We start from the raw sequence: 144,179 nt of genomic DNA, 5'->3' as shown, positions 1-144,179 counted from the left end.
TTTAGGAGAGCTGCACATGAAAGAGGTGGAGAGCTCCAAACAAGGGTGTAGAGTTGTGATTATTGTTGTGCCCTTGTGATCGGTGCATTTGGTTGTTGTTCCCTTGTGATCTCGACATTTTTTTGCCATACCCTTGCTCATTGATTTCATTGTCATGTTGTGCCCTTGCTCTATGATTTCATTGTCCTATCATGCCCTTGCTCTGTGATTTCTTTGACTTATCGTGCCCTTGTGATCTAGTGCCCTTTCTCTGTGATTCTCTTCAAGGGATGAGAACAGGTATGTATTTACATGTTTTTTCTTTTCCTTGTAAACATGTACATCTTTATATTTCCTTCTAAACATGTATCTATTTATATAGTCAAATAGATATATTTCAAGGTGCTTATTACATATTATCTCACAACATAAAAATGATCCAGCTGCATACATATTCCAGAATCGGAATAATAAAACAATGAAACTCACTCAACCCATGCTAAGTGACTTACCTAAAGATCCTGCACAAAAATAATGTAGACCACAAAAAATGGGCAAAGTTTGCAAGAAATTTTACAAAAGCATATCATAGCAGATATTTTTAGAAAGAAACAAGCCATAACATAGTTGAATTGGTCTAGCTGTTGATTAGTTGGGTTGATTACAAATTTTTGTAGAACTGTCATCAGATTAGGTACATATTCCAGAATCTAAATAATAAAACAATCAAACTCACTCAACCCATGCTAAGTGACTTACCTCAAGATCCTATACAAAAATAATGCAGACTACGAAAAATGGGTAGATTTCACAAGAAATTTTACAAAAATATATCATAGCAAATATTTTTAGAAAGAAACAAGCCATAACACAGTTGAATTGGTCTAGTTGCTGATTAGCTGGGTTGATTTCAAATTCCTATAGAATTATCATCAAATTAGGTACACCTTCTAGAATCTAATTAATTAGACAATAAAACTCACTCAACATGTACTAAGTGACTTACCTCAAGATCCTGCACAAAAATAATGCAGACCACAAAAAATGGGCAGAGTTTGCAAGAAATTTTACAAAAACATATCATAGCAGATATTTTTAGAAAGAAACAAGCCATAACCCAGTTGAATTGGTCTAGTTGTTGATTAGCTGGGTTGATTACACATTCCTATAGAACTGCCATTAGATTAGGTACATATTCTAGAATCCAAATAATAAAACAATAAAACTCACGCAACTTGTGCTAAGTGACTTACCTCAAGAACCTACACAAAACTAATGTAGACCACGAAAAATGGGTAGCATTCGCAAGAAATTTTACAAACACATATCATAGAAGATTTTTTAGAAAGAAACAAGCCATAACCCAATTAAATTGGTCTAGTTTTTGATTAGCTGGGTTGATTACAAATTCATGTAGAACTATCATCAAATTAGGTACAATAAAATGAACAATCAACTTTACCAAAAATGATCTAGCTGCATACTTATTCCATAACATTGACCTCCACATTATTTTACTTAGGGCTCATTTGGCAATGCGAATACGACTGGAATAGGCATTTGTCTATTCTTGAAATCTTTGAATTCTCCATTTGGGTGCAACAGTTAAGAACTGGGAATAAGCATACAATAGGTATATGTATTCCATTTATGCCCAAAAAAATGAGTATCTCAATTCCACCTAAATAGGTGGAATTGGAATACTAATTCCTATTCCACTTTTTCACTTTGTTAAAAAACAAAAAAATTCAGATTCGTGAAAATTGTGCCACTCATTTTCCTCAATATTGGCACTAAAGCTTCCACTTATTTTCCTAATACTTGCAAAACATCATCAGGGTTATCACTTGCATTGCTGTTGAAGCTTTGCTTTGGGGTTGAATTTGCCATTACAGGTCCTGAGGTTTTTTCTTCTTGTTTGATACTAGAGATTATTATTTTTAAGCCCTAATGACATATTTTAAGTGAATGTTGTAAGGGTTTATTGCTTTTCCAATTTGCATGGATTGATGGAAGTTGTAGGAAGTACCAATAAATCCTCTTTGGGGGTGGACTGCAAGCTAATTCCAGATTAATGTATGTAATTATTGCTATTGATTTCAAAGTTCATCTATAGTTAAAAGGTCAGCAAATTATACATATTGCTCATGTAAATTTTATTTGTTGATACAAACTAGGAAAGTTATTTGTTTCCATCTATGTGTATGAAGAGATTAAGTTTGTTTCCATCTATGTGAATTATTATAAGGTCATAAATTTTTTAAAATTACAGTAGTTTTTGTCTTTAGAGCTACTAAACATACATTTAAATCAGATATATTAAATCTAATTGTAGGTGAGGTAATAGGCTTTACTTTTAATTGTGGTGACTAATTATACAGAAAATGATGAATAAATAATACTAGTTTGATAACTATCTTCTTGTGTGACTAATTATGTGATAATTAGAGTGTTATTCACATTTTATGCAATCTAGTGGAGCATCAGAGGATTAAGTGTATTCAAATCAACATGTTGACTATATTTAACAATTGATTCAAGATGAGAGGATTTCATTGTGCAAAGGTATTTAAGAAGGTATTTTGTTGTGCAACCACTTTCCTTAATGTTATCCTAAGATGATATGGGATTTTATATGCATCATAAAAACATGGAGAAAGAAATTGAAAATCTATTCTATAATATATAACAATAGAGAAACAATACAGTTGGGAGAAGCAAGGATTTAGGAGATGCATCACTTGCATGCCAAGCATGAAGTGCATTCCCCAACTTATAATGAATTTTTGGATATAAAGGTTCCATATGCTAGCCCAACAATGGAAGCCAACGATCTTGAAGAATAACTTCAATGAAGAGTTGAGTGACATTACCTCTAAACCTCTAAACATATTGAGAGACATTTTGTGGTCGACATTGAGGCTCTTTCAAATGATGATAGAATAGGGCCCTAAGGCACAAATGCCTTGGACATTAATTTGAGCACCCAAGATCATGATTAAGAACTTCAAAGTCATGAGGATGAACTAGATGAGATCATCTCCCTAACATGGCTATCAAAGTGAATGTGATGGGGAAAAATAATAATAGCCCAACCCATTAGGAGTTAGCAAGGTAGATCTAATATCAACACCATGTTCTTGCTTTTGAGCTAATAGTTCTTTGGGTGCATTTTCTTGTATAACATTAATTTTTTTGAAAGGTTGTAAACTCTTAGAAAATATGTTCTTGTTTTCTATTACCAGTGACGGGCTTCCCTTGAACGAAATCAAAATGAAGAGGCATAAATACACCAAAATTTTATTTCAAAATCATATGTGCAAATATAAAAATTAAGTATAACATGTCCAACATTTTTGTAGATTTACACATTAATTACACCAAAGTTTTCTTTCAAAACCATATGTGCCAATATAAACATTAAGTACATGTCCAATATTTTTTTGTATATAGACACATTAATTACACCAAATTTTTCTTTGAAAACCATATGTGTAGATATAAACATTAAACATATGATGCTCCTAATGCAAATGATGCTTCTACTGATCACAATGATGAGGATGATGATGATTATAACCTTTTACTATTTATAATTCATATGTGATGCTAATATTTGATGTAATTTGAGTATATGTATCATGCATTTTTTAGCTAACATAAGACAATTGATTTACTATTGCAAAAACACGAAGCCCTTTCACGAGCATCCCACACAAGCTCATGGATCATTATGTATAAGTTAGTACACCCCATAGAGATTAATGTCTTTTACAATTTGTAAAATATCTCTCTCATTGCCACCTATCTCTCTTATTTCATGGAGTCTAGGTACCAACGAATAGATATTTGTCAGATTTGTCTTCCTTGAGTGGGGAAAATGTAGGAATGGAAGAAGAAAGTGAGACATCTAGTATGTCTAAATCAAGGAGACCGACTCGAGGTCAAAATATCAGAAAGAAATTCAATAAGCACATTATATTTTTCCTTGCTTAAGGGGGGTCATGCTATTATGATGACGAGAGTAAAGGCAACTTTGATGTGCCCTTTAGGTACAAAAATCTATAGAAACAATGGCTCCCTAATAAACTTCCTCCAATAAACACTAATTTTTGTGATGGAGAGAGGATATATCGCATAACACCATCCTCATTACATGGTTTGGGCCTATTTTCCATGGATGACATAAAGGTCTCTTACAACAAGGTTGTTGAATTGATGGAGTATGTTAGACCTTGCTATGATTACAATAGTTGGATGCAGATTGTTAGACATAAAAAAGTATGTGTAGGTATGCACTCATGAAAAATTATATATAACAAAAATTTAGTGAACAAAGTAAAATAGTTGCTATATACATTGACAAAAGGCCAAAAGCATCAGGGAATATTGCAGGTTTTATAAAAAGTACACAACCTGTGTCAATTAAGAAGCCACCTAATCACATATTTGAGGCACACGAGGGAAATAATGTATTTGTATGTGTTATAAAATCAATACGTGGAGGTGAAGAGCTTCTTATTGATTACAATTTGAATCACATAGATACAAACAAATCCACTATCATGGGCGAGGTGCTACATACTATGCACATTTAAAATCAACTCCAAGCAATGAAGATAAACACAACATTAAATTTGTATTTTTTTTGCTAACTTAGAATAATAACACGTGTTTTAACATGTCTCAATGATTTTTTTTGAAATGCAGGGGTACAAAATGGATCAACACCCACAGGATCCACATGACGATGATGGTTCTTCTTCCCAATAGGTAAAACTCATTTTTGTTGTACAAATTAGATACTAGAAAAACTTTAATGCGTATTTTTTATTATGTTTTATTCTTCACTACTATTTTGGATCGATTTTAAATATAGATCTAATAATATTTCTCTTGCAAATGAGTGCTGATCGGGACAAGGGAAAGGAAAAAGTAGTCCATGAGGACGAGGAGCCATGCCATGATGAGCTAGCTGAATTTGCTATTGATTTTAATTCAACCACTGATCTTGTGGTTGCATTGAAAAAGTGTATGAATGATATAGGAAAAAAACTATTAGAAGTGGCAATAACTCAACCTCAGACTCCTGCAATGGAAGATACAATCAATAGGTTGTTGATCCTAGTTCACACATATTCAGTAAGTATTAATGTAGTTTTTAATTATAGCAAAAGTTCAATAACGATTTTTATAATATACTCTTTTATTTATGTCATTAAATAAATTGGATGTACTATTTTTTCAGAGGACGGTAAGGATGTTAAGGGGTGATCCTCTAGAGGATGATATTTTAGGTGGTTCAAGTACATCGCATGTTCTATCCTACACTTGTGTTTTGCTTGAACAATATTTTTTTTAATAGCTCTAATAATCTTGTTTTATTGTGCTCTAAAAATCTCATTTTTTATGCTCCTACCATTGATCCTCTGTTCACTACACCGCCTAGTACAAGGAACAAAACCCAAGAGGCACTTCTGACTGCAAATTCGACAATATGTAGCTCAATGATATATGCAATGGCATCGCCTATTGGTAACTAAATTCCTCTTTTTCTCTCTCATTTTTCATGTGTTTATTTCTCTTGAACTATTATTTCTTAGGGGGAATTTTGTAATATTGGATTGATTTTATGCAGGTGGCAATGAGGACATTCTTAGGTGTTCTCGTGTTAGATGTATGGGAACATTAAAGAATTGTGATCTATTGCTCATCAGCAATGAAGATGGTCTTCCCCTGAAAGTACCCCAACTTCTAGGTACTTTAAAGATTGATCCTTTCTTTTACTATGCAATCTCATAATCAAATGCACTAACCTCATGTGCAGTCCCCTGCAATAACTACTAATTACATTATTATTTTGTAGGGAATAATAATTTTTATGAAAAACTTAATGGTGAATGTTTGCGTATATTTGGGTTAACCATACACATAGGGTATCATATTTTGATTTCATTACTAGATCATGTTTCCTTAATTTGATCAATTTCTTCAATTAAATTAAAAGGTAGGTTTAGTTCATTTATGAATCTAACAGTTTTTTTCTTTTCTTAAAAGGTGGAATTTGCAAGTGAAAGAGTTAAAAGACTAATTCCTTGATGCCATGACATCACTTTTTGGACCCAACGTCTTTCAAAGACTTAGGCTCCTTGAGAAAGCGAGCCAAGCTTTTAAGTATATTAGGTCCAACTATAAGACCCAAATGAAAAAAAAAACTCTTGTTATTAGCAACCCCCCTATATTATTGTTATTTAGTGAGAGAATCTTATAAAGGATGCCACTGTTCAAAAAGTATTAGATGATGGAGAACCGGTACCACCCGAGGAAAGAAGGTATGTCATAATATTAAGAATGAAGTTATGTAATAATTACTCTTAATACTTATGTGATCTAACATATTTGAAACTTCACATAGGTTGCCTGACACATCAAAGGCAACTGAAGCAAGAAAACAGAAGCACGGGCAACACAAGCTTGACTCGGGTGGATATTCAAAACTTATTGCATGAGTTGTAAGTATAAGTAAATGAAAAATTATATGAAAATATTTATAAATTGTAAACAATTTGGTCTTTGATGAAATTGATTACAAAAAAATTCATGATACCAAGCAAAAATGTAGGCCATGGAGTTTTTTAAAAAAATCTCTAAAGAGGACAAGAAATTAGCCTACAAACAAGGCTATACAGTTGTGGTTGAATGACTTTGAGCAATGAGTGCACAAGGTTCTTCTACTAGATCTATTGATGAGGTAAATAAATCAATTGATTTTTATTTCAAATTGAATACTTTAGCAATTACTGTATTTGATATTAAGTTCCAAAAATATAAGTTGTTATATTTGTTTTAAATAATGAAATGATGATTATATATTTGTTTAAAAGTTTAAAGTGAATATATTTATACATATTAAAATTAATGATTAACATTTCTCAGTATTTTTCTTGTATTTATATGTGTATATTGCTGATAAATGCACTAATTATTTACATTGGATTGCAGCCTGCCAATCCTGATACATCAGTCAAGCACTGTGATTGTGGCGATTCAAATGTGGATCCTAGTACTCAAGGTATATATTTTCTACTCAATTTTTTATTTTTAAATTATTAATACAAGTAAACATTTTAAATTGAATTTGGTGTAGTAATACAAATTTAACTATAATATGTGTTGGGATTAAAAAAACATCTTGTGTTGCAGTTGCAAGGGATTCAGAGCTTGTTCCTAATGAGTGTGATGAGGTCCAAGCCAATGGGAAAGATGATGTGGTTGGACAAGGTAAAGAGCACTACAGTGTTCTTTAAAATCTTTAAAGTCTCAATTTTTTAAATGTAACCCTTTTATTTGTTATTGCAGAGGAATTTCCTTTGCAAAGAACAACGAGTACATGTTCATGGGTGAGAAGAAATATTGATGACGACATGGATATGCCTCTACAACAATATAGGGAAGGATAAATTTTTTTTTTTAAAAAGAAAAAAGAAATGATTCATGTAACTTATGTAACTTATTTATGTAACTTATTGGATAATGATTGATGTTTATGTATATATGTTCTATTTATGTTCTATTGAATGTTCTAATGAATCTAATGTTTCAATGTTAATTTGAATGTTCTAATTAAACTAATGTGTTATTGAATGTTATCATGTGATAATTCATGAATGTTACATTTTATTCATAGAATGAATCAATTTTAGATGTTAACAGGGAATTTAGATGTTCGGGGGGTGGCAGGTGTAGGGCCAAATGAGCTTCCACCTTCATGTGGTGGCCCTGATTAGTAGAGAATACTAAACTATTCTTGAAACCAAGTGAAGCTCAACATTAACCTATGATTGCATGACAACTAATTGTGTGAATATCTTGGTTTTAGGCAATGCAGAATGACACCATAGTCAAACTCATTTATTTATGAAATTTAGTTGTAGTGTATGAAGTATTCGAAAGAATGAATTACTATGGGATTGCCTCAAATGATTTATCTCTAAGGTATTCTAATATTTCTATTTATCTGCAATCATGTTTTATTGCGTTTGATAATTTTTGTTGTAAATTGGGAGACATGAAGAAGAATTTGAATAGTGGAAGCAAATGATATTAGATCATTCTACAGTATACATTGATTCATGAACTATTCTCATTATTTCTTTACAGTGTGGTGATATGTTGAATAATATTACAGGGAGGAAGCAGAGGATCCTAAAGTCTGGTCAAAGATTTGTCTTCAAAACATGGAAAAATTAGCAAAGGAGGCCACCACAATATGTGGTGTACTTGAACCTATGTTTCATTTTTTTGATAGTGAAAAACACTAGTCCCTTCATAATCGACTCGCACTATGTGTTCTATATGACATGCAATGCTTAATGGAGAAAGCAGGTAATATTTATAATTTCACAATTTATAACCCTTTTTACAAATTACAATATTAAAAAGTCAAATTTCATTGGCTACATCTCTAACTAGGTATATATATGATATCTACTGATTTTGGCAACATGCCCTTACTCTACAATTTCAGTGCCATGCCCTTGCTCTGCAATTTTGATGCCGTGCCCTTGCTCTGCAATTTTATTGCCATGCTATGCCCTTGCTCTATGATTTCATTGTCGTGTTGTGCCCTTGCTCTATGATTTTCTTCAAGGGCTATGTAAATGTTGGTTTCTTTTCCTTCAAAACAAGTATCTCTTTATATCTCCTTAAGAAAATGTATATTTAGAGATCTTATTAAAGGTCCTTATTACATCTTAGCACAACATAAAAATTGATCCAACTGCATACATATTCTAGAATCCAAATAATAAAACAATAAACCTCACTCAACTAGTGCTAAGTGACTTACTTCAAGATCCTCCACAAAAATAATGTAGACTAGAAAAAATGGGCAAAGTTGGCAAGAAATTTTACAAAAACATATCATAGAAGATATTTGTAGAAAGAAACTAGCCATAACTAGTTAAATGGATCTAGTTGTTGATTCGTTGGGTTGATTACAAATTCCAGTAGAGTTGTCATTAGATTAGGTGCAATAAAATGAACAATCATCTATTCCTAGCTAGTAGGATAAAATATAGTTTTCCAAGGTGATTAAATTGCATATTCAAGGAATTGAAGAATAACTTTAGTGAAGAGTTGAGTGTAAGGAGTTAAAGAAGCAAGTTTTGCTTATGTATAAATGCCATAATCATGAGGCTCATTCCCTTGCAGAATCCTATGCCACAATGACATTACCTCTAACATGCAAAGGATGTTGAAGTGGTTCCCAACCTTGAAACACTCTTATAAGCATTTGATATTTGGACTATAAATTCTCAAAGACACTTGCAAGTGATTCCAATGTCATAGTACCTACTGCAACACTTTCCTAGATTCTATCTAGTGGCTCCCATAATTTCCTCTATGTTGTCTAGCTATTTTTTCTATTGTGCAATCTCTTTCTAAAGCCACTCCTTCTCCTTCACTCTCATGCCTTCAATTTTGATTATCAAACTTCTGAACATATGCCTCTACCTTATCTAAAATCAACTTCACATTGTGTTTTAACTCTAGCATAAGTGTTTGATCATCGATAGCTTTCATTTCAGCATTCAAGTTTTCAAGATTGGTCAAAGCCCTCATTTGCAAACCTCTCATGTCAAGCACTTTCTATACTATTTGTACACCATGTTCTTGCTTCTGAGCAAATAGTTTTTTAGGTACATTTTCTTGTAAAACATTAATTTTGTTGAACAATTGTAAACTCTTAGAAAGTGCATTGTTGTTTTCATGTATGTCAAAATGATAACTAACATTTTATGATTGGATCACACAATAATGAAGTAATCAACCCAGTTAATTAGCAACTACACCAATTTAACTATTATTTAAAATGGTTATTTGTCTTGTGCCTAGGTTACTCTGTGATCTTGTCTACTATTGTCTGATTTTGGAGTATAGTCATTGTATCAAGAAAGAGCATAAAACTCTTGAGATAGACAAGCTTGTATCAACAAAAATCAATAGACATTATTTCAAACTCCATAGAACCTGCCATCATAGAAGAGGCATCTCTCTAAATAAATATGATCTTTCTCTTAACTAGGCTTTGATACCATGTTATAGATCTCATTTAAGATTAGAGTTATGATTATTCATCAAGTCTAAAATCACCAAACATGTCATGAAAGGATATCTCTTAGCTTTGAGAAATTGGTATAAGTATGTTATGAAGGAGACATGCCATGAAAGGACTTGTCTCCATGATGTGGAGCCATGTCTGTTCATGGAATGGCTTCACTATTAACTAATCAAATCATAACAATGGCCTAGATTAGATTAGTTATCTTTAACAAATATTATTCTAAGCTCAGGTCATTGATATGCATAGAAGAAGAATGGATAATATACCTGATCCCTTTCATATATCAACATTATTGTATTTGATCCTTTCTTGACCAATTCTATTGCATGACTATCAGATCATTACTTGATCTATTACAAATAAAGGATAGCAATCAGTACTGAAATAAGAGTACTACATTATGATATTTAGTCATTGTGTTGGCCTCTGATATTTCTAGAAATAATGATTCTTTGGTGGCTAACATATACCAAATATATCACAACAATAATGGATTTAATGCCAATATGATGTAGAGGGGATTGTTGTTCAACTAACCAAATACATTTTTTCTTAACAAGGTCTTAATAACCATCCAATAGTCTACTCATTAGTGGCCTTCCTAAGGAATCTAACAAGATAATCCAACAATTCTTGGTAGAGTTACAAACTCTCCAACCAACCAAACTAGAATATAATCAAATTAGAATTTCTCATAGAGAATGAATGTGTTTATATGTTACTTAGACCCAACATGTAACCATAGATACTTTGGTTCTTGTCCACGAAAAAACCCATAGTCCAATTTTTTGCAGTAAGGGCTAAAAGAGTCATGATAAAATTAGCCCTCCTAATGAGGTATTTAAGTTTTTTCTCCTATAAATCCTAAATGACCCCCAAATTAAATTGAATATTTAGAAACTCTTTTTAGGCTATGAAATAGTATCAAAGAGTGATAATTTGGTTTCTCTCCTAGCTCCCTCCACCTAGATTGAGCAAGATTAGGCCTAATTTGCATATTTAGGACCAACTCAAATGCATCCTTTTGGCATAGGGTGGAATCATTTGTTAGACAAAGAGTGAGCTAATTGAATGCTTTGGTAAACACACATGCAACGTGGATACATGTGAACTATTTTATTAAATTCCTAGAAGTAACAACTACCCAATAAATGAAATGATTGCAACCTTTGCGTAAAATGTTTTTTGAGAAGGCCTTAGGATCTTTGAATTTCCCAAAATATTCTTGATACATGTCCATACAAAATGTTTAACCATAGGTAATGTGCATGCTATTTAGTAGAAAGTCCAAAGATATGGAGATCTGAAACTTGCACGTCAACTGTATGATAAAATGCCTAGCAGAAATGTGGTAGCATAGATAGAAACACATTCATTCCATTTGACATAACGCCGCAAAGAGTAGTCATCTTGAGATATGATAGGAATTGACTTCAACATTTGCACAAAATGGATTTTTTGGATCGATTTTAGAAACTTTTGAGTTGTTTGACATAAACATCTGTATGGAGTGAAACTGACTTGCAGATGGCATTTTTTCGTGAGTTTCAAACAATGAGATTAAATATATGGAATATATTACTTGTAAAATTTCTCCGTATATGTTTCTACTGTTATTTTTTAGTTGGTTGTTGAAATTTTGTAATTTTTTGATTCCTAAAAATTTTGATTGGAGTTTCTTGATTAGATATTTTTACATTCTATGTTCATTGCAAATAATTCCAAACAAAAGAGTGTATTTCCCACACTTCAACTAATCGTCTGCACAAATGTATATCTATCACCTTCTCTTTTATGTAAACCCCTCAATTTGATTACAAGATGAGCTAAGTTGATGAAACGAGCCAAGTGCAAATTGTAGATTTGTTTTGAAGTCTCTACACTTGGTCGTATGTTTTAAAAATACCATCAACCAAAAATTGACACTGATTCTCATGAGCAGAACTATAAGTCCATAAGTCCACTTCATAACATTGAACTTCAAATAGTTATCAATTTTAGTCTTGAAGACATACTTAACATTTGTTGGATCCACAATGAAAAAGAGTCTGAAACTTGTGGGGCTCACCTTGAATGTGGGCATTTGCATTATAGGTCTATGGTACACAACAACAACTTTTTTTAAAAATAATTTATTAGTAGACCATCTCAATGGCGATGACATGTACGACAATACAATGTTGGGCGAACAACATTTCTATCAGACAACCATCGCATTTGTGATGGTAGAATTTGATGGATTTCTATTGTACCCTTGGCATTGTTGTCACAGATTGTCACAATTGCAATGACCTGGAGAAACTGCTAGATGTCTTACTTACGACAGTAGACTGTAGCATGTACGACAATACAACGGTGACCTTTTTGCTTTATCTTTTGCCAATTTGAGACGACTTTGTGCATCACAATTACAATGGAGGAGCTTGCCCTCACAAGTTGCGACACTAAAAGTCTGATGCCCTTCTGACGGGGTTCAATTTCATGTTTTGTCATGTGGGTGACAGTTGGTTGTCGCAATTGTGATGGCCTGCCATCATAATTCGGGTTCAAATGTAGTAGTGACCCAATTGATAGTAAACAAATAGATAGAAAATAAATATTTTTGGGTGATGCAAGTTTGCCAACGACCCAAGGATGCGCTTGCATTAGACACACTAGGTGAATAGAAGATGTTATATAAAAATTATTTATGAACATTTGATGGGATTTAGAATATAGGTCACATGCCTAATCTTCACTCACTTGTGAAGAACAATGGCTACTTTGACTCTACACATGACCACTCTTATTATTGTTGTTATAAGTAAGTATTACTCTACATACACATGCACGCGCACACGCACACACGCACACAGATATGTCAAATCTCTTTTTGCATATAAAATATCATGAAACATTATCATGTTATTAATTTAAATAATCTTAAATCATAAATGATTTAATTAATAACATAAATCTATATTATTAGGTCAACTATTAATATGAATTTTATTTCTAAAATATTAATTTGACTTTTATTTAAGTTCAATAATAATATTTACTTTTCCTTTAATTCATAAAGCAACTAGAGATAACTCAAATTTGAAATTATAATTTTAATTATCTACAATTTCTCTCATAATATTAAATATTCATAACTAGATGATTATATAGTGAACTCCACTATAACTTCTATTAGAGTATAAATAAATCACAATTATATATTTATTAATTTGTAACTCCACTTGCATTAATAAATATATTATAAGTTATATCCCACTAAGAGTTTTAAAAGTAATTGATATTAAAAACTCACTTATAAAAAAACAAATAGTATTTATTTATTTAATTTTAAAAATAAATAAATAAAAAATATTTTTAAATATTTTTATTTTTATTTAAAAAATAATAATTTAAAATTAATAATTAATAATAAATTTTTAATAAATAAATCTGTAAATTAAATTATTTTTCTATAAAATAAAAATAAAAATGCAATTAGTATTTTCATATGCCTTTGATATCTCAAATCATGCAAGCATAATATACTTAGTTTTTTGTCTTTAGTATATTTATTTTCACATGCATGTATAAGTTTAGTTACAACATCCTTTCCTCTTAATTAATTTTTTGTTTTTCTAATAAATTTTACAACCAAATTATGTTAGATATAAGAATAATATTTATCTTTATTTAGAAAATTCATGATAATCACATGGTTCTAATGACAAATTTAAAGTTGATACCTTAGCTATTCAATTTGTTATTTTCTTCCAATTTTCTATAATCAAATTTTCCTTTATATTAGAATGATTTTAAAATAATACAATTATAATAATTTTCTAGATTTTTCTACAATTTTCCTCACTCAAGTTTTTGTAATCAATAAGTTTTTCTTTTGAAAATATACAACATAATTCCTTATTCAAAAATAAATACAATAAATTAATTAGCATTATGCAAGCACCCAGGAAGACACTGAGTAGACATATCTTTTAATAAAATTCTTCAATGGGTTTTCAAACCCTATCTCAAAACAACAACTAAAATCTGTGACAATATGTGAATGCATGCAAATCCAAACCCTCCAAAACTTTCAACAATTCTTTTGCTCCAACTACAAATTTTGCTCCCCAAAACCTATGTGTCCTTGAAATGAACTACCAACCCCCTAATAAAGAACCATAACCCTAACTAGGGTTTTTGTTTTCCAATATTTTAAAAGCCACTAACTATATTAAAAATTATTACTTTAATTATTTAATCCATTCATGCACATTTAAAGAACTTTTTAAATTAAAATATTCTTTTATTTTTTCCTCCACTTTATTAATTAGTGCAAGCACTATTTAAAGTGTAGTTTATTATTTAAAATAATAATAATAATTAAAGTTCATCATTTATATACAACTCTAATTTAATTATTAATAATTAAATAGTTATAATAAAGCAATATTAAATCTTTAGTATTTTAATAATTTAATTCTTTTTTAATCCAACTTCTTAAATTAGACTTTTAAATTAAATCTTTTATGTGAAAGCACATATTTAATTAGTTTTTAATTAATTAAATATGCTCATATTTTAATATTTTCTTTTTAATGAAATAGTATTTAATCATTCTCAATATTATATGATTAACCTAAATATTATAATTAAATAATTTACCAAATAAATCACATAATCAAATTCACATAAAAGAAACATTACTAAAATTGACCAAAACCCAAAAGTAAACAACATAGGCAAAGATAAACTCATGGGTTTTAAAAGGGTTGAAAGTCAAATACATAGCCCCCTTCTTAGGACAACTAATTAGGCTATGACTAGGATTGGACTTGAACATCATCTCTCCATTCTTACCATTGAGTTATTGCGATAGGGCACACTCATCTTAGTAATTCAAGGAAGTGGATGTCCAATACTCGCAAATCTATATAAAAGATGAGAATGTACATGTGCATATAGATAGATAGATAGATAGATAGATATATACACTAAATAAACAATGGCAGGGAGTGGTACATTGTGTAGATCCTAACTAGTAGGTGATTACGACTCCCTCCCTCAACCATATCAAGAATGTTGTAATGCCCCAGTAGGGAACCCAAAAGAAATTAACCTAAAGTTTCACTAAGTTTGCCTAATTTTTTTTTTAAAGATTATAACAACAAGAGATAATATAGTGGAAGTAATAATTCACATACATACAAACAATCCATAAACAAATTACACCTCTTAAGGATTCCATGACAATGAATCACATATACATAGGTTTTATTAATACTAAATCTAATACATAACGAAATCCACATCATAGAATAATCACTAGTACAAATCCATTTAAATAATATACAATTATTGGAGATGACACATGGCATAACCAAAATGCATAATCATTCACTATATAAGTCATAGGGTATGAAAAGATCAAATAATATAAATCATGAATAAATACATCATATCCAAAGATCTCCAGATAATCAAGTACAATACAATAGAATATAACCATCGAATGGAAACAAAAGATCAGAATGAAAGGAATGAATGCACAAGTACATCCAACAATGACATCCAAATTTCAGATCTCAATGGTATAATGTTGGCAAATTTTAGTTTCTCCTTGGTTAAGGTAAGACTATTGGTATTCATTGAGTTTTTGTTCAATTTGCATGTCTAAGAAACCTCTAGTTGACTTACTTCTCATCTATTCCCAAGGCTCTCACTTTGTATCTTTTATGGGTCTCCTTTGCATTGGCTTTACCTATTCCTCCATGCGATTTTCTTGCTATTCATATGCCCTCGGGGTCTAGGTGATTTAGGGTGGATGGGATGTGTTTTTGGCATCTTCTTGATGAGAAGTAAGTTTTCCTTGTTTTTGTATCTGCTATCTTGCCTCAACATTCCATGTCCTGGGGATTTTGAAAAATCGGGCTAGTTATCCTCGCCTTGGCAAAGCTTATTGAGCACACACCTGAAGTGCGAAAACACAAAGGTATCAACAAGATGTACACTTGATTGTCTCATGATTAAATAATCCATGAAGGTGAAAATCAAAGACATGAAGATCTTGAGTTAAGTTGCAGAGGTAAAAAATCTACTTTTATGTAGAAATATGGATCTGCGGCTTTCCAGCTGCTCACCAATGAAAACACAGTTATCTTGTCTACTTCTAAAGCTAATATGACTTGTTCCAATTCTAAGTCTGTATGTACAAGAAAGATGAGCATAGTTAAAATAAACTATTATGAGCCCATAATGAATGATCCATAGTTGAGATCTCACTTCATGGCCATTAGATCAAGATTAAAAGGAAGATGTTGTAGAGTTCTCTTTGCTCTAGAAAATGCTACCTTTTGAGGGGTTTTCCATTCCTAGGTAATGTAAATGACTACTTCTCAGAAGGTTTTAAAAATAGAAGACCATGTCACTTTAATATGCAAATATTCTTCGAAGATGCTCAAAAGATGTTTCGGGCAAATTAAGCTATGAAGGTGTAACCCTGACATAAAGCAAGTCAAGTGTTAAATGCTTAGGGTGAAAATTGAAAGAATGAAGTGCACAAGCTATTGAAAGATCATTCTTCACACAACTATTCCAAATCAAAGAAAGGCCAGGCTTACAAAAAAGTTGATCTTCTCTTTCTTCCCTGCACATGCTAAGTTATCTACTAAGTCCTCATTCTAGACTCTGAAGGGAAACACGATACTTTTCACTAAACTAAAGTCCTTGTTTTGGTAAGTGGCCTTTAGTGATAAGACTTTAAGTAAAGTAAAAAGGCTTTCTGGGTTATGAGGTTTCATGTGCATGAAAACATAAAGTTTAAATAGCCATTGGTTGTGAAATTTAATGCAAACCCTGTCATTATAATCATTGGCTAAACTTAAATTTGTTCATGTGGAGCCAACATTTGGATTTCTACATCTACTTCATCAAAATTGCCTAAAATTTGTTTCCTCAAGTATTTTAAAATGATTATTTATCGAGAATTGCATCATGTGCAATCATAGAAAATGACAATCAAAGGTGCAAGTTATGATAGGCTTATAGGCTTGGAGAGTGAGTTGAAGGATTTAACATATACATCATTTAAGTTTTATTATTTAGGTAATCTCCATAGAAGATTAAACTCAACCTATTCACCTGATCACTCAAAAGCTAAAACAAAGTGGATTGGTAGAAGCGATGAGATTTCCCATGGCAGTGCAACCTTTAGAGCTAGTAAGGGAGTGTATAGAGAGATACAATCCATAAATGAGGCAAATTATATTTCCTGATCAATCCATCCTCCTCTCAATCAACAAAGCTGTAATGTAGTATGCATTCATGAAGGAGGAGTATTGTGACATTGAATTTGGCTCCTCTGCATCCATGTTCAATGAGAAGAAGACCCTTAGAAGGAAGGATATGGAGAGGACCTAGTTTCAAACACCTCACTCAAAGAAGAGCAAGATTCCCAAGACCTTTTTTTGGACCAATCTAAAAAAGGAAGATCATAAATATCCTTGCCTTACTGCTTAGACTAAAGGGAAAGGAGGAAATTCTGGAGTTTATTAAGCACCATTTCTTCCTAGTGCAAGCTATATGTGCTAAAGGTCTACAAATTGACTTGGCCTAGATCATCTTTGATGAGCTTGCCTCATGCATGAATTTGGCTAGACGATCCAAACACTTCTACATGTCCTCCTACGTAATCTATGCCTTGGTTACACATCACTTATGGTCGTACCTTCCCAAAATTCAAAATTATGATGAACATACAAAGGTGTACAAGTTCTACTTGCACCTATAGCTGCAAATTGAAGAATATGTAGAAATGAACAACACCTTGACAATGCGAATGTACTAGGAATTACAAGGCTTCTCAAAAAGGAGATTCTCACTAGAAGCAATTTTGGTTATTCACCAATTCGAATGCTCATTCATTCTATTTCTGAGCTTCTCCTACCTATGGGTATGTGCTTTTGATGGTTTTCCCAAAAGAATTCCTAGGTACCTAGAGGACAAGCTTTTCCTTTTCGAATTGTGTCAACAAATTCTTGAAGTGGACACCTTGTGTTCAAATGTGAAGAAGATAGCCAAGATTCCCTTCTCCATAGTGGTTGGAACCTATTCCTGTGCCTCTAGATCCGATGCTCAAAATCTAGTAAAGAGCTTTGAAAGTGAAGTCAAGTTGAGTGATTATGAGGTACTCAGACCTCATTATGACCCAGTGAACTTTGTGAGGGATCATTTTAAGTTGGGATATGCCTATAGACATGTTTCAAACATTGAAGATTACTAGGTGGGATGTCTCAATGAGTATCAAACTCGGGCAAAGTTTTGGTCTTGGTTAACTATTGATGAAATTAAATTGTATAATGATTCCATTGATTTTTCTAACCTTGCAAATGATGGCTCTTACATGTATCCCTCATCTTACGAGAAGATCAAAGGCACTCCCATTGTGTCTACCTCACATGCAAGTCCTGTCATCGACACCATGGAGGTCCTGATGCACAAAATTATCTGTTAGTATAAATAATTAATTATTATTACACTTTACTTAGGTTTACTTAGGTTAAATACATTATTTTATTATTTATCATATAGACACCTAGAAGTATGCATAGTTAGATGAGTTGTCTTGTTGACAACATTGGAGTTTGCATAATCATCTGAGTTTTCATGTGGAAAACACAGTTGTTCACACTCTAATTAAGCACATGTTGTTTGCAACATCTCTTTACAAGATACACCTATGTAAGCTTATCCTCTCATCATCGCACTAACTCTTGTGCTCAATGGAGGATAATCCACTCTTGGTGGACATGTGCTTAGTTGTGAGGCTTATCACTTTGCTAACTCCTAGTCAGTCTAGAGGCCTTTATATACAAGCACTTCTAGTATGTATGTACACATATGATATTCTCATTATTGTTATTCTGATCATCCATTATTGGTCCATATTATGCTAGTGTTATTTTTTCCTAAGGAAAATTCTTACATGGTATTAGAGTTGAGGGAGCTTCTCTTCACATAGCCATTGGAGACCATTTTTGCTTCACCTCTCGGAGGACCACGATTCAAATCTGAAGTATCTATAGTTATTGGGAGCATCTAGAGCCAAAGAGGACCTCAACATTGCACCTGGAGGATCGATTTGGTGAAGTTTGATTATAAATTTGCCCACCCTAGGCCATAGTCAAATCTAAGGAAATTTTTTTTTGCAAATTGGAACTCGAAGGCCTGAATTGAAAAATTGGTATGATCCCTTTAGATTTGTGCAATTAATTTTTTCAAATCTGAATATTTTTGCGTCTTTGCATTTTTTCTTTTTGGATTTGCATTTTATTTTCAAAATTCTGCAAAAAAATTGGCCTTTTAGGCCAGTAGGAGAGATTTTTTTGTAGGACAAGATTCGAGCTTGTTGGTGCAAATTAGATATTGGCATCATATTTAGAAGGTCAAAAACCCTCCAAATCAACTTTTGTTTCATCAAAATCAGACATCTAAGGTGAAATCTAGAGTCAATTGATTTTTGGAGGTGTGGTGGCGATTTAGGAAAAATGATTGCAGAGGTGATCTTCAAATAACGATATCTCCCTCATTCAGACTCCTTTTTCAGAGCAATTTTTTTTTGTTTTGGCGTAGAATTTTGTGATCTACACATTGGTGTAGGATGTTTGAGATCTCTGTACCTGAATTTTTCTACAAATGGAAAATCTCAAATTTTTCAACTTCAAAGGCTTAGTTTGGGCTCATTTGGACACATATTCAGGTTCCATTTTTTTTGAAAGTACATAATTTCTCGTCTACTTTCTAGATCTACAATAAGATTATAGGCTTGTGTGGACAAAAATACCACTTTCAAAAATAGGTCCTTTTTTGCATTGTATTTCTTTGATTAAACTTCAAATTTTTGTTTTATATCTGAGCTACATTGCTAAGTACCAGATTTGAACTCCAAGAGGAGGTTGTAAATAGAAAAATCAAAAGTCCACTTTTTAGCATTTTGACAAGTGGGTTATTGTAAACACACTACGTATAAAGTGCCAAAAGCATTCATTTGGAGGGGGTGTGGGGGGGTGTTCTTTGATTTAGTGAAAAGGGGAGTGTATCTTATGTTCTCGTGTCTCCTTGATATTGTGCTCTTTCTTTTGCATTATGGGTTCTTTCTCTAAGTTAGCACCACATAATTATGCTACTTGGAAAGAAAAGGTAAAGGAACCATTGGTTGAAAAAGGTTTACTGTGTTATGTAATTGGTGCAACAAAGAAACCTAATGATGATGCTGATGTTGATGAGTCTCATAAAGAAGACTGGGCATCAAAACAAGAAATGGCCCTAGGAACCTTGTTAAAGAATATCTCAGATCCTATCAAATATCACATCAAGAACCTTAACAATCTAATAAAATTTTGGGATAAACTTGAAGCATTGTATGGGGTAGTAGATGAAGACATGCCCTAAAACATTGAGGATAATCTTCTCAAATTGGATCCTAGGAATTTTGACACCATCAAAGATTATCTTACCCAAGTAGATATGTAGAGGGCACAACTTAAGGATTATGGTGAACCCATCAAGGATGGAAAGTTGATCAAACACATGATGACTCATCTTCCTCCTAAATATACAACTTTTGTTTCCAATTATAATACTCATAAGTTAACAATGGGTAGTGCCTTCAATAAGCCTTCATTCGAGTCATTTTTAGGAATGCTGGTCTTAGAACATGAAAAGTTAGTGAGTATGGGAATTCTGTAGACTTCCAAGACCAAAGGCTTGGTAGCTAATCAAGGGAATTCAAGTGGTAAAAATTCCAACAAGAAGCAAAAGTAGTGGAAGGCTAAGACACAAGATGACACACAACAATCTTCCTCTACACAATAAGGAAAGTCTTTTTCCAAAAATAATAAGGGGAACAACTTGAAGAAAAGAGAGAAGAAAACTTGTGCCTATTGTAAGAAGAATGGTCATGATGAACATGAGTGTAAGGATAAGAAAATTGATGAGTTTCTAAAATTAATGAGGAAACATAAAATTGATGTACCAAATGCCTATAAGGATAAGGGATCTTCAACCACTTCAAAAAGTAAGGGACAAGCTTTGGTAGTAAGTACAAACAATTATGAGGAATGGGTTCTTGATTCAGGAGCTACACATCATATGGGTGCTTCAAGGGAGCATTTTTCCTCTTTGAAACCATCACATGTACCTTACATCTTTGTGGGAAATGAAACTCTAGTGGAAGTTGAAGGAAAAGGAAATGTTGAGTTGGAAAATGGAGTCTTCAAGGATGTTCTTCATGTTCCCAACCTTAGCACCAACCTTCTTTCAATCTACTAAATAACTCACCATGGTTGTGGCAAAAAAGTGGAATTCCTTCCTGATTCAGTTGTGGTGAAAAATCTAAAGGATGATTCTATGGTGACAATTGGAAAGGCTAATCATGAGACAAGACTTTATTCTTTATCTCATTTTGTGCCTAAGTCCACTTCCCTTTCCTTTTTGACCCACTCAAATTCACAAAGTAAACTATGGCATGAGAGGTTTGGACATCTCAATTACTGCTACCTTCAACAACTTAGCAGCAAGGATATGGTCATTGGTCTACCTCAAGTCAAGTATTTAGATGATGTATGATTTAGTTGTGAAGCAGGCAAGCATCCTAAAGATAAATTTGACAAAGTGAAGTCTTGGAGAGCTACTGTTGTTCTTGAATTGGTTCATAGTGATGTAGCTGGCCCATTTAGAGTACCATCATTTGGAAAGGCTCGCTATGTTCTCACCTTCATTGATGACTTTTTATGCTAAAATTGGATTTTCTTTTTTGCTCATAAGAGTGAAGTGTTTGATAAGTTTATCACCTTAAAAGCTCAAGTTGAGAAGCAATTAGGGAAAGCCATCAAGACTCTACAAATGGATAATGGAAGGGAATATGTGAACTCAAGGCTTATATACTTTTGTACTCATAAGGGTATTGATCTTCAACATTTAGTTGCATACAATTCACAACAAAATGGTGTTGCTAAATAAAAGAATATAATCCTTAAGGATATGACTACTTGTATGCTTCAACATAAGTCTCTAGATCAATTTTTTTGGGCAGAAGCCATGTGTTGTGCCAAATACATCCAAAATAGAAGTCCCCATAAGACCTTGGATGGAATTACACCTTTTGAGGCTTGGTGTGGTAGAAAACCAAGTGTAAAACACTTTAAAGTTTTTGGTTGTCCAACATGGGCAAAGATACCTCCACAAAAATGGAAGGCATTGGAACCTCAAAGAAAACCTTGTATATTTGTTGGATATCCTAACCATCTTAAGGCATACAATGTCATGGATCCAGAGGCACATAAAATATTATTTAAGAGGACTGTTCATTTTGAGGAGAATTTTCCAGGTTTGGCTCCTTCAACTCCTCCTTCCTCTATCATGGAAAGTGATGATAGTGACTTGGAAGATGATATTCCTTCAACTTTGACTCACAAGACACCACCTTCATAGGGTTCAAAAACATATGAGGTTATTCCTTCTTCTTCTTCCATAAGACCTTGTTGGGCACAAAAAACACTTGATTTAGTAGGTTCATTGGTGGGGAATCCTTTAGATACTAGGAGGGCAAGGTCACAACAAAAATTATTTCCACATTCTTATATTGCCATTGCTTTTGATCCAGAGTCATTTAAGGAATTACCAGGGGTTCTTCAATGGGACAAGGCCATGGAGGAAGAATACAAATCTTTAATGAAAAACAACACTTGGGACATAGTTCCTCTTCCTAAGGGAAGAAAGTTGGTTCGGTGTAAGTGGATCTATTGGACCAAGTTTGTAGCAGATGGAAGTGTGGATAAGCATAAGGCTAGACTTGTTGCCAAAGGTTTCTCATAGGTTCCTGGTATTGACTATACTAAAACTTTTGCATTGGTAGCTAAGATGAACTCCATTCGTTTGACACTAGTTATTACTACAACTCATGGTTAGGTTGCTCATCAAATTGACGTGAAGAGTGCGCTCTTAAATAATGATCTTCTTGAGGAGATTTATATGGAGCAGCCACAAGGGTTCATACAAGATTCTACTTTGGTTTCCAAATTGAAAAAGTCTATCTATGCCCTCAAGAAGGCTCCTCGGGCTTGGTATGCCAAGATGAATTCCTTCATACTCTCAGCAAGATTCACTAGGTGTCATTTAGATTTGAATGTCTACATTCTTCAAAGGGACGACTCACACTTGATACTCATGCTTTATGTAGATGAATTGATCATTATGGGAAGTACTTCATCCATCATTTCTAGTGTCAAGACTTCTTTGTAGGATAGATTTTCTATGATAGATTTGGGTTTACTTTATTATTTCCTTGGTATTGAGATCACACACTCTTCAGTTGGGATCACACTTTCTCAACCCAAGTATGCTCTTGATTTACTTGCTCAATTTCACATGAGTGATTGTAAGCCTGCTCCTACATCGTTTCTCTGAAGTGTTAAGTTAGAGGCCAAGTGTTCCACTCCACTTGTTGATGTTACATTGTACAAAGAGTTGATTGGAGTCTCATCTACTTGACACATACAGGCCTTGACATATATTTTTTTGTTGGCATGGTTTCTCATGTCATGCAAGAGCCACATGAGCTTCATTGGAAGGCTGCCAAACACATCTTACACTACATACATGGTACACATACACATGGGATACACTATGCAGTAGTTATTGGACTTCAGTTGGTTGGTTATATAGAATTAGACTATGTAGGAGATCTTGATTCTCACAAGTCTACTTTAGGTTACATGTTTTACCTTGGTTTTAGCCCCATTTGTTAGTAGAGTAAGAAGAAAAATACTATTGCTCTTTCTTCAACTGAGGCTGAGTATTGAGGAGTTGTCACTGCAGCTATAGAAGCTATTTGGTTATAGCATATTTTGAAGGAGTTTGGATTTGACATACCTAAACCCATAGTCATTCATTGTGATAATTAGAGTGCTATTGAGATCTCAAAACATCCAGTTCAGCATCAACAGACAAAACACATTGAGGTTCATATGCACTACATCAGAGAGCTAATACATGAGTAGGTCATGGCATTATAATATTGTCCTACAATAGAGCAAGTTTTAGATATCTTCACCAAACCATTCATTGAGGTCAAGTATCTTCATTTATGAGATCTCTTGTGGGTGTGAGATATTTCACCAGGGGGTTCACATGACTCTTCTCTTCTTTATTGTACTTATCTCTCTTTTTGGGGGAGGGTTTTTCCTATGAGGTTTCCCCTCTTTCTTTGTTTTTAGAGAGATTCCATTGCATTGCATAACATTGTTTGTAGAGCATTGCATTTGTACATGGGTACCTAATGTATCACCTAGTTTAGTAGTGCAACATGAATACTAGCTATTAAGGAAAGCATCAACAATACTAAATAAGCAAACACTTAAGATAGGAGTGATTGTTATCACCACAAAAGGAAGCAAAGCAAGAATCGTAGGCTCTTAATGGTATAACATCATGATGCAATGGATTTGTCCCTGATTTAAGGTATGCATGCTCACAAGTTATGCTCGAGCTTAGATGGATGAATGGAGTGAATGAGGCAAGGTTTCAACAATGGAGTCATGGAGTGATTCCAACATTATAATGGTATTTTGGTAGTTTATGAGCTCTCAAAATAGCATTATAACTTTGCATGGAGGATGGATTATGTTTGTGAAGGGAGAGGCTTCTATTTATAGGCTAAGGGGTAGAGGGATGGAGGGCCAAGATGCAAGGATGGCAAGATGGTGAGGGAGGGCTAGGATGCACTCAAAGGGGAGCACATGGATTGTGCTTCTTTAGCACCAATAGGGAGGTGACACTTGTGACAAGGAGGATGAGTGTGAGAGGATAGGATAAGGGTTGGTCAAAGGTTTGATGAGGGTGGTTGAGTATGCAAGACTCATGAGTGAAGGTGTAAGAGCCATTAAGAGGAGTGTAAGAGATATTTGAGGGTCATTTATGTTGGAGGGTGAGGGGAAGATATTTGTTGACTTTAGCTTGGGTTAGCAAGTCTTAACGCATGTTTATGATTGTGCACATGATTAGAAGAGGTTTAGGATTAGCTTAGAAATGGGGTTAGGTGGTGAATGATTTGGCTTTGATGGGATGGGTTAGTTAGGTGGCTAAGCTTAGTTAGTATGGGTGAATGGTTGGATTAGGGGTTAGGATAAGGTTTAGGAAGGCTTTTGGATTTTAGATATTTTATTAAATGATTTATTTAATAAAATGGGGAGTATGGAATTAAATTGAATAGATTTGATGATTTATCCAATTTAATAGAGGAATAGAGATTTAATTGATAAATTGATTTTGGGTGATCATTTGATTTTATCAATTGGACTATAGTTAATTAAATAAATTAATTAACTAGGGGATGATGATTAATTAATTAAATAGTAAATATTTAATCAATAATGTCCTAGGAGATGACTAAATATGATTACTTATTGATGTAATCAGATTTCGGTGTCTACATTTTGCCCCTCTTTGACATAGTGTTGAGACAATAGTATTTCAAAGAAGTTCAAACATAAACGACATGAAGAAGACTTTTTAAAGCAACATAGTTGCCCCAATTTTGAGTAGGAAAGGAGAGAATGGACTACATGATGCCCCCTCAAGAAGGTGGTGGGGAGGGAAGGCGAGACTCAAAATCTTCTTGAAAAGTACAAGAATCAAGGTCGAGCGAGAGGACAGAGAGTGGCCAAGAGAGGGGTTTGAAGGAAGTGCATACTCTCCCTTGGGGAGAATGATACAAAGGAAAACCACGTGAACAAGGATAAGCAATGGTTAAGAACATGGTGTAAGGGAGAGGAGGGAGGGGGATTGAAAATAAACCCACGGAAGTGATTTAGAAGATGGTAAGGTTGGGGAGATTATGATGCTAAGATTAGGATTGGTGATGACCAAGGTTATGATTGATGCAAGAGCTATGGTTATGATTGATGCAGGAGATATGATTATGATTGATGTAGGAGCTATGATTATGATGAATGTTGGAGCTATGATTATGATTGATGCAAGAGATATGATTATGATTGATGTAGGAGCTATGATGATGATTTGATGCAAGAGCTATGATTATGATTGATGCAAGATTGGATATGATGGGATTGAGAGATTGGTTGTATCATGATGGTAGGATTGATTGGATGGGATGCTTGGATAGGATAGGATTCTTGGATAGGGTGAGATTCTTGGGTGAGATGGGAAGCTTGGATAAGGATGGGATGCTTGGATAGGATGGGTTTCACTAATAGGATGGAATGTTTGGATAGGATATGAGGCTTTGATAGGATGGAAGTGTGAAGCTTGAGCATGGGGGTGTTCCAAAGGGAAGCACCACCATGTAATTGAGCATTTATTTTGATATAGGAATATTGGGTACATGCCAAGGTTACCAAGAACATCAAGGCCTTTGTACCAATATTACATAGGACAAACATGAAACAAACATACAAGGGTTGCCCCAACATCACACATGAATCTTGGGAGAATCAGAGTGGGAATGATATTGGGTAACCCACAAGCAGAAGAAAAGAAAAGATGAAAGACCTGATCAAGACCTTGCACTCGAATTGCCCCATTCATAGCACACCATGATATAAAAGATCATGGCGACCGTGAGGAAGGAACAAACCAAATCACTTCAAAAAGATACTTTGAGAATCATGCTTGAAATCTTGAAAAGAAAATAAATCGAAAGAAAATGTAAATCCATAAAAGTTAACTTTTTGCAAAAGAGATTGGTAGGACTGGATACTGACAGACCAAGATCAGACGAGAGGAAGGATGCATCCTGCAAGGATCTATCAGTATATTAAGGACTAGGATGAGCTAGGCAAGTAGAACTATTTAAGACAACATTTTGATGACAAGGGATCTCAAACGAGGATTCACTAAAGCACCTAACCAAGAGAATTGCAATTTGTGATCAAGCAGGAACTGACGTGAAGAGATGAGAGGTAGACAATGGGACCAAGATAAGGACTAATGTGCAAGGAAAAGATAGCTGATAGATCCAAAGATGTACAAGGGATTACTAGAAAAAAGTGCAGCATGATAGGATAGTGGTAGGAAATATAAAGATGAAGAGATAGTGGATAGAAGGATTGGGATGAGGAGGTAGAGGAAAAGCATGGGATAAAGAGATAGAGGGGATGAAAAGCTCAAAAGGAGAAGATGGTTTGTGAAAAGCTTAAGATAGTGGGAATAAGAAGGCTCAGAATGAGAAGAGAGTGGATGAAAATCTTAGGATGAGAGGATAGCGAATGGAAGCTCAGGATGAGGAATAGCTAAGGGCGAGATACCAATGACAAGGGATATACCAGGTCATGGAAAGATGGAGGTAATGCTAGGAGATGCAAGGATAGATGAAAAAGGGAACAATGGATAGAGGGAGTTGGGTAGAGGAATGCCAAAAGATAAGGATTGATGGAAAGATGGACATGACATGGTCTCCAAGGAATAGAGTGCCCCCAGTTATAATATGCTATTCAAGAGGATTTTTAATGAGGCATGCGGTAGGATTGAATATTGGTCAACAATAGGATGAGGGAGATAGATGGAAGCTAGGATGTGAAAGGTTAATGAGGTAGAGGATAAGGAGGATGGGTGGATGAGGCCAATGGAGGGATTGGATGGATGAAAGAATGGGTAGATAAAGGATAGGTGGATATAAACTTTGATGGAAAATGGATGTCAAAGGGACGACCAAAAGCATGTATCTAGTGGTGGACTTTATTTGTATCAAGATCCAAAGGAGGATGGTGGGTGAAATGGATAAGATGTGGGGGGTATGGTGGGATGAGATGGGGATGATGGGTGATGGAATGTGCCCCCAAGTGTGCAGAGCAGTTGGATGAAGGGATTACACATGATGCTTGTTTGCCAAGTTTTCACCATGGTACTTGTCCAAGGCGCTTGAATTGCCAAGTTTTCACCAGTGGATGCTTTTTTTTTTTCTTTTCTTTTTTTTTGACTTTTTTTGATGCATTTTTACTCATAGATGTTGGTAGGATGGATGGAAAAGGATTAGATTGAACAAGTGGAATGGTGGGTGGGAGTTTGATAGATAATGGATGTGAAGACATAAGGCTTGTGGGTAAATGGATGAGGAAAATGGAAAGATCATCATTGGCACACACCTTGAAAGGTGACAAAGTAGTGGGAAAGATGGTATTGAGTGAGGTTGAGGAGAAAATGAAGGAAGAGAAAGATAAGGACTAAAAGTAGAGCTGGAAGATGGAGGATGGGAAATTTAGGATAAGAAGCATATAGACTAAGAGTGGATTGAGGGGATGAAGGATGCATATATGGGGATTTGGATAAAGGATGGATGGATGAGGCTTTTTGAGTAGCATGAATGGATGCCAATTGAGATTTTTCTCTGAGATGCATGTATTTTATGAGCATCTTGGGTATCCACATGATTTTCAACTTTTTCAGCTTGGGCTTTTGTAGCCTCTTGACCTTTTCTTTGATTTGGATCAAATGCTTATCTCCTTGAACATGTATTTTAGAAGGGAATGTCGAGACTTGGATTTGTGTGGATTTTTGGATTTTTGATTTTTGATTTTGGCATCCAATATGCTTTTATTAGCCATGGTATGGGAACAAGAGCATGGATGAGATGGAGGGACAATGGATGGAGTGATAGGGTTTAAAGGTTGGAAGGGATTCAAGGGTGAGTGCCTTTGATGATCTAGCTGGTGGATTTGAGGGGATGGAAGGATAGATTGGAACATAGGATATGGATGGATATAACTACCCAAAATGGATGGAGGAAATGAAGGATATGGGCCCAAAATAGATGGAAACGGGGAAGGTGTAGGTCCCAAAATAGATGGAGGAGATAAAGGATTCATATTAGTTATGTAAGGACCCAAAATGGATGGAAATGGTGTGGGATTTAGATAAGGGATATATGGACCCAAAATGTAGGGTTGAAAAGAAGTAGGATAAGGGCCCAAAATAGATGGAGGACAAGATGGATGGGAACTTTGGGGTGAATACGGAAGGACTTGGGACTTTGAAGGGGTAGGAGCGATACCAACATCTAGAGATATACTTTTATTTGTTCTTTCAATATGATGTTCATTATGTTGAACACAATATGTGATTCCATTATTAGCTAAAGGAGTTGAAGCTTCATATATGATAGTTAGTTCTTCTTTGATGGATCTATCTATTGGAAATAATTGAAATGATCATGAGAAAAGTTGTTAGCATAATATATGGAACTGATAAAGAATGTCCTCAATCATTGTTTTGTCATTGATGTCAAACTTGCTACTTGCAGGAATGACAATTGCTTTAATGATCCAAATACTATCAATTAGTTGATTTTCAAGGTGGAGGCAATCAATAAGATGTAACTAGAACACCTAGAGAAAGGTTGAAGTTATGATGTTGTAATGAAGTACATCAGCTAAGCCATTGATGAAAAAGTGTATTTGATGGCATACTATAAGATACAAAGAATGAGCACACTGAAACATATCAAAGATTTAAAGTTTTTAGCTGTCTTTTTTAAAGCTCAAACTAAGTTCATTAGAGAGAAGGAGCCGAGCAAGCTAGTAAGAGCCGAGCAAATTCCTAGTTGATGTCAAGTAAACTAAAGATACCAAGTAAACTAAAGATGCAGAGTAAACTTCAGATGCCGAGTAAACTTCAGATGCCGAGTAAACTAAAGATGCCGAGTAAACTTCAGATGCCGAGTAAACTAAAGATGTCGAGTAAACTCCAGATGCCGAGTAAACTTCAGATGCTGAGTAAACTTTAGATGCCGAGTGCCGAGCAGAATCAAGTGCCGAGCAGATGCAAGTGCCGAGCAGAACCAAGTGCCGAGCAGGTATAGGTGCTGAGTAACATAGAGGTGCCGAGCACCAGTAACTCAATAATGCCGAGCTGCTGCATTATTTTGGAAATCGAGGATTCGCTAGATATAAGCCAACAAGGTTGTTATCTAGAAATTTGTGAATTAAAAGGAAGGTAAGAATGATGAGGTGGTGGCACAGAACACCATGTAGAACATTTTTCTTTTAAGGATACAACTGGCGAAGTTTCTAGAAGAAAATAAGATATGGGGTAGATACATTGTATCCTACCTAATCCATCTTGAAACCCTAAAATTGGAGAGGGAGAATTGAGCGACAAAGGCAAATCAGACTTCTATTTAAGAAGACATAAGTTAATAAAAAGTGTGTGAGAGAGAGAGAGGTGGTCGAGCATAAAAGCATGAAGTACTGAAGAAGGTGCTAAGGAGAAGAAAGCATAGAAACTCTATTTGGATAGACGACCACAAGGATGATTGCATTGGCATAATGAGTAAGAAGACTCAAGGAGACGAAGCTTGAGAGGAAGACAAGCATTCAGAGCTGAAGTGATTAAAGCCGAGCATAAGGATTGAACTAAAAAGTGTGATCTAAAATTTGCAAAGTATGTTGTAAGTTATATCAGATCAAAAGACCATTATCGTTACTTTCTAGCAATTGTAACAACAAGTTGAAATCCTATGGACTTAGGTTGGTTTAATAGCCATTAGATAAATCCTTTAACAGGGTGACATTCCAAGAGAATGTTCTAAAGACCTTTAACCAGGCCCATTCCTAACAGTTTGGTGAAATCCTTTAACAAGGTCACATTTAACAGTGTGTTGTAAGCCTTTAACAGGGCATCACTTCATAAGAGTGAGAATCAAGTAGCATGTTACTGGTGGTTTTTCTCAAATTGGGTTTCCACATAAATCATTGTGTCATGTGTTGATCTTGAATGTTTTATCTTTCCATGTTGATTTACAGTAACTTGCTTATATGATTGATTTAAGTATTGGATGGATGAAAGGTGTATGGATTCATTAAAAGTAGTAAAAAGGCATTAAAAGGGAATTTTGGACCTTGAATAACTGATTCACCCCCCACCCCCCCACCCCCCTTCTCAGTTATTTTAAAGAATTCTAACACTATCATCATGGATTATGGGAGATGTATGATCATGAAGCAAAGGGGATGGAAGAATATGATCATGATTTGGATGGAGTGATGTGAATGGATCTTTAGATGAAGTAGGCAAGATGGTAGGGTTCAGAGATGGAGGGGATGGTAAAAGTGGATCATGTAGGGGAATAAGTGGGATGGAAGGATCTTCCGTTGTGTTGGGAGATATTTCAACATGCTTTTGGACAAGATTTTGATAAGAATGGGTGGGAGTGGATGGTATGATAGGAGAAGTGTGGATGGTCTCTTTAAGTGAGGTAGATGGATGGGTAGGAGGTTCTATAATGGAGATGGTTTGATGGGGGATGGACTCATTAGCTTTATTACATGGGATTTGGGTAATGCTAGGAGGAGAGGATGTGGATGGGAATTGGAGGGATTCAATGGATGGGAGGTAGGAGATGGAAGGGGGTTGATAAGTGGGGTGGATACGATAGGGATGGTAGTGATAGGATGATGTAAGAGGAGTGATGGGTGTGGGAGAGGGAGTTGCTTTGGGCTTCCTTGGAAAATTCCTTGGAGACGAGTGTGTTGGACTAGGAGGAGTAAGGGGATTGGGGTGATATGTTGTATGGCTAGGACTGGTTGGAGGATTTAGAAAGGGGTTTGGAAGATATTGGCATGTTGGATTTAGACTAGGGATGTAGCTACTAGAATTGTTCTGGAATGGTGGATGTTGGGAGATGAAAGTAGAGGAAGATGGAGATATGACTGATGTATAAGAGGAATATGTGGGCACAATATAAGGAGGAGGTAAGGATGAGGATAATAATGGATTTCCCTTGTCAAAGGCATGGTAAGGAGTGCTAGTGGATATGTTTGGAGGAGGGATGGAGCAGTTTGGAGGAATATCTCAAAGGCTTTCAATATACCCGTCATAGTCGACAAGATCATCATCATCTTTGGAATAGGATGAGGTGGGAGAAAAGATGGGATAACAAAACTCAACATAATAGGATTGTGACATGATGTTTTGAGGATGAAGGATAAATATGGAATTGCAGATTAGGATAAGTTGGGAAGCTTAGATTTGGATTTGGATGATGAATTGGGTAGGGATGGGATATTGCATAGTTAAGACATGGAGAGAAAAAGGAAGATTCTATGGAAGACCTCAAGAATGATGATATTAGAGGAAAGCTTGGAAGCTTGGATGAATCTTGGATGAGGCAGTGACTACGCTAAGTATGCCCTTCATTTGGGTTGAATGATTGACCAATGGTTGGGTTGTTGCGAATGGACTTGCTACCAACCATTTCAAAGGATAGACAAGTGATCTCTTTAGCAAAATGATTTGATTTTTTCTGAAACATGGGGAGGATGTTGAACATGCAAGAACGTCAAACACACCAATAGCCCTATAAGGTTTTTGCTAGGATATACAAGCTTAGCTAGGGGTGTCCTTGATATACACAAGGTACGTGAGGCCCAAATCTGTAGATGAAATAAAATAATGCCACTTAGCCGAGAGGAGATGATAACCCAAATCTCCACCTTCACTTCCCAAAGGTATAAAGTTCTTTGGGGCTTAGCCAAGAGTGACAAGATTATGATTCCAAGAAAGGTGTCTTTCGATTCACCTCCCAATTTTTATACTCTGCCAGAATGCTAGAGTTGAGGTCATCCCAAGGGGTGATGAAATCCCCAAGCAAGCCTCCTAAAAAGTGTAAAACAAGACCACATACATGATCTTGGGTTTAAAAGACACACGTTCATTCCAATCGATGATTTAGATTTTGTAAGCTATCATTGAGGACACTCGTGTTTATAACATACAATGTTCATTCCAACTTGACAACGTCATCAACATAATAGAAATTGAGAGTTTGTTAACATAAGTAAATTCGAGTGTCGTTGAATCATGCAATGTTCATTGATTTTTAAGCATTCAAGATTGAGTGAATTGTTTTTAAAACTCAAAATTGAAGTGTGATAATTTGTAATGTTCATTGATGTTTAGGCATTCAATATTGAGTTAAAGTGTTTTATGCCCAAATTTGAAGTGTGAGGTATAGCAATGATTAATTGATCCTTTGCATTCAAGATTGTGTTTTGTTGTTTTAAGCATGCATGCCAATAAAAACTTGATTGAAGATTGATTAAATGACATTCATTCAATGAGAGATGTTTTTAAACATGCAAGTTATTTCTAAGAGAAACCTGCAAAAACATTATTAGGTTTGTCGCTCCAACCTGCAATGCTACAAAAAAATCCATTTGATTAGTCACCCAAAAATTTCAAAATCAAAGCTTAACTATGGGGAAAAATTTTTAAAACTTTTTTTGTTAATTTTAATAGGCGTAAAAATGATCAGAACTACCCCTATCCTGCATAACCACCAAAAGTTAAAATTTTATTACTTTTCTAAATTTTTAAATTTTTTGGGGATTCCGCGAGTTAGGATAGCAATCCCACCGATTTATGATCTCATGTGCGAGAATGCAAGGACAAGTAGCAGGACAGTGATCTCGCAAGTTTTAACAGCATTCCCGTGAGTTTAGATAGCATTTTCAAAGGTTTATATAGAATTCCTGTGGGTTTAGATAGTGATCTCGCGAAATAGAGAACTAGTAAAAAAATGCAGAAAGATGGGCTGCGGGATAAATGACACAGAGTGATCCCGTAGGCAAATTTTTTTAGCGTTCCTGTAGGAGAATTTGTCGACGAGTTTGAGAGGTCAACAATAAGTATAGGTTTGAAAAGTTTGACAGGTCAATGATCATGTTCCCATAAGAAAAAAAATTGCGGGTTCACGTTCCCGCCGGAGAATAGCCGCGTTCCCGCAGTCACAGGATTGCGATTTCGGGGTCGCAGGATCACAAAAATAGCGTATTTTTCAAGTCTCAAAAATGAAAACCAATTATATGGCCTAGAGTGCAATTTTGAAAGGGGAACCTATTTACCTGCAAAAATATTAGCAAACCTTTTTCAAAAACACACAAGCAACCTTACATTTGGTTAAATATCACAAAAAAGCTTACAAATTGATTAGATTGACCCAAATGTGGGATCCCACCGGGTGTGCCAAAATGTATACATGAGTTGTTAGCATGTTAGGAGAAACCAAATTTAAATAAAACTTCTACAAACTAATAACAAACATAAACTTCAAGATAGACAAAAGAGGGTTCCTAATTGGGAATATGAGCCATTGAAAGATTCTCCCAATAGGAATGGCTCTTTGTTGATTCACTATGTCCAATTAAGGATTGTGTCTTAGGGATGTATGCTCAAGATGAGTGCTCAAATTTGTCCCACCAGGCATGCCAAAATGTATCACCTAGTTTAGTAGTGCAACATTAATACTAGCTATTAAGAAAAGCATCAACAATACTAAATAAGCAAACACTTAAGATAGGATTGATTGTTATCACCACAAAAGGAAGCAAACCAAGAATGGTAGGCTCCTAATGTTATAACATCATGATGCAATGTATTTGTCTTTGATTTAAGGTATGTATGCTCACAAGTTATGCTCAAGCTTAGATGGATGGATGGAGTGAATGAGGCAAGGTTTCAACAATGGAGTCATGGAGTGATTCCAACATTATAATGGTATTTTGGTAGTTTATGAGCTCTCAAAATAGCATTATAAATTTGCATGGAGGATGGATTATGTTTGTGAAGTGAGGGGCTTCTATTTATAGGCCAAGGGGTAGAGGGATGGAGGGCTAAGATGCAAGGATGGCAAGATGGTGAGGGAGGGCTAGGATGCACTCAAAGGGGAGCACATGGATTGTGCTTGTTTAGCAGCAATAGGGAGGTGACACTTGTCACAAGGAGGATGGGTGTGAGAGGATAGGATAAGGGTTGGTCAAAGGCTTGATGAGGGTGGTTGAGTATTCAGGACTCATGAGTGAAGGTGTAAGAGCCATTAAGAGGAGTGTAAGAGATATTTGAGGGTCATTTATGTTGGAGGGTGAGGGGAAGATATTTGTTGACTTTAGCTTGAGTTAGCAAGTCTTAACCCATGTTTATGATTGTGCACATGATTAGAAGATGTTTAGGATTAGCTTAGAAGGGGGGTTAGGTGGCGAGTGATTTGGCTTTGATGGGATGGGTTAGTTAAGTGGCTAAGCTTAGTTAGTATGGGTGAATGGGTTGGATTAGGGGTTAGGATAAGGTTTAGGAAGGCTTTTGGATTTTAGATTTTTTATTAAATGATTTATTTAATAAAATTGGGAGTATGGAATTAAATTGAATAGATTTGATGATTTATCCAATTTAATAGAGGAATAGGGATTTAATTGATAAATTAATTTTGGGTGATCATTTGATTTTATCAATTGGACTATAGTTAATTAAATAAACAAATTAACTAGGGGATGGCGATTAATTAATTAAATAGTAAATATTTAATTAATAATGTCCTAGGAGATGACTAAATATGATTACTTATTGATGAAATCAGATTTAGGTGTCTACACCTAACATGGCCTAGTAGCCGAGACCCATCATGCATTTTCATCCTAGCTTTTGTGAGCTTAAGTGCATTCTCCTAAGTTGCACTTAAGAGGGGGGGGGGGGGGGGGTGTGTGTGTTAGTGCAAATAATTTTTTATTATTACACTTTACTTAAGTTTGCTTAGGTTAAATACATTATTTTATTATTTATCATATAGATACCTAGAAGTATGCATAGTTAGATGAGTTGTCTTGTTGACAACATAGGAGTTTGCATAATCATCTGACTTGTCATGTAGACAACACAATTGTTTGCACTCTAATTAAGCACATGGTGTCTACAAAATATCTTTATGAGATACACCTATGTAAGCTTATCCTCTCATCATCGCACTAACTCCTATGCTCAATGGAGGATAATCCACTCTTGGTGGACATGTGCTTAGTTGTGTGGCTTATCACTTTGCTAACTCCTAGTTAGTCTAGAGGCCTTTATATATAGGAACTTTTAGTGTGTATGTACACATATGATATTCTCATTATTGTTATTTTGATCATCCATTATTGGTCCATATTGTGCTAGTGTTTGAGCTTCTTGATCTTGGTGTTATTTTCCTTAAGGAAAATTCTTACATTACCAAAAGGATGCATAAGTGGGTAGAGTGGGCTGATGAAAGGAAGAAGAGGATGGGAAGCACTAGTTCTACTGGTGAAGTAACTTCTGGAGCTACCCAATCAACTGTAACGACCACCACCATAATTGCTACTTCAACATCTGTAGACCCAACTTAGTCTATTTTCCAAGGTGGAGACCATTCTCCATACATGAACGTGCAAATTACTTATACCTATGGAGGTGGCTCTTTTCTAGACATCAAAAAATTGGGGAGAAGGAAGGGGACAAGTACAAAGAGAAGGAGAAAGAGTAAGAGAAATAGTGGCTAAGCCATCCTCCCCTATTCAAGTCATCAATCTAGATGGTGACACTAAACCCATAGATTGACAAGATACATCATAGAAAGGGGATACCTTAGCCCTCTCAATGACTAAAGTTGATGCCTTCCCTATTTCTTGCTAGACCAAGAAAACTCCCATATTCCCAAGGAAGTTGTTTGATCCTATTGTTGTGTAGTCTGCAATCAATATCCTCTCAACCAAGTCATGGTTGGAGGAAACTATTGATTGAAATAAGTGAAGGTATGAAGAGGCTTCCCCATCAAAGGATCTAATTACACAAGCTACTTCTTCTCTTCCACCCTCCAAGAAGATAAAGAAGCAAAAATCAATTATAGTATTGACTACTGATCCCTCTGCTAGCCACATGTTGGTGAAGCTAGTAGAGCCACAAAAAGAGGGGAAGTTCAATGAGCTTACCAAAAATGAATTCTAGGTCAGAATAGTGGATTTTGGGATCCTTGTTCATGTCTCCATGGTAAACATATTTAAGTCTACCAATGAGGAGATTGAGGATAGGCTAGAAGAGCTGAGAGTGGATAATGACATCCTAAAGTCTCAAATAAAGAATTGATGGAGTATGTTAGGTTTACACTTGGGAGTACCTCAACAAGCCAGTTTGACCCAAATGCAAAGGAGGACAAGAATTTACTTATGAAACTATAGCAAGAGAGATAATTCAGGTAGATTGGTTGAACATGGGTGGATCAAATGAAGGTTTAAGGTCCACTAGTACATTTGGCCCCATTTTTTGACCAATATTGGTCAAAATTTCAATCGAGGTTGGTCAACATTTTGACCAACCAATTGGTTGAAGTTTTTCCCATCAAAATTTTGACCATCTTACTAGTTGGTCAAAATTTTGACCAATACATTAGTCAAAAATATCCCAGAGTCCTAGTGTAGTATACACTAGGTGTTGGTCAAAATTTTGACCAATGCTTGGTCGAAAATTGCAGATAGTGGTCAAAATTTTTGACCAATGCCTAGTGGAAACCTTTCAGGTATTGGTCAAAATTTTGACCAATGCTTGGTCGAAAACTAGTAGGTATTGGTCAAAATTTTGACCAATGCCTGCTAGAAAACTTTTAAGTATTGGTCAAAATTTTGACCAATTCGTGGTAAAAAACTAGCAGGTATTGGTCGACCAATACCTGGTGGTTTTTGACCAAGAATTGGTCAAAATTTTGACCAATGGTTGGTCAATATTTTTTTGAGGCATTCTATAAAATAGTTCACATCCTTGCCTATGATTTGACATTTTTCATGCATCTTGCACTCTCTCATCTTGATGATGGATTACAGAGAGTGATCTAAAACGATGATGCTAAAAAATACACAAAGTCAAATCCAAAACAAACTTGCATTACAAATGGATTGTGGAAATATGATATTTTAAATTTTTCATGCATGTCTACCAGGACAATCACAATTATATATGTTTAAGTTGTGATTGTCTTGGTAGACATGCATGCAAAATTAACAATATTAGATTTCCACAATCTATTTGTAATGCAAGTTCATTTTGGATTTGATTGTGTGTGTTTTTTAGCATCATCATTTCATATCATTCTTTGTAATCCATCATTAGGATGAGAGAGTGCAAGATTCATACAAAATGTCAAATCATAGGCAAGGCATGCGAACTGTTTTATAGAATGCTTCAAAGAAGCGAAGAATATTGAAATATTTACAAGGGACTATTTTGTTGCTCTAAATATTATAGGCTTTTTTGTCTTCCAATCATAAGGATATTTATGTTTGTATGCTTCTTCCATTATAAGACAAGAGTGTTCATCTAAGATCTTGACAATCGTCATATTTAAGTCATGGGCCCCTCCTCAGCTTTCATGCTTTTGGGTAGGTACAATTACCTTCCTAAGTACCAAGGCATGTTGGACATTGTTATTTATAATTTTTTTCATTAACAATATAATGTTATCACTCTTAGCTATTTTCAAGATACTCAAGTACTACTGGGAACATCCTTTATAACTACAGGCTGCCTACATACCCTATATCTCCAGAATCTATGTTCACAAAAAAAGTCAACTCATATTTAGTGCACATGTTTAAAAACTTCTAGATGTTTTGAGTAAAAGGAAAACACATCTTGAAATAGATTTGGATCTTGGGTTTTTTTTCTACCCAATTAGTAGATTTTAGAGAGGAGAAAAAGAGAGAGTTTGGTGTTCGTAAACAGATTGTTCTTTTGAATAAACTCCCAAAATGCCCAAATTTGAAAGAACAATTAGATGCCAACAGTTGGATAATCTATCATGGGGTTGATAGATTTCCTTTGAATTGAAAGGTATAGCTCCCTTATAGAATGATATGCAATGAATTTTCTTATTTACTAAACTAACTAGGTGCGTTCTTAACCTAAGAATGGAAGAGGAGAAACCAAGTTAATCCTAGGCAGGACTAACTTAGGCAGATTTTAGATGTTAAACCTAGCCAACTTTGAGAACTCACACATCCTATGACTCCTAGAGATTGGTAATGCAAGAATGTTATTAATTATGAAAATGCAATGACGTGAAATTAAACTGAAGATTAAACATCTCGATCCTTGCAATAGGAACAAATGACAATACTCCGATCTACCACCCATTCACCACTTGACTAAGAATGCAAGAAAGTACTCAAAACTAGCCATAAAAATACTTCGATTGAAAATAATCAGGAAAAATGATGCCCAAATACTATGATTCGTAAAAAAACCTTCCTTGTTTTAATCACAACAAACATAATGCTCTTATTACATTTGCTTACAATCTACAACCAAATCTATTACAAAGAACAAGATATCAATCTCAGATGCATGAATGAAAATATAGAAACTAAATGCTCTCCCCTCTACTCTAGCTCTCCGACTGTATGTAGAAAAAGTAGAACCCCTCCAGATGAACAAGTTTTTACCATAAATAATGACATCCCATCACTATTCTGATTCTTCCATAACCATTTGGTTCACCTCTTCTCGTAACTTTTCAGTTTTCACGATGGTCTTTCAATTTCATAACTGAATCTTTTGCCTTTCCAGTTTTCTATTTGGTAGTCAATTCTATGTGAATTAGAAATGTCTTGTTAGTTTTTCTCTTGAACTTTCCTCGACAAATATCTTTTCTTCCCTTATGATTTTTGATTATCTCTACATAATCTTATGTCCTATGAAACATGTCGAGGGTTTTGAATATCAAGTGACACTTCAAATAATCTTTTGTCACACCCTGTGTTTGCATACAATGAATCTTCACAATTTTGATCTTGAACTCCATGCTCGGGCTTTATTACTCACTTGTCATTGTCTTGATTGTGTTTAAAATTAGCATGAACGTCTTTGGCATGTCTTCTAAAGCAAGAAATTAATTTCATTACTGTCAAATGCCTCTCCATCTGTGTTTGGATCTTCATACATGCTTACTCGACATCATGCCTTTGACAATTACTCCAATCAAAAGAATCTATTGTCAAGATGGGAACCACAACAGAAAGAATAACTACAGGTGGCCTATACTTTGCTATCAATTTAGTAGTCATGCCCCCACAAGTTAGAACCATAATAAGGATTTCTCTACCTTTGTTTGTTGTCCTCATAGCAGATGAAGCAAGGCTTTCCAAAGGTCTTATTAGTAGAAGAGTGGATCTTATTAGTTCTTTGAATATAGAAGCATAATCTAATGAGGATTCAACTTCTATACATATGCGAGCCATGACCTTCATTGCCAACTCGGGATATGCCCAACTACACTCTCACCACTAGGCATAACACAATCAATACCATCAAGAATAACATTGGCCACATCTGTAACTTCAGCATGAGATGGATGAGGAGACTTAATCATAGATTCCAACATTTACATGGCAGTAACTACATGTTTTTCAACCTACGTGGACTGCATATCTCTAGCATCCTATTACTTTATTCATTGTGATTCCAAGGTCATTTATGATCTCAAAGGCCCAATATTTCCCATAAATGTATAGACCTCATGCTTGTAGATTTTGATATTGTTTACTGCCTATTAAAACATTTAAAAATGGTAATCTTCTGACTGTTCCACCATTCTAGTCTGGGCCATTATTTTTCTTTGGATGCATACCTTTCACTGTGGGATCATTTTGTCACATGGTTTTCTCTCATTAAATAACTCTATTGGTTCTTGTGCTATTCCTTAGCAATCCATGATCATTATCACAAGATTCATTTATTGGTAGATTCCATGCATCTTCTTAATAAACATGCTTGGATTGTTGTGTTTGGAGAACAAACGTGCCTCGATCACTCTTTGTGGCTTCACAAATTTATGTGATGCATGTTATGTATAGACAAGACATGGCCATCCTCATGTGACTGTGGGTTCCTGTGGTCTTCAATTGTGTTGTCCATGACACTTTGGACCAATTCATTTCGTATATAGCCACGGGTGTATCTTTGAGACATTAGCATAGGACAAAACAAAAAATCCATATAGGAATATTTCCTTTATTTCATTGTTGAGATCTTCCTCTATATTGGGTTGTTGTGAAGCTCAAGCTCGGGCTTTGAATTTTTACACTTAATTTACCAATCTCCCTGATTGGTCTTCGACTTGAATAGAGACTATGTCTTCTCCTCCTTGTTGGTTTTAGTAGCAACATCATTCAATTCAGTCATCAATATGCATTTTAGTAATCCACTGATGCTATGCTCTGTCTTCCATTTAGTCTCTATTTTTGTAAAACACAACAACAAATTTACCTTTGTTTGTGTAGGTAAGGAAGCACATCTTGTCCTTGAACCTTCCCTACTTGCTCAAATTTCCTGAATTGGATGAATTATTGAGGAGCAAAACCAATAAATTATCCATAGATCAAACACCCTTGTGACATTCTGCAAAGTTTGGAATCTCTTTACAAACTTATGTCATGATTTGTGGAAGAGATTCAACACTAGTACCAATAAGAGGTTTAAGATAGTCATCCAATTCTGTATTCCCCAAACTCAAAGATGAACACCAAGGAGGCAAATTTTAAAGTTTAAAAATGGTATACTGAAAGTGCACCTACATTTGGCAAATTAATAGATTGCATGAATGGTGGCAATATAGGAAGGAGACACCAGAAATCAAAGAAAAAACCTAGATCTATATACATGTTACATGTTTTTAAACTGGCAAGAAACACTCTATACATATCTAGGAATGGTCAAAAAATGATTATTGCAAATCAATACTAACTTACAAGAATCCTCCAAGAGGAAGGCTACAAGTACATAGTTTAATTGAATTCCTAGATGAATAGTTCAATTGAATCCTCCTCCTGGAGGAAGGCTACAACAAATACATAGTTCAATTGAATGGTCTATAGATATCATCAGGATCAACATTTTGAACAATCCATGGATGTTGTAAAGGCTTGTGTAAAGGCAGCCTCTTTGAGAAATCTTTCTGCAGTAGGTGTGTAACCATGATAAAGTGTTACCATGATAACTAAAAATTTATATAAGTAGTGAGATAGACATATCTAAGAAAATTATCTTCAGAATATCAAGGCAACATATACTAACTTGAGATGTTAGATCTTTAGCTGCAGTAGAAAAAAATGGCTTTAAAGGAAATTTCAAATCCACTTTCATGATCCTGCATAAAAAAGCTAGCCATGGTCAAATCCATGCTTGAAATAAGAAAATATAAAAACCCTTCAAGTATAAGGCCTAAAACAAAAATAATAATACTAAGAACTGAAACATAATATGGCTTCTTAGACCTTTTGTAAGTGTCTGGATGCTCCTTTGCTTCAAAAGGAGGAACCCCATAAAGAAACTCATAACATAAGATCCCCAAACTCCATATGGCTACCCCAAAATCATGCTCCCTATTTTCCACTAGAATAGACATTTGCAAATATGTAAATAATCTAGAAGGTGAAAATGAAGAGAAAATTAAATATTACACACTAACATACCCATTTTAGGAGGTAAGTAATCCAAGGTTCCACACATTGTTTGCCTTCTATCAAAAGTGTGCACAAACCAACCAAAATTGGCAATTTTTAGCTCACCTTGACAAGTGAATTTGTTAATAATGTAATGATCAAAAAGACATCCTTGCAAGTTTAAACTGAGTATCATTAGAAATATATTCATCCTTGGCACTTACCTATATGCCAATTAACAAGTTCTCTAGCTTGATATCCTGGTGTATGACATGATTTTCATGGCAATATATCAAAGCTTTTGCAAGAGATACAATGTAATATACAAAAAAAGAGTAAATAGTTTCCAGACTAAAAAAAAGAGTAGATTATAAGCCATTTCCAATTGTACTTATAGTAGCTGACCACCTTTCACTGAAGCATTTACAACATTGAAGCTCTTTATAGAGCTCATCTTTTGCAGCATATTCAAGAATAAGATAGACCCTTCTTTGAATAAATTGATGAATCAAAGAATCAATTAAAGAAATATGAAGGAAGGCTTTGATGAAAAGTAAATGTCACCCAAAAGATTAGAAAATTGTAGGATATGCTCTTGATCATAAAAGTATCCAAACAATCAAAGTATATTTGGATGGCAGAGATGATTTTGAATTTCAATCTCCCTATGCAACTAGTGCTCTACCTGTGACTGCCGGAGCTGGTTCTTGAATAGAACTTTTAAAGCCACAACAAAATTTCTCTGTTCACATAAGTGAAAATAGCTAGTGAATCATTGAGTGATAGCCTTTTGCTAAAAAAAATTATGCCATTCAAAATCTTACTTCTCTTACCATATGATAAATGGGAATCATGCATTAAACTTATCCTAGTTAGTTGGTTCAATAGTGAGCAAAACTTAGATATCTCGAACAATGTTATCACCTTTCATTATTTTTTGGCTCAATCAAATTCTACTTTAAACTCATCTTTGCACTCTTTTATTTTGATCCAATCAAAGCATTCAAACCATTCCACACCTCCTTTGAGGTTTTTGTTAATTTGAAATGGTGAAGGTAAGCATTTGACAATCCAAGATCAGTTGAAGCTAATGTTCTTTTATCTTTCACAATCCATTTTGTGCTTCCATCAACATCATTTGGCCTTGTTGTTCCATTTACTACATCTCATAGATCCTTTTCAACAAGGGCAAATTGTGATTTGATTTGCCACATGGAATTTTGAACCTTTAATTTTTTCTATTAATATGCCATTTTTCTCCATTAAAAGGATCTTTCTTCAACTCCCCTTTATAATCTAAATAATGTTGAAATTGTCTGATTTTACTGATAATACATCTTTAACACTTCTACAACTTTACCTACATATTGACTCTGATGTATATCATATAGTATTAAACTTTAAAGCATGACATACCATTAAATCACTAAAAAGCATTACAAGCTTAATTCTAAGAAAAGGTAAAATTATACACTTGAAAGTTTAAATAATACCCACTACCGCCAGACCTCTCCAATGCCAAGATATATCATAGAGTCATAAAATTAGCAAGACTTAACAAACAAATAATTATAAACAACTTATTACAAGTTGTATGGTGATATCAATGGAAACCTTGATTTAGTAGAAATTGTTGGGTGCTACTGTCAATCTACAGACAAACAAGTGTAATGGAGGATTCACTTTAGTTAGTCCACAACACAAGTACAAATCTCACTTTGAAAGTGCAATTGAGTTCTAGGCCTGGGAATATATTAGCAGGTCTATAAGATTCTCTCATGCAATTAAAAAATCAAGCAATATCATGAACTTTTCCTGAGAAAAACCTTTTATCTAGTATACTGCCCACAACACTACTTTGTAAATCTCAGACATGTGATAGAGAATAGATTAGAGATTGAATGTTTAATCTTCTCAGATACTTTGTAAAAAATCATAAATCTGACCTAATAACTCGTTGGCCTCAGCAAAAGAATTGGCCCAACACTTCCATAGGTACCTTCCATAGGTGCCTTCATATCCTCCAACACACACTTCTCCACTTCATCCCTGATCTCTGCTCTGATACCATAGTAGAATTAGGGGCAAAGATTTGAGGAAGAAGTTCTATATAAAATTTTATACACATAATATGCTTTTAAGTTTCCAATCAAATATAGTACACTTATATAGGAGCTTAACCTCCTATATTATAGGAAATTTTTGAATAGCTTTTCCAAATATATTGTGTTGTTTGAAAAACTTAGAACAGTCACACCACTAATACAGTAATCTACAATAACCTATAACAATCCTACCACATTATTATTTTGTGCATCTGTGATGCAATATTCCTAACAAGGGATGTCCACTTCAACTTGCATGCTTATGGAACAACTCTTCAAAATTTAGATCTGGGAATGGTTATGGACTTGACATGATGTTTTTGATGAAAATCATAGATAGGCAGTATTAGCAGTGCTCAGAGAGTTAATTACTTTATTCACATGAAAAGAATTGTAAAAAGATACTACATTATTGTGGAGTTGCTAAAAAATAATAGTAGGCTTAGAGAAATTTCTTGAATTGGCAAAAACCTATGTTAGATAGAGACACCTCCCTATCCCTTAAACCTCCATCCCCATCTACAACAATTTAAGGATGGAAGAGGATGCCCTTTGGGTGTCTCCCCCAACCAAAAAATTCATGAAATGTCTCAAAGAAATGTATCTCATTAGGGTATGTTGGGATGTAGTCAAAGGATGCCTGGCCATCCCTAAGTTGGCTTAGTGTTTAGAAAAAAGTCATTGATAATATTAAATAGAGCTAAGAGGACTCTTAAATATATCATGATAGCATTGTTACAATAGTATAAAATGATGGCATAATAAAAGCAACAATAAATATATCACGATAGGCAATAGAAGTACAACATCAATAACATCAATCATTATGGTTGTGACATCAACAAACTGTAGTAAAATAGAAGTAAAAATTGTTAGATTCACAATTGATGATATAATAGTTAACACGGCAATAATTTAGATTTATGATCTTACTTTTCAGAAAGGTTTCAAACTTCAAAATTCTTGATATCATTGGAATACATCATTATTCAGTTGAAAAAGAAAATAAAGGTGCATTAGCCATACTTTGGTACAGTGTGGTATTCGACATGAAGTGCAAACAAACAATGTCTTTTTGGAATGTGGTTGGCATGCATGCTTCTGTAGACATCATTTAAGCACTGATATGCTAGTTCGTTGTTCATCAACTTGTAGAAATACATCTCTGCTTGTCTCCATGTCTCTCTATGTGTGGGTATATATATATATATATATATATATATATATATATATATATATATATATATATATGTATGTATGTATGTATGTATGTATGTATGTATGTATGTATGTATGTATGTATGTATGTATGTATGTATGTATGTATGTATGTATGTATGTATGTATGTATGTATGTATGTATGTATGTATGTATGTATGTATGTATGTGTGGTGTGTGTATGCATATGTTTGTGTGTATACAGGCTTTTGTAGACATCATTTAAGCACTGATATGCTACTTCATTGTTCATCAACTTGTAGAAATACATTACAAAATATAGCACATTACAAAATATAGCAAAACAAGGTTTTACCAGTTCTAGTGGGCATAGACGAGGTTGTTTGCATGGTCCTTGTTGCCAAAAATGTACCAAGCAATACTGGACAGTTAACCAAAGGAGGAGTCCGCACTTCATCATGAGCTGAAGAATACAATATTGTTAGTAAAGGCATTTGCAATGGATAAAGATAAAATGGGATACTAGCTAGAAGCATCCACAAAAAAAGGGTAAGTGTTATAATGTTAATGAAAACAAACAAAGAAAGTGTTACTTACATGAAGGTTGTGCACTACAACCCTCACCATGTTCACCATGTGATGTCACAACTGGCACATATGTCTATACAAGAACACATAAAATTATAGATCATGCTCCATCAGATACTATAAAATATTAACATCTATTGAACTTCTATTATTGCTTTAGTCGAATTACTGCTTACCTTCAAAGATTGGATTCTATGGTCCAATTATTTTCTCAATGCCTCTTTCTCCTCACTTTTGTCACCCTCAATTATAATGTTAACAATTTCATCAGGGTATCTTTGTTTAATTTTCTGGGTGATGAACATAGAGTCAGCACTAAGGGTGATGTCATGTAGAAATGATGCCCATATTTCATATCACTTTTGACAAACGATCATTGTAGCTTTTTCCTATCATTTGTGACATCAAATATCAGTAAAATTTCATCGAACTAACTCCAAATCCATAATGAAAAGAACATAATAATATGACAATTTTTTCTATATTAACATTAAAAATTACAATAATTGTTTACCTCCGCTGAAGGTGTCTAAGATGGTGCATCCATGTCACCCTATGAAAAAAATTAGTAAGTCTTAGAAATTAGCAGTGAAATTAAAGTAATAGACTTACAAAAAAAATTTTAATAATAAAGTAGATTGTATATCTAAATCATTTTCCTTAAGTTAGCCAAAAATTTGGTGTAACTAATGTGTATATCTAAAAAAATATTTGACATGTTCTACTTAATGTTTATATCTAAACATATGGTTTGGAAAGAAAAATTTGTTCATACATGACCCCATCATAAATGAAATTGATCCTACCTAGACATTTCATTGATCATCATGATCTTCATCCATATCATCATCATCATCATCATCATCATCATCGTACTTGTCACTTTGATCATCGTCGTCACCACCACCATCTTCATCGCCATCATCATCATCTTCATCGCCATCATCATTATGACCATCATCACCATGATCATCATCATCTTCATCACCATGATCATGATCCTCATCACCATCATCATCATCATTATCACCATTATCGTTAGCATGACCAAAATCATCACCATTTTCTTCTTCTTCATCATGGGTAACTGTCGCTCCTGATAATCATTTACTTCATCTTCATGTGCTTCTTCAATATCTTCTTCTTCCATCATATTATACTTTACCGACCTCCCTCTTGGGTCATGTCTAACAACAAATGACCAACCTAGTTTGTGTGGAACACCAAAGTAAAACACTTACTCATATTGGCTTGGAAGAACATAGGGCTCATCTCTGACTGGCTCAAATTACCTTGTATTAATCATAGTAAATCTACTATCATGTTCAATAATAGTCCTATCATGATCATTTTGATTCAATCATAGCCTGAACCATTTGATGAAAAATAGAACTATTTTGAATGAATTAAAGTCGCACTCAAGTATATCATCCAAAATGCCATAGTATCAATTTTTAGATTGTTGAGGATGTATGTCAGTTCTAGACAAAATATTGGTGATCACTAAAACAACAGTAATATCGAAATCACACGTTTTCTTCATTTCGTCTAACTTTTTTGTGCAAAATTTATAGCCATGGTAGTACATAGCTTTGTGGTGTTTGAACTACAATTATTCAAACATGTCAAGATTATTTGCATCAATCTATGAGTTGATATTAAACTTATGTCTCATGATTAGTAATCTTATGCATACCTTTTCATCTCTTAAGCCATATACTAGATCAAGTACCATTGGCATAACATTGGGATCTCCATTACGATGAGCTTCTTTAACCAACGATGCAAAACTAGTTAATGAGTGACCATTTTCTTTAGACTATTCAATCCATGCTATCATCCAATCAAGATTGTTTGCAATATACAAATGTAGTGCATCCCACTCACGACCAACTATAAAGAAGACAATTACACTAGTTAGAAATAACTTATATATATTGATGATGGATAAGAATTATTAAACTACCAAAAAAAAAAAAACTTATAATTACCTTTCACTCTCCTCAATCTACTTTTCCCTGTCAGGTACTCCCCTTCAAATTTGTCATTAGAGTTGGGATCCCAAATGCGATCTATATGGATATCTGCTGCAAACTTTGGAAGATATTCACTAATGTAGACCATGGTCTTGTATACCATATATCCCTCTAGCATAGAACCCTCGGGACATGCTCTTTGTCGAACCAAGCCCTTCATAAATTTCATGTGCCTCTCAACCATCCATATTGACCTAGTTTGTATAGGTCCACACAATTCAATCTCCTCAAATTGATGTATGAGGTAGTGTTCTTGAGCATTGAAAAAGGTTGGAGGTAAACACTTTTTCATTTCACACATAAGTTATGGAATTTTTCTCTTCCAATATTTTATATCTTTTTTTATCAATTTCTTTAGATGATAACCACCTAAAAGAGATTCAACACGCAAAAACACATAAACAAGATTTCAAATAAAATTATACAATAGATTTCAGATAAAAAGCTACAAATCTAACAAAAAATACTTCTAACCTTGTGTATTTTTCAAGACCATATATAACTTGTTTAATACTATTGTCAAACTAGTGTGGAAGGGATAAAGGTAGGACGTAATTCAACCATTAAAAAATGATCATTTCAATATATTATTAAATAATTTAATAGGTAGTACATTCAATTTTATAAATATACTATAAATAGAGAACATGACTTACGTTGACGAAGGTATGCCAATCATGTGTTTTCAATCCTGGCTCAAAATCACCTTTCTTTAATAGAAGAGTGCTTATATTTGCAACAAATCCTATTGGAAATTTTTCTTTTTTTATGACTTCTTTTAATGCATCACTTTGTTGCTCCGTTAATAACCAAGGAAGGGCACTTTTATTTATGCGGTCTCCATTGTTATTTTATTCAATGAAATCTTTTAGTGCATGATTGGATTCATTAACGTCAATACAAATTTTTACAATATGTTCTCTATCACACCTTCCATCCAACATTTTCCATAGTGTCTCTGTTACATTCTTTCCAATATGCATAACATCAAACAAATGCATGATTGAGAGATCTTTGTAGTATGATAACCTACTAAATTGAGTAGGATAAATTTTCATTCCTCTTGGAAGTTGGTAATTGATGCCTTGATGACCTTCACGAGCATCAATTATAGCATTAGTAAATATAAGACAATATCAAAATACAAATTTTAAACTTCAGATGACAAATTGGACATTACCTTGATGATTTAGTCGATTGTATTCCAACTTCCATAGATGAGGTGTCATTCTTCATGGCCTTGATGATGTCTCTTTTTGCCCATTGAAAAGATGTTTTTCAAAAATTTGACACCTATGATTATTGTGGAGAAAGTGCCTAAACTCATCAAAAACCTGCTTTCCTAAACTTCTCGAATGATGAGATTTCATCTTTGGACCACAAATTGGACATGCAAATTTTCCCTTTATCTAAAGACCTAAAAGATCATGTATAATTATCATGCCAACTTAAGCATAGGATAGTAATGTGTAAGCACTATAACAAACCAAAAATATGTGATCTTAACAATATAACATACTGCAAAAATGAGTTAGCCCAGAGGCATCATGTATTGTCCATACAAGCATTGCATGAAATTAAAATTGTCAGTGTCCTATCGGTCTAGAGATGTCATACATAGTGATGCCATTCCATAACAACAACTCGTCAATTAGGGGTTCAATATACACATTCATATCTTTAACTTGGTACTTACCTAGTAATTGAATGAACATAAACATTACATAATTATTATGACCATTTTCATGCATTATTTATAAATTAATTTAGATAACTATAAAATGAAAAATACCTAGCACAATAATTGACAACAGTATGTGCTCCCTCTTTATGGACTTCCAAGAAGGAATATTATTGTTAATAACATAAATAGGCCACACTGAGTAAACAAATCTCATATCTCCATATGGATTGACATCATTTGCTACCAATGAAAGCTTCAAATTACAAGGTTCTTCTTTAAAGTGTGACCATGTTTCTTCTATCTCTTTAAATGCAAAACCATCGGCAGGCATTTACATAATGTCATCTTGACTTTTATTGCATGCATGGTAATCTATAAATTGTGCCAAGCTAGCATACCTAAATAATCATTGAAGACGTGGAATAATGAGAATGTACCAAAGAACTTTGTGAGGCACCTTTTTTGTTATTTGATTTGACTAATATCTACTAATACGATAATTAGGGCATTCTGTTGCAAATTCATGTTGTTTATGATATAGAATGTGATCATTGGGACATGCATGTATTGTCTGATACTTCATTCTAATTTGATTCATAATGTTAGATAATTCTTGGTAAGAACAAGGCAAAATGTTTGATGGTGGTAACAAAAACTCACTAATCAACCTACAATAACAAATATGCATTGTTAATATAATGAATAGTAATTGCATACGAACATTGAAGATGACAAAAATGGCATACCTTAGCATACGTGACATTGCTACATTGGATATACCATTCATAACCTTTAAGTTCACCAACAACATTATAGCCGAGAGTAGAGTTGTTTGGGAGCCTTCGTATAAGGGCTTGTGTGCCTTCTCAAGTAAAGGTATATCAAGACCATCTTCATCACATGCTCCAATACCATCTTCTTCAATCATGTCCTTTGGCACATTATCATCTTCTTCCATGGGAGTGTTATCCTTAGCTTGGATGTTCACACCTCCATGTTCCTCCAGTAGGAAATCCACATTTAGCAATGGAAAAAAATTGTGGCCCCCTTCAATGTGACCATGTTGTCTACAATGATTCTAGGCTGTTGTGATTAGAATTCTTTGATTCTTTAAGCCCTTACACTTTTTGCAAGGACAATAACATTTATCAGGTTTTCTTTGGCACTGAGCCCACAATGCATCCATTGCCTTTTTTTTTTTTTTTTTTTTTGGGTTCATATTTTTAGGCGTGGTCTTTATTCACAAGAAAATATATATGCAAATAAATTGGACATGTTGTAGTTAATGTTTATATCTGCACATATGGAAATTGTTGATTAATGTTTTCAAATGTAACTAAACAGGGATGCAATCTATTCTTATAATAACACAACTCTTACCCTTTTAACTAATAAAAATAGATTTTTGTACTTGCTTCACACCCTTCATGGATTAATAAACTCCTCAATATTAAAGAATGATCTATCTAAAACATGCACTTCAATCAAGCCTATAGCCTAATCAAGTTTATTTCCATTTGAAAATATTTGATATTATTTGGTGTAAATTAAAGAGAAATATGGAAGGATAGAATATTATAAGAGGAGGGAGAGGTGACCCACTTTTTTTTAATTGTACAATCAAAAGGATGATGGCCCAATAGGCTCAAATATGACTTAAGCACTAAGTTACTAAATGATCCTTTGATGATAATGAATTGGAATAAGTTGTACTTGAGGAGATACAACAAACTGATGTAAGATAGAAGCCTAATTATGCTGAATGAAAACTTATAACATAAAAAAAAAGACAAAAATTAGACATGAAATTGTAGTGAGTGGAAATAGAAACCACATTTTATCAATAATATAGGATTTAAATTTGAAGTTATTTTGGAGGGTATAGGAAATCTAGATGTCATATACCTAGGTATAGGATGCCTTCTCACTACATACCTTATTCTTTCTCCCAAAAAATTTAGAGATCATTCATTTGGTCCTATACTTTCTAGATTTGTAATAGTAGGTTTGCCACCTATTCTTGCACATGAAAAAAACATAAAACTTTTGAAAACGATTAGTATTCTATACACATGCAATTTCATGTAAACAAACATGCAGGAAACCCCAAACTCAAACCAATGGCATAAAAATGTGATAAGTACAAAAGAAGCCATAAGTCAGGGAAACAATAAACCCTAGAGACAAAGAGAGGTAGTTAGATTACAAACCATAATATTAAAATACCTAGAGAATGCATAAGGGATGTTAAGGATGCCGTTAATCTTCTATGTTGCTCACTCTATAGTCTCCTTGGCCAATTGTTAATGCCATTTATGATAACAAGAACCTAGATGCCCTCTACAAAATAGTTGGTGGTTTTGATCATCCCACAGGAATAGAGGACCCAAGATGTCAGTATGCAGAAAAAGTCTAAAATAATCCCAAATCCATTGCTTTAGTTTGAAGAAAATTAAATTTGGGTTGAGAAATCTACCTAGCCCTTGTGTCAATATGAAAAAACCTTGAGAAATTTTGTGTAGCCGTCCTTTGAGAGGCCTTGTGAGGAAAAATAATTTTAACTATCATTCATATGTAAGTGGTAACATATGCGCTCCTCATAGCTACAAGATCGAGGCCTCTTCGAAACACAATATCTGCAACCCTCCTAAAAAAAGATGCTTCAAATAATTGTGAAAGAAACACTTGTAAATCATTAAAATTTAATTTATTTTCTTTCTCATCATACTTGCATAAACAAGACTATGTTCCTAGCAATGCAGGAAGGACTTTGTAGCTTACACTGAAGTCTGCTTTCAAGAGTTTGGAGATAGAGTGAAACACTGGATCACTTTAAATGAACCTTATGACTACATGGCTATAGGATATGGTATGGGAATAATCCCACTGAATCATCATTTAAATCTACTCCATTTACATCTATTGTCATCCTTTCCTTGTTTTAAGTAATGAACACCGATGGTGTTGGTCATTATCATTCCGTGATTGAACACTATGTATTATGTTATGAGGACAATATTTGCTACTAAATTGTGTTTGTATTTACCTAAATTGATAGGCAAGCATACCCTTAGGACAACATGATAATTTTCCAGTGGCTGTGTCATTCATAGCAAGGCATGGTGGAGATAGGTTCCTTCTTGATACTGTAAGGGCTACATATTCTACTCTTCAGCAACAAGTAGAGACTAGCTCAAGTACACAAACAACTAATTCAACAAGTGGAAAAATAGAAGCTATAGAGATCACTAAAGAAAAGGTATGATTGGAAGGGGCCATTTTGTTACAGCAATGACAAATTCAGAAGAGAAAAATATACAAAGACTAGTCAATATTTTCAGAATAAAATAAAATATAAGTCAATTATAAGATATCTCATGAAGGTTGTATATGTTGCGTACTGCTCTTACCTCATAAAAAAATTAAACCATATATAACTCAATTGTAATCATAAATTTATGTTATCCTAAGGTAATTTTTGACATTTTCCTAAGCTAGTTGTCTCTTCATTAACTTTTATTTCTTTTAGTTTTTTGATTAAATGCACCTATTATGTGGGGTACCTGCACCTTTGTAATTTCTGCACATTGTTCAACTCATACCATGTTAGAATTTTGGATAACTATTTTTTTATAAGCTATATCATTTCAATTTCAATCAACTTTTAAATATTTCTTGAGAACTTTGATCTTTTGATTCATGTTTGAGCTTTAGTTGCTCTACATGAACTATTTCTAGTCTTTATTTAAGTTGTCTTTTTAATTTGCACAATAGCTTGTGATGTATTGTATATCAAATTGGTTTTTCAACTTTTTATTTATACCTTTCATCATCTATATTTTTAAAGTTTTGGTATCTATTAATTTGCACTTGTGCCATACATAATTGACTCGATTGTTTTTAAAGTGGCTAGTATTAGTGAATTTTATAAGTTTTCAAAAATCTTCTGACATAGTGATATTCTCTTGAATGATTCTCATTTTGATTCACTTATGCATTGATTAGGTCTAACTTGTAAGTTTTCAAGTTGTTGTTTTTGATTTCTCATTAACTCTTTCACATTTGCTTGGAATATTTTTGTTTTGTTGTGCATGTGTGTTGGGAGCACAAAATTCAGTTAGTTATAAATGACTAGCAAGTTAGATTCAACATTTCCTTTGCTTGATATATTGTATCTCTTAGTATATTGCATCCATTGGTCTATGGTTCTTCACATAGTTATCAGGAAACTCCAATATAAAAATAGGTATATTTACACCAATCAGGAACCAGAAAAATGGTAGATAATTTTGTTCATGTCTCAAGGAAAACAAAGACTACTTGACAATAGCAAGAAACAACATAGATGACTTAGAAATAGTCTATCACAATGAAAAACATATTTTTCCCATCATAACACTGGTAGTTCTCTACTGTCTCATTTTTGGTAACAAAGACTAGCACAGACATCAATATCAACCCGAGGTTTATACTAAATAAATGCAAGGTATGTAGTGAACTCTAGCCAAAGTGCACTCAAATATTCAGACTTCCTTGGTATTTAGTGATTAATTTTTTATATTGTTTGATTGCTTTTTGACTTTTTAGAGGATTCATTTGTAGGAATATATATATATAATAAAATATGTAGGTTTCTATGCCAAACTAACTCTAATGTGGAAAAATATCTAATAATTGGGATTCAAACTAAGCAAGAAGATAATTGAGATAAAGAAGAAAATATATTGGCCTAACATTTATTTATTGTAGCACAAATAAATTCTTTACAAGCATGCACAAGTCTGAAATAAGCTCAAAGATTCAACAATTACACTGATGAGAATATGAAATATGATTCAACAATTACATTGATAAGAATATGAAATATGGAAACATTATGTGTTGTCCAGTTATTGGTTGATGGACAAGACCACAATACACCTATAGAGGGACCAAAATAGACCAAGCACAATAGGGAGAGGTCTTATTTCTCCTCAATAACTTGGCCAACACAAATAAAGAGGTTCAACCATCATAGAAGTCAAGGTGGCTGATACAAGGAAGAACCATTAATTATCCTCAAACTCCACATTAATAAAGTAATCTCTAGTAGTTAATCATCCAAATCTAAGTCCCCAGCCTCAAGGCCTAGCAAAGAATTGCTTATGCACTCAAATAGAGATATCACTTTAATCCAAGAGCAATTGGAGTCTTGCCTGTTACAAAAAAAAGAGAAAGTTCCATATTTTATGTTATTTGATGGATCTTGTTGAAGTGTAGGTTAGGTCTAAGGGTTTTCTTCATTGTGTATGATGAAATCTATTTCTAATTTTCATTTTAAACTAGTGTAGACATTCCTCATACATAGGATGATGATTCCAAGAAAAAGTCTTAACAAAAACTACATTGTTATGGAATTTAGAGAGCCTATTTTTACATACATTCAGTGGAGTTGTGATAGATACCCATCAAAATTTGAAAAAAATACATCTGAACTTGTGGAATTAATAGATATGTTGATACTAATAGAATTTTCTAACAAATTTGCAAATACTTACATGTGTCACACTTTAATATTACTTGAGAACATAATGTTTCCTATCAAAATAATCAATACAACGTTTCCCATACACTTGCATAGGCTTAAAGGCAGAAAATGGGTCAAACTCTATGCTCTTATCCACCACCAATTAATTCCTCTTATGCTTTGATCCTTCTTTCTATTATTGTCAAAGTCCAAGATCCTATGATACTCTGCATTTATCATCACTACACAACCTACCCACTTACAAAAAGCTTCATCCTCTACAATGCTTACATCCACAACTCCCTCAACCACTTTTGTTTAATGCTAGGTTGACTCAGGGTCATGAGCATAATGCTCAATTTCTACCAAAGACTATGTCTCTGAATAGATAAATCCATTCACAAAGAAGAAGTTATAGACCTTATTTTTCTAAATGCTCCTGATTTTATAACTTCCATTAACAGTGAAGTCTAGGTAATGCTTCATTGAAATAGGACTCAAAACTACAAGAAATGGCTCAAAATACTTTTGTTTAAAATGTTAGGTTTTCACTGTCCCATATGAGAGTAGATAAATCATATGGATGTTTCCCTAAAGTGACATCTCTAGTTTGAATGGATATGTTTGGTTTGGAAATATTGTGGAAACACTTCTCTTTAACACATTTTTTCAAACACTTGGCGTGCACCCTTAAATTCCCCACATTTTGGGTACATGTCAATGAGAGTACTCCCTAAATAATCTTCAAACTCAAACCCATTCTTTACTATGCAATCAAGAAATTTCTTACTATGGAAAAGAAAACCCAAATTTGCACAAATCTTGAGAACGAGGATGAATGTAAAAACATTTGGGAAAACCCTTGTCCTCTACATTTGGTAATAGATTATAAAGACATCATTGCAAATCCCATTAATAATACAATACCTTATCATAACACTCTATGGCCACCTGCATCATCCTTTAACTCATCTATATTGAGAGCCCCATTAGGCATTGTGTACTTATTCTCTACATGTTTCTATAATTGTAGCCTCATTCATTTGATGTAGAGTTTCATTATGTCACCCCAAAAATAGTTCTGCTTAGAAATTCTTAGACCTTCCTTGTTCATCATCTTGATATTTTCTCAAGTTGTTATGATTTCCAATAAAGAGGACCAAAGATCTGTTATCATTTTTAATATACTCCAAGCACATGATTACAGGGGGAGGGGGTGGGCTAAATCAACAATGAACAAATTTAAACTTTAACCACAACTTTAAAAAAAAAAAAAATTGATATAAGATCTAATATTTATTCATTAAAACATCAATCGAACATCAAATAGAACATCCTTAAAAGTAACACAATAATACTAAGATTTTCATCATGGAAACCTTTGGTTAGATGAGAAACCATGACAAGAATCAATACCCACAATTAGTTTGCACTCTTTTAAAATTCACCCTATTAAAGGCTTGACCTTATTAGCAAATTAGAATGATTTCCAATTAATAGAAGACCCCATTAGGAGTCACTCAACTAAGGGATTTATGTTAGATCTATTAATATCTTTAGCATATTACAAATAACCTTGCTCCTTGTTTAAAGTTACCTTGTTAGAAGCTTTTAAACTTGTTAACCTGTAAAAATTAACCAAGAAAAGTAACTAGAAATAGAAATTCAATACTTCTTAAAGAAATCCTTTGCAGTTGACCATCGACATCTCCTAGAACACATTCAACTACCAACTTGATTGCACAATCCTTGTCAATTACACTATCCACTCTCACACTTTAGGTCAAATATAATACTTTTCAATATTAAGTCAATCAATCTCTTTAACCTAAATATGTTACACCTTAAATAAACCATAGCTTGACCAAAACATATTACCAAACACTAATCCATCAATAGCTAGTACCACACTATTAGTTAATATATTTGTCATCTCAGAAATGCCTTAAAAATGACTCTTAAATGCACGAAATTAGAATTCAAATATGAACTAATAGTTGAGTCACTTGCAATGAGATGTGCAAGTGCTCTTTGAATTATGATACAAAGGTATGACTTCCTTCTTTAGATTTACAATGAATAAAACAACTAGGTATGTCTTTAACCAGAAGCCACAAAGGCCCGCTAACACTCACCCATCAACATGGAATGAATGCAATTATTAATCTGAATAACTTGAAAGAAAATTAAATATACAATACACAAACTATATAATCAATATTCTCATTTACAAAGAAATAAAGAGAATATGATATTTCAATTTATATATGCAACTGAATAAACCCTATAGAGTTTATGAAGCACACAAACACTTAATAGAATAGGACAATACTTCAAACATGATCAAATCAACCAACTTATTGTTTTCAACCAGAAAAATATAGTATTCAATTATAAAGAAATAGAAGAAATGAAGAAAAATACCATTCATTTTTCTTCATTTCAAATACCAACAAACTTGTCAGACAAGAAGCCCCTTTCAACTTTTGGTGACATATTTATCTTCTTTCATTTTTGATGATATATTAGTTAAATAATAACCAATTCTTTACAATCATTTTGTTTTTATGCTTCTATTTAATTTTCTATCTCACATTACTTCTTCGGAATGAGGCATTAGAGTTCTCTAATAATTTAATGACTTGTCACAAATATTAAATGATGATACTTCACTATATGTGTTTTTGGTGATATAATGTTATGGAACACATTGGGATTTAAATTAATTGTCAAGTCTCAATCTATGAGTATTCCACAAAAATAGATCATCTTCCCTTACATCTTGACTAATTCTTTTTATAATTCTAATTTTAGTTAATTGTTTGTTCTATCATCACAAAATCTATTAGGAAAAGGAGACATAGTCAACAAAGCATGCATGATATTCCACTTAACTATGTGGCATCACATAGAGTGGGACCAGGGATCTAGTTGATATCAAACTCTTTCATAAATCATGTAACAAAAATGTTATTAGTGGCAACTACTTCTTTTCCTCTATACTTATAGGATAAATCCACTTATGCAAATGTACAGATTTGTGTTCACTTTCAAGTGTTGTTCAATGTTTGCAAATAAAACCAATAGGACTATCTATCCAAGGAAGAATCTTGACACCATGAATCTTTTCTCCCAATTGTTCAACATTCTAGGTTCTAACAGACTTAGGAAGATCTTTGTAGGTGAATTACTTGATATGTAGTCCAAGCACTGGTAGCTAGAAACCATAAAAACTATAAATTACTTAAACATCAAACACTAAAACTTGATTCCTATGCTAAAAGTGTTAAATAATCAAAATTGACTTATTTTTCTAAACTTAATTTTTATCTTAATATAATATTTATGAAATTTTGTCAAACAATTCACCATCATTCCCTCCACTCCCTCCACTATATTTATCTCTTTTAAAAATGCAAATCCTTACCTCCAAATATATGAATCTATAGAGCGAACTATTTGGAGATTTGTGGGAATCTTGTTTTGAGAAATACATATGGCCGTTAATGTTTGAGATGGTGCCTTAAGTGCAAGTTCCCTAAAATCTCATGCTAGATTTTGAAGAGACACTCGCCTTTGGTAATAAATTTTCCATTAAAATCTTTGATTGTAACCACTGATCTTAACATAATAGTTTACAATAGGCTACAAGTTTTGGGTTGGCTTGATAATGGCTGCCCTTTGTCTCAAAGGTTTTCTCACTAGTTTTTGTGCATCTATAATGGGTCTTTAAACTGCATGACACCAAGCCAATAAGCATAGGGTAATGTACTATTTGACAATGTTGTCTATTGAAAAGGCACTATTTAAGTTAGACTTGATATTGGAATGACTCCTACAAACTAAAAAGCACATGCATGTATATCCTTTTCTTTTGGGTGAAGACACAATCTTCATTTGTATGCATAGATCCATAAATACTTTAGTCTCAACATTATAATGTGTGTCAAGTGGCTTTGTGTATGTGAGGTCTTAAAACTAAAATGATCCATTAATTAGAATTAATGAGGATATGCCATCAAAATGTTTTCTCGATCACTTATGTATACCATTACCACACAATATGAGATGAATGAATTTTTTAAAACAATTCAAGTGTATCCTTGAAACTACCACACTTTGAATACATGCTCAGAAGTTTAGGATCTATAAAGTTTTTATTTACTTGAAAAAAAATTAAGTGCATCTGGAAATGTAGAGTCTTACCATGCCCACCACAAAGCTCCGTGAACTTCAAATCGCTTGTTTCTATGTTAATGTGGTATGTGCTTCCAAGTATTTAGGTTGCAGAGTAAAAACCATGCCCTGAACTTCAACTCCTATGCATGTAGAGGCTTACCACACCCACCACAAAGCTCCATGAACTTCAAATCACTTATTTCTCTATTAATGTGGTCTATGCTTCCAAGTATTTAGGTCGCAATGTAAAAACCATACCTTGAACTTCAACTCCTGTGTGTGCATTAAAGAATACAATGAAATGCACCAAAATTGCCCTTTTTACATGTTAAGTTTGTGTTGGTCAAAATTTTGACCAACATGGGCATGGATTTTTTAAAAAAATATTTTTCCTTTCCATAGTTCGACCAATCTAAAACATTTTAATAGATGGTCAAAATTTTTGGTCTAAAAATGGGGTCAAATGTACTAATGGTCCCCCATTATTTGAAAATTTAGGAAGTCTTCGATTGGACACTGACAAGTTGAGGGAATCTACTTCCAACCATCAAATCACCCTGTACGAGACAACAGATAGCTTGACATAGCAGATAGGCCTATTGCAAGAAGTAATTGACATGAAGACCAATGTTTCCATCTCTCACGGGATCCTCAAAATGGAAAAGAGTCATCATTTCATTGGAAACAATCTTTGGAATTCATAGTGTAAAGATCTGTGAGGTCCATGAATGAGCTAAAGGATGTACATGACCTAGTGTAGAAGGTTATAGAAACATTTTTTGAATATCTAAAAGTGCTCCATACAAAGTCCTATGTGTCTACCAATGGAAGACTAGTAGATATTAAGAGGATGAAGTCAAAATTTCTAGCATTTTTTGATGAAGCTACTGATCCACTCAATTTCCAGATGTCAAAGATTCAAGAGCTTTCATCAATAGACTTGATCATAAGGAGGGAATTAGAGAAGTTTCAGTCTAAGGTTGCCAGAGTGGATGAGCTAACAAAAATGCATGACTACTACATGATTCAACCTGACAATATCATCATCCAAGGTGTTAAGGAGTTAGACAAAGTCAGTGATGCAATGAAAGCATATAGAGCTAAGGAAGTTACTATTAGAAGCATGAATGTTGATGGTATTCCTATGGGGGAGTATTGTAGAAACATGATTAGATCATTATTTTGATGATATGTTACATTCATGGTTGCATTTGTCATTGATGTCAACATAGTTGTTTTTTGTGGTGCTTGACAAAAAAAAAAAACTATAAAGATCAAGTTGGTATGGATAGATAGTTGAGTATTTTCACTAGCAAGGTTAATGGGAGATACTAATAAGTGCCTAGCATATGCAACTAACCTCAGGAGAAAAATATATTAATTCTGGAAGATGTTATGTAAGTTTTGGTGAAGAATTTTTTGAGATAGATTTTAAAGAAGCATGTTTTGGTAAACTTTTTATATCTCTTAGTAGAGTTGTTATTCTAAGAAGCAAGGTTAAAGGAATGTAGAAGACATGTTGGAGATGATGTGGTTACGACCACTTTTCATAATATTACACATACGAAAAGTTATTCAAGTTACAAGGTGAAAGATTAATGTTATTGCCAAGTATAACGTGTTCTTAATGAGGTACTATAAGAATTAATTGAGAAGGTGTATTAGCTGACTTAGGGAATTATTTTATACTTTCCTTTGTTATGAATAAATAATTTCATGAAGCACGAAGAATAGAATAGAAGAGAAACAAGTTGATATGTGAGGATAAGTAGAGCAAAGTGAAGTTGGAGAAAATTTCATTGCTGAGGTTTTATTTTGAGATCTGAGGTTTGATATTTGGATCCGAGGTCTATGACTTGGTCTACAAGGTATGATAGTGATTGGTCAGGTTGATAGGATAGAGAAAAGATGATGACACACATCATGAACAATTATTTTGCAAGTAATAGTTGAGAGATAAGTTGGACAGTGAAGTTTAGTGGTCTTGCCCTAGAAGCTGTTTAGACAGTGGGTCCTTCTACCTTCTACAACTCCTAATAGGGTTGGCACAACTCCTAACATGTATTCAAAGTCTACTAATAGGGACTATCATTCCCACTGGGGTTTTCCCTCTGATCAAGGGTTTCTCTAGTTAACAAATATGGTGTAATTGTGTATGTGCATCTTGTTATAGTTGCTATTTACGTTGATTGAATGGTTAAGATTAATTAAGGTTGATAAATGTTTTAATTGGATAACTGATTCACCCAACCCCACCCCCTGCCCCTTTCCCCATCTTAGTTATCTCAGTGGACTTTTATTTCTAACAATTGGTATTAGAGCATCAAGTCCTTGAAGATAAAGTTTAACAACTTTGGGAGATCCATGGTTAACATATTTAGAAAGGACAGTCTGAAGTTTGATGGAACAAATTATGACAACTGGAAGGAAAAGATCAAGACACATATGTTGTGTATGGGTCCAGGATATTGGATTTGACAAAATAAAAAAAAACAATTATAGCTAAAACACGTTGGAAACTTGTACCGAGGATGAGAGAGAACTTTTCATGTGTGACATGAGAGCTAGAGAAGTACTATTGTCTACACTTCCTTGAATAGAGTACAATCAAGTAAAAACACTTGATACTTCTCATAAGATTTAGAAAGCTTTGGAAAATATTTTTGAAGGTGATGAACATTCTAAGAAATTGAGGCTACAAAGCTAGATTTGTGCATTTCAAGATGTTAAAATGATGGAAGATAAATCTATAAGAACATATGTAGGTAGAATATTAAAAATTACTGAATGTATTAGATCTCAAGGAGGAACCAAGGAAGATGATTAGGTGATCTAGAAGATATTGAAGAGTATAACTCCACCATTTAAGAAAGCAATTCAAATGATACAGTTGTTGATCTCTTGTACCAAAGATTTCACTAGGGAAACATTACTTGGGAGACTTGAAGCAATTGAGAATGAACTTAGACAGTCTAGAGAATTGTCTAGAAAGGAGACAACGTCCAGTGCCCTAAACAATTGAACTAGTCTTTCGAGGAGCATAAGTGCTAGAGGAGATTTTTCTAGTAGTTGTAGATTTGATGAGGACAGAAAGATAAAAGAAGGAATAGCCCTTCTTGTAAGAAAAGAAAAAGATGGTAAAAAAATCTTTAAATGTAGGACTTGTAATGAGTTTGGTCATTATGCATCTAAGTGTCCTAAAAGAGAGAAAAAGTATAAATGAAAGTTCAAATCTAGAAGATATAGAGATTGTTTGTACACCAATGAAGAAGATGAATCTGATGAACAAGCAGTAAGTGTTAGAGATGATGAAATAGGATTTGTGTCTATTAAAGAAGAAAGTCTAGAAAAAATGGCTTTGGTATCATAGGTTGAAAAGAAATTGGATAATTGAAAGTGGTTGTTCACATCATATGACTGGTGATATGAACAAGTTTGTTGACTTCAAAAGTTATGATGGAGGCATTGTTAAAGTTGGAAACAATGCAACTTTCCATGTTAAAGGTAATAGATCTATAACTCTTGATGGTAAGACTAACACTGAGGAAGTATATTTTGTTGATGGTTTGAAACACAATCTTTTGAGTGTTGGACAACTAGTGGATAAAGGTTATCAGTTGCAGTTCACAAAGAAGACATGCATGATCAGAGACAAAGATGGAAAGGTAATTTGAGCAGGAACCAGATCTAGAGGTAATGTATTTAAGCTAAACCCCATTGAAGTGACATGTTTGGTTACAAAGGTATATGATAGTTGGTTATGGCATATGAGATTTTGTCATATAAACATTGATAGAATTATGTTTGTAGTCAAAAATTTTCTTAAGATTATAAAGCCTACTAACACAATTTACAAGGAGTATATATTGGCAAAGCATACTAGAACTTCTTTTCCTAGCAAGAAGTTTACTACTACAGCAAAGTTGGAGATTGTACACATAGATCTTAGTAGTCCTACAAAGACTAAAGGATTCTATAGTGAAAGGTACTTCATGATTATTGTTGATGACTTTTCTAGAATGATGTGGGTTACATTTCTTAAAGAAAAATTTGAGGCATTTGACAAGTTCAAGATGTTCAAGAATAGAGTTGAGAATGAATCAGGTATGAAGATTAATTGTTTAAGATCAGATAGAGGAGGATAGTTTACTTCAAATGAGTTTAACATCTTTTGTGAAGCTAATGGAATCAAAAGACAACTTCCAACTCCTAGAACCCTTGAACAAAATGACATTGCAGAAAGAACAAACAGGTCAACAACAAAAGAAACAAGAGCTATTTTAGCTAAGAATGACGTATCCAAGATGTTTTGGAGAGAAGCCATGAATACATCAGTTTACACTATGAATAGAGTGTAGGTCAGGAAAGACACAAATAAGACCCCTTATGAACTATGGCTTGGTCACTAACCTACAGTTAAGTATTTCAGAATTTTAAGCAACAAATGTTATATCAAAAGAGATGATGATGTTGGTACATTTGATGCTAGAAGTGATGAAGATATGTTTCTTGGTTTCTCATTGAAAAGAAAAGCTTATAGATGTTATAATCTAAGAACTAAGACTATTTTTGAAAGTGCAAGTGTAAGAGTTGATGATAAATTTAGGATACAAGAAAGAATAGTTTACTACAATTCTAATGATGAGAATTTTGTTGTTACTAAACCAAGGAATGATTAAGTATTCTTTGAGACTAAAAATGATTTTAAGGATGAAGGAGAGAAAAGGATAGAACAAAGTTTGAAACCTAGAATAAAGCTAAGAGTTGAGATAACAACACCTACTTCTAGTAAGAATATGACAAATAATCATCCACTAGTGTAGATTATTAGAAGAAGAGATAAAGGTGTGATGAGAAGAAGCAGAATCAATGAATAACTATGTCTAATATCTCAAGTAGAACCAAAGAATGTAGATGAGGCATGAAAATATGACTATTGAAAGAAAGCTATGAAAAAAGAATTCGATCAAATAGTGAAGAATGAGACATGGGAATTGATCCCTAGACCAACAAACAAGAATGTGATAGGAACAAAATGGGTATTCAGAAACAAGATGAATAAACAAGGCGAAGTTGTAAGAAAAAAAGAAAGATTGGTATGTAAAGGTTACTCATAGCAAGAAGAAATAGATTATGATGAAACCTATGCTCTTGTGGTAAGAATTGAAGCTGTAAGGTTATTCTTTTTCTAAGCAACACATAAGAAATTCAAAGTGTATCAGATGGATATCAAGTCAACATTTTTGAATGGAGAACTTGAAGAAGAGGTATACATAGAACAACCTAAAGGTTTTCCTTTAATAGATAACAAGGACATGGTATGCAAATTAAAGAAAGCATTGTATGGCTTAAAAAAAGCACCCAGAACCTGGTATGCAAGGTTGGACAAGCATTTGACAAAAAATGGATTTAGCAGATGTATGGCAGACAATAATCTAACTGGAAAGAAATAGATGATGGATTGATGATTTTGGTAATATTTATTAATGATATCATATTTGGAGGAGATGAAAATGCAAGTGAAAAGTTTGCAGAAGAAATGAAGAACGAATTTAAAATGAGCATGATGGGGAAATGGAATACTTCCTAGGATTACAAATTATGTAGGACAAAGAAGAAATCTTTATTTCTCAGACTAAGTATTTGAAAAATATATTGAAAAGGTTTGGTTTGGAAACATGTAAATGAGTTGGAACACCTATGATAACTAGACACAAGTTATCTACAAAGGATGAGACACCTTCTATTGAGTAGAAGTACATATCTATGATTGGAGGATTGCAATATCTAACTCACACAAGGCCAGATATAGCAAATGCAATTGGAATTGTTGCAAGATTTCAAGTTGATCCCATAGAAGCACATTATGCAATAGTTACAAGGATATTTAGATATCTAAGGGGAACACTAGAGTTCAAATTGTGTTATGATAGATCTAACAATTTCACTTTATATGATTATACTGATGTTGATTGGGTAAGTAGTATGGATGACAGAAAGAGCACCAATGGTGGACCATTTTTTCTTGGAGGAAGATTAGTCTCTTGGTTAAGCAAGAAGCAAGATTGTATCTCATAGAGTACAACAGAGGAAGAATATGTTGCATTAGCAAACAATTGTAACCAAATTGTTTGGATGAAGTAGATGCTGAAGGATATAAGGATAGAATTTTGTGAACATGTTGTCATACATTGTGATAACACAAGCACAGTGAATATGTCTAAGAATCCAGTGTTGCATTCTAAGACTAAGCATATTTCTATCAAATATCACATGTAGAGACAAAAATTTGTAGAAAAGGAAATTATAATGGAGCATGTAAGCACCAAAGAAAAGATTGTAGATATTTTCACCAAGCCTCTTCCCAAAGAGACTTTTGAGTATTTGTGAGGTATGCTAGTGGTTATGGCCCTACCTACATTAGAGTAGATGATGCAAGAGTGCATTAGTCAAATGATACAAAGCATTATTATTTTTCTGGACTATATGCTGATGCTTCCTATATGGGGGAGTATCTATGATGGATAGAGTCATCTAGGACTCTTGATAGATGTTGTTTTGAATAGTGTCTTTAGATACTTGAGCAGGTTAGAGATAGTTGTTATAGTGATAGATGGTTGCTAAAACCTGTGACATTGATGTTAATGGGGGAGAGATTATAGCATGAAAAACATTTTGATACATGGAGAATTTATAGAGCACATTGAGGTATATCAATGGGGGAGAATGATTGATGAAGAAGATTTGAAAAGAAAGGATACCAATCTTATACAATTGGTATTCTTGGAACTAGATTTTTTTCATCTATGTTGCCATCGATTCCAAAAGGAGAGATTTTTGGAAGCATGGTGATGATGATATTCCTATGGGAGAGTATTTTAGAAACATGACTAGATCATTATTTTGATGATATGTTACATTCATGACTGTGTTTGTCATTGATATCAACATAACAATTTTTTGTGGTACCTGACAGAAGAGCAACGAAAAAATCAAGTTGGTATGAATATATAATTGAGTATTTTCACTTGCAAGGTTAATGGGAGATACTACTAAGTGTATAACATATGTAGCTAACCTTGGAAACAAAAGATATTAAGTCTGGAAGAAGTTATGTAAGTTTTGGTGAAGACTATTCTGAGATAGAGTTTACAGAAGCATGTTTTGGTAAACTTGTTATATCTCTTAGTAGAGTTTTTATTCTAAGAGGCAAGGTTGAAGGCATGTAGAAGACATGTCGGAGATGACGTGGTTAAATTTTCTTGTCATAATATTACCCATATGGAAATTTATTTAAGTTATAAGGTGATAGATTAATGTTATTGCTAAGAATAACGTGCTCTTAATGAGGTCCTAATAATAATTAATTGAGAAGGTGTATTAGCCAACTAAGGGAATTTCTTTATGGATTGGGTATAAAGGAAGAAAATTTTCCTTTATTATGAATAAATGATTGCATGAAGCACGAAGAGAGAAATAGAAGAGAAATAGGTTGATATGCGAGGATAAGAAGAGTAGAGCAAAGCTGGAGAAAAATTCATTGCCAAGGTTTTATTTTGAGATCTGAGGTTTGATATTTGGATCCAAGGTTTGTAACCTAGTCTACAAGGTCTGATAGTGATTGGTCTAGTTGATAGGATAGATGAAAGAGGATAACATATGAAACAAACAATTACTTTGCAAGGAATAGTTGAGAGATAAATTGTACAATGAAGTTCAATGGTCTTGAGCCAGAAGTTGCTTGGACAGTGGGTCCTTCTACCTTCTACAACTCCTAAAAGGGTTGGCACAATTATTAATAGGGTTAGAATCTCCTAATAGGGATTCAAAGTCTCCTAACAGAGACTTTTATGTACTAAATGTGTTTATAGACTCAGGGTCCATCCTCTAACAAGGAATATATATCAATATATATTTGTGAGCATCATTCCCACTAGGGTTTTCCCTCTGATTAAGGGTTTCCCTAGTTAACAAATCTGGTGTAATTGTGTATGTGCATCTTGTTATGGTTTATGTTTAGTTTGATTGAATGGTTAAGATTAATTAAGGTTGATAAATGTTTTAATTGGATAACTAATTCACCCCATCTTATTTATCTTGGTGGACTATTATTTCTAACAGTTACTTCTAATAAGGCATGATGCTCTAACATTCTTCTAAATCTCTCTCTCTCTCTCTCTCTCTCTCTCTCTCTCTCTCTCTCTCTCTCTCTCTCTCTCTCTCTCTCTCTCTCTCTCTCTCTCTCTCTCTCTCTCTCTCTCTATAGCCATTCATGATGTTCTATCAGTTAGCTTAGTCTATGTGATGGATGATGGTTCAATCATGTCCTATTTTTAGTTTATTCTGTTAAGAGATGCTCAACATTGCAATCATCTAATGTAACTAGCCATTTTGAGAAGGCCTATATATGTAACCTTTTGAGAAGTTAATAAGATCAAAAAAATTGCTTGTGGGAAAAATCCTATAGCTAGGACTACTGTGTGTGACTCTAAGTCTACTTTTAATTATGATGTTCATTTAATTTTAGTATAGTTTTTGGAATAAATATGTTATCATTAAAAATTGAATGAATGCAAGTGAACTTAGTTTTATTTCCTTCATTTAGTAGATTGTAGGTTTTACTTTCTTCAGCATAAGCATTGTTCTATTCTTTGTGCGATACTCCATAGTTCATGTGTGTTGTTTAGTTAATTTCAAGAGAGTACTAAAAATGTATTAATAGAATAGCTGGAAAGTAAACAATCTGGGTATTGTCAAATATTAGTTAAATTAGCAATCTTGGAATTGCTAGTTCTATCATCCTTCCTACTCTCTTGTTGTCAAAGCTAGTTTTACATGTTTCCATCTTTGCATTTAAGTTAGAATAGTTTTAATTTCAAGAGTTAGTCCCTATTTTCAAAATTCCTAGGTTGTTTAAGGTGTTGAACAATCTAGTTATTGGCCTCTCCTACTCTCTGGTTAAGAGCACACCCCCAAAACATAAAATACAGAATTCATTGCAAATCTTGCATTTAAAAGGGAGTTGTACCTTTCAATTTAGGGGTCTTTGATAGATTACTACATTGACCCATTATGAAGTTAACTTCTCCACTTGTCATTGAGCATTTAAGAGTCAAGATATAAACCAAAGAATTAAAGGAGACAAATGGTTAACCAACATATAAGAAAAACTACCACCCGACCTTGTGAAACCTAAATGGCTCACTCCCACCATGCTGAGGAGATAATCTCAAGTCCTATATATATCAATCCACAAGTTATAACCAACATCTAGGTCAAGAAAAAACTGATAGCAAACTATCTCAAAGGTAGGAAGACATAAGTAACATCTAAACTTAGAGGAAACAAAGACACGTAGGAAATCTACTATGTAAGTGGGAAAGTCTCATCGTATGAGCCAAATCTAAGGTTACCCTGGTAGCCTCTCTAGACTCCAACCCCCTAGTTTCTCTATGTGGCATCAATATCCTTTCATACAGACAAGACATTCTAATGAGGCAAGGTCACAACCAAGCATCCTCTCTACTCCCATCCTAGCCTGTACTAGCACTCAAGGCATGGGAAAGGAAAAATACCAACTCTTATTAATTCATTTAAAACTCATTTAATGATATATTATCACTTATTAAAACAACCTACAATGGGTTACCCAGGTAGCCTCTTTAGGGTTGTGGCCTCCATTACAAGCCACTTCCCAACATACACATAGATAACCTACCCTAAGCTCATAAAGTACAACTCATAAAATCATAATTCTCACCTCAATCCTATAAAAGAAACTAGAAAGCACCTAAAAGATAAATCACAGTATTCACCTTAGTATTATAAAAGCAATTGGAAAGCACGAAAAGATAACCAATTGAAACTCAATGGTTACAACAAGAAAGTCACAAGAATCACCTCAGTCTTATACAAGCAACTGGAAAGCACTAACAAGCAACTGATCAAAACTCATCGTAGAAATATGTGAATACATCACAATGGTTGGGTATAAAAGATTGTGACCAAATAATAAACATTGATCAATATCTCAAAGATCAAAACACAAACCACGATATCTCATATAACATCATGATAGAACAAAACCCTCAAGCCTTTGGTAAACATCCTAACTAGTCAACGTACTAAGTCAAACCCAAACCCAACACAAGGTAAAACATAAATCATATCAAAAAGTAATTTCATAAATCATTTATTTCGAAAGCATACGTGTCCAGTTTACAAACAGGGTTTAGATTTTCCTTTTTTTTTTTTTCAAGTGTCAGTTTTGCTAAGGTTTCTGAGTTCACAAGAATCTCAAAAAAATTCAACAATCCATTAAAAGTCATTTAAATATAAAATCCCATATTTTTTAATATAAAAATGAACTATCATTTAATAACACCAACTTCCATCAAAATTTCTCTAAATTAAAACTAAGATTACATTTTTGAATTAATGATAACCTTATAACCAAATCTTTTAATAAATATTATTAAAATTAAAAAATAATTATTAATTATTAAAATTATAACTTATTAAATTATTAATAAAATAACACTAATTTATTAATAACCATAATTACTAATTTAATAATATAAGAAAAATTATTAATAATATTTAATATTAATTAAATTAATTAATAATAATTTAAAAACTATATTAAAAATTAATTTAGTAATAATAATTTAAAAATATCACATGCCAGAAATATGTTTAAGGCTCGTCGGCTGCAGTAGTAACAACCTCAGCTGTCATAGCAGGTATGACTACTGTTGGTAGCATTAGCTACCTTCATAGCCAAATTGTAATGTAGCTCAGGGACGGGAAGGTGATGACCCCGATCCTCCCAAATAAAAATTATTTTATTTAAAAAAAAACAATAAAAATAGAAGTCCCCCCCCCAATATCACATGGAATTTATAGTATATTACCATAGTAATTACTAATTACTGTGGTAAGTATATTATTATATATATATTTTAAAGATTTTCTTGCTCATAGATCTAATAGGAGAAGTAATTATAAACAATCAAATTCATCCAATTAAATGATCCACAAACAATATCCATCAAGACCATTAACGAAATAACCTTGGCCCACCTCACTGAAGATTCCATTAGGGAGGTGTTTGCAATCCCTAACTGCAAAAACATGTTGAATATAAAGAAGAATTGTGAGTTATGTTTGATCAAGAACAAAACACCTGTACAGAGATAATCAACACTAGTTAGATCAGGGCACACAACAAGCATCATTCCAGGTCACCCAAGAGACTTGTTTGTAGAAACTCCAAAGGAGTATGATGACAACGTGAGAACATCATATGAGGCATAAACTATTAGTAGCAAGCCAAGTTCAATAGCCTTCACAAAATGATTGTGTGCATAAAATTTCCCCACAATTTCCCCACTCGGCTTTCTTCCTCGGAACTAAAAATCACAAACTCAGCTCTGCCCAAACAGACCAGACAACAATCTCCTACTGCTCAAATAACAAATGATTTCTCAATTTTTTTTTTCATTATGAACATGATTTGATCAAAATTTTGATCAACTCAGGAATAAAATAAAATAAAATCATAGGCCAATATGACATTTGGTCAAAAAAAAGGGGGAAATGTACTAGTGTTTGTATTGAGCATGGAATTAAAAGACAAGAATCTACACCTAGAACACCACATTAGAATGGTATTGTATAAAGGAGGAACATATCCACTATTGATTTTACTTGAACACTACTGATTGAGAAAGGATTCACACAAATATTATGGAGAGAAGCTATCGATAATTCTCTTTACACCCTCAACTAAGTTCAGTTGAAGAAAGGTATAAACAAGACACCCAGTGAACTCTGGTATGGACACACAATGAATATAAGTTATTTAAAAATATTATATTCATAAGGATGCTAGTAATAGAAAATTTGATTCAAGAGGTGATGAAGGTATATTCCTAGGTTACTCTACTAAGAGTAAAGCATATAATTGTTTGAAGAAAGTGACTGACATGATGGTTGAAAGTGAAAATGTGAGAATTGATGTTTGTAGATAAGAATGATGAAGAAAATAAGAAAGAACCTAAAGAGTACAATAGATTTGATTATGTTCAAGAAGGAGCACTTGGCACCTTACCTAAGTTAGAACAAATAATTACTGAACAATAGTAAAGAGCCACCAAGCGCCAACCTATAGTACCCAAGCCACAACCTGAGCACATCAATAAAAATAATGAGCCCCAATTGAGTACTAAAAATGTTGAACAACATAGAACTTATTCTATTTTACCCAAATTTATTAGAAGGCACCATTCATAGAAGTAGAGAATTAGAGATAAAGTTTTGGATTCATGACAAGAAGTAAGTTGAGAGACAATACATTCTTTATTTCTATGTTTGAGCCTAGAACTGTAAAAATATGCTCTTGGAGTCGAAGATTGGATCAATGCAATAAATGAAGAGATAGATCAGATTGAGAAGAATAACAAATTGGCATTGGTACTGAGACCCAAAGACAAGAATGTGATTGGAACAAAATGGATTTTCAAGAGCAAGTTGAATGAAAAAGGGGAAGTTGTGAGGAACACAACAAGACTTGTATGTAAAGGTTATGCACAAGAAGAATGAATTGATTATGGTGAAACCTTTCCCCTATTGCAAGATTGGAAAGAGTGAGATCTCTACTTGCATCTGCTGCATAAAAAAGACTCAAGGTCTACCAAATGACTGTCAAGTCTACATTTCTAAATGAAATTCTGGAGGAAGACATCTACATTGATCAACCTAAAAAATTTGTGGAAAAATACCTAAAGAACATGATATGTAAATTGCACAAAGATTTGAATATATAAGTAGGCATCTCGAGCATGGTATTAAAGATTATATTCCTATTTGATCAAAATTGGCTTTGTGAGAACTAGTGATAATAGTAACCTATACTTGAAGAGTGAAGCTAAAGATAAGGTCTTGATAGAAGAAATATTTGTGGATGACATTATATTTGGAGGAAATGAATTGATGTATAAGTCATTGATTAGATGAGTAAAGAGTTTGAGATGTCTATGTTTGGTGAGATAAAGTTCTTTATTAGTTTACAAGTTCATCAAAATAAAGGAGGAATACATGTAACCCACTCCAAATAGATAAAGGAGATAGTAAAAAATATTTGGCATGGATGAGTCAAGACTAGTTGGCACCCCTATGGTCACTTGATGTAAATTATATAAGAAAGATAACTCGACAGAAGTGAATGAAACATTGTATAGATCTATGATTGGAAAATTGCAATATATAGTTCATAGCAAACCTGATATTGCACATGCAGTTGGAATAGTATCAATATTTTCAACCAATCCTAAGGAGACACCTATGATTGTAGTAAAAAGAATATTCAGATATTTGAAGGGAACTGAAGAATATAGTTTATGGTCCAAGAAAGAAGAACATTTTGAGCTAAGAGTGTACATTGATGATGATTGGGTACATAATGTTGATGAAAAAAAGAGTACTAATGGAGGAGATTTCTTTTTAGGAGAAAGATTGGTAACATGGATTAGCAAAAAATAGAAATGTATCTCATAGACCACTATTGAAGATGAGTATGTAGTTGTTGCAATCCAATGTTCAACTATTGTATAACTACAAGGTATAACTAAAAGGTTTTGTAAATTTATCATTGAAGCTTATAGTTACCTTTGGAAATATTTTCAAAGGGGGAGAGAACCCATAAGGAGGAAGAGAAATAGTAAAAGGGGATAATATGCAGGAGAAGTCTAAGTATGAATCAAGTTTTACAAAGGAGGAGAATGTGTATGATGAAGAGATTGTATGAACATATGCTACAAGTAAACTGATATATTTCTAGATTCGATTGTGTAAAGATTTTTTACCATCAACGTTTCGAATCACACCAAGTGATCCATCATCAGGATGAAGAGAGAAAGAGATGTCAAACAAAATCTCTTGCTCTCTTCATCCTGATGATGGATCACTTGGTGTGATTCGAAACGTTGATGGTAAAAAATCTTTACACAATCGAATCCAGAAATATATCAGTTTATTTGCTATGGATTGTGGAAATTTAATCTCTTTAATATGCTACAAGTTGCTGAACATTGAAGTATATCCTAAGGGGGAGCAATGCTAGAGTAAGAAGAGAAACTAATACAAATAACCTAATAAAGAGAAGAGACCATGAAGTTGTAGAGAATATGATGAAATCAGAGCTAAAGATGTTAGTTGATGGCTTTTTTCATAATGTAATAACATTTAATAATGAGTTACCATAAATGCCAAAGTGGGAGATTGTTATACCCAAATGATAATGCTAAAGATAATAGAGATAATTTTTGTGAAAGAGTCATATTATTTGTTATGTTTCCCTTGATGCCAAGCTTAAATTGGTATGACATGCTAATTTGGTGGAGTGCTAGATCATTTGATTGATGAAGAGGATTTGAAGAAAGTATTGATAAGTATGATAAATTTCAATGGGTACTTAATGTGCTAGAATTTGACAATATAATGTTGATTTTTTTTTTACACAATGTGATTAAGTGTTGAGATCATGTATAAGCAAGTTATGAAGTCATAAAGTGAGAAGAAAAAGAAATAATAAGTTGCACTAAGTTAGTTAGTGAGGTTGGTAAATGAAGGACTAGTGGTCACTAAGCTATTACAATAGTCACCAAACATATATCAAGTGAATGAAGAATGAACAATATTAACAAAGAAAGAATAATGTTAACTACATTTAATATTAACAGAGTAAGTGTAGTGTTAACCACGCAAGGGAAAGAAGAATAAGTTTGAGGAGATTCAATTGAAGGGTAATATTTGATGAAGATATGGACCAATCAAGAAGTGTCTAAGATAAAGATGAAGTTTGTTGCAAGTTCTATGATTGGAAAAATTAAAAGAAGATCTGATGAAGGATATTTCATGATTTGAAATAAATCTCAAAGTTTAAGGAGAAAGTGTGATACCTGAGTGTCTAGATTCAATATATCTTAGCTGGATGAAGATTAGACGATTGTGATTAAGTGGAAAAAGTAGGAAAAATTGGTGGAGAAAAATTAGTTTTCTATTTAAGGAATGAACAAGATATTCAATTTTTCTGATCAATTTTTTTCTGGAGAAAAACATAGAAGGTGAAACTGAGCATACAAGCATTGTGAGATCTAAAAAGTGAAGCATGAAGTAGATCTGTATGTGAGTGGATCATCCAGAAGGAAGAAAGAGGAAAAAAAGAGGACACATAATGAGTGAAATGGAGATATATAACAACAAAGATATTTGCATTCTTAGTCAGATCATTCACTATTACTCTCTAATCATTGTACCAGAAAATCTCTTAACTAAGTAGACTTAATAGTCTGATTTGTAAATCCATTTGCATAGTGACATTCCTTTGAATGTTTTGCAATTCATTTAGAGTAGGTCACTCAAATTGAGTAGTGATAAGGTCTAGATAATATTTGGTACAAATCCCCTAACAAGGTCACATTAATAATGTGTATGTAACCTTAACAAGGATGAATCCTAATAGAGCTCACTTTAAAAGAGTGAAAATTTTGGTTTTCCCATTCCTAGATGGTTTTTCCCTTTAAAGGGTTTCCATGCTAAAAGTGTTAAAACATGTGGATGTTGATTATGTTGCATGTTTATAATTTCATATTGCAACTCGATATATACTTATTTGTACTATGATACTTGGTATATGAAGTTGATAGTTTTACTACAAATATTGATTTAATTATATTGTGAAGTTTAATATATTTATTGAGCTTGTGAATTAGAAGTTGAAATTGTTAAGTTTATGAAAAATATTTTTAAGGACATATGCATAACTAATTCACCCCCTCTTAGTTATCTAACAAGGGGGCCTAGCAAAAATGAATTAAAGAAAAAAAGAGGCCAAGGAGAACCCAAAGAAAATTAACAAATATATTGCAAGCCTAAGATGAAGAAAACTAGGAAGAAGGTGCAAAGGAGTTTGCTAGATGAAGGAAGACAGCCAAGGTGATATAACTACTCAGGGAGGGAGGATCAAGAAATCATTAAGGTTGATGGTGGAGGTTCAATGTACTTAACATAGGTTTCCAAGATCAATTTATGGACTAACCTTCCACTTTATTTAGGTTCATGGGATGGATATTGATTTCTATAGCCTTGGTGAGCTTCCTTTTGAAATAGTTATCCACCTTGGAAAGGATTTGGGTTCTCTCCAAAACATATGTGATGTCTGGTAGAATATGAGTGCTTCAATAAAGGTAATTTGTGGGCCCTTTCATGTTTTATATCAACAATGTGCTAACAAATTCTAGTGTGGAACGAGTGGCCTAATTCACCTATATAAGGAACACCACAAGAGAACACAATCTTATAGACTTCAGATTCTAGAAATGGATCTTTGGATAAGGTTTTGGAAATATTTTGGGAGATGTCATCAATAAAAGTAAGGGTTTCTATCAAGGGAGGAGGGTCCAAGGAAGGTTTGATGTTGACCCAATAAAGATAGAATGACTGATCTTGATTAATTTTCTTATGTGTGTATACAATAATCTAAAGACCTAGAGAAGAAGGGTAAACTATTTATCTAAGTTATCCACATCATAAGTTCAATGGGCTCTTAAGGAAAGGGTCTTAAGGGTGCCAACCTTTTGGCTAGAGTGAGGACGAGTGGAGTTATAAGTCAGTATGAGTGGCCTTATGATACACATGTCTACCAAGGTTACCATTAGGAACATCAAGGAAAGGCAATTGGTTATTTCACTCAAGTTCCTTGGTGAAGGAAATATTGGTGGCTATGTTGTTGATGTGCATGTGAAGCTCTTTCAGCTTATGAAGCCCATGTGGCCAACAAATATTGGTATCATCAACCACTAAGACAAAAATGATAATATGTGACTAAAAAATAACTAAAAATTGTATGCACATGACTAAACTTAGTCACGTGACTAATAGTAGTTAATATCGAGTCATTTATAACACTACTAAATTTACAACTAAGTATTTTTTGTCACTTATTTGACCATTGATTTTGATCATTGATTTAGTCACATATTTAGTCATATATTTGATAGTTTATTTACTCGCATATTTAGTGGTATATTTAGTAGTATATTTAATCATATGTTTGGTCACATATTTAGTATATTTAGTAGTATGTTTAATATTATATTTAGTAGCATATTTAGTAGTATATTTAGCAGCATATTAGTCATAATGGGGCATGATGGAATCGAACTACCATCAACTTTCTTATAAAGAAAGTGCACTTCCATTGAGATAGCACCCTTTAAAGAATAATGATACAATGTGTAACTTTCTATATTGTTTTTATTCTGATCTTTTGAGTTAACCTCATTATCATTTCTTTGGTGATTTATACCTAGTTTCTATTTATAAGTAGTGTACATTTATCCTCATTTAAAATCACCACGAGAATGATCAAATATAAATAATGCTAAATAAGTGAACAACTAGAAATATTAGGACAAAGGGATGGAAACATGGATGTATAAGAAAATGATATTATATGAGAAGATCATCACCAATGATGATGGCTATGAGAGTCATTGAGTATAAGGAGTCTTCACTCTTATAATGTAGCAATACCATTAAAGAATGTTCTTATGGGGAAAGAAAATGATCTATCTCAATAATATTAGATATTAATTTATTTTTGTACCATTGCATCAAGGTTGAAAGACTTAGGGAGCTTCAAACTCAATTATAATTTTATAGCTCTATATACAACTACTTCTCTGAATGATAGTTTGATATTGTTAGTGTACCCATTCCTAGATATTATAAAAATAGTAATTATTAGTATTTTATAAAGACAAGTAGTTATTGAAGGATGATACTAGTAAATTCCTTTTGGAGAGGCCAAATGCAACCATAATTATAATGCTTTCTATTAAGATCACAAAATTATTATTACACTATCCAAACAACTATTAAGAAAAGTGACACTATTTTCAAAAATATATGCAACAAGTTCGCATAAACCATTGAAAAATTTGTCAAATTTCCATGGGTAGTACACATTCAACATCATACAGGCATAATCAGTCCATCAACATAGTAACTTTACCAACACACATCATTACAATCCAATAAAGTTACATTCACTCAACAGGTTAATCAGAATTCATCTTTTCTAATGGTAACAACACAATTATGATGGAAGACTTGTCATTGTTGTCAAAGTTGGACAAACTGTAAGTGTAAATACCATCAATGTCAAAGCTACAATGAAAGGAATATCAATGGAATTAATTTTGAAGACATCTATACACATAAATATACTCTTATATATATATATAGATATAGATATATATCCACGATTGACAAAGGTTAAATCATAGAAGGTAGAATCATTGAAGAACTTGCAATACAATAGAGTAATGACAAATCCATATTACAAAAGAGAACAAAAGATGTTGAAGATATATGTTGAATAAAATCCTCCATTATAAGTATATATAAGACAATACAAACAAAAGCTAAGGAAGGTCGAGCTTATTTATACTACTTCCAACCATTTATAAATTAGAAAGAGGCGCACTATGTATATATATATATAAACATTGAACATATCATTGTTTGAATATCTTAAGTCTAACCTATCTTTTTGAGTGATGCACTTCAAAATAGAATTAGGTTGATTCATTTTTCAACTAGTCTAAAGTACATGCATAGGGAATCATTATAGAGAATTTAATAGAATAAAGTTGGGAGGACAAATTTAATGGTTAAAGGTGAACAGATGAATATTGTTTAGTGACAGTAATAACATGAATGCATGACAATGAGAGATGTTTGAATGGTTGTAGGAAGATATGACTCAAGTATCCATTATAGTAAGAATACAATATGATTTTATTTATCATCAGTGTAGAATGGTGGTTCCAATCTAGAGAGCAAACCAAAATCATGCTACATAAAATAGAAGCATTTATAATCTATTAAATAATGCACTGGCAATCAAATTATTACTATTAACGATTGAAATAAACAAAAATTGAAGAAACCATTACTAACTAGAAAACCAGATATACATCAACATTTAAAATAAAAGAACAACCTAATTTCATCCAAGTCAGCAAATAAAAGCTAAGGAGACATATGCCACTGGAGTGATCATGGGAGATAGATTGTGTTCGATAGTACCATTAAACATAGGTAGTGTTTGGATGCAACATATGAACCATATTTGATTCAATCAACATGAAAGTGCAACAATTTCATATGTATCAAAATCATGAAATGAAGAATGCCATCAACCTTGGTGTTTATGTGTCGAGTATTGGAGACTCCATGTCATAGTGAAGATATCTTCAATAATAGAGTACATAAATTTTAGCAATTAATCAAACTAATGGAACAAGAAAAATATATTTATCCCATTGAGAGTTTGAGATCATAGAAGCGACTTGAGACTTTGGAAAATATGAAAATTTTGACAATGTTAAGTCCATCAATAGCATTCATCTTAATAGAAATTAATTAAAGTAAAACAATATAATATGTTAAGGATGTGTTTGAACATTAATGTATTATTAACAAAGAGACACATCTATGATTGTAGTATCACATCTAACAATAGATAGATAGAGAGAGAATATAGATTTTTTATTTAACAAAGAAAGAAAATTAGAACATTGTCTCACCCAAAAGTCATAGATGCATTACTTTTTGTAGTCTAGTGTGTTGTGTTGGAGCTTCTTGATAATAACCCTAAAAAATGAAAATTATGAATAAATATTATTAAGACATTTGGTTAAGTAATTTGGTTGTTGTTGGGATTGAGTTGTGGCTTGCACTAAATGTGTTGGTACCAGAGGTGACTAGAGTTATTGTTGGAAAGGAAGATGTTGGAATTGAAAAGTCTTCTATACAACAATTACCTATTGTAATAGCTAACTGGAAAGAAATTATTTTGATAATTATTGCACCAAGTGCTATTTTGATAGTTTTTTAGTTTGGGGATGTATGCTAGATAATGACATGCTAGGAGAAATTTACCAAGGAGATGAACCAACATTCAATTAGATTTGAGACTAAGAAGCATGAAACTTCCCATATATAGATGGTGGTTGTTGTGAATCTAGTGCCATCATGAAATGATGCTTTTTGAAAATGTTGTTGTGAAGATTACAACTGTTGACCATGCTATTGCAAAGATTGTTGGGCTTGAAATTTTGAGTGAAATTGTGTGTGTTGTTGGGAAATTGGTTGTTAGGGTTGTAGCACCAATTGATCATATTGTAAAGACAGAGGGGCATGTATTTGTAATTGAGATTGTGTTAGTTTTTCATTATGGGGTTGAGAAAATTGCACTTGTTGACCATATTATTGCAAATTCAATAGTAGTAGCAAAGTTTGAAATTGTGAATGAGATTGCACAAATTCATATAGTACAATAAAGAGCCATAACCATTGTTATATATAATTTTTCTGTTAAAAAAAACCCGAGTAGTGTATGCTTTAAATAAATAAGGGTACCTAACATTACTCTTAAAAACAATAGTTGCATGTAAGAGGAGTCCCTACCTCAGGTAAAGGTGGAGGAAAAGTGTTTGGTTGGGTCATGTCTAGGGGAAAAGTGAACTAGCACTATGTTGGTTAACAATTTTTCTTTCTTAATATATTGGTTTGTACCTTGACTCTTTACTTGCCCTATGGCTTATGGAAAACACAAAGTTAACAATAGAATGGGTCAATGTAGTAATTTATTCAAAGACCCATGAATTGAAAGGTATAGCTCCCTTATAAGTGCAAGATATAGAATGAATTTGTTTATGTGGTTTCTAGTGTGGGAGGGGGGGGGGATGCTCCTAACCTGAGAGCAAGAGAGGCGAAAACCAAGTTGCTTAAAACTTTAAACAACTCAAGCAAGAAAAGGAGAAGAACTCACTAAATGCACTCTACTTAAAATAACAATGCTTGAAGTTGAGAAACATGCAACAATAACTAAAACTATAGGAAGAGAGGAACAGACCATGAAATAGGTAATTTATGGATTACAAAATTTAGTTGATGCTTTGATAATACCCATATTATCAATTGCAGCCACTCCAATGATCGGTTTTTGACTTCCAAATGCAAAGAAATGACTAAAGACATGGATCAATAGAATTAATAGAAGACATGTTTATGCTGAATAGAGTAAAGCAAACCATTCATCAAATAAAGGGAATAAAACCAAGTTCATTCACATTCATTCAATTTTTAGCATTAACAAATTCATTCCACCAATTCTTCTTAAATTAAATGAACAACAAAATCTAATACAAACTTAGAGTCTCACACAGTAGCCACAGCTATGGGGGTTTTCCCAAAGTAAATTTTTTTGATCTTATTAACTTCTTGAAAGATTATATATATAGGCCTTCTCAAAATGGCTAGTTACATTGGATGATTTCCTTATAGAGAATATCTAAACAAAAATACTATTAATAGAACCATCTCCAATCATTTGCTTGTTACAAAGATTTAACAAAACACCAAGAGTGGCTACAAAAGGAAAGAGAAGATAGAAGAATGACAGATGGAAAAGACATTTATGCCTTCTTCAGGGTAATTGATTTAGCTTTATATGCTTTCACAGTGTTCGTTACATTGTTCAGCTCTTCAAAATTTGGAATGATAATATTGTCAGCTTGGACCATCTAGTAGTCATGCATATCTATTAACTCATCTATTTTGGCTAGTCTAGATTTAAACTTCTCTATTTCTCTAATGATGACTGCATCTATTGCTGAGAGCTCTTGGATTTTAAGCACTTGGAAATTGAGAGGGTCAATGGCTTCATCAAAAAATTAAATGTCAAGAACTTTGACCTCATTTTCTCAATATCCACAAGCTTACCATTAGTGGATACAAAAAACTCAGTGTGCAATATTTTCAAGTTGTAATTGCCCATCTTGAGGATCTTGTGAGTAATTGCCACATTAGTCTTCATATCAATTACCACTTGCAGAAGGGCTAATTGCTTTGTTAGTCAATTAGCCACCTTTTGTATAGTCTTCTTATGGTTTGGAGTTACTTCTCTAAGATTTTGTGCATCCAACACCAAGTTTCCCAAATTTTCTACTAGTAGGTTACCTTGAATCTTCAATTGGTCTATCCATGCCCTTCCAACTTGTCTGAACTACTTTTCATGTTGCAACTTTGTTAGAAAGTTCTTGTTTTCTTCTTCCTTCAGGTCAAATTGACCTAGGGATGTGCTTCCAAGGGCAGACTTGATGCATTCCACTAGCTCCTTGTTTGAAGCTTTCAATACTTCTTTCTCTACTCTAAGCTCTTCTAGCTTGTCTTCTATTTTCTCATTGGTATATTTTCATATGTTTACCATAGAATCATGAACAAGGATACCAAGAGCTAGTGTTCTAATTTGGAAATCATCTTTTGAAAGCTTGTGAAAACTCTCGTCCTTTTGTGGCTTAACAATTTCGATTAGAATGTGATTGGTGGAGGAATTTGTAGCCAACGCCACAATTGCATTTTGTTTCTTTATCTTTTTGGATGGATGAGAAGAGGTGACTTATGCAATCAAGTCCTTTGATGGAGTAGCATCCTCATATCTACTCTTCTTTCTCTCAATAGTCTCCTCGAGCCATGACTTCATAGATAATATATTGATAGTTGACTACAAAGAAGTGGGGTTGAACATCTTCCTTGGAATTAGAGGAGTTATCTTGTCCTGGGAAGGTAATGGGGAAAGCAGGTACCTTAGTTACCTAAATGGCTAAGGTATCTACTTGCTAGGATACATCTTGCTTTTGACCATCCATAGGATTAGTGTCACCATCCAAATTGATGACTTGAATGGGGGAGGAAGGCTTACCATTAATTTTACTTGATCCTTCCCTTTGTCTTTGTCATCATGCTTTTCTCCAACATTTCTAATGTCTAGAAGATAGCCACTTCCAAACATAGGAGTAATTACCACATTCTTCTCCAGAGGTTCATCTCCTCCCTGTCCAATAGATTGAGTGAGACCTACAACACTTGAAGTAGTAGCTGTAGTGTTTGTTGCTATGGAAAATTGAGGCACCCTAGTTAAAATTCCTCCTGTGGAACCAGTACTTCTTGTTCTTTTCTCCTTGCTCAGGTCCATTCAACCCATTTATCAATTCTTTTGATGATCCCTCGCATGAGGATCTCCATGGTATCAATAATTGGGCCAACATATGGGGTGGACAAAATTAGGGTATTCTTGATCTTTTCATATGATGTGGGATGCATGAAGTCTCTATCATCTGTAAGGTTAGAAATATCAATAGAATTTTTATATACTTTAATTTTATCAACAATTAGCTATGACCAAAATCTCCCTTGGTTTTGATACTCATTAAAACACCCAAACCAATAATCTTCAATGTATAGTACATGCCTGTAGGAATATCCTAATTTCAAACGATCCCTTTAAAAAATCAACTAGATCATATTGAGGCCTGAGCACTTCATAATCTAGCAACTTGATCTTTCCTTCAAAAAAATTTGCCAGATTTTGGGCATCCGATTTGGAGGCACAAGAATATGGGCCAACCACTGTAGGAAATAAAATTTTGATAATCTTCTTTACATTAGAATAGTGAGTCTTTACTTCTAGGATCTATTGACACAACTTGAATAGCACCACTTTATCCTCTAGATACCTTGGTAATTTCTTAGGGTATCTATCATAAGCTCCTATCTGTAAATAGGAGAAACTTAGGAATTGGGTGTATGAACATTTGAATTGACTTATTGTCAAAATTTCATTAGGCAAGAATCTCCTCTTCAAGCATCCTTTCAATTCATAACATAGCCTCATTGTGAAGGCATCATTAATCACTACATACTCCTCATAACTTCTCTATAGTTGTAGATGTGGGTAAAACTCATAAACTTTAGTATTCTCATTGTAATCTTGAATGCAAGGGAGACCAGGCCACCTATGGTGAGTTACAAGGGCATAAATCAAATAAGAAGACATGTAGATTTGCTCGAAGCCTCTAGCTCAATTTAACCATGCTGAGAGTTCATGATAGACGATTTATGCCCAATCTATGTGCATATTTTCTACACAAATTCCTTGCACTAGAAAGAAATGATGCTCAACAAACTCTAATGTATCTTCCTTTCCCTTGAGCCAGAGTAGAAGTGCAAGGATGTCTATAATTTCTTGCTTCAAATTTGTGCCAAATAAAGTTTTTGGCATCTTGCTCTTCTTCAAGTAGGTAGTCTGGAACTAGGTCTTCTGTATGTCCTCTCATTTGAGAGTTTTCTTTTCATTGAACATGGACACAGAAGTCATGAAATCTATGTCACAATATTGTTCCTTGACTAGGATGTCAAACACAAACTACATCAAGGTTTTTTTGATAAAGAGGAGGATAGACTGATCAGGAAACAAAATCTGCTTTGTTTTGGGGTCATATCATCCTATGCACTCTTGAACAAGTTCAAGTGCATGTACAACCATAGGAAATCTAGTTGCCTCAACCAATCCACTACCTATGAGTTTTTGAGTGATTGGGTGAAGAGGTTGAGAATTAAGCCTTCTATGAAGATTAGCCAAATCATAGAATTTGAAGGATGTGTCAAATAACTCTTTTAGTTCACTCTCGAGGCTAATAAGTTTCTTGTAACTAGAAGCTTTGATTTCCATTTGAAAAATGATTACATAGGATGTAGATTTCAATAAATAGCCATTTTAATATAGTTGAATAAGGGAAATACTAGCAATCCTAGTGAAATAGGTAGACAAATTTGAACATTGGCACCACATGAATGAAATTAAGTTCAACCAACATTCACAAAAGAAATATTTTCATTTAATTATTTGAATAATGGATATTTAAACTTTTTATTATTTGCAAATCAAATATAACATTTCTGGAAGCTGGGAATTTCTTTACTAGAATGATATGACTTTTCTTGAGTGTTTTATCTTTACAGGAAGTGCCCTACTTTTCATCAATGTCTAGAATGCACAAATATTTAATAGCACTTATACATGCGGGAGAGAGAGATACACTTAACTTTTCTACAAGTTGCTTTCCCTTTAACCAAAACTAGTAGATGGGCAGTAATCCTTTGATAGCACATGCACTTCCTTCTTCTTCTCTTCATCAAAATATTTTAACACTACTTTCTCTTTGTATCGGGGTTAGCTTTTATCATTGACATTTTTAGAAGCATCTGATGAGAGTGTCCAAGGAATATTCATACTTTAGGGCATCCTTACTTTACTCTTTCCCACTCTTCAAAGAAATGGCTCATTTGTTACCTTAAGGTGGAAAATACCATTTACGACCATGTTTCCTGATCTAGGATCTAGTAAGCAACATTTTCCTTTATTTCCTTGTGGAGGCCTCGATGCTTAGTTTTTTATTACCTCTCATCCATTGCAAGTCATTATATAATCCCTCAATCATTGGGGTAGACATTTTTTGAAATTCATGTGGCATCAGAAGTAGAGACTAATGGCCTCATTTCCATCAATGTGTAGTAGATCAACCATAAACTCATGATATTTGATACATTTAGTCTTATTTCTTTAAACCTTTAATGAAATTTTCATTTTCTTCTATCCATAATCTCACAAGCCTCTAATTTTGAGAAAATCACATTTGAGACTTATCAGCAAGTGCCATGGCCCTGTTCCTCATATCTTCACTTGGTGTGGTTCACTTGAAGGGGAAGAGTTGCTCAAGATCTTTGAAGCCATGGAAAATGGAATGTTAGGACCAAGGACTTGATAATGAGGTGAAACACAACCTAAGACACACTAGGACATACTTCATGTAGACACATTCTCAATCAAACCAAAGAACTCAATCAAAAGGAAAAGGGGAAACTAAAACTTGGCAACACACTAGAGAATAAATAATTTAAAAATTGTTAATGAAGAGTAAAATACCATCAATCAATCTTCCATTTCTATATTCTGTTGCAAATATCTCAAAATTTTAGTAATCAAAGTATCAAGTTGAAATTCAAACAATATCGATGCCATATTAAAGAACAACCAAACCTAGTTATTGTTGTGTCTTATGAGCTAATATTTGAACAAACAATAATTTGAAATGATTCAAACATGTAAACTTGTAAAGAAATCATTCAACATAGATATGATGAACTACATGTAATATTAAGATGTTCAACTAAAAATATTATCCCTATTTAAAAACCTAAATCAATCTATTTTTATTAAAAAAAAGACATGAGAAATTAACTCACTGATTCAAGCTTGATAGTGAACCATGATGCTTACTAGTTGAGATTTGTATTATACAACAATGTATTCTAGTCTACCATGTTAAGGTACCTTGGAGAATCTTGTTGAGTTGTCATTTTAAACATTCAGGAAAGAATCACTACACTCCAAATGTGAGCACCAAAAGCATAATTTTATTGCATAATAATGGTGGCCCCAATTACATATTACAATGGAGTATTTATAAGAAATCATCTTCTCAATTTGTGTTGAGAGTGAGAGATATCTTCATACAATAAAATGCTTTTAATTTAATAAAATAAACTAATTATATACAAACTAACAATCTAACTGGTGCTAAGCAGGACTCCATCCATTTTTTATTCATTAATTGGATGCATGAACCTTTACATGTCAAAGAACAAATAAATTATGAAAAAATAAGAAGAAGAGAGCCTTCAGTTGATGTAGAAGTGTCTGGAAGTATCAAAAATAGAAGCTCATCCTTCACTGGGCATTTGTCTAAGTTAAACTGCTATCAAAATGAGTTTTTGATGCATGGAAAGCTCTATTTTTGGAACTAGCAGTTAACTTTCGGCGCGCCTTTAGAAAAGTGCACCTGCATGAAAATGTGCACCTGCTCAAAATGTGCACCTACTCAAAATGTGCACCTACATGAAAATGCACACCTGGAAGAAAATGTGCACCTGTGAAAATGCACACCTGCTCAAAATGTGCACCTGCTCAAAATGTGCACCTGCTCAAAATGCGCACCTGCTCAAAATGTGCACCCATTGAAAATGTGCACCTGCTCAAAATGTGCACCTACTAAAAATGCGTACCTACGCACCTATGCACCTCAATGAAATTTGTGCAAGGTGCTTAAATCGCCAAAAATCAAAGTTCTTAGTTTTGAAAATGATTTCTAGGTTTTTCTCAAATGGAATTTTAGATCACTTTTGTGTACTTTCTTTGATTCTTTTGATTATTTATACCCTCTTTATAGCCAAAAACTTTCATAGACCCAAACTCCTTCTGCTTCTAAAATCCCAAGGCACCTATGCAGACTCTTGTCTTTAATGGCTGCATAAGATGAAGAACCTGTTATAGTTCATGTATCTGACATCTGTATCTTTGATCTTTAGTGTAAATTTCTTGATTCTTTCTTCTCTCTGACTGAATGATCCTTCCTGATCAGAGACCAAGTGATCCGGATTATCCAAAATGATCAAATGTTTGGAACATTTTCATACTTTTTTACATGTTTTCTAGGTCCTTTTAACTGGCTTTTTTGGAGGTCTTCTGCTCAAAATATTAGGTTGAAACTTTCATCGGTCCCTAAAACTAGTCAGCCAAAGGCTCGCTATTTTAGGGACTAAAATTAGATCTTCAGTTCTTCTTTCCAATGGTGTAAATGGTTTTGAATTCTAAACTTTAGGTTAAAAGTTATGACCCCCGACAAGTTGAGGACACCTTTTTACCTGCACAAAGAAACAAACATTAGTCTAGAGATATGAAAATCAAACCTAAGAAAAACTTGAATTACAACTCAAAAAGACCAGAATGTGAAAACATTGTAAAACATGCAAGAACCTCATTTTACCCTTTGATAAGCAAAAAAAAGAGCGCACCTGGCACACCTCTGAGATGCGCCATGTGCGCGGTAGTGCACCTTATGGGGTGTGCTTATGTGCATCTTATTTTCATTTTAGCAAAAATTTTAAGTTCTTTAGGGGGTGTGCAATAGTGCACCTAATTAGGTGTGCTACTGTGCACCTCAATTTAGCTTTAACATTTGTTTGTTTTTGTGGCTACAAGGCGAAGACAGAGGATACACACCTAGGAGGTGTGGTGCTGCTCATTGTGGCCCATGTAGACAATAAATGGAAGGAAGTAGTAAATGAAGGGAGGGGAGGGGTTCACAATTTCATAGGCGTGCTACTGTGCACTTACCTTTTGTAACTACTTTCTTCATGTTTTGGCACACTAGCACACCTAGAGAGGTGCGCTGGTGCACTTTTCTTCTTTTGCAAAATGACTTCTCTCTTTTCAACTTTATTTTTTGGTTTCTCAATTTTCTATGGTTGAACTTTTGTAAGAGCTTATTGTCCATGGCAATGGTGGAATTTAATGTTTCTAAACAAAAGCTTTGGATTTAGTGAAGAAGGACAGGAAACAAATATTAGAGACAAAAAATTAGCAAGTTTGCAAAGATCATTTGGAACAAGGTTAGTATGTGTAGGAGAATAGATTTATATTATAACTGCATTTATGAATGTGATGCAGATCATGGAGAAAACATTTTTAAAGACTTAGAGTTAATTTTTGAACTCTGAGTGGCCAAGTGGACAAGGTTAGCCGTAATAGAGAGAGTTTATAAAAGTATGGGTTATGATAAGAATGAATTAGATGAAATAATTGATACATTAGGGAATATGGAAAAATACTATAAGGAGCAGCATGGAGGTTTTCTTTAGTGCCAGGTAAATTGAAAATATGTGGGCTATCAATTTTAATTATTTAAACGTCTGATTAGATTGTGGACAAAGACAATCGAAACTTTGAGTGTGTCCTTATCTGTAAGTTTTTTGGTGCTTGGTTGGCTTCAAATGATTTAGTAATGTAAATGGCTCAAAAGTGGAGACTATACACTATATCTAACTATATATTTGAGGCAAAGGGATATTCACAAATTACAATTACAATTTGTTGAATATAGAGACCAATTGTTTTAGGGAGGACACTATTTTTACAAGATTACATGACTATAAAAAAGACCTCGGGACTTCCATTTTGATCTTAAAGAATTGATCTTGGGTGTGCTCTTATGGATTTTTTTTTATATACTACTACTTGGATTGAGGAGGAAGACATAAAAAAAGGCTCTAGAAGAAATTGAATGTTTGCATATGTTGCAACAAATAATCAAATGTCAACTTATGTGTTGGCCAATTTTAATAGAACCAAAGTGTCGTTAGACATGTATGTTCCAAGGAAACAAAGCTTAAACATTGAGTTTACCTTACCCTAAAATTCAAGTAATGAAAATACAACCCATTTATGTATAAAACATGAGATCCAAATTGTAAATTAATAAAATACATAGAACCTTGAAGGCTAAGAGAGAAATTGAAATGTGATATTTATTAATGATATGATTAAAAAAATAGTTTCTCTTATCTTATCCCATTATTATTGAGCCAAATAGAGTGACCACTGACAATTAAAACATTTTAAAAAAACAAGGAAAAATTAGTGTTGAAGGTAGTTATTTTTTTAGTTTGTTTATGTATATGAGGTTTATTTTCATTACACAAATAACAACCCTTTATTTTAGAACATTTATCATACACTTTTATTTTTGTAGTGACAAAAATGCATCTACATGTAAACTAGTAAATGGTATAATGGATCCTTGATGTCTAAGAGAAACATAAAAATGCCAACTTGAGAGATATTTATAAGGTCCAAGAGAGTTATAAATAGAATTAAAAGCTGGGCTAATTGGTAGCATGCGTCATAATATAGATTCATCAATGTGAAGGTGACCATCAATAAATAAATTGTGTGGGTGTTTTCTTACCCGTAGAAAAATCCCAAAGCTTTGTTTTGGAAAGATGGTGAACTAGTGTTGTTGCTTTAGCTATTGTAGGAAGATATTGAAGCTCCATTGTTGCTTCTGTTGCTATGATGAATTATCGTTGTACAATGGGAAGTTTCTTCTAAAAATGGTGAATCATTATAGAAATCATCCTACCTGCAGTGACCTTTTTTGACAAATGAAAACATTCATTTGTGTATTTTCTATTGTTTGTGATGGAGGTCCTCCACAAAATATTTGTAGCTAACTGATACATGAGCATGAGCCTTACAACTAAACATATTCAACTAAGAGCCAAGGAATAAGGGATATTCACTCCACCAAATTCACCCTTAGCACAATCCTGGCCTCATCCCTTTTGAATTTTGGAGCCACACAATCAGTGAGACTTGATCCTTGGTGAGCTCTTTAAGAACCTTTCAACTTCACCAATAGACCAAGGGCTTATTAACATTTGTGCACTTTCTAAGATTTTACCTAGAGGGATTTTTATAACACAATTTAAATAGTTTTTTCCTAATTTTTATTGATTTTAATCACAAATTTTTTAGCCAAAAATCATAGACCCAAATTCTCGATTAATAGAGTATACGTGGGATTTTTCCTAATTTATGCTTCTATTGTTTGAACAAGTGCCTTGGTATATAGTTGACTAGTGAAATATTAAAATAATATTGAATAAGTTAGGATCGCAAAAAATCCAAGAAAGAAAAACTTTTTAGGTTGATATCAAGCTATTAGAGTTTCATTTTAATTATCTGGCTTTATGTTGAAAATATAAAATAGAAAGCCTTACTATTTGCTTTTGGCAAGTACTCTTAAAAGGTTCTCTATAAATGAAAAGCATTAACTATGAGCCTAAGCCAAATGGAACTAGTGTGGGATACCATGAAAAAGGCAACACGTCCCTTAACCATTACATGGAAATGTCCTTAACGTAAAATCTAGAAGCATATAAGGAACATGTCTCTATTTTAGTAAACTCAACATCAATTACAAGTATTCATCCATGCAAGGTCATCTATTGCAATTTACCCCGATAACTTGTGAAAATTAGTGAATCTTTGATGGTCATTAGAGAGTTGTATCCCAACAACCAATGGTTAATTCTATGTTAAAATCATTGAACAAACCCAATTAAATTTAAAAAATTGCACTGTTAGGGTTTTATTGTGGTATGCTACACTTGATGTGTGGGAATCCACCTGTAGCAACTGAGTATGTTCAACTATCTTATTATCTTTATTACACTCAACCTCTTCTTTGGCTATGTCTTGTAGAGTGTTGCAAAAAAATCTAAACTTGATCCAAGTTTTAGAGAGGATAACCTGAAAATACATGTTTTTGTAAGTTGCAAAATGTGCAATGTGTAAGCTGCGACATGCAATTTCACATTGCAACCTTGTGCCAAAGAGATAATTTAGATTTAAACCTTGAAAAATGGAATCAAGACCCCTAAAAAATGAAAAATCCACAACAAAAAGATCTAGAAGAGCATGCCACAATACATTAAGCTTAAATTTCATAATATAGGCGATTAAAAGGAAACCTCATATTGATAATCAATGATGGAACAACACACCCTAGATTTAATTTCCCCATGGATCAGGGATATTTTGGTCTCTATTAATTATAATCCCAAATCCTTAATAGTATTGAATTATTTACTATCATGTATGTTACTGCTATAGGCTTTCATTGATGTTTGATTTAGCCTCTAAGTTATTTTGTGTGAACAAACTTGATTGTATTATTTTCTATCCAAGCAGAATTTTTATTTTGAAGTGGATCCTTTGAAAACCTTAAGGAAATTATAGATACCCTAATAGAGAATAACTATCATGCTACCTATTTTATACATTGATCTTATCAAACTTGTCTTGTGTTGACAATCTATTGAGCCTAGTATTCATAATAGTCTATTGTGGCCCACTCTTGTAGCTCTTGAGATTTTGTAGAAATGAAACATAATGTCTTTCCCTCATTTATAACACTAACTCATAGCTATGGATGATAATATTAAAATATAGTAGCCTAACCTAGGAAATAGCAAATCAATGGATGAAGGGCCAACAAACCCCAAAATATAATGATAGTTACAAGAGGCTGACTAAGCCAAATATAAATAATTATGTATAGTTGTAAACTAGATCCAACCTATTCTCATTATTAAGTTGATTATGAATAAAATAGATGAAAATATTCACATAGTAGGAAACACATATATGTTCCCAAGGAAATAAAAAATGAGAATAGGTTGGATTGTATTCACAGGAAAGAAATGAGGAGATGATTGTCATGAAAAAAAAAGTCCTAATGTGGAGGCCATATCTTATAGTTCAATTGTTGTATCTTTCTAAATTTTAGATATGTTGTGGAGGATCAAGTTGTACAAACTTTCACTTGGGTGATTAAGTATATATGGTGTAAATCAGAAGTTATTGATCTCTAAGTGTAGGTCTATCTAGAAGATAATAAGAAGGTATATTTTTTATTCTTTTTTATTTAGAGTTTTGTTCAATGGATCAGAGGAGTATGGTATATGTGGGTAAGGCCTAGATATCCTTAAAATTTTGTCAATAGTCTCTCATTTAAAGGAATAAAGGGGACACATCATTTAGTGAGTTTATTTGTCTACCTTAAAGGATTGTTAGCAACTGTCATGTAGACAATATTAGAATAGTAAGAGTTCTTATTGCTTGTGAATCCAAAGTGGGGATGTGTGTGAGTTTTTTCTTGTTTTAAATCAATTTAAATGAGTTTTGTCTATTGAGTGAGTCATTGGGGACCAAATTTCAAGAGTTCATCCAAGGTTAGGGTCCAATGTCAAGTATGTTAACAATCTAGTGAAGGGAATTTGTGATTACAATCACAAAGATTTTGAAGAATAGTTAATGCATGATCAGAGTTGTTTAATATGGATGTGAATGGTTGGTATAGATATATAAGGGTGTTGAGCCTAGTGGTTGGCATGCATTGAGAGACCATTAATAGGTACATAAAGTGAATTGGGTCTAGGAGGTTGACCCATATGTGAGGGGGAATAGACTATTCTAAGAAATTGATTGAAGAACACTAGCCTCCACATTACAATGCTCAAAAATACTAATTTGACACCTATTAATAATGTGATACTAAAGGCATTCTCTTTTTGGAATTCACTCATCTTGGGTATGTTGAAAATAATTGTTCAATTGTATATTGTCTTTGGTGTTACACAAAATGTCAAATCTTTACCAGTCAGTGTATGTCAAGCTCACTTGGGTGATGAAAATAGTTTTTTGTGTCTATTGAGCATTCTAGTGGTTTCCAAGTTTAGAAGAAAGTGTCTTTCAAGTTCACTCGGGTGTTGAAGATAAGTTTGTTGAAGTTTAGTGTTAACTGAGCTCACACGGTTAACAAAGGAAAAGTTGGTTGGAACTAGTGTTAACTGAGCTCACTCGGTTACCAAAGGAAGTTTTTGAAGTTGTAAGATTAACTAAGTTCACTTGTTTAACATAGGAAAATCATTTTAGTGTTAGCGTCTACCGAGTTGGGTCAGCTAACAAAGGATTTTCTTCTTTTGGCATATTGAGTTTAATAGATTTGTTTGTTGGTTGTAGCCAAATGAAGAGATGAAGAATTATTCTTTTAAGTTGTATTGAAGTCAACTTGACAATGTGTATGATATAAGTATAAGGTCAAGTTGAGGATTAAAGATGTGTGAGAATGTGTGGAAGATAATAAGATGCTTAGAGGAAACAAATTGGAAGGATAAGGAGAATATCCTTTTTGGGCTACAAAGATTAATCTGATTAGGAAGGATCAAGTATTCAAGTTAGAATTGAGATCTAAAATCAGAAATATAGTTGCATCAACAATTAGTTTGTATCATTGTTAGTGTCTAACCATTGTAGCAATGTATCAAATCTCTTAACAACATTAGCCTAACAACTATTTGTAAATCCTCTAACAAGGTGACATTTCTAAATTGAAGTGTCTAAAGACCTCTAACAAGGCCACTCTTAATAGGTTGATTAAATCCTCTAATAGGGTCACACCTAACAGTGTGTTTTGTAACCTTTAATAGGGTTGGATCTTGATAGGGCTCACTTTAGAAGAGTGAAAAACAATAACTAGTTGCAATTGGTGGTTTTTCCCAAATTGAGTTTCCATGTTAAATCTTGGTGTCACTTGTATTCATGTTATTTCATTTATGTGTATGAAACTAAGTTAATTAAGGTTAATCACATTTAATATTTTAAGATCTACATCTTTAGTATTTTCTAAGTTATAGTTGATATTACAATGCTTGCGAGTTACAACATATTGTTAGTGTTAATCGAGTGCCTTTGTGTTAACTGAGTAACAACAATTTTAGTAGAGTTTATGTTTTGTATTAACATCTAAGGGATCTTGGATTTATTTTTGTGGTAACTGATTCACCCCTCCCCTCTCAGTTACTCCTCTTATATTTTCAACAATTAGTGTTAGAGCTTTTCGTGCTTGTAAAGAAGGTTTCAAGGACCTAAGCTAAAGATCAAGATGTCTTATAGGAGAGAGGTTCCCAAGTTGAACAAAGATAACTTCAAGGCATGGTAGGAACTAATGAAGCTACATCTAGAAACCATTAGTGATTCAAGTCTAAAATATTTTAATGCTCAGTATTAATCTCCTACTGGAACATTAATTTTGGAGGAGATTGCTGAAAAGAAGAATAATAAAATTATGATGATTGACATTGTGTCTACGCTTAACTATGTTAAATTTGATGAAGTCAAAGGGTGTGCTACTGCTCATGAGATGTGGAAAAAGCTTTAAAATATATCTATGGAGGTGATGATAATGTGAGAAGAGCCAAGATAGAAATCTTAAGAGGTTAGTTTGATCAGACGAAGATGAAATCATTGCAAAATATGTTGACAAAATCAAAGCCTTTGGAGGGAATATTGATGATGTGACAGTGCTAAGCAAGGTATTCAAAACCCTTCTTCCTATCTATGCAATTAGAGTGTCAATGATTCAAGAGATGAGATGTGATCCAAATAATAAGATAACCTTAGATGCTCTAGTGGGAAGATTGACAACATTTGAGCTAGATAACTATTATAATTATGTTCCTATTTCTAGCAATCTTGAATCTGTATTTGAAGCTAAGTTGTCTCTCAAGAAGAAATATACAAAGTCTAAAGGAAAATAATATCAAAGTGAAGAGGAAGACAATTCTGACAGTGATATTGAAGCCATTGAATCCCTACTTGCAAGAAGATATCCTAAAGGCAAATGAAAGTACAAAGGTGATCTGTAAACTAGGATTTACAAGTTTTATAACTTAATCCAAAATACAGATTTAATCCTTGATCCTGGAAATAATTTCATGGTATGTGCTTTAAACCATAGAAATTACAAGAAAAATTATTCTTAAACACTTAATTAAATAATGTGTTTAATGGACATAAAATAAAATAATAATAAAAGAAACTTAAATGGATGAGAGAATAAGAAAGAGAATAAAGAGACACAAACAATTTGATACAGAGTTCATCCAAGTAGGACTATGTCTTTGGGTCTACTTCTCAATTGGGGGACCGCTTTATTAATTCTAGCAAGCATAACACTTTGTTACAAAATCCAAGCTTTGAGCCTTCACAATCTCTTTCTTCTTTTACAATTGGTTGTGTACTCACAAAAAATTCTCTCCTTTCACAATAATTTCTCCTCCAAGACTAATTTCTTCCAACGTCTAATTGTCCTTACAAGAGATAATAACCCCCTTTTATACAAGCTTATTTTCCTATTATGAGCCTTTATAATACATATTCAATTTTGTCATATAAGTACAAGCTACCCAACAAATCCCACAGATGTCTAGTGGTACCACGTCAAAGTCCAACTTGTCTATGTATTTGGATGTTATTGCAAATCTTAACTTACATTGCCTTGGTATTCACAATCTATTATCATCACATACCCAACCTAAAGGATAAGGTCTCTTATGTGGCCTAGTTTCCAACCCCAATTGTTTAACAACTTCCTCTAAAATTAAATTAACTTGGGATCCACTATCTATCAATGTGTCAATTTTAGTGTCCGTAGAAATCATCCTTATATGAAAAAGTTTACACCTTTTACTATCTTCAAAAACATCATGACTTTTAGAAGTAGAACATGAAACATTAGTGGTAGAATCAATAAAAACTTTACCTTTCAGACCCACAACTGATATTTTTGTTTCATCATCAGAATCTGATCCAAGATCCTGAACAACAACTATAGTCTTTTTCTTTCCTTTGTGATCCGTCTTAAACTACTTTGGTTTCAACTCTAGATGTAGTTTCCAACACTTTGCATCTATGTTCCCTTTCTTCTAGCAATGTGAACATGTAGGCTTTTCACCTTCCTCTTTCTTTACTATGGTTACTTTCTTTCCCTTTTGTCACATTTAGATGGAAAAAATTCCTTCTTTGAATTGAAACTTGTGTTTCCTCCACCTGCTTCAATATGGGTTTCTTGAACACATACTTCATCAAATTTATATGGACTAAACATAAATATTGTATGCTTTAAATAAGAATGCATTCCACCTATATACTTTAACAAAGTATCTTGGGTATAAAGAGGAATGCTAAGAGTTAATGCCTTCTTCCTAAACACCTGTGTATACTCTTAGACAGACTATCCTTTAGTTGCTTAAGATTTTTCCAATCCATAATGGCTTGTTGCATATGGCCCAAAGGATAAAAAAAATTCTTCAAAGAAGAAGTAAATTCATTCCAAGATGAAATGATTTTTCCATGTGTAGCAAGATCATCTTGGATCTTACTCTCCCACCAGACTAATATAGTACCTCCCATTCTAAGAGTAGCTAGTTGGATTCTAGAAGAATCATCCAAAATATTTTGAGCCCTATAGTACACTTCAATCTTCTTAAGTGAATTATCTAATTTTACTACATTGAATTCACCACTATATATAGGAAAATCAAACTTCACATCAAGTTTTAATAAAGGTGTCTTCACATGTTTCTTTTTAGAAGTAAACAACTTAGAAGAAGAAGAAGAGGATGAAGAAGATGAAGAAGATGGGGACAAAGGTTCAGGAGGGTCACTACCACCTCCTACTCCTTTGCCTTTGTCATCTTTTGATGAAGATTTTTCTTCTTCCTTCTTCTTATCCTTGTCTACCTTTCTCAACTACTGCTCATGCCTCTCTTGAAGAAGAATGTCCACCAAGGCTTTTAATTCCAAAAAAGCTCACTCGAAGGCTCCTGCATTGAACTGAAGATGATTTTGTTTAGATGCCATGACTCATGTAAAAGTTCTTATTTTTCCAATCTCTAGATTGAACTCTGCAAGTTCACCTTCTCCTTGTCTCAACTTCAACCTACTTAAAATTCACCACCTACATTTTTTTGTAAAACAGGCTCTGATACCAAACTTGATCTGTAAACTAGGATTTACAAGGTTTATAACTTAATCCAAAATATAGATTTAATCCTTGATCCATGCAATAATTGCATGGTATGTGCTTTAAACCTTTGAAATTTAAAGAAAAAATATGCTTAAACACTTAATTAAATAACAAGTTTAATGTACATAAAAGAAAATTATAATAATAAAAGAAACTTAAATGAATGAGAGAATAAGAAAGAGAATAAAGAGACACAAACAATTTGACATGGAGTTCATCTAGGAAAGACTACGTCTCTGGGTCTGCTTCTCAATTAAGGGACTGCTTTATTAATTCTGCCAAGTGAAACACTTTGTTATAGAATCCAATGTTTGAGCCTTCACAATCTCTTTCTTTTTTTACAATTGTTGGTGTAAAATAACACCTTGAAAATTCTCTCACAAAAAATTCTCTCCAAGAATTTTTCACAATAATTTCTCCTCCAATACTAATTTCTTCCAAGATCTAATTGTCTTTACAAGAGATAAATAACCCTCTTTTATACAAGCTTATTTTCCTATTATGGTGAAAACCATAATATTTTACAAATCTCCCATTTTTACATAATGATCCCTTTGTTACAATAAAATCTTGCAAATTAATATACTTTCAAAGAATGAACGATCTATAATTTGATCATAAATTCCTTCTTGGAATTTATCTAAAATAATTTTAATATTATTTGGCTCTCCTTGGAAATAACCTTAATATTTTAAGGATTTGCATTCTTAATTATAGCGAAGATATATTTCAAGAGATCTTGCTATTTTATAGGGGTTTATTCATAAGCCTTTAAACTATGGATGGTAAACGACATATGTTTTAAAAAAAAATAAAATTTGTGGTCATATTGTTAGAAAATATAAACCCACAAAAATAGGGCCCCATGAAAATAGTGGGCTCCTTTTCTTGAGGTCAAAGTATTTCTATAATATCTTCCACATTTTATCTCATATTTTGATGAAATGAACACCGTTGGAAAGCTCTCTAAAAACTCTTCACAATGAGACCAATATTGACCCTATTTGGTGACTTTATTTTTTTAACCCTTTTCTAAGCCCTCTGGTTCATCAATTTCACCAAACCTTTAACTAAGCATAACTTCTGCATATGAGATCCTTTTGACCCTATTCAAGTTACATTGGCTCTAGTTTTCTTAGCTCATTGGAATGATGTTGAATTTGAGAAATTTTGAGACTATAAATTTTGTAGGCCTTCTAAATCCACCTAGATCAAAAGGTAAAATTCCTCTAATCTATCTTTCTTGTGAAGAAGTTTGTCACATTGTTGCAAGATGTCCAAATAGAGAAGACAAAGAAGAAAATAAGAACAAGTATAAAGGCAAGAAGGATTTCAAGAACTACAAGAGCTACAAGGATAAAGGTAAAAAGTCTTATTTCAGCTAACGATTATGATAGTAGTGATGATGATGAAATTCTTTATGTTGTTGTAAAAGATTAATCAAATAATGAAGATGATAAAATGACACTTATTTCTCATGTTAGAAAAAATGATACATGAATTATTGATAGTTGTTTCTCTCATCATATGACTAGTGATAAAAAAAAGTTTGAACATATGGAACACTATGATGGTGGAAGTGTAAGATTTGGAAACAATGAACCATGTTGCATAAAAGGAAAAGGTTTTATTTCTCTAACCAATGAACTCATATGTAATCATGATTATTGTGTTGAAGGACTAAAACATAAACTATTGAGTGTGGCATAGTTGAAAAACATTAGATTCAAGGTAGAATTCATGAATGGGAAGACCAAGTTGCTAGATGGAAAATGAAATCTAGTTGGAGTCTGGTAATCAAACAACGGTAACTTATTCTACCTAGATTTTAGTGAAAGTTCATGTTTCATTGCTCAAGTAGAAGAAAGATTTTTCATATAGACCTTTGTGGACCTATTGGGATAGAGAGCTACAATGGAGATAAGTATTTCATTTTATTTTTTGATGTTTATTCTAGAATGATGAAAATAATGTATCTGAAAGATAAGTTTGAAGCTTTTCAAAAGTTTAAGTGGTATTTGGCTAGAGTTGAGAAAAATACACAAAATAAACTAAAGTGTTTGAGGTTAGATAGAAAAGGTGAATTCATTTCTAATGAATTCAATGAATTCTTCACTGAAAGAGGAATCAAAATACAAGTATCATCCTGTGGTACACCTCAATAGAATGGTATAGCAAAAAGAAGGAACATTTCAATAATGGATTGTGCAAGAATCCTGATGATAGAAAAGAATATTGCAATCAAATACTAGAAGGAAGTAATCAATATAACAATTCATACATTAAATAGAGTACAACTAAAGAAAGAATCAAATCAAACTCCCTATGAACTATGGTGTGGCTACAAACATAATGTAAGTTACTTGAAAGTATTTGGTAGCAAATGTTATATTTTGAAGGAGACTAGGAAAGGTAAATTTGATGTCAAAAGTGATGAAGGCATATTCCTAGGGTACTCCAACAAAAGTAAAGCATACAAATTTTTGAATCTAACTACTCATAAGATCATAGAAAGTGAACAGGTGAGGATTGATGAGTTTGTAGAAAAGACTGAAGAAGAGAGCAGCAAAGAACCTGAAGATTACATAAATTTTATTTACTTTGAACCTGATACATTTCCTAATCCAATTAGAAGTCAATATACTTCACCTCTTGAGTCTCAAAAATATCCAAAAGCACCCAAGTTATAGCTAGTGAAAGCCAAGTAACTATTTGAAGGATCTAAGTCACAGTCAGAAGCTATTGAGTTACAACCAATGCAATCTGAGTTTGAGTCTGAAGGACCATGCACCTGAGAAAATCATTGGAGATAAATCAGATGGTACAATGACAAGAAAAAAATCTAAAGGTACTTGTTTTCTTGCCAAATTTGAACCTAGAAAATTTAAAGATTCTTTGGATAATGAAAGTTGGATTGAAGCAATGAATGGAGAAATAGAACATATGGAAAGAAATACGACCTAGACTCTTGTTCCTAGACCCAAGGATAAGAATGTAATTGGCACTAAGTGGGTGTTTATAAATAAGTTGAACAAAGATGGAGAAGTTTCAAGAAACAAAGCAAGGTTAGTATGCAAAGGTTACTCTCAAGAGCAAGGTATTGATTATGGTGAAAATGTTGCTCTTGTTTCAAGATTAGAAGGTGTTAAGACTTTAAGTGCTTATGTTTCACATAAAGGATTCAAAGTATATCAGATGGATATGAAATATGTGTTCCTGAATAGAATTCTTAAAGAAGAAGTTTACATAGAGCAACCTGAAGTTTTTGTAGATCCTAGAAAAAAGGATATCATTTATAAATTGTACAAAGCATTGTATGGTCTCAAATAAGCTCCCAAAACCTGGTATGAAAGACATCAAAATTATTTGATAAAGATTGGTTTTCAAAGACAAATGATAACAAAAACCTTTACATCAATGGACCAGATAAGAATATAGAGTTGGTAGAAATCTTTGTGGATGATACACTGTTTACTAGAAATGATGATTTGTGCAAATATTTTTCAAAGGAAATGAGTAAGGAATTTACGATGTCAATTTTTGGAGAAATCAAATTCTTTGTTGGCTTGCAGATTCAACAGAAGAAAGATGGTATCTACATTACTCAATCTAAGTATATCAAGGAGATATTGAAAACATTTGGAATGGAGGATTCAAGACTAGTTGGAACACCTATGTCTATTAGAAATAATATTTCCAAAGATGATGATTCTAAGGAGGTAGATTAGACCACATATAGATCAATGATTGGAAAACTACATTATATAGTACATACTAGGCCTAATATTGCTTTGCAGTTTGTTGGCTCCTAAATTAATAATTTTTGATTAACCTAATGATAGGAAAAAATATATTTAGGGGTAGCTAATTTCCATGTTCAACATATCTATACAAACACCAAAGTAGACTATAAGGCTATACTCTTTCTTTAGGCTCTGTAAAACCTAGGTGGGTGAACCTAAGATTCTTTTATATGGTACTAGTTAAAAAGTATACAATTTAATCTATATAGCAGATAAAAACCCCTGAATCTTCTATGCTTATGCAAATAACATAGACATGAAATAGCTAATAACATGACCTATGAACTTGACAAGCTAAGTGATGCTAAATCTTTTTAACTCTTCAACATAAAAGGAAAAATTCTTTGATTAATGATGTTGATTATCAGAAAAACCAAGGTACAAACAACAATAACATGCAATCTCCAAGCTGATTAGTCCCTTATCCATTGCACATTAAATAAGTCAGAACATACATAAGGATACCTAAGACATACTCATATACCCAGATATTAGATCTATCCATTCACCTTGCAAACAAACATTTATCTTAAAAATGAAACTCATACTTATCAAATCCTCCGATGATCCCTACAATTCTGTCAATTGCATATCAAGCAATTTTCTCAAGTCCTTGATCTGACAGAAAAATACACAATGGCACACAACTTCAAAGCCAAGCTGCAACTGGACAATATGCACCTTGTACATATATCACAAAAAATTACAAACACATAAAGAGGAGACAAGGTTCATATTGAAACTTTCAACAAAGCCTTGTATTTATTCTCTTGAAACCAATACATCAAATGTATGAAAAAACACAAAAAAAATACAATAGATTATTGTATTATCTAAATGCTCAATAAACATTACAATGTTGTTCATAACAGACAAAAATGTTTAGGATGATGGTAACACAATAATAAAATTGGAACCATCCTTGCGGTATCATAATCATAAAGATTGGAATAAACATGTGGTATTAGAGTCGTGAAAGAAATTTCAACCAAACTAGAAACATCCTTGTGGTATCACAACAATGAAAAATATCCAAGAATTGGAACCCTTTCCTCCACATCCTAGAAATCCTTATATAGAAAAGGTTTGCAAAAAGATTTAGATGGCAGTACACATGTCAAAATCTTAATGGAAAACAAATACAGAGATATTTTTGCAATGTTATATTTAAAACATTCTCTGCATTTAGATAAAACTGGAAAAGTAGTTGCAACAAAGCTAGCAAGAGGTACTTAGTGTAGGAGTCTTCAACTTAATTTTTTTTTTCTTTTACTACTTTAGTCATGGAAATCTTCAACTACCTATTATTAGTAGAGCCTTATCATCTGCAACTATTTTTACAACATTTATTTCATTCTTGATGGCTATTTCGTGAATTTGATTTTATCTTATTTTGTTCCTCTCTAAAAATTGGATCACCATTATTGCAATGCTCATCCCTCTGTTTGATGCCAACATATGCCTTATTTATTAATCTAATTTAATATTGAAATCCCTCATATTCTTGTAAGCCTGGAAACTAGTCTTTATGATCTCATGATCACATTCTTTATTGTATGATCGAGGGCACCTTTTGAGTCTTCTATGATCTTACAAGCAGAGTTAACTGACTCATTGCCATGACTTTGGAAGCTATCTCTTTAACTGCTGCCTCCACCTCCGGACCACACACTGGTTGTTATATTTCTTTATCATAGCTTCAGAGGCTCTAGCTTCTACCTTTACGATCTTATGCATAGAATTGCATTGTAGCTTCAAAAATCTCATGACTTTCCCTTATGATCTCACGATGGTCCACTCTTCGTAAAATCATAACCCTTTACATCCTCGGCACTTTATATCCTTGTGATATTACAAAGACATGAGCTTACAATCTAGCACAACATCTCAACTTCATCCTTTTTGTATTTGGACTATATAACATCTCATACCATCAATGCTCCTCCATCTTTATGTTAAGATCTCACGAATAGGTGTAACATCATAAGTTTGCACACCAAGCTCTTTCAAACTTATGACTAGCCTCCTAGAGCATGCCACCTAGCACCCTTTGATTGGTTGCATCTTCCACCTTTCTTACTGCATCATTAGGTTGTTGCCACATGTTTTCTTCTCATGACTTCATGGCCCTAACTCATGATCACACTTTAACTTAAGCGACCCTACAACAAACCACCTTTTGTGTTGTTGCACCTAATTATCTTGATCACGGGTTAAGATATGTTAGAGAAAAAGGTTAATTTAATTTAATTTATTAAATTACCTTTTCTCCCTTCTTATGATTTCACTTTATGTACTTTTTTTTTCACATTTAATAATTAATTAGTAATTACTAAATGGCTTTTACCTTTTCAAGTTTTGATCTCCTACTATAAGGATAGATTGTTTGTAATTATCTTGTATCTTTTCTTTTTCTAAAAATAAATTTGCATATTTTTCAAAGCAAACCCTTGCCTCCTCTTGTCTTTTTCTTCTCTATGACAGGTTTTTTACATGTAGGTATTCGAGGTCTTTGTGGATTTTTTTACGTATTGCTCAAATCCTTCATGGTATCAGAGCCAGATCTATTGTAGCTTGTTTGGTATTTAGAGAAAAAGGAGAATGAGAATTTGAAAGATCATATCTAGAGAATTTTGGATATTTTTGTGAAAATAAGGGGGGGGGGGGGGGGTGGGAGGGTCTCTAATTTTTAGAGCACTTTTAGGACAAATAGACCTCACGATTGGATTTAGCAGGCATCAACCCCCCATTTTCATATTAAGTTTGTCCATTTTTGACAACAATGATCTGGGAGGCAAAAAAAAAATTCCCAACAAGGTTGTATTACCTCCTGCATGCATCTCGAGGTGATTTTTAAAAATTCAAATTAAAATTAAAAGTTAGAAAATTGGCCCGCAGGCTATTTTTTGGCTTGCAGAGCTATTTACTAGCAAGGGTGTTCTTTTACCAGCGGTGATTCTAGTGATGCTTGCATTTTTTCATCACCAAAATCCATTTCCTAGCACCAAAGATAGTTTTTTGGGCACTATAGAAGTCTTTTGGCCACTAGCAATAGTATCGAGGCCCACCAAAAATGCCTGTCAATTTCAATACTATGATGTTTTGATATCAACATGATGTAAGCACTATATCATACCCCCTACATGCTCTTCAGGTTCCCTTTTAGGCCAACTATTGGTTTTTTGGCCATATTGTGAACATACAGAGGTCTTTTTACGATCCAAAAGAAGTGCTCAAAAGCTGGTTCCAAGATAGAGATAATGGCATTGGAATTTTTGGGTTTTGGTTACTTGTTTTGGCAGTCAAAATTGGGTGTTCTATTTTTCACTCTAGAGGACATATCTTGAGCATTCCAACTTTGTTTTTCAAAAATGTTATATTTTTTGAAAGCTTATTCAATACTCTTTCCATAAATGTTGCTTTGTCTTCTAGATTCTACTCCAAGCTCTTTATATTATGGTTTTTCTTTATTGTACTATGGTGGATATCTTGGGTGTTTCAGGCCCAGTGATCATTTTCGTGGCATGGAATTTCTTCTTTTGGGTTGTACTATCTATTGTAACATCTCTTTTCCCTTTCTAATCATTTTTGATATCATTTGTAAGCATGTTTATGCAAATGTACCGACATAAAGTGTCACTCCATGCATTTTGGGATCTTGTTCATCATTGTGACTTATTGTACTCACACTACATTATAAAGTGTCATGGAGGGATAATTGTTTTCCATTTAGTGTCATCTTACTTTGTCAAGTGAGCTTCCCTTAAATGACATTAGCCCTATGATGTGTCAATGAAACATGCCTTTATAGGTATATGTACCTCTTCCTCACTCTCGATGTTCTTGGTTCTTTCTTTTTTGCAGGAGTTATTCGCCCACTTTCTCAGTTGCATGTCACTTCACCCTTGTTAGGATTAGGGAGGGTTCTATTGTTTCTCATGCTTCCTTGGTTTGATTGATCAGCTCTTCAAGCTTTGGTGTTTCATGCCATTTTTATCTTTGAGTTCAATTGTTTTCCTTCATGTGCCTTTTGATTCGGTGTAGATTATAGTCTTCTCTACCTGGTCAAGTTCTATTTTAGTGGAGGTTTTATGGATCAGTAGTTTCTTTTTGATAGAGTTTGTGCCTTCTTCACATTGTAATGATGTTTCTTCATGATTTCTCTTTGTTCCTATTTTCTAGAACAATCCTCTAGTTGGAGGCTTCTACAGTCCTTCACTAGGTTTTCAACTATCTCTTTTTGGAGTAGAGTTTTTCCCACTAGGTTTTCACTATTTCTCTATTTCATAGAGATTTTTTTGTGATTGGGTACCTTATCAAGCCTTGTTACTAGGACCCAAGTTTTCTTTTAGCATTTAATTGTAGTTTCCTTTCTCTTTCTACATTGTAGCTACATTATTGCTCATCTTAAGGGGGGCTGTTATAGAAAAAGGTTAATTTCATTTCATTTACCTTTTCTCCCTTCTTAAGATTTCACTTTATGCAATTTTTCTTTCACATTTAATAATTAATTAGTAATTATTAAATGGATTTTACCTTTTAGGTTAGCCTTTGTACCTTTTAGGTTACTCTTTTCGAGTTTCAATCCACTACTATAAGGATAGATCGTTTGTAATTATCTTGTATCTTTTCTTTTTCTAAGAATACATTTGCATATTTTTAAGAGTAAACCGTTGCCTCCTATTATCTTTTTCTTCTCTGTGATAGGTTTCTTACATGCAGGTATTCGAGGGATTTGTGGATTTATTTTGTGTATTGCTCAAATCCTTCAAGATCTACGACCATGTGATTCCTTACTTTCACACTGTCAAAGTTGTGTTCTCTAACTACACATTAGATGCAACAACTATGAGACATAGTTAATTCAAACATTTTTTGCACTATCAAAGCATGATTTTTTAATCACTAGTTTGCCTTGTGACCACACAATTAAATGTTCTCTATGTGCTTTTATCACTTTCGTGCAATCATAGTTATCTCAAACCTTTCATTCCTTAAGGTCCTGACCGTGCAAACACCACAAATCTCCTCTTCACAACTATTATACTTAAACCACTGATTAAATTTGTGACCATGTGATAGCCCTTTAACTTGACTGCTTTCTCCATTATCATTGTCTCACAACTCAATGTGCTTGTTGATCATATTGACCTGTGATGTTGCAAACCACTGCATGCTAACCATGATCATGCCTTCACCATAGTTTATCCCTTAACATTTTCCCTTACTGTGACCATGAGAAAAGTCTTATCCTTAATTGTTGCAACTTCACCACCCCTTTTCTTAACCATTATTCCTAAGCTGCGATGATGCAATGGCCTTGAATGTTAATTTCCCTGATTCCATCTTGCAAGCTTGCAACTTAACCTTTAACTTAACCATTAATGCTTGCAAACATGTGATCAGAATGATTTTCCATTTCACTACTTAGACCTTAGATAAACTTTAACCCTATGGAAAGATGTGATGAGTCAAACTTAACTACATGGTTTCTTTTCACAGCTTCGCAACTCAAATTGTCACTGCGACACAAACTCTTGCAATGATGTGATAACTATTTTTAACAAACTTTTGCATCTTCATGACATAAAATCTTTGAGCCAAGATTAATCCATGATCATGTGACTCCAATGATTCACACCTTCATGACCTTGACCCTGTAGTTCTTAGTAAATCTTGCAATGTCACGACGAGCCTCTAATTGATTTCTTTGCTCCCTCATGGATATTGAAATAGTAAGTACTCAAAATGGGGCAATGTTGCAAAAATATCAACTTCACAACATCAAAACTTGAAAGAAATATATAGGTGCAACTTTAAGATATGATAAATAGACAAGGAACTTAGGGATATCAATGTATAAGAAATAATTTCATATATCCCTATCATACTTGCAAATCATTTTATGGAAAATTTATTAGAACATGAAAAATTACTATTTCCTAAGGTTTTTTCATGAGGGAAAACAAAATTTTAGAAACCCTAAGCAATTGACACCAAAATTCTTCCTAATTTTCACAAGTTATTTCAAAACTTTTGGTAGGGTGAAAAATTAGGCCAACACAGTTGGTATGGTGGAGAGATTTCCAACTAATCCTAAAGAAAATCATATGATGGAAATAAAGAGAATCATGAGGTATCTGAAGGGTACTAAAGATTATGGATTATGGTGCAAGAAAAGAGGCAACTTAGATTTGAAAGCCTTCACTGATGCAGATTGGGTAGGAAGTATTGATGACAAGAAGAGCACTAGTGGTGGTCCATTCTTTCTTGGTCAGAGACAAGTGTCTTCGACAAGTAAGAAGCATAATTGCATCTCTCAATCTACAACAGAGGTAGAGTATGTTGTAGTAGTAGTTAATTGTTCCAATATTAACTTGAAAAAATTTCCACAATCACTCGTAGTAAGATGCATATTCTAGATTCGATTGTGTGCCATGTTTTTGCATCAACGTTTCAGATCACACTAAGTGATCAAACATTAGGATGAGAAGAGCTAGAGGAGAGAAATGATCAGCTATAGACCAATAAGAACAAAAAATGAGAAAATTGGGGTGTGGGGAGAAAATGGGGCACAAAGATCAAGGCATCAAGGTCAACCAAGATAAAGAAAGTGATAGTTATCAAGTTTTTTAATATTAAAAGAACTGATAGTGATGGGGACATGACCCAAACACAGATTGGACACAATAGGAAAGGGAAAAATTTATTAACTATAAAAATATTCTAGTACACTTAGTGCAGAGAAAAAGACTCCAAAACTTGCCCTATGGGCTTACAATAGCATTGTCTGGAGATAATTTCTCCTTTCAGTACCTTCTCTCAAACTCCACTCCAAACTGCCTTTTACAATGCCAGAAATGTTCTTAAACAGACCCTAGAGGGTGAAGGATTAGGAATACCTTCTATAAAGTGCTAGTTGGCATCCACTGACCAAATAGAAGGCTCTAGAAGTTGCATTAGAAGTTGGCGTAAATCTAGAAGAATCCAAAAACAGTAATCAAACTTTCGAAAGGCATAACTTTTGAACTGTAGCTCCGATTGACAAACCGTTTACATTTTTGGAAAGCTCTTGAAGCACTCTATAGCCCTATGGAAAAGCTCGTTCCTCATTTTTTGGCCCTTTTCAAGGTAATTTAATGCCCCTAACCTGACTTTGAAGCATTCTTAGGGGGTCTCCAAAAATTGAAAAATTGTAATAACTTTCAAACCGTGGGGCCTTTTGACCTGATTCTTTTTCTGGAATGCTCTAAATTACAATTACCATCATTTTCCAATTTACACCTTCTAGTTCACCAAAATGATGGCTCAATTGCATACTCCTATTTTTTCAAATTTACACGTATCCCAAGGTGATTAAAAACTCTAAACTGGAACACTAATAGTGGAACTGTGAGAGTTGGAACCTTTATTTGACCCAAATGGATATCCAGAAATGAAAACACATGAAATAGAAACTAAGTCTAAGTACATTTTTTTTGCGTGACACAGGATTGCCCTTATGCCTCTAGATGCTCCTGCATCAGACACCCAGGGTAGAATGAAAAGTGACCTTGTCACTTTATGAATGGTAGAGGAAATTCCAAATGGGAAACCTTAGTTTTTGAAATCCAAGTTGAGTCCTCTATCGGCCATCCTTTCCACTTGACCAAATACTCTTCATACTGTCTATTTCTGGTACTCCTACCCACACAATTGTCCAGAATCTTCTCTATCTCCTCCTTCTTAGAAGTAGGAATTGGACATGGCTCTAACATCAGCTCCTCATCTGCACCATCCTCATGATACTCTGTTAAGTTTGCAATGTTGAAAATAGGAGAAATGTGAATTCCATTTGGCAACTCCACTTCATATTCATTTCCTGCGTCATGTTTCTTTTGAATTTTGCAGGGGCTAAATTTTTTCATTTTTAGCTTGTTGTAAGTACCGACTAGAAATATTTCTTTTTATTAGTGTACCATGACTAGATCCCCTACTTGGAACTCCTTATGTCTTCTCCTTTGATCAGCCCTAGCTTTATAGTATTGGTTCATCTTGGTAATGTGTGCCTGGACCTCCTCATGTAGATGCTTGATATGTTCAGCAAATTCTTCAGCTTCAGCACTTGTCCTCTCCCCTTGCTCTATCTTCCTCAATTATGGTGCAGTCCTTGGGATACTTCCATATACAATTTGGAATGGTGATTTACCTATACTCCTATTTACAAAGTTATTGTAAGAAATTTTTGGTTGTGGTAGAATCAAATCCCGTCCCTTGGGCTTATCCCCAACTAAACATCTCAGCAAATTGCCTAGACTTTTGTTTACCATTTATGTTTGGCCATCAATCTGCGGGTAATGTGTGGAACTGAATTTCAAGTCTGTTCTCAACTTCTTCCACAATATTCTCTAGAAATACCCCACAAATTTAGTATCTCTACTAGAAACTATACTCCTTGGGAGACCATGTAGTCTTACCACCTCTCTGAAAAACAAGTCTGCAATATGGACAACATCATTAGTTTTGTAGCATGGAATGAAATGTGGCATTTTGGAGAACCTATCAACCACCACAAATATTGAGTCATTACCCCTTTGTGTCCTCGGCAATCCAAGAAAAAAAATCCATACTTATGTCCTCCCATGGCTTTGATGGAATAGGCAATGGCTGATATAGTCCAGTATTGTGACTAAATCCCTTGGTAACTTGACAAATCTGACAACTCTGTACAAACTTCTTCACATCCTGTGAAATTTGAGGCCAAAAATAATGTTCTCTAAGAATGGAAATGGTCTTATCTCTACCAAAATGTCCTGCCATCCCTCCACTATGTTTCTCCTTAATAAAATTTTCCCTCATGGAACTCCTTGGAATGCATAATTGACTGCCCTTGAATAACATACCATCTTGAATCAAATAGTCTAACCACTTAGTTCTATCTATAGCAACAGGCTCTTTACAAGCTTTCCATGCTTCAGCAAAATTAAGATCCTCAAGGTACAAATTCTTGAGTTCATCAAACCCAACTACTTCAACCTGCATTACTGTAAGAAACAACTGTCTCCTACTTAGTGCATTTGCAACCCTGTTAGATGTTCCACTTCTATGCTTCAACATAAATGTATAGCTCTGCAAGAACTCTACCCACTTGATATGCCTCTGATTCAAGTTACCTTGGCTATTTAGGTATTGTAATGCCTGATGATCAGTATACAAAAAAAATTCCTTTGGCATTAAATAATGCCTCCATTTCTTTAAGGCCTGAACTATTGCATAGAACTCTTGATCATAAACAGAATACTTCCTTTTCGCATCATTCAATTTTTCACTAAAATATGCAATAGGCTTACCTTCTTGGCTTAATACAGCTCCAATAGTACTGCCACTAGCATCACAATCCACCTGGAACACCTTTCTAAAATCTAGAAGTGCCAACACAGGTTGTTTTGTCACCTTCTTCTTCAGCAATTCAAAACTTCTCATAGTTGTTGTAGTCCATTTGAACTCTTTTCTATCCCCTCTTATTGTGTATGTTAAGGGTGCACATATGCCACTTAAATTCTTAATAAACTTCTTGTAAAAAGTAACCTAACCATGAAATGATGTTACCTCAGTAGTAGACCTTGGAGTAGGCCATTCCAAGATGGCTTTTACCTTCTTTGGATCCATTTTGAGACCTTTAGGTGATATAACAAACCCTAAGTAGACTAACTCCCTTTTTGCAAAGATACACTTCTTCAGATTAATTAACAGTTTCTCTTCCCTTAACCTTTCAAGGACACTTTGAATATGCAATAAATGTTCTTCCAAAGTCTTGCTAAAAATTAAAATATCATCCAAATAGACAATAACAAATTTTCCCAAGAACTTCTTAAGTACCTCATTCATAAGTCACATGAAGGTGCTTGGGGTGTTCGTTAATCCAAAGGGCATGACTAACCACTCATAAAGACCCTCCTTGGTCTTGAAGGCTATTTTCCACTCATCTCCTTCTTGAATCTATATCTGATGATAGCCACTCTTGAGATCTATCTTTGTGAAGTACTGAGCTCCACTCAAGAAATCCACAAGATCATCCATTCTAGGCAAAGGAAATTGATACCTGATGGTTATCCTATTTATAGCTTGAGAGTCTGTACACATCCTCCATTCTCCACCCTTCTTTGGTGCTAGTACTGTAGGTACTACACATGGACTCAAGCTCTCCTGAATCAATCCCTTCCTTAATAGCTCTTGAACCTGTCTAGTTAGCTCCTTAGTTTCAGTAGGAGTCATCCTGTGAGCAGCTTTGTTAAGAAAACTAGCTCCTAGGATTAAATCTATCTGATGACTGATTTGCCTTACCAGTGGCAATCCTTCCAAAACATTATCAGAGATGATATCTCCAAAAACACCTAGTAAATTTGAAACTTCAAGTGGTATTTCACTACTACCTTCTTTATCTTTCCTAGGAATCAAAGCATAGCAAATATGCTGATGTTTCATGCCATCTAAAAACTTCCTTCCATCAGAAAGACAAATCCTAACATTGCTACATACCTTTTCACCTTCCTTTTACATGGGTTTCAGTTTGTGGCAAACTCCATCCTTTATTAGTGAGTAGGTGTTTGTACAACCATCATGTACTGCATGCCTATCAAACTGCCACGGTCTACCCAACAATAGATGGAAAACATCCATTGGAATAACATCACAGAGAACTTCATCATGGTAACTCCCAATTTTAAACTTTACTAAACATTGTTCACTTACCAGGACCTTATGATCATCTTTCACCCAAGCAATCCGATAGGGCTGGGGGTGTTTCTCCTTCTTGAGCTTCAGCTTAGAGACCATCTCCTCTGATACTAAGTTATCAGTGCTACCATCATCAATGATCACATCACAACATTTACCCTCACACTTGCACCTAGTATGAAATAAACTCCTCCTTTATCCTAGTTCAATGTCACCACTTAATAGGACTCGTTCATTTACTAAAGTCTCTCCTCTTTCTACATCCTCTGAATGTGATGATTGTGCATCCTCATCTACATGAGCAACCCTAGCTTGACCCTCAGCTCTCTTATCTTCCCTTCCTTGTTGTTGAGGGCATTCAAAGGCATGATGACCTTCTTCATTGCAATGGAAATAGGTGCCACAAAAGCCTCCTCTTCCTTGTCCACATCCTCTACCGCTTCCTCTTTGATTTCCAAAGTCCTTATTACGGGAGCAGTTGAAACCCTCGTTCCTCTGGTTTCTACTAGTACCCACGTCTTCATTTTTCTTTTGTGTTTCATTTCGGCTTCTAGATGACCTACCACTACCCCTTCCTGCTTGACTGTGCCCTCTTTGTCTCCCTTCAAACCTCTTTTTTAGCTTCTCTTCAACTTGTAGGGCAAACTAGTATGCCTCCTCAATGTTGGTCATTCTTACCAGACTTAATTCCTCCTAGATGCTAGGTCGCAATCCACTGATATAATGAGAAACCTTCTCCTTATTTGATTATGTATGCCCTACTATAATCAAAAGTTGATAAAACTCCTCTATATATTCTTGGACTAATTTTCTTGCTTGCTTTAACCCATGCATCTTCTTAAACAAATCAAGCTCGTAGTCAATAGGAATGAACTGCTTCTTTAGTTTGTCCACCATGCGATCCCACCTTGTGATCTTATCCTTTCCTCTTCTATTTCTTTCCAATTAAACCTCTTGCCACTAGATTTTGGCATGGCCTTTGAGTTTAGCCTTTGCAAACTTAACCCTATCCGGATCCCTAATATCCTCATACTCAAAGTACTCTTCCAGTTCATTAATCTAGTCGATCAACTCATCTAGTTTCAAATTTTCTAAAAATATACCCACATCAATTGTAGGTCTTTTCCCAAACTTAGAAATGGCCCTAAAAAGCCTTTCGTCTACCTGATTCAAAACTTCCCCATCAAATTCCCCTTCTGGTCTAATTTCTTCTTCTTCATTGTCGTCCTCACTTTCATCACCTGCAGCAACATTTGTTCCCCTATGGAGCTCCTCCAGCAATGCTTGGACCTACCTTTGGGGGGCTCTAACCTCCTTAGGATTAATAGCTCTGGCCCTTCCACCATGCTCTCTTCATGGAGGCATCTTCTTAACTCAAACCCACAACCACACAGTCCTGGTGAAAAATTGCCTCATAGTTGATGCTCTGTCTACACACTCAGGAAAACCAGCTCTGATGCCACTTGATGGGGACATGACCCAAGCACAGATTGGACACAACAGGAAAGAGAAAATTTTATTAATTATAAAAATATGCTAGTACACTTAGTGCAAAGAAACATACTCCAAAACATGCCCTATGGGCTTACAATAGCATAAATCTGGAGATAACTTCTCCTTTTAGTACCTTCTCTCAAACTCCACTCCAAAATGCCTTTTACAATGCCAGAAATGTTCTTAAATAGACCTCAAAGGGTTAAGGATTAGGAATAGCTTCTAGAAAGTACTAGTTGGCATCCACCGACCAAATAGAAGGCTCTAGAAGTCGCATTAGAAGTCAGTGCAAATCTAGAAGAATCCAGAAATAGTAACCGAACTTTCGAAAGGCATAATTTTTGAACTGTAGCTCCGATTGACAAACCATTTACATTTTTTAAAAGATCTTGAAGCACTCTATAGCCCCATGGAAAAGCTTGTCCCCTATTTTTTGGCCCTATTCAAGGTCATTTAATGCTCCTAACATGACTTTGAAGCATTCTTAGGGGGTCTCCAAAAATCAAAAAATTGCAATAACTTTCAAATGATGGGGCCTTTTGACCTAATTCTTTTTCTGGAATGCTCTAAATTACAATTACCATCATTCGACCAATTTACACCTTCTAGTTCATCAAAATGATGGCTCAATTACATACTCCTATTTTTTTTACATTTATACGTATCCCAAGGTGATTAAAAACTCTAACCGAAAACACTAATAGTGGAACTGTGAGATTTGGAACCTTTATTTGACCCAAATGGGTATCCAAAAATGAAAACACATGAAAAAAAAACTAAGTCTAAGTACCTTTTTTTTGGGTGACACAGGATTGCCCTTATGCCTCTAGATACTCCTGCATCAAATAAGTATTTGTTCCAATATTGTTTGGTTCAAATAATTGTTGGCAGGTATGAAGTAGAAATCAAGGATCTAGTGGTTATCTTCAATGATGATACCAGTGTAATTAATATATCAAAGAATCCTATGATGCATACCAAGACCAAGCATATTGCAATAAAATATCATTTTCTTAGAGAATTGGTGCAAGACAAAGAGGTGAGACTGGAATATGTGAATACTAAAGAAAAAATTGTAGACATATTCACCAATCCATTACCTAAGGATGCATTTTTGTATCTAAGAGGTAAGCTAGGGGTCAGTCCCCTATCCAAAGCTCACTAAATGAAGTCTAGTGATGCATCGACTAGCACATATTGAGGATCAGTCAATTTGATGTAGTAATGAATGGGCATATTGCATATGAATTAGTACATCACGTACATTGAAATTTACTAAATATTGTCTTTGGCATAAGATGTCAAAGAGGGAGAGTATATTGTCATATCACAGAATTTTTTTTTAAGATGTCAAAGATGGAGAACTTGTGAAAGAGAACTTGGTTTGATATCAAAGAGGGAGATTTTTCTATCAAAAGAAGATGTTGGTGATAGAGGAACTGGAGTTAAAGGGAGAGATTGAAGTCAGAGGGAGTTCACACTGATAGAGGGAGTTCTCATGGATGAGAATTAGAATGAAACAAAGGATATTATCTTTACTTTATTTTTCTCTAAAATTTTATTGTATTATGACATGTTGTGTTTCCATCAATGCCAAAGAGGGAGATTTTTGATAAAAATTAATCAATTATATATTGTCTTTGATGTTACACAAAATGTCATATCTTTACCAGTCAGTGTATATTGAGCTCACTCAAGTGATGAAGATAGTTTCCTATGTTTTCCAAGCATTCCAATGTTTGCCAAGTTTAGAAGAAAGTGTCTACCGAGTTCACTTGGGCGTTGAAGAGAAGTTTGTAGAAGTTTAGTGTTGATCGAGCTCACTCGGTTAACAAAGGAAAAGTTGGATGGAACTAGTGTTAACTGAGCTCACTCAGTTACCAAAGGAATTTTATGAGGTTCCAATGTTTAACCAAGTTCACTTGGTTAACATAGGAAAATTATTTCAATATTAGTCTCTACTGAGCTGGGTTAGCTAACAAAGGATTTTATTATTTTAGCATATTGAGTTTAATAGATTTGTTTGTTGGTTCTAGCCAACTGAAGAGATGAAGAATTATTGATTTAATTCGTATACAAGTCGACTTGACAATGTGTATGATATAAGTATAAGGTCATGTTAAGGATTGAAGATGTGTGAGGATGTGTGGAAGATAAGAAGATGCTTCGAGGAAGTGAATTGGAAGGATAAATAAAATATCCTTGTTGGGATGCAAAGATTAATCTGATCTAGAAGGATCAAGTATTCAATCCAAAATTGAGATTTGAAATCAGAAATATAGTTGCATAAACTATTTCTTAACTAAGTTAATTAAGTTTAATCATAGTTAATATCTTAAGATCTACATGTTTAGTATTTTCCAAGTAATAGTTGATATTACAATGCTTGTTGAGTTACAACGTATTGTTAGTGTTAGCGGAGTGCCTATGTGTTAACCAAGTAATAATAGTTTTAATATAGTTTATGTTTTGTATTGACATCTAAGGGATCTAGGATTTATTCTTGTTGTAACTGATTCACCCCTCCCCTCTCAATTACTCCTCTTATATTTCCTATAGGGTATACTCCAAAAACTACATCATGCATGTACTCCATCATTTTTTGTTTCCTTCTTTTTACAAGAAATTTACTACTACAGGTTCTTGTAATCATTCAAAAGTAGTTTGTTGGGTGTTGTAGAGGAAAATTAATTTGGAAACTTATAATTGGTGAGACATTAAAGTCAAAAATTAGTTATTTTTGGTAACTGTATGATTCAACTAATATGAGATTCATTGTTGTTTGTGATGAATTCTTCATCACATTCTATGCTTATGAAATTTGTGCATAATTTCTAGTGTAATATTTCATGCCAATTGTATTACCTTTAATTTAAAAGATTCCAAATAGTAGGAAGTGGGCTTTGGAGTCTTAATCATCTATGCACATCAAGGATTTGTGGGGTGTAACATGCATGTGTTAAACAATTGGCACCACACTAATCGATAAGTAAATTATTCAATTAATGTGATTCTTTTTTCTTTTTTTTGTAATGAATTCTATAGTATTTCCTAGACATGTATGGTTTTTCCATTAACTTTAGATGTGTCTTTTGATGTCAAACCTTATTTCCAAAGAATACTTCATAGTAGGAGAGGTCAATCGCACAAACCTCATCGAGTTCACTGATGTCTCCAAATACTCTATGAGATTTTATGGTGTATCAACCCTTTATTTAAGAGTTTTTCTCTTCACTAATGGTATTCAATTAATTGGAGTTTTTTTGGCTTTTGTACATATTCTACATTAAATCTTGGGCTTATATGGATTCATGCATAATCGATGGTGCATTTTATCAAATCAACTTAGTTGATTACCTTTTAACTTGAAGGAGTCTATATAGTAGGAAATGGGTCATTTACAAAGCTTTAATTGAGGTTTGTGAGACTTTTTTGAAGAGTTTCCTCTGTGCTAAGTAGTAAGTATTAAGCAATTACTATGGAATTAGTTTTTTTTTCTTTGTAGTGCTTCTCCTATACTAAACTCTATGTTAAATTGAAGGAGTGCATGATGTTTGGTGTATATTGTAGGCCAAAGGGCGATTCCTTTTTTTAAAGTTCAATACTATAGGAAATGGATAATTCACACAAGCCTCAATCCTTAAGCCTGTATATGTACTAGTTTCTTTTATTTTAGATCTTTCTCTATGCAAAGCCCAATTTACAAAAGAATTGTGTTTGTGCTATTTAGTAAGTATATTTTGTAGTTGATATGAGATTTATAATTTATAAGTTTATTATCTTTCTTATATTAGTGCATGTAATGAATTCTTCTTAAGTATTTTGTTGTCATTGTAGATGCATTTTTTAGCTGAAGTCAATTGACTTATATCATAAGAAATTGAACTCCATTTTAATAGGAATTTGATAATTTAGATGAGCTCCATCAACTTTTTTGTAGTGTATATATTTTCATTGTCTTCCTAAGGTTTAAAATGGCCAAAGATAGAAATGGGAGTTCAAAGACCTCCAAAACCTCTAGTAGCTATGAGCTAAGTATTGGAAGTTTGACTAAAATATTGAGGACATAGTATATGCATTGGAAATAGGACTTGTAAGGTAACTGGAGGCAATAACAACAACAAATCCTCTACAGTCTGAAGATTTTTATTTTTTAATATCTTCACCTTTAATTATATATGGCTAATAGGATATGAGTTGTGATTTTTATTTCTAGATTCAATTGTCTATGAGTTTTTGTCATCAACATTCCTAATCACACTTTGTTATCCTTCTCTCTTACTATGATCTGAAACATTGATGATAAAAAATCACACACAATTGAATTGAGAAATTTAACTGTACATTAAAATGGATTATGTACATCTAATAATTTTAGAGGATATGATTTTCCAGAAACTATTATGCTATGCATGACAAAGGAGGTACATTTATGTGCAGCCAAAAAAATGATTCCTTGCTTGAGGATATGATTTTCCAGAAACTATTATGTTATGCATGATAAAGGAGGTATATTTATGTGTAGCCAAAAAAATGATTCCTTGCTTGAGGTATTGAAGAAACCACTCTAGAGCCCCTTGGGTATTAATATATTGTTGCACATGAAAGTCAGTAATGATGTTGGAGTCACCTAGATAGAGTGCACATGTGGGATTGTAAGGGCATAGTCTAGGTATAAGCGATCTTTCAGCAATAGGCTTACATTTTGCAAAATTTCAAAATTATATTAGTCATTTTCTATATTTATATTCTTTAGAGTACATTCAAATTTTTAATAGAGGCTTAAAAAAGAGTTTATAATAGAATATATTATGTACTTCTAATAATGTTAATGCTTTAGATGATGTCCACCAAGTAGTTATCCTCTTCTACATCCCAAGGTTTGACAATGCAATGTGATTTATACTATGAGTGTTATCACAATTCTCACAAAACTTCTTTCCATTGCTTGTGGGTTGGGGAAGCCTAAAAACTATAACAAACATAAAGTAACTAGATTTTCTAAAAGGTACATGTTAATTATAAAATTTATCCTTTTCCTTGCAAAGTGTCTTTTTAAAACATGCATCATTTTTCATTATCTTAATAAAATCTATTAGATTTCAAAACAAAAATAATTGCCAATAATTTCAAAACCATCAGCCACCCATTTCAAACATGAAAAGATGTCCTAGAAATGATGAAATTCAATCCATGCATATAATATTATAGTAATGATTTTACATTTGACTTCATTAGCATTTTACCTGAATGGTAATCATTTTATCTCTGTAGTTATTATTCACAAAACCAAAATATGTTGTAGATTGATGCTTTCTTCACTTCAACTTTCTATAAGTTATGAGTCATTGCATTGATCGACCACTATTTGTTGAATATTTTTTGCTTGATATCATTCTCACCTTTCTCCAATATATACCAAACTATACTATTAGCATTTGCCTTATCATTCACAACCTGCTTAAATTTAGAAGTAAAATAATGCTTTAGTTAATTTATTCAGAATAGGATCATTGTTTGCTGAACCAATGTAATCCATAGTGAAACTGACTTTTCACTTTCACTTTTCTTAAGTTGGGTGTTGCATCATTTAATAGGATATGTTGGTTCAATGTCTTATTTTGGTTGATATCATTGTACTATTAAATTAATATTGTAATATTTCATTTATAATTTCAATTATTTCTTAGGATAGACTTTAGGAATGTCATTTATTCTTTTAGTCAAGTTATTATCCTAATCTTTATTAGTTTTTCACTCCTTTGTTAATATCAAACATCTTGGTTCTTTTCTTTGTTTTTACTTTTTGTCATATGATATCAAAAAACTTGTGTCATCTTTTCATAGGAATTTTACTATGACTTTTTCAAGTCTTCTGTAGGTTAAAGAGCTCTAGCTGAATCATCTCAACAAGTCAAATCACATTTTTTAATGATAATGCTAAGAAGCCAACCCCATACTAGTTCAACTAAAGGAAACAATCAACCAAACCACTATTTCTTTCAACCAACTCCATAAACACGAAATACAAACCATTTTTTTCATAAAAGACAAAGGAAAACCTGGCATGGAGAATGCCCAAAATTGTGCTTGTAAACCTCATTGGAAGTGTTCTTGATGTCAGATGCTTCCACAAATATTTCATGAATTCTAGAATGCTTAATGGAAAACCTCTAACATAATCAAAAGTATAGTTTTATAAATCTAAATTTCAAGTAGTACAAAATAGAAAATAGTGAACTTATTTTATTAAATTAGACATTTAATAAGCCTGGTACAATCTATCTATGGGCAAGATACATGGAAATCATGTATTCTTGTGTATATAGATTAAATTTTGAAACATAAACAAATTGGTACCTTTACTTGAAGTCAAACCTTGTTTAATTTTATTTTTTTATTTCATTGCTTAGGTTATTCTACTTAGTGGGCCCTTGAAATATCCAAACTTTAACTATTAAGCATGCATCCTATCTTAAAGGTAAGGTTGTGACATGGAGAGCTTAGTTATGTGAAAAGACCAATACACACATCAATTTCTCGTCAAGGGATGCTTAGCAAAAATGAACACAATAAAACCAAGAATCAACCAAAATCATTGTCACCACTTTTATAGGTATATAACTATTAAGAAAAGTAAATCAATTGACATGAAACATATATCCTATGTTACCTGTCTTGATAATTAAATCACATCACTACTCAAGTGAGCTTTATCAAGTAGATATGGTGAGCCTTATGGCTTTTTTGTCATTAATACTCTTGTTGGCAGGGGCATGACATGCAATAAAATAATCTTTGTTATTATTAGGGGTTGGTAGAGGGAGTAGCCGAGTATGTGGGAAAGTGAAGGGCATCAACTGGCCAGGCTCAAAATAGTTTCATCTATGCTTTTCATAGACCAATCTTTCCCTATAAATAGATGATCAATCTATTAATGGTAGCATACCAATGTTGTGGATTCAAGTTAAATATAAAAAAACATTGTAATTTTTCTTTTTTTAGTGTAGGGATAGAGTTTTTTAGGGGTTAGTGGCTTTTTTTGCATTGGTGGTGGGTGACATCTTGATATCTAAGCTAAGATCAAAGAAATTGTAGTTGCCATGATCCTCTAGCATTGCCTATTTTTGGAAATTGGTTCCAAGTTGGGGAAAATATGAAGTATAGGGAAAAAGTTTTGATGAAAATGGACCAAAGTATTTTGGTGGTTGTTTCTTCCCTAAATTTGGCCAAGGAGGTTCTGCACACTCATTGTGTTGAGTTTGGGTATGAAACTCGCAACATGGTTTTTGATGTTTTTTACTAGAAAAGAGAAAGATATAGCATTCATTTTCTATGGAGAGCATTGGAGAAAGATGAGGAGAATCATTACACTTCCTTTCTTTACTAATAAATTTTTTCAACAATACATATTTTCTTGGGAGAATGAGATTGCACATGTTATGGTGGATATTAATAAGCAACAAGAGTCCAGCAATACAAGAATTGTGATTCATCATCACCTTCAGCTAATGATGTATAATATTATGTATAAGATGATGTTTGATAGACAGTATGAGAGTATGGATGATCCTCTATTTTTGAATCTTAAGGCGTTTAATGGGGAGAGCAACTGCCTAATGTAGAACTTTGACTATAATTATGGAGATTTTATTGGTATTCTTAATCTTTTTCTTAGAGGATACCTTAAGATTTGTAAGGAGGTTAAAGAAAGGAGTATGTCCTTGTTTATGGATTACTTTATTCAGGAATAAAAGAAATTGGAAAACACTAATGGTCTTGTGAGCATGACTAAGAAGGTTTTAATTGGTCATATCTTTCACACCAAGGACAAAGTTGAAATCAATGAGGATAATGTATTGTACATTGTAGAGAATGTCAACATTACCATAATTAAGATTACTCTATAGTCTATGGAATGTGGATTCAAAAAGGTTGCAAACCACACTAAAATTCAACAAAAGATTCAAGATGAGTTTGATACTACTCTTGGCCTTGGTGTTCCAATTACAGAGCCAAGCACTATTAACTTTCCCTACCTGTTGGAATAAATTATTGGAAAGAATGCTTCTGAGAGGGGGGGGTGGGGGTGAATTAGAAGTACTAGCCTTTCAACCATTTCAAATACTTAATACCATATTTTTGAAATGAACATGCATGCATATAAATATTAAGCAATCATAAGAAACCAATATGCATCACCACATAACACTTAAGATTTGGTAACCCAGAAACCCTCTAGAAATAAGAAGGTAAAATTGGGGTGGGGATGATACCCACAAAATCACTGCAGTAATAATGTTTAACCACTTTTGATGGTCTACCCTATTAAAGGCCTTCCCTATCAAAGGCTTTACACTGTATCAATAGTGACTTGATTAAATGATTTACAAACACTTTACATGAAGTGTCACCCTGTCAAAGGATTTAGTCACCTAGTTAAAGGATCTATAAAATAGCTGCTAAGCTAACCTATCATCATAGGATTTCCTTTCTAATACAATGACTAAAGAGTATTAGGTATAATAAACCTGATGGCTTACAATCGTTCAATTGCTGAATACAGGCACTTGATCTGCTCTTTCTGATCTTGATCCTCTGTGATCTGATTCTCTTTTCTCTAATATTAGTCTTCCTTATACACCTTTTTTTTTTTTTCAATGTGATTTCATCTTCCTTATAAAGACACTTGAAGACTTAGGGTTAGGTATGGATCTACGATCCATATTTAATCTCTAATTTTTGCTTATTCCTTGCACATCTCTTATTGGTTACATGCCTTCTCCATTTTTCTTATTGGTTGCATGTAGATTGCATAGGAAATATAAATGATTTGATCTTATCACTTAAATATTTCAAGATTTGTCTTATGTCAGCTATGAAAATGGTTTACATCTAAGTTTGTGAAGTTTCAAAATCATATGTTGATTTTGAGTTACTCAACACTTACTGCTTCCTAATGTTCGACACCTTCTGTAACTTGGCTTCTGTATATGCTCCTATCTTGCTCCGCATTGTTTAAGACTCGACACCTCAATAATGCTTGGTACTTAGATCATACTCAGAACCTGTACTCACTTGGTACCTGATCTTCACTCAACACCTAAAGACGGCTCAGCACCTGAAGATCACTTGGCACCTGATGAATTTCCTGACTCAGCACACGTTGTGGCTCGGCATAAATAGTGTACTCAACTTCAATGTGGAAAGTGGTTAAGTGTGTTGACACTCAAGTGTCAAAACCATTTTTAGACTAACAATCTCCCCCTTTTGACATGAGTGTCAAAAACACTTAACTAAGCAATATTTATCTGATCTTATGAGTACATTTTTTGATCTGCTTGGTATGTATACAGAGGTTTATCAAAAATTTGTAACTTACAATATATACCTCAAAATTATTATAACTCTTATAACTCCCCCTGAGTTTATCATGCCAATGTCTTGTGCCATTATGCCTAATGTTCTCTTTAATATATCTTCACAATATTATCTCCCCCTTTTTGATACTTATGTCAAAGGGTCCTAAATAGAATGCCATGTTTGGCCAAAAATGTCTTGTTTACCTCAAGGAGTATTTGAAGAGTTGCATCCCAATTATTTAAGGCAATATCCAATGACTTTTGTTGTATTATAAGCTCTGCTATGAGATCAACAAGTCCTTCATGTGTAGAAATATTGGGATCCTTCTTCAGGACTATTTCTGCATACATTTGCTCCTTGTGCAATACTTCTAAGTGAGGAGTAATAGAGGCTTGAATTTGCATCAAATTTTATTTGATAGTGGCCTCTTCTGCTAATAATGCACCTAATTCCCTCTGAGTGTGTAATGTATGAGCAAATTGCTTTTCACTCTATACAGGATCTGAGGGTTGTTGTGTGCTAGAGAGTTTTAATTTACTCTCAAGGTTCAAAATTTTTTGATTTATTTCGTGTGTGAACTTGGAAAAATCACACAACTTGTTGTAAAGGGAAAATATGTTCCCTAATACACTTTTTACATTTTCCAATTTCTTGACTAGGTCAACCTATCCCAAAATTATGTTATTAGCTATTTTCTAGTTGACTTTGCCTATAAACTTCTTTTTTAACCATTCCAATAGTTTTAGATTAGTATCATGGTCTTCATTATTTACTTGGTCAACAATATCAGATAATTGCTCAAGTATTGGCCTATTTGCATCTGGAGGTTGAAGACTAAAAGCATCCATGAATATATCTTTTATTTCATTCAGTGTCTGCTTGTATTTGTAGTCTTTTCTCATTGCCTCTTGTCTCCTCCTCTGATCCAATGCATTCTGTATTTCATTCATCTTTTCCTCATTTAGAGTGCTTGAATCATAATAGGGTATTTTGATTTCTTCATCAAGCTCAAGAATACCATAATGGATGGTCCTGGCTACCCTTGTAGAACCTGAACTTGGTGTACTAACATGTAAGGTTATCTTTTCAGTACTCTGCTCATGAATGGGTTTGGTGGGAGTTGTTGTTTTTGGTAATTCAATCAAAGTTTATATTGTAGACTCCTCTTTATTTTGAGTTTCTTCCTTATCCTTTTCTTCTTGATTGTCTTATTCTTGTTGTGTCACTACTGCTAGAGGAGTACTCACTGTCTAAACTATTGTCCCTATGATTACATCTGTTGTTGCACTTAGCTCCTGATAAGTTTGAGTGACTAATCTTGGTGGTGACGGAGGTGGTAGAAATGTAAGCCTAGTAGTTTGAATGGTTTGAGGTGGTTTTTGTGATGGCACCTTGACTTCTTTGAGTTTATCTACTGACTTTTGAAGATTGTCCACACTGACCATTATGGGACTTATACACAATTGTGCTTGCAGATTTTTTTGGTCAAGGATCTTAGTAAGATTTGTTGTAGTTAATGGATTGATGTTTTGACATGTAGTGTCAACAAAATCCTTAATCTTTATGATTTTTGCAGGTGTGGTAGGTGAGTGAGGTGAGCTAGGAGGTGAAAGATGTGTGCCCTGCACACTTTGTTGTTCATCAGTTACTTTGTCTTCATCTTTTCTTTCCTCCTCTCTTTCTTTCTTATTTTCCTCTTCTTCAACCTTTTTCTCTTCTTCTATTTTCTCTTCTCTCCTCTTCCTTCTTTCTTCAGGTTTAGCAGTAGCTTCCTCTTTGTATATCTCTTCAAGAACATCTTCAAACGTCTTGTACAAGTTTTTCCAAACTCTTGTTGTTCTTTGCACAACTTCTTCAACTTTTTTTTGTAGGATGGAGAATGCCCTATATTTAGGTGTAAACATTTTGTTATGCCTTTTGACTACTTGAGTTACCTATTCTTTTGTTAAATCAGGCAGTAGGTTTGCTAGGGTTGATTCCCTCATCTCTTTCTCCATCATTAGGTAGAAATTCCATCTATCTTCTATAGTTTTAGATAATTCCTTTGGCAATTGTCCATCTAGTTCAAGAGGTGTATACTTGAACTATGCCATTAATGCATAGACTAATTCTTCTATGCTATTTTGTTCCTCTTTACTAAACTTATTGAAATCAATCTTTTTTCATTTCATTTAAGTCTCCATTCCTAATCTTCTTACATAATATATCAATTGATGATTTAGGAGGACTTACCTCTTCAGTCTGATCTTCTTCATTAGTATTAGGTTGGGCCACATATCTTTTTCTTTTCTTTCGCTCTTTCTATGCCTTTGTGTTTTTTTTCTTTGTGGCTTCCTTTTTAGCCTTTTGGGTAGAGGCCCTTGTTGTACCTCTGGTTGTTGGCTTCTTTGGCATTTGCAAGTTAGCTTTCTTTGGTGAGGGATGAGAAGCAAGAGGTGTCTTTGTTTTCCTTTTGATGACTCTGCCTCTGATGGGTGCTTCCTTGGTTTTTGTTTCCTCGGCACTCTCATCTTTCTTTTCACCTTGACTTTGAGGCAATTCAAGTGGCTCTTGTTCTAGCTCACCTTCTTCTTCTCCTTCACTAATCTATTCTTCTTCACCTACTGCACTTGATTCTCCAACACCAAATTTCTTCTTTATCTTCTTTACCAACGTGTCCTTTTTCTTTACTACTGAGGTTGTCTCGAGTTCTATAACAATTCTTGATTTTATAGTGTCATATATTCCAAATGCCTTAGTAGTTTTGTCCATTTCCTCTGCAAGTAAAGCTGTGATGGCTGCAGAAGCTTGGTCAACATCAAGCTCGTATCCTAATGGTCTAAGCCATCTTGTTCTAGGAAGGACTGCTTGAATATAGGTGTAATCAATATCAACAAGAAAACATATGTCATTTATATGCTTTTCTACTAGTGAGATTGGTATTCTCATTCTGTTCTTCATTGCATTTTTGAAATCCTAAAAATAGATAGATATTTGATCATCAAAGCTATCTCCCATTTGTGCAATGAAATCATTAATTTGATCAACAATTGTTTTATTTTGACTGTAGTTGAGTTTGCCAAATGAAGGGAATTCCTTCATTACATAGAAGAACATACAAATCAACACTAAACCAAATTTGTATTGTGCTCCCTTGGATTTTCTAATAGCTCCAATATTTTCATTGATCTGTTGCAACAAGAGTTCTACAAGATCATAAGTGTGATCTTTCTTTACAAGTTTATGTGCCACATCTACTATTATGCAGGGTACACTATTTAACCTGCTAGATTGGTAAAACTTATGTGATATGATCCTTACAGAAAAATCTAAAAGGGGATCAGTTGTGGTGTCTATAGTCATGCCTCTATTATTACACTTTGCTCTTGTGTTTTTCTCAATTATTTCCTTCTTTTCGCTTCTCAAGGTCTTTGGCCGATCTAGGGTTGGAAAGCCAATAACCCTATGAACCATCTTCTTAGTAATCTTGACTTGCCCTTGTTCTAACTAGAATGATCCATCATGGATTCTACTAAGTATAATGTGTATCTACTCATTTTTTAATACGATTGGAAAAACTAGGGCTTTGGTTAAACCCTTCTTTTCTATGACATAAAACCCATCTTTTAGAATACCATTATCACAGAGTTTGTCATAGGCATTAAAGATTTCTAAATCTCCTATGGCTCCTATTTTACAATTATAGCATTTTCGCACATCCTGAACCATAACAACTTTTTCAGGGATGGCGGATAGGGCACTAGCGGGATCATTTTTGTATGCAACCTCTGGTATAGGTCTAAACTCAGGTTGCTTAACTTCATTGCTAGCAAGTTGAATCTCATGGCTCATTTTCTCTTGGGTCATTTTTGAGCTTGATGCCATTTATATTTGAACTAGGGTTTTAATGATTTAAAGCTTCTCAAATTGTCAAACTCGGCACTTGAAGGAAATACCTAGATAGATACTTAGAGTGCTTGGGTAGGTGTTAAATTGCTGCAAATCACTGGTTGAAAGCTTGAAAATCGCTTAGACGTGCTCAAAGTAATCATTCTTCATTTGAATGGCTTAAGAATGAATCGAATTTTACTTTTAATGATAGAAGAAACTTTTGCATTTAATGCATTTTAGTACCTACACCTGTCACTCAGCTTCCAAATGTTTTTCAACCTGGCATCCACTCGGTAGCTATGATTACTCGAAATCTACTTACTTTGTTGATAACTCGGCATCTAAAGTAGTTTTACTCGACAACTAAAGATGACTTGGCATCATTGTTCGAATTTTAGTCTTAGCATCTTATCTTATGCTTAATTCTTCTTTTCAGTGCTTCTCTGTCTTGGGACTGATGTATGATATAACTTTGTATATCAGTCCCATATATCTCCCTTATGCTTAGTTTGATGAAGTATGATCACTTGACCCGTTAGTTGAAGTGACCCTTTTGCTTGATGTACTGCATTCATCTTTCTTCTTCCAAGTCTGATTCATTTGTCCTCTTATGACATCAATCATTTCTTTTTGTTTGTTGGCTTCAGTATTTGGTGCTTTGGACCTTGTAGGATAGTTCGTGCTGGTATGACTAGTTTTGAAGCAACTGAAGCATGTGGTTTTTCTCAACCATCTTTTATAGTTTACCTTGAAATGCGTTCTTATGCAATTCTGGGGTATATGTCCATATTACTAACAATAGTGACAACTATACCTTGTGTTATAATCCCAATGGTAGTGGCTTTCGTTCCCTTTTGCTGGTTGATTTGATGTCCACATGGGCTTTGATCTATATTCAAATGACCTATCTTCATATTTCTTGCAATTATGACAATGTCCATCAAATCTTTGTGTTCTTGGGATTTTGGATCTACAATCTTGTGTCATATGTCCTTACATTTTGCACTTGTGACAGTAACTCTTGCTTTTATGTGTGTTTGGATGATTGATTCTTCTACTTCTGCAAATATTAGTAGTATGTCCCTTTTTATTACAGTAATGACAAGTGGGTTTAAAATCCTTACCTTTTTCACTTCTTTGCTCAACACTCTTTGATGATTCACCAACTTCAGTGCTGTTTTATCCAAGTCTTGATGTATCATGGGTTGATCTTGGGAATTTCAACAACTGTTCAAAGTACTTTATGGCTTTTCTTGACTTCTTGAGATTCTCTGCTATCTCCTTTTCTCTGTTCAATTCATTCTGTAATTGTTCATTCTACATCCTCAGAGTAGAGATCTCAATATCTTTCATATTAAGTTCATGGTGAAGGTTCATCATTTGAGCAAGTGTATCCATCTACATGTTTGAGATCCTTGTTAATTCAGTACATTTTTCTTCTAGTCTGTTTGCAAGATTTCTTTTGTCATCTTCCATCATGACTTTATCCTCAATTGCTCTTTTCTTTTGTTCAGTGATTTCGCATAACATTATGGCCTATGATTTATGTTCCATCTTGAGAGATCTTATCTCATTTTCTTGAGCTTTGTTTTTCTCCATCAGTTCTGCTATTGTTGCATCAAATTCATCAATGTCTCCATTGGCAAACACTTGTGTGGCATCAATCTCTTTGTAGTGTATGTCATTTTCAGCTATGGCTATCTCCTTTCTTCTTTTTAAAGATTTTCTTAATTCCACTCTAGTTTCCTCTACCTTTTGTAGAGCGAGATGCACATCTATCACTTGGTTTTCAATGATCTTTCCAAGTTTGAAAACTTCCATCCTTAGATCTTTTCCTTCAAGCTGTTAGGCTTTTCTTTGAGAGAAACTCAGCTCTGATACCAATTGTTCAAATAAATTATTGGAAAGAATGCTTCTGAGAGGAGGGGGTGGGGGGGGGGGGGGGGGTGAATCGAAAGTACTAGCCTTTCAACCATTTCAAATCCTTAATAACATATTTTTGAAACAAACATGCATGCATATAAATATTAAGCAATTATAAGAAACCAATATGCATCACCACATAACACTTAAGATTTGGTAACCCAGAAACCCTCTAGAAATAAGAAGGTAAAACTGGGGTAGGGATGATACCCACAAAATCACTACAGTAATAATTTTTGACCACTTTTGATGGTCTAACCTATCAAAGGCTTTACACTGTATCAATAATGACCTGATTAAAGGATTTACAAACACTTTACATGAAGTGTCACCCTGTCAAAGGATTTAGTCACCTAGTTAAAGGATTTATAAAATAGCTGCTAAGCTAACCTATCATCATAGGATTTCCTTTCTACTAAAATGACTAAAGAGTATTAGGTATAATAAACCCGATGGCTTACAATCGTTTGATTGTTGAATACAGGCACTTGATCCTCTATGATCTAATTCTCTTTTCTCTTATATTAGTCTTCCTTATACACCTTTTTTTTTTTTCAATGTCATTTCATCTTCCTTATAAAGACACTCGAAGACTTAGGGTTAGGTATGGATCTACAATCCATATTTAATCTCTAATTTTTGCTTATTCCTTGCACATCTCTTATTGGTTGCATGCCCTCTCCAATTTTCTTATTGGCTGCATGTAGATTGCATAGGAAATATAAATGATTTGATCTTATCACTTAAATCTTTCGAGATTTGTCTTATGTCAGCTATGAAAATGGTTTACATCTGAGTTTGTGAAGTTTCAAACTCATATGTTGATTCTGAGTTACTCGGCACTTACTACTTCCTAATGCTTGGCACCTTCTGTAACTTGGCTTCTGTGTATGCTCCTATCTTGCTCAGCATTATTTAAGATTTGGCACCTGAATAATGCTCGGTACTTAGATCATGCTCGACACGTGTACTCACTTAGCACCTGATCTTCACTCGGCATCTGAAGACTGCTTGGCACTTGAAGATCACTTGGCACTTGATGAATTTCCTAACTCAGCAGACGTTGTGGCTCAACATACATAGTGTACTCAACTTCAATGTGGAAAGTGGTTAAGTGTGTTGGCACTCAAGTGTCAAAACCATTTTTAGACTAACACTACCTTCAAGCTATAATTAAGGAAAGCTTGAGATTACATATGGAAATTCCATTTTTAGTTTTGACATTAACCTTTATCATGCTATAAGATCTATGGTTATGACATTCCAATTGAGAGTAGAATCCTGGTCAAATAGTAATGGCTTGCAAATAATCCTGAATGGTGGAATAAACCTGATTAGTTTATTTCTAAAAGGTTCTTGGTTGGAAAGATTGAAGAAATTAGAAATGATTTAATATAGATACCACTTGGTGTTGGTAGGATAAGTTTCCCAGGAATCATCACAGCTCTTCCCATTTTGACCTTGTCCATTGGTAGGAAGGTTCACAACTTTGAGCTCTATCCCTCACCTGGGAAATTCAAGGTTGATGTAAGGGAGAAGGGAAGAAAATTCAGCTTGCATATTCTTAATCACTCAATTTTCATGGCCAAACCTAGAGTGTGATCAATATGCACCCACCATATAATTTATGCCCTTATGTAGGAGTCTTTTTCAATTAACTCTTCGATATCCAAAAAATCAATTAAGGGTTTCTATAAATTTTTAGTAGATTTTTTCTATTTTTCTTTCGATAATTGTTATTTTATATATGTGTATGGTTTTAGGATTGTATTATAGGTTTACATTGTAAGTGTACATGAAGTGATCTCAGAGCAGAGAGGAAATAATAGTTAAAAGACTGCCCATATGGGGTTTTATGTATAAGGAAAATGTGTCACTTTCAAGGAACATATTGGCTATATATGGTTTTATGTACCCAAAAAAATGTATTGATAGATTCCTACTACCAATAGCCACTTATTTACATAGCTATTATTTATATAGATAGAGAACCCTATTCTCTTAACTGTGACATTACAAAATAAGAAAAACAAAATTTCAAAGGAACTTTTGGCACCACCCCTTTCAATATAGCCACTAGATTGTGTGACCTGAATAGACTGCACAATAAAATAACTACAAAAGATGTTATATTTCCCTTCTATTTCAAAAGATTATGTGAGGGCCATCAAAAAGATAGAAAAAGGCCACTTTACCCATCTACCTCAACAATCTCTATCTATTCATTTTATTCAACGGTTCTTTGGCACCCCTTGTTTGTCTTGCTCCTCTGCCTCTCCAAAACTTGCCCAAAACTCTACTGGATGAAGGTCTAGTTTCAATTTCTCTATGAGGCTTCAGAATGGGCTTTCCACAAACAAAAAATACAAAAAATGTATATCGGCATAACCAAAGGGGCAATAATTTTAGTTCCCTCCAATTTGTACAACAAAATTTGATTTGATAAAAAACTACTCCAAATGTATACCAATTGCATGGAATTAAACCTTACATATTTCAAAGAACAATTAACATTATTTAATGTTGTTAATTATATTTTTAGTTATTAATAAACTATCAATAATTTAACTATAAGTTTTCAATTATTAATTTCTAACTATAGTTTTTAAATTTTCACATTTATATTCTTTAACTTTTGAATAGTCATTTATCTTTAATTTTAAAATTTTAATTTATTTAACATTTTTATATTTTAACTATAAGGTATTTTCTACAAGAAGTCAAATTATGATATTGTTATTTCGATTTAATTGTAAACTTTTTGAGTCAAATTGATGGACCCACATTTCATGAGTAGTAGTTCAAAACAACCCATATTTCATGAGAATGCATACTATCAAATATTAATATAAAGGATTAATAATAATTTATTAGATATATTTGAGTGACTAATTATATTATCAAATATATTCATATGATTGATTATCGTTTATTATGATGGGTAATATATTGCTATGACTACATTATAAATAAGGAATTTGTGGGATGTGTTTATAGAACATTATCAGAAAGAACATGAGGTAACACTTGTGGATGAATGAACCATTCATGTTTAAATTTGTAACAACTTCTTGAGACAATGTCTTCTTCTTAATGATTTTTTCATCTAAATGAGACAAATTAGAAGGTAAACCCTACTAATAAATAACTTGTACATGTGAATTCTCACTAGGATTAATTAATATTGTAGGGAAGAAACATCCCTTCAACTAATTGGCATCTTGATGCACCCTTGTGCTAATATATTATTGATCCACATGTGAAGTATTGTGATTTCACCTTGCCAATTGCCTGGACCCTTTCACCTTGGTTTGGAGATGATGCCATATGATTCAAGGTATTGAGACTACAGTCGTTTCTCAAACTAAAGCCTTCAGGAGCTTCACCTTATTCATAATGGTTTAAGTGTCTCTAATCTAATTTATATCCAAAATTCATATTTTTGTTGCATACTTATATCCCTAAGAGGTGGAAAATTCATTTAGAGGAGATTAATAAGAGTGTATATTCTTTAGGACTATTGTTGGGTAATTTCTAAGTATCTTCACTTCATTTTTTAGTCTAACCCTAGTAATTATGAGCATTATTACAATCATTCATGTATTGGTTGCAATAAATAAGGGGTGAAAGTTGATCTTGTGTGAGGAGGTTCAATACATGCCTAAAGCATACAATCATTGACTTTCCTCATCCTCTAATGATACCACATGCCATGTGTTTGAATGTTTCATGCCATGACAAGGTCAACATCAAATCTTTGCATTCTTCAAAAAAGAAATGTACTATTTTTTTTCAAACTTAAGGACTCTCCTAAATATCAAAGAAATCAAAAGAAGAAATACAAAATGTGCCAATTATCTATGAAAGTCTAAAGTTATTTTATTCTTTGTGTTATAGATATATTTGGAATATTATAAGGGGGAAATAATAAGCATACAAGCATATTTGAAGTGGAAGCAATAACGTGTTTATATTAAACACAATATAAATATATCGCCACACTTAAAATATTTGTAACAATTCCTAATCATTAAGGAGATTAAAAAAAACCTAATCTATTAATAAATACACCTTAGAGAAAGCGATGAGAAAAGGTACACATGACTAATTACTGACTTATTATCCTATTACTTATTAAGTTGTTTATTTGGTAGTCTATTTAGTCCCCTATGTTTAGGTGACTAATTATTAGTGACTTCTTTTGCAATCACTTATTTAGTTTTTTTTTTTGGTAGTCTATTTAGTCATATACATTTGGTTGAACTTGTGGTTTTACCTAGTGATCAAATTAGTCACTTATTTACTCCCCTAAAAATGTAAATTTTAAAGAAATAGTGGAATATGATTAGTTTTAGTCACATGACTAAAATTTTAAGTGGCATGACTAAAATTATTAGTCACATAGTCACATATTTCCTACATGTGTCAAAGTGAACATATCATTTCCACTTTATGGGTTTGAGGGGAAAGGAATGGAGGGCCATTTCCTTGAAATGATCCGTGTAGAGGTTGATGATAATGGGGGAGAGGGGAGAACCCATAGCCACCCCATCCACCTTCTCATAGAAGACATTTTGAAAGGAGAAGAAAACATCAAACTAACAAGGTCTACCTAACAAAACATGGAAAGCACTCATGTTAACTAAATCACATAATTATGTCTCATCTTGTTATGAGCCTATGTCAAAATTAACCCTACACCATTCTTTCACTTCAACTATATGATTATTTTGAAACAAAATAATCCCACAAGGATAAGGATGTTTGAGTCTTTTGAATCCTAACTTTTTTAGGATTTCTTCATATAAAAGGTTATTTATAGTTCCATCATCCATTATCACTTTGCAATATTTTCTAGTAGACGTACAAATGGTTAGGAAAAATCTCTTTCACCGCATGGACTTTGATTCCTTATCACTTAACATGACTCTTCTAAACCTTAGATATTCTCCCATCTCAGGTGCAACTTCTTTTTCAACAAGTTTATCTTTCTCCATTTGTTCCTCATATATCACTAGGTTCTACTTTCCTTTGCTAGTACCTACCAAACAATATTGTAAATACCTATGCCAAAAATTCTCACATTTGAAACAAGTACCTTTGAATTTTCCATTTTTTCCACTACTTCCACTAATATTTTGTTTAGGTTCCTCTTCAATCACCATTTTATCCTTACCTTTGTCAACCAACTATTCTCCCTAACCCTAAGGATAGCTTGTACTCTCTTCAACTTATCTTCTTCCTTCAAAGCATACTATTAAGAATCCTCAATTGTACTAGTTCTCAACATACTCAACTCATCTTGAACTTTATATAAGTCTCATATCATTAACATATCTAGTTGCCTTTTTCTTAGATGACTCCTAATTTCCAAATTTGATTGTCATCTTCTAGAACTCCTTGGTATACTCTTTAACTATATGATCTTTCTATTTTATATTCTTCTATCTCTTAAATAATTCCAATTTGTAATCCTCTTGTGTGAACTTAGCCTTAGGTCTAGAAAAAATAACTCTCTATCTAGTGATCTTAAGTTCACCATTCTATTCCCTATCCCTCTACAATTATTTCCACCATATGGAAATATGATCCTTCGGCTTATTATGTATTAGCCTAAATCTTTATAGATCCTCAACATCTTCAAGATCAAAGTAATCCTCAAGTTTATTAATATAATTGTATCATCTTAAAATGTAAGCACTTCCATGTTAAGAGTGTTTAGCCCTTAGAGTAAGTGTTCTAGGTTCATGTTGTAGACACCTAAATATGATTACACCGCTTCGGTAATCTTATTTAGCTATCTCTAAAGGCATCATTAATTAAATTCCTATTCAATTAATCCTTTGCCATCCCCTAGCTGATTAATTTAATTAATCATCTATAGTCCTAATTGATAAATCAAATAACCTATTATTTATCAATTAAATCCTATTCTTCTATCTAATTCCAAAATCCTCATTTATTAAATAAATCTATTTGATAAATAAAACCCTCAAATATAATAACCCCTAACCTATCCTAAATCCCTCTTTTTAGCCTAATCCACCCCATCCACCCATTCTAACCAAGCTTAGCCACTAACTCACCCACCCTCATGAATGCCATCCACTTGAAAATCTCTAACATCCCTAATCTAATCCTAAACCCAAGCCTAATCCACCCCCTAATGTTGTCACATTCCCTAAGTAAGCTTAAGACTTTCTTAAACCAAGGAAAGTCAACAATCTCAACTCCCTCCAAAATATCCCAACCACCCAACAGTGAATGCTCTTACAAGCTCTTACAAGCCATAATGAAGGGTCTTTATGAAGATATTATCCTTTGAGCCTCCTTTGTTGACTCATCCTTCCCCTTTCCTCCATCCACTCACCTTGTGACATGTGTCACTCCCTGATTGGTGCTAAACAAGCACAATCATGTGCTCCTCTTTGAGTGCATCCTAGCCCTCCTTAAGCTTTCATCTCTCCTTGCATCTTAGACCTCCATCCCTCAAGCCCTTAGCCTATAAATTGAATCCCCTCCCAAGCCATATCATCACAATCTTCGAGCTAAAGTTATAATGCCCTTTTGAGAGCCAAAAGCCATCAACCATACCCTTATAATGTCAAATTGAGAGCTCACAAAGCTACCAATTTGCCATTTTCCATCTTCATTGAAGCCAGTTTTTGGGAACCTTGAGCATACATCCCAATCCTTAGACCCATCTACCAAGCAAAGAGCTAAATCCTATTGGGAGAGTCCATTCATTTGGCTCACATTTCCAATTAGGGTTTCCTCTTTAGTCTCTCATTTATGTTATGGTTTATATGCTAGTTAATGCTTTTGTTTTTTAATAGATTAGTATTACTTGCTAACATATTTGTCATATACATTTTGGCACGCCCGGTGGGACCCCACTATGGGTCATTTAATCTTCTATTTCTATCTATATATTGTTTTTTGCTAATAATCTAATGTTTCTTGTCATTTGAGTGAGTTGTAGGGTTTAACCTTGTTCTTGCAGGTTAAAGGAAGCATTAGGGAGAAAAAATGAAGCTTCAAAAATCAAATTCCAAAATTTTTTTGAAGAAAATCGCGTGTTTTAAACCAAATTCTGTGCAGTGTCGTCTCCGCAGATCGACGTCTCCGACTGGTTGACTATCATCTCCGAAGTGAATTATATCATCTGCACAGATCAACATCTTCGTGTTTCAGCGTCTCTGCCAGGCTTTTATCGTCGTCTCCGCCTCTAACCATCATTTCCACTGGCCATTTTCTTATTCAATATCCACTCTGTTGTCTCCGTTGCCGCTATTAGTCAAACTATCGTCTCTGCTACCGCCAGCAAACAAACTGTCATCTCCGCTACTACCAGCAAACAAACTATCATCTCTGCCTCTTCCTCTGTCGTCTCTATAGATTAGCGTCTCCATAGATCAGCATCTCCGTAGTCTAGCGTCTACGCCTGATGAACTGTCATCTTCGCCTATCACTATTGCACTTTTGCTTTAAAATCTTTATTTTTGCACTTTGTAGTTTTTTTTAAAAAAAAGAGTATAAATCAAAATTTGACTTTTAGTGGTTTCGTAGGATTTAGACCATTTTAAGCATAGAAAAAATAGCAAAAAAATTTTAAAAAATTTTTCCCATAGTTAAGCTTTCCTTTTTTGAAGATTTTGGTGACTAATCAATTTCTTTTTTGTCTTATTGCAGGTTGGAGCAACTTTTTGGGTGACTAATCGTGTTTTTTAGGTTTTTCATGGAATGAACTTGAATGGTTAAACACATTTTCTATTGAATGAATGTTGCTCAAAAACACACTCTTGAATGCCATGGATTAAAATCAAATTTTCTTTAAATGCATGATTAAAAACAACAAATCCAATATTGAATGCCAAGGATCAATTAACCATTACAATATCAAACACTTCATTTGGAGCTTCTAAAATTGAACAAAACAAATCTCTTTTCCACATGCAATCTAGGTAAAGTTTGATTTTTGGACATTTAAGAAACTTTGTTAAGTTAAATACAAATTTGCAAAAATCAATTTGAGTAGTTCCTTGGACTCACCTCTTTTCTAATCACCCATCAATTCAACCATTGGTTGCAATCTCAGTGTCATTTATGGGGATGGGTCTACTTGAAAAATGTGTTAAATGTTCCACAATCTAACTCACTCACTCGGTCTTTGAATGTTTGCTTTAACTTTATCAAAATTTTTAAATGATCAAAACTCTAGATTAAATCAATCACACTTCAAGTTTGGGCACTAAAATTGAACAACTATTGACATGGAGGGCCTCCGGGCACGCACTTGACAAATCAAGTCTCACACATCTTTGCTTTGGGCTTTAAAACAAAATCACACCAACTCTTGAATGCTTTAAAAGGAAATTAATCGATACTTGACATGGAGGGCCTCCGGGCACACGGGTTTACTTTTTTGTTGACCCTAACTCTTCTTCTTGTATTCATTCTTCGCTCAATTTTATTTTGTTGGCGCTTCAAGTTGGAATTGAACATTGTCTCTTAAACATGAGTGCTTGCAAAGTCTAGATCAACACACATAAGAGTCAGTTGGTAAAAGAACAAGCATGTTTTTTAGCCCAAGGTCATCCAAGTCTTCTCTCCCCTTGTCCTCTTTCGAGGCCATCTTGGGTGCATAAGATTAGGATCCAAAACCTTGTTTCTTTTTAGGAGGCCTGCTTGGGGATCTCATCACTATTAGGATAAACCACGGACAGAAATAAAAACTACATGCAAATATAACCAATAACAGAAAAATAATAGAACACGTAGAAATGAAAACAAGGCACCAAGATTTAACATGGTTCACCCAATCCCTGGGCTACGTCCACCAAACAGCAAGTCCGATCTTATTACAATCCAGTGATTACAACCTGATTACAATCCGTAATCCCTTACAGCTCAATACCGCCACAAGAACCAATTTCATATCACAACATTATGAAAAATACCCAACCCTAAGCCCTTTTACACAAGTATTAAACCGCTTTAGGGTTATAACATGTCGACCATATGTCGGCCATAATATGTTAGCTACCTTTTATACTATTTATGAAGTATGTACAATACTTTCCTGATCAGTCACCACAATCTAATAATCACCCCTTGGGACGACCTCAACTCTAGCATTCCAATGGAGTATAAAGATCGAGAGGTGAATCCAAAGACACCTCTCTTGGAATCAAGATTTTTGTCACTCGGGCTAAGCCTCAAGGAACTTTATACCCTTGAGAAGTGAAAGAGGAGAAGTGGGTTACCACTCCTCTCAGTTGTGTGACATATTTTTGGTTTTATCTACGGATTTGGACCTCATGTACCTTTGGGTATATCGAGGACTCCCTAGCTAAACCAACTGTCAGCCTTGTAGACAACCATCTAGGATATTAATGTGTTTGAAGTGACTGATCAAAACTTTTGTAAAACACACACTCCTTGGCACAAGTATCACATTCTGGGAATCAAAACTTCTATCTGGTTGTTTCTATCTATTGCTTGGTCTTTTACTTATTGAATGCATGTTTTCCAAACTTGGTCAATCCTAGCTTAGGGCACACTTAGCGTAGTCACTGCCTATTCTAGAAGTTGAACAAGTTGAAGCAAAGTAACCAAGGTCTCTCAAAGCCAAGCAGATTCAAGAATTCATGTTAGAGCAACCTAAACCCAAACAGAAGTTCCACAAAGTTAAACTCAAGCTATCTTAGGCATACAAAGAACTTTCAGCCAAGAGAAAAGAACTAACACCAAGTCCTCGAATTGCCAAACTCCACAAAATAGAGGACAAAACTATGGACGAAGCCCTTCAAGAGGCTTGGTTAGAGCACACCATCAAATTTAGCCAAAATCTAGGAGTTAATCTTGCTTATGCCTTACCAACTAGGCATGATTTCTATGATTAGACCCTCTTGTTTCTCCACATCTTCTTGGATAAGCTTCACTTTAGAGTCATCTTTGTAGAAAAGCCAGCCATTTTAGGTTATCCCCTTAAGAATTATTAGCTCATTCATCTCATTTAGGACCAAACCATCCAGCCAGCAATCCAAAATCTTCACATCCAAGCCTTCAAAATTTGTTGTCACCTTGCCAAAAGTTTGCCATTCCTAAAATCTTTCAAATCCACCAATCTCACCAAGGTTATCCCTTTGACAGAGCTTTGTCTAGGGTAATCTAGCTTTGTCACTTGGCATCCCTCATCACCTTGAGCTAAAGGTTGGGATCCACAAGTGGTCAATCTCGTCTTCTTCCTAAAGGATCATCAGTCTATCCTTAAGTTGACACAATCACCACCAAGCTTGCACATAGGAAAGCAAACCTTTTGTGCTTTGGCAACATATCTTTGAAGTTAGAATCCCTAACCCAATCCTCCTTAGGTTTTGTCATATAGCTTTGCCTCAACCTAGGAAATCATTTGCATAGAAAATCCTCCCCCCCCCTTTTTTTTGCATCCATCAGCATTTATTGCATCTCATCCCTAGGAACATTCTGCATCTTCATGCCACCCATCACTCACTTAGCCAAGAAGAAAGAAACAGTGGAGCCCTACCATTTGGATCGAACAGCCTCACCCCCCTTGAGCACTCAGCCATCCTTTAGCCCAGAGAAAGCTATGCCATCACCTACTGACATTGAAGGTTTCATGAATCAACCAGGAAATGTAGTATTGGTAAATGCCATTATAGACAAGAACAAAGAGACAATCATGGCTAATTTTTGAAGGGACAATGTAAGAACCTTTGACTTTGGAAGACCCCCTCCATTATCAGATCCATCTCACCCATTGTTTGGGTAGCTGCCACCACCCATAGGCTCTTATGATCCAAATTATCCTCAATATATGCCAAAAGAAGAGCCTCCAGCCAATCCATATGATCCAACAGACCCAAACATACCATCATCCACCCAAGTTGAAATTTCCATACCGCAAGCCAACCCAGCCACCACCACTCCATCCTTGGTTCATACCTCTCTGATCCAAACCCCCTTTACCCAGAACACCTCACCATTCACCCCCTTCACTATTGTTGCTACTGCTCCCCAACCTAGCCTTCCAAATCCACCCATCTCCCAAATTAGTTCTAGTATCTTTGGCCAACCTCAACAATATACAACAGGGTTGCCACCCATGGGGCTAAGTAATCAATTTTTCATCACCCCCAGCTTTTTCACTACATCCCAAAGCACAATCCCATCATTTCCATTAGGTCTTGGGAGCTCAGCGCCATCAGCCACAAATCCACAAGCTACTACCCTCACTCCACAAAGCTATCAAACCCCACAAGCTACTACCAATTTTCTACCAAGCTCCCAAGTAACCCCAGCTCCCGCCACCACTCTACCAAGCTTTCAAATCCAACCACCAAGCTATCAAACCTGATCAATTCCATTCCCAAGCTTTCAATTCCCACCACCTCCACCACCAACTAATCCATTACCTCCTATTACCAACTACTTTTCAATGCCACTTCTAGGAGGTAATCCACCAATCCAGCCAACCACCAATTATTTGCAGGTACCATCCCAAATGGGGGCACAGCCCACATACCTTTGTCAAACCCTACAAGCCCCTGGATCCTTTCCCCAAGCTTCACAACCATCTTACACCTTACCTCCACAAAGCCATTCATTTATCCCACAACCAACTTATGTTCCTCAATCCCATATCAATAGCAAGTGTCACAGCACATGCAGCACTATGCACCACCTCCCCCTCAACAACCTGTCGTCCACCATGCAGCTGCCTAAACAATGTACAATCCCTATCATAAAATCCCTCACAACCATCCATATTCAGTGGCCCCATCTAGCGCATACCTACCTCAAGGCACTCCTACATTGGGGGCACCCCAGCCATCACCTATCAATTCAGAATGGGAGCAAATGAAGATAGGTCTGAAAGCCATCCAAGAAGGGAATGATCCAAAGACATTCAAGTTTGAGAATGTGTGTCCTTACCCGTTTGACAGAGCCATTACCATGACACCATTTCCCAAACACTTTGAGGTACCCAAATTTGACAAATTCAGAGGAAAAGGAGATCCTGTCACACATATCAAAGAATTTTACATGTACTACCAGGATGTAGCATACAATGATGTCTTCCTCTTGCACCTTTTTCCCAAAAGCTTGACTAGACTAGCTATTGAATGGTTTTACAGAATCCCCTATGGCACAATTAAAAGCTTTTCTGAATTATCTGAGGCATTCATAGCCCAATATGCCCATCTTGTTGAAACAGAGCTATCAATAGTTGACCTTGTCCACACTAAGCAAAAAGGTGGAGAAAGCCTTGCTGAATACCTACAAAGATGGCAAACCTTTACCACCCGCATATCCTGCACCTTGCCAGAATGCCATGTGGTGAAAATTTTTATTGATAATACCCATCCCAGCTTGGCTCACCACATGACCATGAACTGTTTGCAGACCTATAAAGATATCAAAGAGAAAGGAATGATCATTGAGCAAGGACTCATTAAAGATGGTGTGGTCAAGATTTACAAGGAAGCCAACCAAAACCAATCACATTCCAATGACAAGTCTAGGTATTGGAACAAAAACAAGCACATTGCAATAGATGGTGTCACTGACACCAGACATGTGAATATTGTTGGTCCTTCTCACAACCAGTCCAACCCACCATATCAACCAAACAATCAACAAGCTATCCACTACCAACAAAACAATAACCAAAGCTATCAAAACCACAATCCAAGACCCAACTTCCAAGGGTCTAGCAATCAAGCTAATGCCATCAATGTAGCTACAGGACAAAAGCCCAGATTCCAACCTACACCTAGAAACTATACACCCCTTGGTGAGCCATTGGATGTCATTTTTGAGAAAGTAGTCAAGGAAAACCTCATCAAATTTCCTCCTACCCAACAAATTGACCCAAGCCAATCCAAAGCTGCATGGTACAAAGACAATGAGTACTGCAAATTTCGTAGGGTAAAAGGTCACACTACCCTCAGATGCATGAAACTGAAAGACTATGTGCAGGACCTCATTGATCGGAAGGAAATCACTGTTGGTGCCCAAACCTCTCCCAATGCAGGATTACAGATCTATCAAAATGCTTTTCCTCCTCACAACAATCAAAATCTTGGAAAAGCACCTATCCAAACCAACAACAACAACACCAACAACCATCAGCCAAACCAACAGCATGGGAAGAACAATGACCACACTTCATCCTATATAGACTATGGTAGCCTTATAGGTTGTATATCCAAGAAAGAGCCTTCTGTCAATGTTATCAATATCCAAGGACCAAACAATGAGTGTGTAGTCACCACTCGAAGAGCCCAATTTAACATTGCAGGCCCACCCATTTCACCAACACCATCAGCTCCATCAAAAAGCTAGTACAATATCTTGGAACACCTTGGGAACATGCCAGCCCAAATCTCCATTTTAGACCTTCTTTACACTAGTCCTGTGTACAAAAACATCCTTGATAGTGCTCTCATAGAATCACATATCCCTTCAGATATCAACACTACTAATTTTCATAATCTCATTGGACACCTATCCTCCTCATGCGCCCTATCATTCAAACCCACCGACATACCCGTGGTTGAGCCAGATCACACCCTTCCACTTCGCATAGCCATCATGGTATCCAACTTTTTTGTGAAAAGAGTAATGATAGATAATGGCTCAGCCTTGAATATTTGCACCCTAAAATTCATAAAACAAGCTGGGTATACTAAAGTAGATATCATCAGTGAGGTTATCACCATCAAAGCTTATGACAACTTGGAAAGAACCACAGAAGGAACTATTTTACTGTCAATCAAGGTTGGGCCAGTCATCCAAGAAACACTCTGCCATGTTATTGATCTAAACCTATCATTTAACATCCTCCTCGGTCGCCCATGGATTCATGCCATGAAAGTCGTTCCATCCACTTACCATCAATGCATCAAATTTCTACATCAAGGCACTAAGGTAACCATCCATGCCAATCCAGAAACCTTTGCTTACTGGAATGCGGTTGAAGCTTCATATACAAACCATTTCCCTAGAATTGATATTGGCATAGCCATCGCTAGCTCATCCCACACTTGTAATGACGCAGAAACCATCCTCACCTCCACCTTATCTACTATGAAGATCAATAACAAAGGTTGTGGAGAGTATAGTCTATCAGATGCATTTGCTGTCAGGACACTCCCACTTGATCCACATGCCCATGGATGACCAACATATCACAAAGCTAAGGAGATTCCACCCCCTCGATACAAACAGTTTGGCCCAACAACCTTTGTATCCTCAAAAATCCCTCTTCATGAGGAGCTCACTCTAGATATCAACAAATGGTTACATAAGGATGCACCTCAAAGAAATCAAGCACGCCTTGATCACTTTAGCCAGAAGTATCCCCAAGAACATAAGCTCATCACTGACAAATGGAACTATCAAGGTGGTGGTCTAGGACTAGAAGAAAAAGGCATGCAATGCCCCATCGACACACACAAGTGGGAATTGAAGTCAGGTCTTGGCTTTGGCATACCCACAACTGGGGGCACCAATGAGAACGGTCACACTTTTTTGAACTTTCATTGCAACCTTGTCAAAATCAAAGACATTTCTGAGGAAGTTGAAAAGAGAGCCTACGATGATATCCTAGACCAAATCTCCCTTGGAGACTCTGTTCTCCAAGAACTATCCATCCACCTCATTGACCTACCACTCGCCCATCCGCAACTCATAGATTGGGACCAACCAAGCGTCATACACATTGATGAGTTCACATCAGAGGAAGCACTTCTGAGATTCATGGGAGCCAAAACTCCTCACAAGAAAAAAAAGCCAGATTTTTCCTATATCTACAAGCTAGATCCCAAGGGTTATTTTGGAGAAAATCCCCAACCTAGTTCCGATATACCCAAAACTGGAACTAAGGTGAATCTGAGACTAGCTAAGGTAGCGAAGAGAACCCCTCAGCAAGGAAATCCAGAGCCACAAGAAGAACATGAGGATTTAGCATTACCTCCTCAAGATAATCAACTAGAGATATCTTCTATTCTAATTGAGGATACTAGGGAAGTCAACATCGGTTCTTCAGAGATCCCTAAGCTTGTTCACATTGCTACATCCCTATCACAAGACCAAGCTGACCTCCTCTTTGAGGTCTTAAGAGAGAACATTGGTCGATTTGCATGGGCATATCAGGACATGCCAAGGCTTGATCCAAAGCTTGTAGTTCATCATCTTGTAGTCGATCCGAAGATCAAGCCCGTTAGAAAAAAGCTTAGAAAAATGCACCCCAAGGTGGCATTATTGATCAAAGCTAAATTAGAAAGAATGTTAGCTGCTCAAGTCATCCAACCTATCGACTACTCAGAGTGGATCTCCAACATGGTCCCTATCACTAAACCTTTCAATGACATCATAATCTGCACTGATTTTAGAGATCTTAACAAAGCTTGTCCAAAAGATGATTTTCCCTTGCCCATCATAGATATGATTGTAGATCTTACAGCTGGATATGAAAGTTTGTCCCTCATGGATGGATTTTTTGGGTACAATCAAATCAAGATTGCAGAAGAGGATCAGAATAAGACAACATTCACTACCCCTTGGGGAACCTTTTGCTACAACATGATGCCTTTTGGCCTAAAGAATGCTGGGGCTACCTATCAAAGAGCTAGGACAACCATTTTCCATGATCTTATCCATAGCATTTTGGAGGATTATGTGGATGATATCTTGGTCAAGTCTCATACCTTCATGGATCATCTTGCTGACTTGGAGAAAGTCTTTGATAGGTTAGCCCAATATCATCTCATGCTAAATCCCAAAAAGTGTGTCTTTGGGGTCACATCTGGCAAGCTTCTAGGCTTCATAGTTTCTAAACGAGGTATAGAGATTGACCCCAAAAAGGTCAAGGCTATCTTAGACATGCCTTCTCCCTAGACACTGTGACAGCTTCACTCTCTTCAGGAAAAGCTTCAATCTGTTCGATGCTTCATCTCCCAGCTTGTAGATAAGTGTACACCATTTTCACATTTACTAAAGAAGGATGAGAACTTCAAGTGGGATCCTTTATGTTAGTGCAGCTTCAACCAGCTCAAGCAATATCTCACCAATCCCCCTATCTTG

General features: G+C 34.1%; 2 pseudogenes; one reads left to right on the top strand and one right to left on the bottom strand.

Annotated features, from left to right (window-relative positions):
- Positions 1 to 41,789: 41,789 nt before the first annotated feature.
- LOC149550404 (serine/threonine-protein kinase Aurora-1-like) lies at positions 41,790 to 87,503 on the bottom strand (annotated as a pseudogene).
- An 804-nt stretch (positions 87,504 to 88,307) lies between these two features.
- Positions 88,308 to 129,668, top strand: LOC149550403 (trans-cinnamate 4-monooxygenase pseudogene; annotated as a pseudogene).
- Positions 129,669 to 144,179: the final 14,511 nt, after the last annotated feature.

The sequence above is a fragment of the Cupressus sempervirens genome, chromosome 7, assembly GCF_028749045.1.
Source record: "Cupressus sempervirens isolate cs-2001-9-10 chromosome 7, ASM2874904v1, whole genome shotgun sequence".
Taxonomy (NCBI): domain Eukaryota; kingdom Viridiplantae; phylum Streptophyta; class Pinopsida; order Cupressales; family Cupressaceae; genus Cupressus; species Cupressus sempervirens.
Note: the sequence above shows the minus strand (reverse complement) of the source record. Positions and strands in the feature narration are given on the sequence as shown.